This window comes from Schistocerca americana, chromosome 11, assembly GCF_021461395.2.
Source record: "Schistocerca americana isolate TAMUIC-IGC-003095 chromosome 11, iqSchAmer2.1, whole genome shotgun sequence".
In the NCBI taxonomy this organism is placed as follows: domain Eukaryota; kingdom Metazoa; phylum Arthropoda; class Insecta; order Orthoptera; family Acrididae; genus Schistocerca; species Schistocerca americana.
Genome location: NC_060129.1, coordinates 102972047 through 103116225, shown reverse-complemented (window position 1 = coordinate 103116225; position 144179 = coordinate 102972047).

Below are 144179 nucleotides of genomic sequence, written 5' to 3'. Positions count from 1 at the left end.
GATTCTGCAAAAATACATAACAAACTGTTGAGGATGCGATTATGTAGTTCCCATGAAGCTTCTGCTATTAGAATATCGTCCACATATAAGGTGATGTGACGTTTTAGGAACTCAGGTAATATGGAATTTAGCCCGCGAATGAATGCTGCTGAAGAAATGTTCAAACCAAAGGGATGTTTCCGAAACTGATAACAAACGCCGAAACAAAGGAAAGCTGTGTATTTTCTACATTCTGGATGAAGTTCGATCTGATTAAAGCTGGATCTGAGATCAATGGAAGACAACACTTTTACACCATTAAAATTTTGAAGTAGTTCTTCCAACTTTTGCGGCCTGTCTGTTTCAGGAATAATGATCGTATTGATTTGTCTCGAATCTAAGACAAGCCTGATCGATCCATTTTTCTTCTCAACAACATGTAATGGATTGTTGTATGAGCTTACTGCAGGCTCAATAATGCCCTCGTCAAGCATAGATTGTATTTCTGTTCTAACACGGTCCCTATAATGTGCTGGAATTACATATGGTCTAACACAAAATTTAGTATGCTCACGAACACGAAATTGGTATTGAAATCCCTTGATTGTTCCTGTTTTATGAGTAAAAACTGTGGAATGTTCTTGTAAAATCTCAAAAAGGTCCTGCCTATCAGTGTCATTACAATTCTCAATTGTTTGAATTTTATTCTGAATTAACTCATTAATTTCAAATATGCCGTCGATATCATCCCTGTCAGTTCTTGCAGAGTGATTGTTAGTGTCTAGTTCCGTAGAAAATTCCGAACTGTTGTCCAACAGAAGGTAAAGCCGATTGATTTCTTCGTCATGGTTTGAGAGCCAATCTTCAAATTTCAAAGCTATTGACTTACCTTCCTTCTCTAAACTTATTTCAGCATCGTGAAAGTTTAAGATTGCTTTGAATTCATTCAAAAAGTCTACTCCCAATATAATTTCCGTCGACAATAATGGAACAATAAGAAAGTTCGTAGAGAAGCTGTAGCTTTGACAAAAGAATTCTAAGTTGGTTTGTTGGCGTACATCTACACTTTTTCCAAAGATTGCACCTTGTAATTTAATTTTACGTAACGGAAGTGTGGGGCAATCGTTCGATTTGTTGCATTTGCTAAAGGCTGTTTCACTAATTACTGAGATGGGACTGCCAGAGTCAAGTTGAAACGTCCCTTTTGAACAATTCTTACAAGACTGTCCTTAAACTGACATACAATATTTTTAGCGCAACGCAATCTGACTTTCAAAACTCCCTACTAAAGAATGGCCCTGACAAACATTAAACGATACCTTTCACAAATCACTTACCTCACAAAAATCTTCGCTGCTCAAGCTACTGCAATACAGCGAGCGCCACTACTGCCAGCTAAATAAAAGATTCAAACTATGGAAGGCACTAACTACTGATAGGGATAGTTAGCAAATGAAAGATATTAAAAGAGAACGAACAATGTATTTACCTTGATATCATCACAAGTCATAATATATATATCAGTTCTGTAACCTCCCCACAAAAATTTACAAGACAATATTATTTAAGAATACTAATGGACATTGCTCTATGCGTACCCTGCCCACAATGAAATGTACTGACAATGGCAACAAAAATGTGAAATTCGCAATCTGACTCAAATATAATTTCTTCACAAAAAAAATTAAGGTCAATTCAGTGATAAGAAAATTCAATTAAACCGAAACATCGGTCTTTGGCCCTGTGTAAAACAATCGGAATTAAAGTCTTACCTCAGTATAACTGGATGTCAAATTTCTGCTCTTATTTCTGCGCACGGCTTGGAGGAACTGCATTGCAAATAATAATATTCCTTTTTTCTCTGAATTTACTGACATTTTTCTTCAAAAGAAGTGGAATGAAAGGGGAAGTGCAACGAAATCTTTAGTTCAATAAAAAATAAAATTTTTGAAAAATGCTTTTGAAATCAAAATTATTATTGGGGGACTTGTTAGAGATTGATTACAATAAATAAGTTTTACATTGTCTAATGATTATATTAATTAACAGTGTACCTCATTCAGCATCTTGACCAGTGTTGCCGACCGCCTACATCACACAACCGCACTGGGCTGCTACTACTGACCGACCGCTCTGCATGACGACTACTAGCGTACTGCACTGCACGACTACACAGAGCTACAGACTCGCAACGACTAACGACAGAGAACTGCTCTGCATAGCGACAACTAGCGTACTGCACTGCACGACTACACAGAGCTACAGACTCGCAACGACTAACGACAGAGAACTGCTCTGCATAGCGACAACTAGCGTACTGCTCGCAACACTCGCGCGGACAAGCGCATACCCTCTGGTCACAGATGCTACAATGCCTCGCCATCGCTGCTATGTTACATACGTGTTTCATAACCCTCCACTGGGGGGGCAAAAATTTGGCAGCGATGGTGAGTCATTTGGACTGGCCAAGCGCGGCAAAATTTTTCTTTAATTAACAAAATCCTACAACTTACAGAATATTTAAACGTTGTGCACACGCACTAAGTACAAAATATATCAGACAAAGACAAAATGTGAGTACAAAACATAGTAGCAAATCAGAAAAAATGCATATACAAATTATTTGACAGATAACAAAGTGCACAGGCACTGAAAAAATTCTTTAGCATATTCAGAACAAATAAACAGACTGGTAAGAAAAAATATCATGATGACAAGTGACATAAGTGTACTCGCATTGGAGTTCAGCGAATCGAAAAATGTATAACCTATGAACATAAATGATGTTACCAAAAAATTTTTTTCTTTATGTGACAAGAATCAGGATAGGAAAGGGAAGGATTGCATCATTGTTGTAGCACTTTAGACTGCACACAGCTGTTCTGAAAGTCTATATCTTTCCACAGAAGTACAACACCAAGTGACACAACTTGAAGTTCTTTTCCCATCAGAATGTATCAGTGTAGCCAAGACACTGAACTGTCGTAGTAATGTTCCATGTTTTCATTTTGGCAGTACATTACGTACACCAAACAGTGGGACCATAATAATGTCTTCATCGCTCACGGTGGTGGACAGCATGTCGTGTCAACACCACGCTCTTACAAGGCACACCAACGCAGAATTAGTGCAAAACCAAAGATAGTGCTCCATGATCACTAGGATAAACAGGACAAATGGACATTGCAATAATTCAGGGTAGTTAGCTCATGAGGTGAAGGACATTATGTCACATACCATTGACAATTACAGACTTAATTAGCAGTTTGTGGCATTCATAGCCCAGTTATTGAACATTTCTGTACCAAGTATGCAGTATTACAGAAAAATGTTCATTAATTGTTTTACATAGAATCAGTAGCCTTCTTTTCCTGGTTACAAAGTATTATGAAATAATCGCATTCTTTTCAGTTACAGAGTATAATTAAGAATCATTAACCTTCTCCTAATTACAGTTAATTAATCATTTGTCATTCCAATAATACTCATTATCCTTTTCCTAATTACAGTTGATTAATCATTTGTCGTTAATTAATCATTTGTCTAATTACAGTTAATTAATCATTTGTCTAATTACAGGTAATTAATCATTTGTCGTTCCAATAATAATCATTAGCCTTTTCCTAATTACAAAGCATTATTAAACAGTCACATTCATTTCCAATTACAAAGTATGAACATTGAAAACAAGAGTTAATTAATGGCATAATTAATAACAATTCGTGGAGTGACATTAATTATTGGCACTCAGTGGCCAGCAAGTATTGAATAGAATAAAACATTCAGTATTATTCAGATTATTACGAAGTCATTATTAAAAATCTGTTAACTACAGTCATAGCATTAATAATCATGGGCATTACAAGTACTCATTACAATGAACAGTGTTCCTCATTCAGTAGTATTCAGATCATTACAAAGTCATTATTAAAATCAGTTAATTACAATCAAAGCATTAATAATCACAGGCACTATAAGTAGTCTCATTACAATAAACAGTGGCAGTTATTAGCTAGTGACAAAGCATTATCTTAAATATATACCTTTTTTTTTGTCTCATTAAGAAGTCATTACTGAAGCGACATACTATTCAGAGCTAATCAGTATTATTCAGAATTATCATAAACTAGTGACATTATGTGGGACTGGTAATACCTCTTTTAGCAATGCATTGCGTTGGGATCGATAATTAATTGCTGAAACATAACACTATTTGCTTTTGACCTATTGCAGCAAATGAGGATAGGTAACGTCATTCGTCATGAGTCAGCTGTAGCCAGATTATGTAACAAGGCAGTATGTGTGATCACATTTATAAACGATAGACACAAATGGGTAAAAAATATAAAAATGCAAGTACTAGAACAGGTATAATAAGTAACAGGTTTAGCAAGTATCATGAAAAGCTTCTCCTGGAAAAAATACAAAATGGATTATTGACCTGAAAGAAGAAACGCACACTATGCTGAAAAGTAGTGAACGTCGAATTAACAGGTAGTGAAATGTGTATAAAAATGTGTTCCATAGCTGTCCTTTCCAAAACTTTCCGTCATCCTACTATGCAATATAACACCTGCTGTCAAAACAAACTGCAACAAATACTTAAATAACTACATAGCATAAATATAAAACTTCAACATTATCCTCATCTGTAAAGAAAAAACTTCATTATCAATCACTTCATTATCCACATTATCATAACTTCATTATTATCATCACCTGTAAAGAAAAACTTCATTATTCATAATACCATATCCTTCATCATTATTCATCAGTATTCATTATCATCTGCAAAAAATCACTTCATTACTCATTATACAACTATTCCTTATCTCTAGCATATTTCATCACTAAAACTAAGATGTGTAGTTCAGTCTGACAGCCTGCATCAATCACCTTGTATTCTGAAAAAAAAAAATTAGTTAAGACTGCTATTCTGTGATGAGTATAGTATATTCTTGTTAATGTTTGTTAATCCTGATCCATTTACTTTTCCTCATAAAGTTATTGCATCTCCTTTCGTTTATTCCGTAGGCGAAATTCCCATTTCTGTTGGATTTATTTCTTACATACATCATTTCTTTCTGAAATTGATGAACAGAGATTAATGTCTTGCATTTAAATCATATACCCACTAAATAATGACTGGTTTATGGTAACATACTTGAGCATACAGCATAACATGACAGAAAACGTAATATGTCAAAGACATTGACAGTGTTCAGATGCAAAATATACACAGAATAATACAATGCAGCAGCAAAAAAAAAAAAAAAAATGTGAAACAGTCACGATGTTGAGATGTCATAAGGCAAAAAAAATGTTAAAGTCGACTGGTGTGTGTTATATCTTAACTATTTCATAGTGCATACAAACAAAACTGGAGTACAATCATATACACAAAAAAGTGGAAAATGTGCACGGTCTGATGTGTAACGACAAGAAAAGCGACCTGCTAACCTTACCTTGCCGGGCACTTGCCAAGAAAAAATACGATAATCATCAGTAATTAGTCACGTGAAATAATTGCATTAGTAAATGGCATCATAGTGTGTTGAATCATACAGTGGTTTCACTCAATAAACGGTTTAATGTTTGAGATATGGTGATTGCCTTTCGATTTTCTAGTTCTCGAAGTTTCGACGTGTACAACATTGGGGTGAGGGATGCTGCGAATCCGATACGGACCTGCGTATAGAAGTTCAAATTTACTGCACTTACCTTTTAATTTGCTGGATAAATAGTGTGTACGTACTAGTATCTTCTGTCCAACGTGAAAGTCACGGCGTGTACAAACCTGTTTTTGCTGTCCTCTCCTGCGCTCTGCGGCACGTTTGATGTTGTTCAGCGCAATGTCAATTATTTCGTGGTGTCGTAATCGACGAGATGTAGGAAATGTTATTAATTCTTTAATTTTGTTAGGTGGTTCAGCATTTTTCAGTATAACAGACGGAGATAGCATAGTGGATTCATTTGGAATGGAATTAATTACATCTTGGAATGAGAATATGTGTGTGTCCCAATCAATATGTCTTTTGTGGCAGTATATTCGGCACAGTTTACCAATTTCTTTCATTAATCTTTCACAGGGGTTCGAAGAAGCGTGGTACTTGGATATATAGATCGGAGAAATGTTTCTGGCTCGTAACATGCGTGTCCATACGCTACTACGAAATTGTGATCCATTATCAGAAATTACTTTCATTACATGCCCTACATCAGATAGAAAATGTTTTACAAATGCATTTGAAACAGTTTTAGCAGTAGCTTTGCGTAATGGAGAGAAAGTAACAAATTTTGAAGTGAGCTCAACAGCGACAAAGATGTAGCAAAAACCTCTGTTAGTTCTCGGAATCGGACCAAAAATATCTACTGCGGCCATATGTCTTAATTTAACAGGTATAATGGGATATAAAGGAGGAATATGTGAAGTGGTGTCTGATTTAGCTTTCTGGCAAATTTTACAAGACGGTAAAACTCGTCGTATACGTTTCTCCATGTTGGTAAAATAACAGTTCTGTCTCAGTATAAGAAAACATTTTCTTGCTCCGTAATGTGCGTAACTTAAATGAGTGTACCAGATTAATTTGTTAACCACTTCGTCAGGAATGCATAATGACCAATTGTTGCTGTCAGGATGAGAGCGGCGAAACAGAATGTCATTGCGTACAGTGTAGTGGTTTCTAATCGTAACATTATTCTTATCTAGCCAAAGGTGTTTAATTTCTTTCCACACGTTGTCTTTATTTTGTTCTGTACTGACAATGGGAACAAAAATGTGAAATTCGCAATCTGACTCGAATATAAATTCTTCACCAAAAAATTAAAGTCCATTCAGTGACAAGAAAATTCAATTAAACCGAAACATCGGTCTTTGGCCCTGTGTAAAACAATCAGAATTAAAGTCTTACCTCAGAATAACTGGATGTCAAATTTCTGCTCTTATTTCTGCGCTGTCAGGATGAGAGCGGCGAAACAGAATGTCATTGCGTACAGTGTAGTGGTTTCTAATCGTAACATTATTCTTATCTTGCCAAAGGTGTTTAATTTCTTTCCACACATTGTCTTTATTTTGCTCCTTTGCTATGTCCTGTAATGACGATGAAATAAAGTTTTCAAACGCAACTTGCTGAATGTACATGACACTGAAATTTGTTTTGCAGAAGTTGGTTGCTACGTCTTGCTGATTGTTGCCGAGAGAACGCGATAGCGCGTCTGCTATAACATTTTGTGTGCCAGGAATGTGGACAATCGTAAAATTAAATTCTTGTAAATATAGTTTCCATCTGCTTAACCTGTCGTGAGTGAGTTTAGCCGAAAGTAAAAATTGTATCGCTCTGTGGTCTGTGTAAACGGTGGTATGTCTGCCATAAAGAAAGTGCCGAAATCTCGTAAAAGCCCATACAACACATAATGTTTCCAATTCTGTAACGGAATAATTTCGTTCAGCAGGTGACAGAATGCGGCTTGCAAATGCGATGTTTTTAATAACTGTTGAACCATCTTCTTCAATTTCCTGGAAAATGTGTACGCCTAAAGCGGTATTGGAACTGTCAGTGGCAATGGAAAAATTTCTGGTAAGATCTGGGTGCGATAAAAGTGGGGCATTCAACAAAGCATGTTTCAGGTTCATGAATTCAGAATGTGCTTGCTTATCCCAAGACCAAATTGTGTTTTTACCTGTTAATTGGCATAACCTGGGTGTGTCTAAAGCAGAATGATGAATAAATTTACGAAAAAAGTTAATTAAGCCCAAAAAACTGCGTAATTGCTTCTTCGTCGTAGGAACGGTAATGTCACGTAGAGCTTGAAGTTTTTCCGGATCAGGTGCAATCCCTTCTGCTGAAATTACGTGTCCAAGAAATTTTATGGAAGTTTTGCCAAAGTGCGATTTATTAAGATTAACTGTAAGTCCTTGTGCATGAAAAGTTTGTAACAGTTGTTCAAGAATCAGATTGTGTTCGGACCAGTTAGCTTCTGCGATAAGAATGTCGTCTACATACGTCGTAATTCTGTCTTTAAGTTCTGTCGGAAGTATAGTGTTCAAACCGCGAATAAAAGCTGCAGAAGAAATAGTTAAGCCGAACGGTAGTTTGCAAAATTGATAACAGTCGCCGAAACAGAGAAAAGCTGTATATTTTCTGCAGTTCGGATGAAGTTGAATTTGCCAAAATCCCGATTTCAAATCTAGTGTAGAATAAATAGCTGTACCATGAAATTTCTGTAAAAGTTCCTCTAGTGTCTGTGGTCGATCTGTTTCGTTAATAATAATGTCATTAATGTGACGTGAATCAAGTACAAGGCGAAGTGAGCCATCTTTTTTCTTAACAATATGTAGCGGGTTTATGTACGGACTAACTGCTGGTTCAATAATTCCTTGATCAAGCATATCCTGCAATTCTTTTTTAACCTGTTCTCTGTGAATGTATGGAATAGGATAATGCTTTGCTTTAAATGTGTCGTGCGGTTTGACTTGAAATTCATACATAAAGCCGGACATAGTACCAGGAATGTTGTCAAAAACTGGAGCTTGCTGTAAAAGAATTTTGTCTAATTGCGTTCGTTCGTCGTCTGTAGTTGCACTGCTTTGTCTAACTTTATCGGAAATCATTTGTATTACTTCGTAGTCCATTTCGTCTGGAGTATTATAATTGTGTACGTACGTATCCGTTAACAATGTGGGATTACAGTCTATGTCACGTGTTGCGGAAATGACCTCTGTGCGGTTGATTGTTTGTTCTTCCGCAGATAATGAGTGCTGAAATTCTAAAGCAAGTTGTACATTTTCATCCTTTAACATTAAATAAGAATTCTGAAAATCGATAACTGTGTCGTGTTGTACCAGAAAATTCGTGCCTAAAATAACGTCTGTTGTCAATAAAGGAACTATCCAAAAATTTGAGTGGAAAGTATGACCTCCAATACAAAATGATAAATGCGTCTGTAATTTAACGTCTACTCCTTTACTCGGTACTGCTCCTTTCACTTTTGTTTTGCCTAAAGGTAATGTCGGATAGGTATTCTCTTTGTTGCACTCATTGAAAGTCTCCTCATTTATTACTGATATTGGTGATCCGGAATCAATTACTGCTGAGAATTTCGATGAACCAATTTTAATTTCGATAACAGGATGTGAAATGGTTTTCTGAATAACTGGTCTTTCCTGTAAAAGAGTGTCTCTGATGTCGTCAAAAGTAATTACATTTTCATGAACAACATTTTGCGTGTCTAAAGTAGTGCTTGTATTATTGGAAGATGCGATCTGTGCAGTATCTAGTCAGATTCTATCTGACGCGTTATTATTATTAGGAGGATGTTGTGGCATTTCGACTATTTGAACTGTCCTATTATTTCTTCCAGACGTATTACGTTCTGGATGGTACCTACTGTCGGGTTCATTCATGAGAATAGGTCCTTGTTGATTATTTTGTTGCTGGTGAGACCGACTGTTATTATATGTACGCTGATAATTCTGCTCATCGTTTTTACGTCTGTCGTGATAGTCATTCCTATACGGTGTATTGCGATAGGAATTGAAATACTGTCTTCTTTGTACGTAATTGTTTCCTTGTTGCCGCGCGTTACTATTTGTTGGATCTTGGGCTATATGCGCACGCGGCGGAACATTAAAGCCTGGTTGACCTTGTGCATTACATTGTTGGTTATGTATTCCAACCGGCTGACTTTCATACTGTTGTGGTGGAAAACGTCTATTGTTACCAAAATATGTTTCCTGTTGCTGAAAATTTTGACGATATTGATAATCTGAATTCTGTCTGTTCTTAAAGTTTTGGTAGTTGTCGTTCCTAAAACGTCTGTTATCTTTCCGATTGGAATTACGTCCCTGATCATAATTGCAGTACGGTTGTTGACCTTGGTTGTTACTTAAAAAGTTTTTGTTTACAAAAGAATAATCAGATTGCTGTAGTTCCAAGAGCTGTAAAAGATCTCTGAACGCTGAAATATTTTCTTTTTGCTGACCCGTTAGAAGTGACACCCGTAATGACCGTGGTAATTTGGAAATGCATAATTGTATAAGTGCGGATTCACTGTACGGTTCACTTAGGTACTGGTTTTGTTGTACCATGTGCTCAAAAAATTGCGTCACACTGGGAAAATTTGAGTTCTCGTAATTCGGCAAACTAATTAGTTGGTCTTTAATTCCGCGCTGTGTCGTCTTCAACCAGTACGCTGACAGAAAAGCATTCTGAAATTCCTCTACCGAGTAACACTGTCTCGCGATTGGTCTCATACGAGTTGCCGGTTCGCCTTCCAAAAAACTGCAAATAAATTCAAGTTTATGTGTTACAGGCCAAGTCGGTGGAAGAGCAAAGCTAAATTGTTGAATCCAATCCAGTGGGTGAATCTGCGTTCTATCGTTTTTGAAAACCTTAAACTTTCTCACTGACAGAAAATGTTTGTAGTCGAAATTATCATCTCTGTGTGATGGAACAGGTTCAGGATCGTAAGAGAATCTATTGAACTGTGGTTGTTCGGAATCTAAGTCCCGTACTCTCTGTAGATTACCCAAATTATACGCGCTGCGTGAGTCTGACACATGTTCATAAAGTGGCGTCTGTCGCGGTATGTTATTAACTGAAATGTTTTTGATCTCTGTTACTTCTTGTTGTAAATTTGACAACTTCCTACGTAACGTATTGTTAGATGAATCGATCTCATTAATTGTCTGCTGTAAATTTTGAAATTCAGGTGTTTGGTTAAATGAAACCAGTGCAGTATCGTCTGATTTATTGTCATTAGCACTTTCGATAGCATCAATACGACTGGCCAATTCATCATATTTTTCTGTCAGTATTTTTGCCTGATCATCGGTTTTAGAATCGGACGCATTAATCTGTTTTTGCAACTTACGCGTAGTTTCGCTCAGTTTTTTAACATCAGCTTTGATGACATCGCAATCCTGTGTTAGATCTAATTGTTCGAATCTATCTGTCACTGTTTGAATATTTACTGTGTGTGTATCTGTTTTTGATTTAAGATCAGAAATTTCATCCCTTAATTCCGCGTTCAACTGTTCTATGGTATTAATTTTGTCGGACACTGTAGTAATATTATTGTCTACATACGTCTTCGCTTTCGCGAACATTTTACGTTTGTCCTCTTGTCTTTGTGCAGTGATTGTTTCCATAACCTGACGTTTGACTTTATTTTGATCTTGAATAAATTTGCGGAAACGCGTATCACTGTTCTGTATGTGCTGATTAAAGCGCTCGTTAATCTGAGTGTTCTGCTGTTCGAATTTCGCGTCTATCTTTGCGTCCACTGTGCGCGAAAGTTCTACCGTCATGGCTTTAAACTCTTCCCGTAATTTTGTAGCTTTTTCAGAGCATTGTTTAGCGACTCCGCTAATTTCGTCTCTGAGTGTATCTGTTGCGGCTGTCTGCATTTCCCTTAATTCTTGTGCAACAGACTTTATTTCTTCACTATTTTTTTGTGAACAAGTCTCAATTTCCACGCGCAACTGTTCCTTAGTGTCATGGCACTGCGCAGCAAGGGCTCTAATTTGTTCACTAAGCTGTCTCGAATTGTCGTCTAATTTTTCATTTAAGTGTTGTTTGAGATTTTCATTATCTTGTTTGTTCTGTTCCCTAAGTTGTTTAAAATCTTCACTCGGTTGTCTGAAATTGTTGTCTGTTTTCTCACTCTGTTGTTTGATATTTACGTCATTATTGTCAAGTTTTTCATTAATTTTATTAAATTTTTCGTCCTGTTCACTAAGTTGTTTGCTCATTTGTCGCAACAAAGCCATAATTGGATTCGACTCAAGGTCAGCATTTCTATTCTTTGTGCTGTTCAATAGTGGATCTGGAATTGTTTCACTTTCTGTGACCATTTGGTCATTTTGAAGTTTACAAAAAGGATCGCCAGTCAAATGCATACTATCAGTCATTGTTTCGGAATTAAATAAATCTGTCCTACTTTGTGTGATCTGCTCATTTTCATTAGACAAATTTGTCTGTACATTACTTGAGTTTTCCGAATCGGGTGTGTTAAGCTGGGCAGCGCTCATTACAATAGAGCGTTCTGCGTCATCAATTGTCGTCAAATTAACAGACGAGACAATTGAGTTCGTTTGTTCATTATCAAGGTAAAAGTCATCACTAGTGGTTGTAATGCACTGATTGTTAGTGAACGCAGGATTGTCATCATTACACTGCGTGTCACATGTCCTATCAGTAAAGTTGTTTGCGTCGGTAATTTCATTCATAATACCTCGCGATACACTATTCACAGTCTTTCGCGGCATTTTAACAATAGTCAAAATTATTCACAAAATAAATAAGCACAATGGAAAAGCAACACACAAATACAACAAAGCAACAAATTGCCGTTGACCTGTAGAAAGAAAGTCACAATATTATTAAAAGCGTTGCGCCAAATCCTAATTATATCTAAGCAAATAAGAGCAGATATCTGACTGTCGCTCAAAAGACTCTCAACGAAATACGATCCTGGACTGGGTGTCGCCAAGTGTAACCTCCCCACAATAATTTACATGAATGACAATATTATTTAAGAATACTAATGGACATTGCGCTATGCGTAACCTGCCCACAATGAAATGTACTGACAATGGGAACAAAAATGTGAAATTCGCAATCTGACTCGAATATAAATTCTTCACCAAAAAATTAAAGTCCATTCAGTGACAAGAAAATTCAATTAAACCGAAACATCGGTCTTTGGCCCTGTGTAAAACAATCAGAATTAAAGTCTTACCTCAGAATAACTGGATGTCAAATTTCTGCTCTTATTTCTGCGCACGGCTTGGAGGAACTGCATTGCAAATAATAATATTCCTTTTTTCTCTGAATTTACTGACATTTTTCTTCAAAAGAAGTGGAATGAAATGGGAAGTGCAACGAAATCTTTAGTTCAATAAAAAATTAAATTTTTGAGAAAATGCTTTTGAAATAAAAATTATTATTGGGGGACTTGTTAGAGATTGATTACAATAAATAAGTTTTACATTGTCTAATGATTATATTAATTAACAGTGTACCTCATTCAGCATCTTGACCAGTGTTGCCGACCGCCTACATCACACAACCGCACTGGGCTGCTACTATTGACCGACCGCTCTGCATGACGACTACCAGCGTACTGCACTGCACGACTACACAGAGCTACAGACTCGCAACGACTGCTGACAGAGAACTGAGAACCGCTCGCAACACTCGCGCGGTCAAGCGCAAACTCTCTGGTCACAGATGCTACAATGCCTCGCCATCGCTGCTATGTTACATACGTGTTTCACCGTTAGAAGTGACACTCGTAATGACCGTGGTAATTCGGAAATGCATAATTGTATAAGTGCGGATTCACTGTACGGTTCACTCAGGTATTGGTTTTGCTGTACCATGTGCTCAAAAAATTGCGTTACACTGGGAAAATTTGAGTTCTCGTAATTCGGCAAACTAATTAGTTGGTCTTTAATTCCGCGCTGTGTCGTCTTCGACCAATACGCAGATAGAAAAGCATTCTGAAACTCTTCTACTGAATAGCATTGCCTCGCGATCGGTCTCATACGAGTTGCCGGTTCGCCTTCCAAAAAACTGCTAATAAATTCAAGTTTATGCATTACAGGCCAAGTCGGTGGAAGAGCAAAGCTAAATTGTTGAATCCAATCCAGTGGGTGAATCTGCGTTCTATCGTTTTTGAAAACCTTAAACTTTCTCACTGACAGAAAATGTTTGTAGTCGAAATTATCATCTCTGTGTGATGGAACAGGTTCAGGATCGTAAGAGAATCTATTGAACTGTGGTTGATCGGAATCTAAGTCCCGTACTCTCTGTAGATTACCCAAATTATACGCGCTGCGTGAGTCTGACACATGTTCATAACGTGGCGTCTGTTGCGGTATGTTATTAACTGAAATGTTTTTGATCTCTGTTACTTCTTGTTGTAAATTTGACAACTTCCTACGTAACGTATTGTTAGATGAATCGATCTCATTAATTGTCTGCTGTAAATTTTGAAATTCAGGTGTTTGGTTAAATGAAACCGGTGCAGTATCGTCTGATTTATTGTCATTAGCACTTTCGATAGCATCAATACGACTGGCCAATTCATCATATTTTTCTGTCAGTATTTTTGCCTGATCATCGGTTTTAGAATCGGACGCATTAATCTGTTTTTGCAACTTACGCGTAGTTTCGCTCAGTTTTTTAACATCAGCTTTGATGACATCGCAATCCTGTGTTAGATCTAATTGTTCGAATCTGTCTGTCACTGTTTGAATATTTACTGTGTGTGTGTCTGTTTTTGATTTAAGATCAGAAATTTCATCCCGTAATTCCGCGTTCAACTGTTCTATGGTATTAATTTTGTCGGACACTGTAGTAATATTATTGTCTACATACGTCTTCGCTTTCGCGAATGTTTTACGTTTGTCCTCTTGTCTTTGTGCAGTGATTGTTTCCATAACCTGACGTTTGACTTTATTTTGATCTTGAATAAATTTGCGGAAACGCGTATCACTGTTCTGTATGTGCTGATTAAAGCGCTCGTTAATCTGAGTGTTCTGCTGTTCGAATTTCGCGTCTATCTTTGCGTCCATTGTGTGCGAAAGTTCTACCGTCATTGCTTTAAACTCGTCCCGTAATTGTGTAACTTTTTCAGAGCATTGTTTAGCGACTCCGCTAATTTCGTCTCTGAGTGTATCTGTTGCGGCTGTTTGCATTTCTCTTAATTCTTGCGCAACAGACTTTATTTCTTCGCTATTTTTTTGTGAACAAGCCTCAATTTCCACGCGCAACTGTTCCTTAGTGTCATGACACTGCGCGGCAATGGCTCTAATTTGTTCACTGAGCTGTCTGGAAATGTCGTCTAATTTTTTATTCTGTTGTCTGACCTGTTCACTAAGTTGTTTGAGATTTTCGTCATTATTGTCAAGTTTTTCATCCGACCGTTTTGAAGTGCTGTCTATTTTTTTATTCAATTGTTCGTTCTGTTCACTAAGTTGTTTAAAATTGTGTAGCAAAAATGCCATAATTGGATCCGATAGAAAATTAGCATTTCTGTTCTCTGTGCTAATGAATACTGGATCTGGAATTGTCTCATTTTCCGTAACCATTTGGTTATTCTGAGATTGACAAAAAGGTTTGTCAGTCGGATGTACACTGTCAGACATTATTTCGGAATTAAATACATCTGTCCTACTTTGTGTGATCTGTTCATTTTCATTAGACAGATTTGTCTGTACATTACTTGAGTTTTCCGAATCGGATGTGTTAAGCTGGGCAGCACTCATTACAATAGAGCGTTCTGCGTCATCAATTGTCGTCAAATTAACAGACGAGACAATTGAGTTCGTTTGTTCATTATCAAGGTAAAAGTCATCACTAGTGGTTGTAATGCACTGATTGTTAGTGAACGCAGGATTGTCATCATTACACTGCGTGTCACATGTCCTATCAGTAAAGTTGTTTGCGTCGGTAATTTCATTCATAATACCTCGCGATACACTATTCACAGTCTTTCGCGGCATTTTAACAATAGTCAAAATTATTCACAAAATAAATAAGCACAATGGAAAAGCAACACACAAATACAACAAAGCAACAAATTGCCGTTGACCTGTAGAAAGAAAGTCACAATATTATTAAAAGCGTTGCGCCAAATCCTAATTATATCTAAGCAAATAAGAGCAGATATCTGAATGTCGCTCAAAAGACTCTCAACGAAATACGATCCTGGATGGGTGTCGCCAAGTGTAACCTCCCCACAAAAATTTACAAGACAATATAATTTAAGAATACTAATGGACATTGCTCTATGCGTACCCTGCCCACAATGAAATGTACTGACAATGGGAACAAAAATGTGAAATTCGCAATCTGACTCAAATATAATTTCTTCACAAAAAAAATTAAGGTCAATTCAGTGATAAGAAAATTCAATTAAACCGAAACATCGGTCTTTGGCCCTGTGTAAAACAATCGGAATTAAAGTCTTACCTCAGTATAAATGGATGTCAAATTTCTGCTCTTATTTCTGCGCACGGCTTGGAGGAACTGCATTGCAAATAATAATATTCCTTTTTTCTGTGAATTTACTGAAATTTTTCTTCAAAAGAAGTGGAATGAAAGGGGAAGTGCAACGAAATCTTTAGTTCAATAAAAAATAAAATTTTTGAAAAATGCTTTTGAAATCAAAATTATTATTGGGGGACTTGTTAGAGATTGATTACAATAAATAAGTTTTACATTGTCTAATGATTATATTAATTAACAGTGTACCTCATTCAGCATCTTGACCAGTGTTGCCGACCGCCTACATCACACAACCGCACTGGGCTGCTACTACTGACCGACCGCTCTGCATGACGACTACTAGCGTACTGCACTGCACGACTACACAGAGCTACAGACTCGCAACGACTAACGACAGAGAACTGCTCTGCATAGCGACAACTAGCATACTGCACTGCACGACTACACAGAGCTACAGACTCGCAACGACTAACGACAGAGAACTGCTCTGCATAGCGACAACTAGCGTACTGCTCGCAACACTCGCGCAGACAAGCGCATACCCTCTGGTCACAGATGCTACAATGCCTCGCCATCGCTGCTATGTTACATACGTGTTTCAGTTCATGACAAATTACAAACCTCCGCCATCTCTCTCCCCACATCCACCACTGCTGGCGGCTCACCTCCAACTGCGCAACGCTACGCGCTGTTCACAGCCAGCTGCCTAACACTACAATGGCGAGTATTACAACAATGCAAAGCAGCCACAGACTGCACACAGCACAGCCAGTGATTTTCATATTGAGCGCTACGTAACGTTGCCAATAAGAAAACATAAACAGCCTACTTACATAGAGAAAACATAAACAGCCTACTTACATAGCTCCCATGCTCCCCACAAAAAATTTTACAAAATATTTTTTTGGGCAGTGGCCAATAATGATTTGATAAAATTTTTCATAATTACAATAACAAACATGTCAAATGCACACACTTATTGATACAATGTTGGTCAAAAGCTAAAATTTTCTCACAGTCCATAAAGACAGTCCTAATCGTACATAACAGTAGAATAGCAGTGTTTTTTCTCAAAGTCTGAGCAGTAAAAGAAAATGCACACGGAAGTAGTGGATTTCCATGCAGTCTTGAAGAAGTAGTGTTGTCCTTCCAATGGAAAGACAGTGCTGACTCTTGATATGCATACAGGTAATGGGCCACAATGGAGCAAACCCACAGCAGAGTCATTCGAAGTTTTGAAGAGTATTGGTAGGTAGGTCATCACAGAGCAGACTGTAGTCCTGGTAGAGATTACGGTATTGGTGGGCCACCAGAGGTGCAGACCCACTGTAGTCCTTGTAGAGATAATGGTATTGGTGGGCCACCAGAGGTGCAGACCCACTGTAGTCCTTGGTGGGCCACCAGAGGTGCAGACCCACTGTAGTCCTTGTAGAGATAATGGTATTGATGGATCATCAAAGATGTAGACCCACTGTAGTCCTTGTAGAGATAATGGTATTGGTGGGCCACCAGTGGTGCAGACCCACTGTAGTCCTTGTAGAGATAATGGTATTGGTGGGCCACCAGAGGTGCAGACCCACTGTAGTCCTTGTAGAGATAGCCAGCAGCCATCTGTTGTGACTGTGCAGGTGCACAATCACCATTGAAGAGTCTTGCGGATAATGTAGCAAGTCCATAAACCACCACTTGTGCACTCACAAAGTTTTTGGAATTGTCCTTAGAACCAGCAATGCTGCTATCCAGTCCCTTGCTGAATCATTAACACACGTGCAAACACTATCAGTCCCTACTTCTCACATATTGTCCATGTACTATGACCAACAGAAATGTGTGCAGTGAAATGTTACTTAATTTGAAGAACTGGTAACAATTACAATTTTATAACATAAGAATACAATAACAAAGGTACAAAATACATCATTAAAAACATAACAATACAGATAACATTTGTAGTAAAACAGGCGTTACAAAAGAATAGAAATAGACATATACGTCAGTGTTACAGGAATTATGACATGAGTACATACATAAAATAATGAGAATAGTTTTCGAAACATTAATTTCACACATGAACATTGAAACAGAACAGAATTGTAAACAACTTTACAAAGAAAATAACATATTATTAATGCAACTTATATTTGAGGATAACAGTATTCCTCCTCATAGTGAATATAGCTTAGTATTAGAAGAGAAAAAAATTCTATGAAACAGTACACAGAGACAGGAAGAAAACAAATATACAAGGGTACACAAACTCATAGTGGGATAACACAAAAGGAAAGGACAGGGTTCGTTTTCAGTGTAACATTTGGTACTGCAGTCCAACCCAAAACTTCATATATCTTTCCTCTTATTTCATCCTTTGTTTCCACCAAAAAAAATTCTAACTAAGCATGCTTTCTGTGTTTATATGTTCACACATTTCTTACCTCATTTTTATTTTCCATTATCTTACCTCATCATTTATTTCCAAGAAAATCCTACCTAAACCTGTTTTCTCAATGCATTTCTTCCAATTCATCGCAACTCATTCTCTTCTATAGTCTACCCCCTCTTAAGCTAACTTAAATCTACTGAGCTCAGATGCTAAACTAAGGGACGAGGCAATGCAGCATCACATAACAAATCAACACAAGCAGCAATGACAAAAAATACAGATTGGCAAAGCTAGCAGCAGCAAATGTAATAACTTATATCAAAACATGACATAGCTCAAGCAGAAAAAATAGTACACTAAAGATAACAATGCAGATAAGGGAAATGTATAATCACATCTTAATGTCTATGTAATTAAAGTGGTGCACCACAAGAAGTTATTCTACCAAAAAGTTACCAATTACTTGAAAAGAAAATTATGAATGCAGTTACTAGTTCCTTCTTATTGTTCTTTCCTTTCCAAGTGCTCCTTTTTTAAAGAATGTGGATCATAAAATAATTATTTAATAGATCTGTTGACAGAAAGTGTTCACATTAGCAAATGCATTTCATTTTATAAAAGCAATGCTGCAACACAGCTGGAAACCAGATGTCAAATGAAATAAGCAACTATGAAAAGCAAAGCATAAAAATATCATTCAGTAGTCATGTGACATTTCATAAGTTAGTAGCTCTCAACTCTCGTAGAAAGACGCTTGTCGTAATCAGGTGTGCAGATGTACGAATATTTCCCATCAATTCATAAGCATTTCAGTAATTAGCACAAAGTGCGAGTAATCATATGTTTTCAAGTAACGAGGGTGTCGCATTAGCGATGAAAGGCACACCCTAATGGCTTGTTCTCCAGGTGTTTGACACGTCCCACGTCCCCTTTTTTTTTCTACCTGTGCCGCTGAAAAGGGCTCGCAATAATGGCTTTTTCTCCAGGCGTCTGACACAGCTGGGTGCCCGCGACGCATTACGTGCAGGTGGTCACTTAACTTTCGTACGGAAATATTTACGACAGGAGATTCTGCTACCGTGGTACTCTCATATAAAAATATTTCACAGGTCAAGAATTAGCGTTGCAAATCTGTAGAAACAAAATCCTATAAATATAAATGTCCAAAAAAAATATTGGTCAGCATTGTGATACAGTCACACATTTCATAACTCTTAAAGTACGTTTCTTGGTTTCCAACATCCTTTTCATAAATCAGAGTCCCTAAACACTACTCATTATTCCTTACCTCATTATACATATACATATTCGTCGACACTTCTTCAATATTTCATCGTGAGAAATACGTAGCATAATAAACATTCCTCAACAACATAATACACATCGTCGTCGTAATAATAACATCATAACACTTCAGTCAAATCTCAAAAACGTCGTAACTTCCTCCAATAATTTCTAAGCCTAAAATAATTCTCTGCTCATGTCAAAAGTGTCAGCTGCCTCAAATGTACTTTAAAAATCATGATCTCATACCAAATACATCATTCAAAGCTCTCATAGTATCACAATGGTTCCAAAAAAATATGAACAGTTTACAAAGTACAGACAAAATACAGTTTCATAAGTGTGAAGTTATCCAACTGTGTAATTACGTAAACATCTGTCACTGATATAGTAAAATAAATGTTTGTCTCTCTCAGTTAAATGATCAGATAGCTGTGTAATTTGTGTGTTAGAGAAATATGGTACCGATGTGTAAAGTTGTATAAGCAGATACCATATTAGCTAGGGCTCCTTGTGCTTGCCAAACACATGGTACACAAAGTAAGCGTGTACCCCCCTGAGGATAAATGTAATTATACCCTCAGGTGTTACAAATTACAGCAATGGAATGAAATGTATCACGGAAAACTTTCTTTGTAATTAAAAAATCTTTGAAAATAAGTGTTTTAAGTATAAGATTAATCACTCAAATGCGTGTCCTGTAGCGCTAAATGCGCGTCTTGCTGTAAGATAATTCTGTGGAAGTGTCGTAATTATCGTCCTCCGAAAGCTAAGTTCTGCAGAAGTCAATGTACTTACCCCATCAGAAACGAAAGTGAAATGCTTTGTGTATAGATATCATAATTATTATGTACATTACTGTGATCAAGAAAATACTATACTGTAAGATATTGTTGTGCTAAGAAAAAGGCCCTCACATTGTAGCTATACCACAAAAGTTACTACTAAAACCTGTTTTTCTTTCCAGAAGAATTCAGAAAACTGTGCAGATATAAAACAGATACACCGCAAAAGCAACATTGTAAATTGTCACTCATTAGTAGCGTCGTGATAAAAATCGTGTAGCTGTCACATAAACTAACCTCTGTGTCATCTGGTATCTCTCAGAAAGCACTTTAAATTCAGAATGTATATTCAAATAAACCAAAATGTTGCATTAAAATCTCATTAGCAGTACCAGATATAATGTTATTTTTCTGGGAGCCAGCCGGCGCACGCGGCTGCCTGCTGTGCGAGTCATTGTCTGTCTCTTTGTTGGCGCGCGCCGTTATTGGGATTAGGAGACCTAACTTCTACAAATTCACTTTGACGGGAAGGCCCTGCCCTGTTTGAAGCTCGCCAGTTCTGATGGAATTCAGGTCTGTCGTTTTGTCGGTAGTTTACACAGTTTCTTTCTTGTCGGCCACGTGGTGGAGAATTTCTCCCTGAATCGTAACTGCGTGCTGAACTGTTGCGTCTGAAATTATTCTGCCTCCCTTGACAATAATAGTTCTGGTTGCCATATTGTCTGTTTCTCTGATTGTCTCTGTAATAGTCATTACTACGGAGAGGTGATCTTTCCCTGTAGTTATTACTACTCTGCCTACGGGTGGTGTCTGTTTTGGTCACGATTTGTGTTGTGAGAATAGCCTTGTCGTGTAAAGTTATTACTTCTTTCATCGCGGAATTGCGACGGATGTGACCTGTAATTGCTGTGTTCCTTGTTTCGCGTTCCGCGATTGTCAGTGTCAATTTCTAATTCTTGTAAGAGTCCCTGAAATGCTTCAATGTCGTCTTTGCAACGTCCTGCCAAAATAATATGTCGTAAATGTTCAGGCAGTTTGATTAAGCAAATGCGGATGAGTTCTGAGGGGCTGTATGGGTTTGAAAGATACTGATTCTTATGCAACATGTCTTCAAAATATTTCATAAGACTGGAAAATTCAGATTGTTCGAAACGTTTCATCATTATGATGCTATGTTTTACACGGTCTTGTGTGGCTTGAGACCAATATGCTGAGAGGAAGGCATGGTAAAACTCTCCTTCACTGTGGCAATCGTGAATTACCGATCGCATTCTTACAGCTGGTTCATTCTCTAAATAGCCACACATGAATTCTAATCTGTGTTCTAACGACAAGTTGGGAGGAAAACAATGAGAGAATTGATGGAGCCATGCTTGTGGATGAATGTCGTTGCCAGAATTCTTAAATGTTTTGAATTTACGTGTAGTAATGAACAGCTTATAGTCAAAATCGTCATGTCGGCGAGTCGCATGTCGGTCATTGTTACTTCGTTTCGGCGGTTCCATCTCAAAATCCAATGCGCCTTGCCAATTTCTTTCACAATTTCCGAAGTGCCCTGTGTTGTTATTTTGTGTCTGTTCCGTATTTGTATGTCCCTCTTCCCGTATTGGGGCGCGAGTGTCCTCTAAAATACGTAATTCTTGTATTACCTGTGTCAGCTGATCTTGTACTTCCCGGATTTCTCTTTTGTACTGTGTATTGATTTGATTTTATTTCTGTTTGAATTTTCTAATTTGTTAATACTCTTCTGTGTCAGTGAAGGCTACAGGTCTTGTGTCAGTCAGATCATCATCTACCTTTGTAGATAAGTTAGTGACCTGATCCGAAAGTTCGGCTACTTTCTCCGATAGTGAACACATCTCCTAAGTGTATTTTTCTGAACCAAGTTTCAGAGTGTCCATTTGTGTTGAAATCGAATCTACTGTGTCCTTTAAGTTTTCCTGAGTTATTGCAAGTTGCGTAACCGAATCGGTAGATGCAACTGACTCAATTTTAGCTTGCAAGGTGTCGTGATTTTCATGAACAATGGTTTGCAGTTCTTTTATGGCTGCTTCGTGATTCTGTAATGCATTTTCATGCCACGAAAAAATAGGTTGAAAATGCTCACAAATTTGTGTTTTTACGTCATTACAGACTTTTTGACATTTCGATTCAATGTTATGTAACTCAGTAGTTAAATCTTCACGTGTTTGTTCAAGTGTGTTGTCTAACTTTTTAAGATTTTGTTCCATTGTGTCTAACTTTTTAAGATTTTGTTCCACTGTATCTAACTTTCCAAGATTTTGTTCCATTGTGTCTAACTTTTGAAGCTTTTGCTGTGTTTGTCCCATTTGCTGTATTAATTGTAATAACAATGCACTGGTGTCTGGAACATGTTCCTCAGTGCTTTTCGGCAGTGAATTTGCACCAGAAACATTCACATTTTTACAAGCAGAAAATGTGTCTTGACTTATTTGAGAAAACGGTGAGGATCCAAAACCTGAGTCTACAGTATTTGCAATATTGTGTTCTGTCATTTCGGATTCCTGAGGCGAGTTGTTGCCGACCGATCGATCGATAATGCTTCCCTGTTCAATACTTGTTTCACTGTCTACACCATTGTTTGCCGCCCGCTCCATTTCCCTATGCACAATTACCAAATTACTACTTTGAACATTAGTTAATTCATTACTCTGCGGCGCTAACACACTGCTTTCGTCTTCACTGTCATTTCTCAATTTACTTTGGAGCCTAGTATTACGTTTTTCAAAGGCCATTATTGTCACAATAATTCACGATAACACAGAAGAGCACAATTTGAAGAGCAAAAATAAGAGAACACATTAACATAACACTGAAAATAATATCTAGTTAATTGCAGCTGCGAAATACTTGGTGCAAATCTACATGCATGCCACAACTGTTTTACTGTACAACAATGAAAGACTGCAACTACAAAGGAGATTTTCTCTACAATTACGCACTAGCAATAAACAAAAGCTACACTCATTACACAAACTACAAGAAAAAAAATCAGAAGATTCCAGGTTCGAATCCTCGCAGGGTCGCCATATGAAACGTCCCCTTAGAAAAATTTATACAAGACTGTGCTTAACCTGACACACAATATTTTGTTAGCGCAACGCAATCTGACTTTCAAAATTCCCTACAAAGAATGGCCCTGACTAACATTAAACTATACCTTTCACAAATCACTTACCTCACAAAAATCTTCACTGCTCAAGCTACTGCAATGCAGCGAGCGCCACTACTGCCAGCTAAATAAAAGATTCAAACTATGGAAGCACTAACTACTGATAGGGATAGTTAGCAAATGAAAGATATTAATAGAGAACAAACAATGTATTTACCTTGATATCATCATATACAAATATAGCAGTTCATGACAAATTTCAAAACTCCGCCATCTCTCTCCCCACATCCACCACTGCTGGTGGCTCACCTCCAACTGCGCAATGCTACGCGCTGTTCACATCCAGCTGCCGCTGCCCAACACTACAATGGCAGACAACAATGCAAACTAGCCACAGACTGCACACAGCACAGCCAGTGATTTTCATATTGAGCGCTACGTAACGTTGCCAATAAGAAAACAAAAACAGCCTACTTACATAGAGAAAACATAAACAGCCTACTTACGTAGTGAAAACATAAACAGCCTACTTACAGTGAAAAACGCAAATATGGGAAAAAGGCATATATGGGAACAATGCATATATAGGAAAATCGCATATATAGGAAAAACGCATATATGTGAAAAACGCAAATATGGGAACAACGCAAATATGGGAAACACGCAAATATGGGAAAAACGCATATATGGGAAAAACGCATATATGTTAAAAAAGCAAATATGGGAATAACGCAAATATGGAAAAAACGCAAATATGGAAAAAACGCAAATATGGGAGAAAAGCAAATGTGGGAAAACTCAAATATGGGACAAACTGAAATATGGGAAAAACGAAAATATGGGACAAACGCAAATATGGGAAAAACGCAAATATGGGATAAACGCAAATATTTTGAGAAACGCAAATATGGGATAAATGCAAATGTGGGAAAAACGCAATTATGGGCAAAATGCAAACATGGGATAAACGCAAATATTGGAAATACGCAAATTATATGGGAAAAACGCAAATATGGGAAAAAAGGAAATATTGGAAAAACGCAAATATGGGAATAACGCAAATATGGGAGAAACGCAAAAATGGGAAAACTCAAATATGGGACAAACTGAAATATTAAAAAAACGAAAATATGGGACAAACGAAAATAATGGAAAAACGCAAATATGGGAAAAAAGCAAATATGGGAAAACGCAAACATGGGAAAAACGAAAATAAGGGAAAACTCAAGTGTGGGAAAAACTCAAATATGGGAAAAAGAAAAATAAGAGACAAACACAAATATGGGAACACCGCAAATATGAAAAAAACATATAGGTGAAAAACGCATATAGGTGAAAAACGCATATATGGAAAAAACGCAAATATGGGAAAAACGCATATATGGGATAAACGCAAATATGGGAAAAACCCAAACAAGGGAACACGCAAATATGGGATAAACTCAAATATGGGATAAACGCAAATATGGAACAAACGATAATATAGGAAAAACGGAAATATGGGACAATCGCAAATATGGGAAAAACGCAAATATGGGAAAAACGCAAATACGGGAAAACCACAAATGTGGGAACAACACAATTATGGGAAAAACGCAAATACGGAAAGAACGTAAATATGGGAATAACACAAATATGGAAAAAACGCAGATATGGGAGAAACGCAAATATGTAAAAAACGCAAATGTGGGAAAAACGCAAATATGGGAAAAACACATATAGGTGAAGAACGCATATAGGTGAAACGCATATATGGAAAAAACGCAAATATGGGAAAACGCACATATGGGATGACGCAAATATGGGAAAAACGCAAAAATGCGAAGACGCAAATATGGGAAAAACACCAATACGGGAAAGAGCAAGTATGGGAAAAACTGAAATGTGGGAGATGAGAAATAAGGGACACAACTTGACTAAAAGAAGGATTTGGTTGGAAGCATGGGTTCATGAGTGATGGAAAATCTCAAATATGGGAGAAGAGAATGTAATGGCACACCTTGACTAGAAGAAGGTAACAGTTGGTAGGATAGATTCATGAGATATGGGAAAAACGCAAATATCGGAAAAACGCAAATATAGGTAAAACGCAAATTTGGGAAAACGTAAATATGGGATAAACGCAAATATTTTGAGAATCGCAAATATGGGATAAACGGAAATATAGGAAAAACGCAATTATGGGCAAAACACAAATATGGGAAAAACGCAAAAATGGGAAAAACGCAAAATAAATGGGAAAACCAAAAATATGGGAAAAAGGCATATATGGGAAAAACGCATATATGTGAAAAAAGCAAATATGGGAATAACGCAAATATGGGAAAGTCATAAATATGGAAAAAACCCAAATATGGGAGAAAAGCAAATGTGGGACAACTCAAATATGGGACAAACTGAAATATAGGAAAAACGAAAATATGGGGAAAACTCAAATATAGGAAAAACTCAAATATGGGAAAATGCTAATATGGGAAAAACGCAAATGTGGGAAAACCCAAATTGGGATAAACGCAAATATGGGAAGAACGCAAGGATGGGAAAAACAAGAACATGAAAAAAATGCAAATACGGGAAAAACGAAAATATGGGCGAAACGCAAATATGGGAAAAACGCAAATATTGGAAAAACGCAAATATGGGAAAAGCGCAAATATGGGAATAACGCAAATATGGGATAAACTAAAATATGGGATAAACGCAATAATGGGACAAACGCAAATATATGTAAAACCCAAATATGGGATAAACGAAAATATTTTGAGAAACGCAAATATGGGGTGAACGCAAATATGGGAAAAACGCAAAGATGGGGAAAACGCAAATATGGGAAAAACGCAAATATTGGAAAAATGCAAATATAGGTAAAACGCAAATATCCGATAAACGAAAATATTTTGAGAAACGCAAATATGGGATAAACGCAAATATGGGAAAAACGCAATTATGGGCAAAACGCAAATATGGGAAAAACGCAATTATGGGAATTAACGCAAATTATATGGGAAAAACGCAAATATGGGAAAAAGGCATATATGGGAACAACGCATATATAAGAAAAACGCATATATGTGAAAAACGCAAATATGGGAACAACGCTAATATGGGAAACACGCAAATATGGGAAAACTCAAGTGTGGGAAAAACTTTAATATGGGAAAAACAAAAATAAGGGACAAACGCAAATATGGGACAACTGCAAATATGGGAAAAACGCATATAGGTTAAAAACGGATATGGGTGGAAAAGGCATATATGGAAAAAAAGCAAATAGAGGAAAAACTCAAATATGGGAAAAACTCAAATATAGGAAAATACTCAAATATGGGAAAAGCGTAAATATGGGAAAAACGCAACTGTGGGATAAACCAAAACATGGGATAAATGCTAATATGGGAAAAACGCAAATGTGGGAAAAACGCAAATATGGGAAAAACGCAAATATGGGATAAACGCAAACATGGGAAAAACGCAAATATGGGAAGACGCAAATATGGGAAAAACACAAATATGGGAAAGTGCAAGTATAGGAAAAACTGAAATATGGGACGAGAAATAAGGGACACAACTTGACTAAAAGTAGGAATTGGTTGGTAGCATTGGTTCATGAGTGATGGAAAATCTCAGATATGGGAAAAGAGAAAGTAGTGGCACACCTTGACTAGAAGAAGGTAACAGTTGGTAGGATAGGTTCATGAGATATGGGAAAACCGCAAATATCGGAAAAACGCAAATATGGGATGAACGCAAATATTGGGAGAAACGCAAATATGGGATAAACGCAAATATTGGAAAAACGCAAATATGCGAAAACGCAAGTATGGGAAAAACGCAAATATGGGAAAAACGCAAATTATATGGAAAAAACGCTAATATGGGAAAAAGGCATATATGGGAGAAACGCATATATAGGAAAAACGCATATATGTGAAAAACGCAAATATGGGAAAAACGCAAATATGGGAAACACACAAATATGGGATAAATGCAAATATTCGAACAACACAAGTGTGGGAAGAACGCGAATGTAGGAAAAATGAAAATATGGGAAGAACGCAAATATGGGATAAACGCAAATATGGAACAACCGCAAATATAGGTAAAACGCAAATGTGGGAAAATCGCAAATATGGGAATAATGCAAATATGGGAGAAACGCAAATATGGGACAAACCGAAATATGAGAAAAACGAAAATATGGGACAAACGCAAATATGGGAAGAATGCAAAAAAATGGCTCTGAGCACTATGGGATATAACATCTATGGTCATCAGTCCCCTCGAACTTAGAACTACTTAAACCTAACTAACCTAAGGACAGCACACAACACCCAGCCAGCACGAGGCAGAGAAAATCCCTGACCCCGCCAGGAATCGAACCCGGGCGTGGGAAGCGAGAACGCTACCGCACGGCAATGAGATGCGGGCAGGGAAGAATGCAAATATGGGAAGAAAGGAAATATGGGAAAACGCAAATATAGGAAAATCGAAAATATGGGAGAACTCAAGTGTGAGAAAACTCAAATATGGGAAAAAGAAAAATAAGGGACAAACGCAAATCTGGGAAAACCGCAAATATGACAAGATCACGTATAGGTGAAGAACGCTTATAGGTGAAAAACGCATATATGGAAAAAACGCAAATATGGGAAAAACGCAAATATGGGATAAATGCAAATATGGGAAAAACGCAAATATGGGAAGACGCAAATATGGGAAAAACACAAATATGGGACAAATGCAAATATGGGACAAACACAAATATGGCAAAAGCGCAAATATGGGAAAATGTCAAATATGGGAAAATCGCAAATATGGGAAAAACGCAAATATGGGAAAACTCAAGTGTGGGAAAAACTTTAATATGGGAAAAACAAAAATTAGGGACAAACGCAAATATGGAACAACCACAAAAATGGGAAAAACGCAAATATGGGAAAAACGCAAATATGGGAAAAACGCAAGTATGGGAAAAACGCATATAGGTTAAAAACGGATATGGGTGGAAAAGGCATATATGGAAAAAACGCAAATAGGGAAAAAACTCAAATATGGGAAAAACTCAAATATAGGAAAAACTCAAATATGGGAAACACGCAAATATGGGAAAAACGCATATATGGGAAAAACGCATATATGTTAAAAAAGCAAATATGGGAATAACGCAAATATGGAAAAAACGCAAATATGGAAAAAACGCAAATATGGGAGAAAAGCAAATGTGGGAAAACTCAAATATGGGACAAACTGAAATATGGGAAAAACGAAAATATGGGACAAACGCAAATATGGGAAAAACGCAAATATGGGATAAACGCAAATATTTTGAGAAACGCAAATATGGGATAAATGCAAATGTGGGAAAAACGCAATTATGGGCAAAATGCAAACATGGGATAAACGCAAATATTGGAAAAATGCAAATTATATGGGAAAAACGCAAATATGGGAAAAAAGGAAATATTGGAAAAACGCAAATATGGGAATAACGCAAATATGGGAGAAACGCAAAAATGGGAAAACTCAAATATGGGACAAACTGAAATATTAAAAAAACGAAAATATGGGACAAACGAAAATAATGGAAAAACGCAAATATGGGAAAAAAGCAAATATGGGAAAACGCAAACATGGGAAAAACGAAAATAAGGGAAAACTCAAGTGTGGGAAAAACTCAAATATGGGAAAAAGAAAAATAAGGGACAAACACAAATATGGGAACACCGCAAATATGAAAAAAACATATAGGTGAAAAACGCATATAGGTGAAAAACGCATATATGGAAAAAACGCAAATATGGGAAAAACGCATATATGGGATAAACGCAAATATGGGAAAAACCCAAACAAGGGAAGACACAAATATGGGATAAACTCAAATATGGGATAAACGCAAATATGGAACAAACGATAATATAGGAAAAACGGAAATATGGGACAATCGCAAATATGGGAAAAACGCAAATATGGGAAAAACGCAAATACGGGAAAACCACAAATGTGGGAACAACACAATTATGGGAAAAACGCAAATACGGAAAGAACGTAAATATGGGAATAACACAAATATGGAAGAAACGCAGATATGGGAGAAACGCAAATATGTAAAAAACGCAAATGTGGGAAAAACGCAAATATTGGAAAAACGCAAATATCGGAAAAACGCAAATATTGGAAAAACGCAAATATGGGAACACTCAAGTGTGGGTAAAACTCAAACATGGGGAAAACAAAAATAAGGGACAGACACAAATATGGGACAACCGCAAATATGGGATAAAACGCAAATATGGGAAAAACGCAAATATGGGAAAAACACATATAGGTGAAAAACGCATATAGGTGAAACGCATATATGGAAAAAACGCAAATATGGGATAACGCACATATGGGATAGACGCAAATATGGGAAAAACGCAAAAATGCGAAGTCGCAAATATGGGAAAAACACCAATACGGGAAAGAGCAAGTATGGGAAAAACTGAAATGTGGGAGATGAGAAATAAGGGACACAACTTGACTAAAAGAAGGATTTGGTTGGAAGCATGGGTTCATGAGTGATGGAAAATCTCAAATATGGGAGAAGAGAATGTAATGGCACACCTTGACTAGAAGAAGGTAACAGTTGGTAGGATAGATTCATGAGATATGGGAAAAACGCAAATATCGGAAAAACGCAAATATAGGTAAAACGCAAATTTGGAAAAACGTAAATATGGGATAAACGCAAATATTTTGAGAATCGCAAATATGGGATAAACGCAAATATAGGAAAAACGCAATTATGGGCAAAACGCAAATATGGGAAAAACGCAAAAATGGGAAAAACGCAAAATAAATGGGAAAACCAAAAATATGGGAAAAAGGCATATATGGGAAAAACGCATATATGTGAAAAAAGCAAATATGGGAATAACGCAAATATGGGAAAGACATAAATATGGAAAAAACCCAAATATGGGAGAAAAGCAAATGTGGGACAACTCAAATATGGGACAAACTGAAATATAGGAAAAACGAAAATATGGGGAAAACTCAAATATAGGAAAAACTCAAATATGGGAAAATGCTAATATGGGAAAAACGCAAATGTGGGAAAACCCAAATTGGGATAAACGCAAATATGGGAAGAACGCAAGGATGGGAAAAACAAGAACATGAAAAAAATGCAAATATGGGAAAAACGAAAATATGGGAGAAACGCAAATATGGGAAAAACGCAAATATTGGAAAAACGCAAATATGGGAAAAGCGCAAATATGGGAATAACGTAAATATGGGATAAACTAAAATATGGGATAAACGCAATAATGGGACAAACGCAAATATATGTAAAACCCAAATATGGGATAAACGAAAATATTTTGAGAAACGCAAATATGGGGTGAACGCAAATATGGGAAAAACGCAAAGATGGGGAAAACGCAAATATGGGAAAAACGCAAATATTGGAAAAATGCAAATATAGGTAAAACGCAAATATCCGATAAACGAAAATATTTTGAGAAACGCAAATATGGGATAAACGCAAATATGGGAAAAACGCATTATGGGCAAAACGCAAATATGGGAAAAACGCAATTATGGGAATTAACGCAAATTATATGGGAAAAACGCAAATATGGGAAAAAGGCATATATGGGAACAACGCATATATAAGAAAAACGCATATATGTGAAAAACGCAAATATGGGAACAACGCTAATATGGGAAACACGCAAATATGGGAAAACTCAAGTGTGGGAAAAACTTTAATATGGGAAAAACAAAAATAAGGGACAAACGCAAATATGGGACAACTGCAAATATGGGAAAAACGCATATAGGTTAAAAACGGATATGGGTGGAAAAGGCATATATGGAAAAAAAGCAAATAGAGGAAAAACTCAAATATGGGAAAAACTCAAATATAGGAAAATACTCAAATATGGGAAAAGCGTAAATATGGGAAAAACGCAACTGTGGGATAAACCAAAACATGGGATAAATGCTAATATGGGAAAAACGCAAATGTGGGAAAAACGCAAATATGGGAAAAACGCAAATATGGGATAAACGCAAACATGGGAAAAACGCAAATATGGGAAGACGCAAATATGGGAAAAACACAAATATGGGAAAGTGCAAGTATAGGAAAAACTGAAATATGGGACGAGAAATAAGGGACACAACTTGACTAAAAGTAGGAATTGGTTGGTAGCATTGGTTCATGAGTGATGGAAAATCTCAGATATGGGAAAAGAGAAAGTAGTGGCACACCTTGACTAGAAGAAGGTAACAGTTGGTAGGATAGGTTCATGAGATATGGGAAAACCGCAAATATCGGAAAAACGCAAATATGGGATGAACGCAAATATTGGGAGAAACGCAAATATGGGATAAACGCAAATATTGGAAAAACGCAAATATGCGAAAACGCAAGTATGGGAAAAACGCAAATATGGGAAAAACGCAAACTATATGGAAAAAACGCTAATATGGGAAAAAGGCATATATGGGAAAAACGCATATATAGGAAAAACGCATATATGTGAAAAACGCAAATATGGGAAAAACGCAAATATGGGAAACACACAAATATGGGATAAATGCAAATATTCGAACAACACAAGTGTGGGAAGAACGCGAATGTAGGAAAAATGAAAATATGGGAAGAACGCAAATATGGGATAAACGCAAATATGGAACAACCGCAAATATAGGTAAAACGCAAATGTGGGAAAATCGCAAATATGGGAATAATGCAAATATGGGAGAAACGCAAATATGGGACAAACCGAAATATGAGAAAAACGAAAATATGGGACAAACGCAAATATGGGAAGAATGCAAAAAAATGGCTCTGAGCACTATGGGATATAACATCTATGGTCATCAGTCCCCTCGAACTTAGAACTACTTAAACCTAACTAACCTAAGGACAGCACACAACACCCAGCCATCACGAGGCAGAGAAAATCCCTGACCCCGCCAGGAATCGAACCCGGGCGTGGGAAGCGAGAACGCTACCGCACGGCAATGAGATGCGGGCAGGGAAGAATGCAAATATGGGAAGAAAGGAAATATGGGAAAACGCAAATATAGGAAAATCGAAAATATGGGAGAACTCAAGTGTGAGAAAAACTCAAATATGGGAAAAAGAAAAATAAGGGACAAACGCAAATCTGGGAAAACCGCAAATATGACAAGATCACGTATAGGTGAAGAACGCTTATAGGTGAAAAACGCATATATGGAAAAAACGCAAATATGGGAAAAACGCAAATATGGGATAAATGCAAATATGGGAAAAACGCAAATATGGGAAGACGCAAATATGGGAAAAACACAAATATGGGACAAATGCAAATATGGGACAAACACAAATATGGCAAAAGCGCAAATATGGGAAAATGTCAAATATGGGAAAATCGCAAATATGGGAAAAACGCAAATATGGGAAAACTCAAGTGTGGGAAAAACTTTAATATGGGAAAAACAAAAATAAGGGACAAACGCAAATATGGGACAACCACAAAAATGGGAAAAACGCAAATATGGGAAAAACGCAAATATGGGAAAAACGCAAGTATGGGAAAAACGCATATAGGTTAAAAACGGATATGGGTGGAAAAGGCATATATGGAAAAAACGCAAATAGGGGAAAAACTCAAGTATGGGAAAAACTCAAATATAGGAAAAACTCAAATATGGGAAAAGCGTAAATATGGGAAAAACGCAAATGTGGGATAAACCAAAACATGGGATAAACGCTAATATGGGAAAAACGCAAAGATGGGAAAAACGCAAGTATGAAAAAAACTCAAATATGGAAAAAACGCAAATATGGGAAAAACGTAAATATGGGAAAAACGCAAATATGGGAAAAACGCAAATATGGGAGAAACGCAAATATGGGAAAACTCAAATATGGGACAAACTGAAATATGAGAAAATCGAAAATATGGGAACAACGCAAATATGGCAAAAAAGCAAATATGGGGAAAATGCAAATATGGGAAAAACTAAAATATGGGAAAACTCAAGTTGGGAAAAACTCAAATATGGGAAAAACAAAAATAAGGGACAAACGAAAATATAGGACAACCGCAAGTATGGGAAAAACACGTATAGGTGAAAAACGCATATAGGTGAAAAACGCCTATATGGGAAAAACTCAAATATGGGAAAAACTCAAATATGGGAAAAGCGTAAATATGGGAAAAACGCAAATGTGGGATAAACCAAAACATGGGATAAACGCTAATATGGGATAAACGCAAATATGGGATAAACGCAAATATGGGAAAAACGAAAATATGTAAAAAACGCAATTATGGGAGAAACACAAATATGAGAAAAACGCAAATATGGGAAAAACGCAAAAATTGGAACAACACAAGTGTGGGAAAAACGGGAATGTGGGAAAAAAGAAAATATGGGATGAACGCAATTATGGGACAAACGCAAATATGGGACAAACGTAAATATAGGAAAAACGCAAATATGGGAAAATCGCAAATATGGGAATAACGCAAATATGGGGGAAACGCAAATATGGGACAAACTGAAATATGAGAAAAACGAAAATATGGGGCAAACGCAAATATGGGAAGAACGCAAATATGGGAAGAAAGCAAATATGGGAAAACGCAAATATAGGAAAATCGAAAATATGGGAGAACTCAAGTGTGAGACAAACTCAAATATGGGAAAAAGAAAAACAAGGGACAAACGCAAATCTGGGAAAACCGCAAATATGACAAGATCACGTATAGGTGACGAACGCTTATAGGTGAAAAACGCATATATGGAAAAAACGCAAATATGGGAAAAACGCAAATATGGGATAAACGCAAATATGGGAACAACGCAAATATGGGAAGACGCAAATATTGGAACAACACAGATGTGGGATAAACGCGAATGTGGGAAAAAAGAAAATATGGGAAACACGCAAATATGGGATAAACGTAAATATGGGACACAACCCAACTACAGGAAAAACGCAAATATGGGAAAATCGCAAATATGGGAAAAACGCAAATATGGGATGAACGCAAATATTGGGAGAAACGCAAATATGGGATAAACGCAAATATTGGAAAAACACAAATATGCGAAGAACGCAAATATGGGAAAAATGCAAATATGGGAAAATGCAAATATGGGAAAACTCAAATATGGGACAAACTGAAATATGGGAAAAACGAAAATATGGGACTAATGCAAATATGGGAAAAACACAAATATGGGAAAAAAGCAAATATGGGAAAAATGCAAATATGGAGAAAACGAAAATATGGGATAAACGAAAATATGGCAAAAACGAAATACGGGAAAAACGCAAATATGGGAAAAACGCTAATATGGGAAATCTCAAATATGGGAAAAACGCAAATTTGGGACAAACGCATATATGGGAGAAACACAAATATGGGATAAACTCAAATATTGGATAAATGAAAATATGGGACAAACGCAAATATGGGAAAAACGCAAATATTGGAAAATCTCAAATATGGGAAAAACGCAAATATGGGATAAATGCAAAAATGGGATAAACGCAAATATTGGAAAAACGCAAATATGGGAAAAACACAAAAATGGGAAAAACGCAAGTATGGAAAAAACGAAAGTATGGGAATAATACAAATCTGGGAAAAATGGAGATATCATGTTGAGGTATAAGTTACTGCATTTGCTGCTGCTGTTTGCCAGGCATAGTGTTACGGAATTTAACTTTGCATTATTGTGTTAAGCCAGTTTTACTAATGATTTATTTTTATTGTTTGGTGCACATTGCCTTATATTAGTTGTAATATTGCAATTGCTCTGCTAATTTATTTTACTGCTGCTTGCTTTGCCAATTTCCATTTTTTTGTCATTGCTGTTTGTGTTAATTGTTTTGTGTTGCTGCATTGCCTCGTCCCGTAGTTTAGCATCTGAGCTCAGTAGATTTAAGTTAGCTTAAGATGGGTTAGGCAATATAAGAGAACAAGCTGTGATGAATTGGAAGAAATGCATTGAGAAGCTGTAAGAAAATGATTCGGCCAAAAAAGTATTTTGAAAGAGGATATGAACCAAAAAAGTAGGGTTTAGCTACAACAGGTTTAGGTAGCATTTTCTTGGAAATAAATGATGAGGTAAGATAATGGAAAATAAATAATGAGGTAATAAACGTGTGAACATATAAATACAGAAAACATGCCTGGATAGAATTTTTTTGGTGGAATCAAATGTTGAAATAAGAGGAAAGATATATGGAATGAAGTTTTGGGGTGGACTGCAGTACCAAATGTCACACTGCAAACAAACCCTGTCCTGTATTTTTGTGTTATTACACTATGTGAATTTGTGTTTTTCCTGTCTTTATGTGTTTATCTGTGAGAGTTATGTTGTAAAATTTTTCAAATAATATGTTATTTACTTTGTAAAGATGTTTAGACATTATTTATTCTGTTTTGTTTTAATGCTCATGTGTGAAGTTGATGTTTCAAAAGTTATTCTGATCTTTCATGTATTTACCTATGTCATTATTCCTGTAACACTGATGTATATGTCTATTTCTATTCTTATGTAAAGCCTGTTTTACTACAAATGTTATCTGTATTGTTATGTTCTATAATGATGTATTTTGTACCTTTGTAATTGTATTCTTATGTTATAAAATTGTAATGGACACCAGTTCATCAAATTATTAATTTTTAAGTTACATTTCACTGCACACGTTTTTGTTGGTCATAGTATACGAACAATATGTGAGAAGTAGGGACTGATAGTGTTTGCACGTGTGTTAATAATTCAGCAAGGGACTGGATAACAGCATTGCTGGTTCTCAGGACATTCCAACAAGTTTTGTGAGTACACAAGTGGTGGTTTATGGACTTGCTATATTGTCCGCAAGACTCTTCGATGGTGATTGTGCAACTGCACAATCGCAACAGATGGTTGCGGGCCATCTCTACAAGGACCGCAGTGCGTCTGCACCTCTGATGGCCCACCAATAACATAATCTCTACCAGGACTACAGTGTGTCTGCTCTATGATGACCTACCTACCAATATTCTTCAAAACTTCGACTGACTCTGCTGTGGGTTAGCTCTGTTGTGGCCCAGTACCTGTCTGCATGTCAAGAGTCAGCACTATCTTTCCATTGGAAGGACAACACTACTTCTTCGAGACTGCATGGAAATCCACTACTTCCGTGTGCATTTTCTTTTGCTGCTCAGACTTTGAGAAAAAAAAAGCACTGCTATTTTACTGTGATGAACGATCAGGACTGTCTTTATGGACTATGAGAAAATTTTAGCTTTTGACCAACATTGTATCAGTAAGTGTGTGCATTTGATATCTTTGTTATTGTAATTACGAAAAATTTTATCAAATCATTATTTGCCACTGCCCAAAACAATTTGTAAAATTTTTTGTGGGGAGCATGGGGGCTATGTAAGTAAGCTGTTTATGTTTTCTTATTGGCAACGTTACGTAGTGCTCTGTAAGAAACTCACTGGCTGTGCTGTGTGCAATCTGTGGCTGGTTTGCATTGTTGTCTGCCATTGTAGTGTTGGGCAGTTGGCTGTTAACAGCACGTAGCGTTGCGCAGTTGGAGGTGAGCCGCCAGCAGTGGTGGATGTGAGGAGAGAGATGGCGGAGTTTTGAAATTTGTAAGACTGGATGTCATGAACTGCTATATACATTATGACTATTATGGTAAATACATTGTTTGTTCTCTATCAAAATCTTTGATTTGCTTAATATGCCTATCAGTAGTTAGTGCCTTCAGTAGTTTGAATCTTTTATTTAGCTGGCAGTAGTGGCGCTCGCTGTTTAGCAGTAGTTCGAGTAACGAAGATTTTTATGAGGTAAGTGATTCGTGGAAGGTATAGGTTAATGTTAGTCAGGGCCATTCTTTTGTAGGGATTATTGAAAGTCAGATTGCGTTGCGCTAAAAAATATTGTGTGTCAGTTTAAGCACAGTCTTGTATAATTTTTCTAAGGGCACGTTTCAATGGGACGTTTCAATGGGACGATGGAAGATTTTAGAAAGCGCGAACTTGACAAGGTTCTGCATGTGAAAAATCCGTTGGGGGTTTTAACCGAAATCGCCACGTTAAAGAGGCGATTACCCGAATATTTGCAATGGGATCTTGTGCATAGTCCATGTAATTTCGTGGTCGAACTTCTAGAATTTGTAGAAAAATTAGAGAGGGCTTTGAAATTCAGAGCAAAATTGGGTGATAGTTACCAAAATGAGAATCCAAATAAACATCACCAAAATAATAATCGTGAGAGAAATTAAAGGAATTCTCAGGGAGACAGTAGCTGGAAAGTGCGGAATAGTCGGATAACGAACGGGAGAGATAACATCCGTGAACGAGACCCAAGTAAAGAACGCAGATTTGATGAGGGATATTCGCGTGAAGCACAATCGCGTAACAGCCGCTCAGGAAACTGATGTTCAACACATCTCATGTCTGGGGTTGGAGATCTGAACAGGTGAAGAAAAGGACAGTAGATAATGGTAATGGTAGAAATGTTGATTGGTTTGGAGAAAGGCAACAAATATGTAATATGGAGTACGTTGAAGAGGAAGGCTATATGGGTGGGTCTTTCAATAAAAGCCGGCACGAACTGTGGAAGCATAGATCTGTGAGAGATTTAAGTAATATAATGGGAATAAAGTTGCGGGGAATGAAGTATGTTATGAATGTGTAATGAATGGGAAGATTCAGTGGTTCAAAAAGGAGTTAAAGAGGAGATGAATTTTGTGGAGGCAAATTGTGAGGAGACTTCTGAAGAGGTATCAGTAAATAGTAGAATTACATTAAGGAAGGGGTTGCAGTAGCAAGTATTTGTTAGTTGGCGAAAAGTGTCGATGTTAGTCAAGGCGGCGTACCTTTGGTCTCGCCAGCTGCAAGTAAAGGAACAGAGTAATGGTAATTGATGTAATGATGTAAAAGCTACTGATATTGACACTTCCCAGGAAGGAAATTTGCGCGTTTCTAGAGACCATCGACACCAATATGTGTTTTACAAGCATGAAGGGCATTCTTAAAGTTACCTCTGATATCGTATTCATCATTTAAAGTCGTTAAAATAGCACGTGCAGAATTTATTTAATAGCAGTTTTTCGTTTATGAATGTCCAGATAAAGTTTCAAATTCGTAATTGCCGAGTGTCAGGAACCTTCGACCATTCGATTCAGGTATATATTTATATTGTATACTTTAGACACAGTAGTATTTGGCTTGTAAAGCGGCAACTACGTACCCCAGCCCGTAGACAACGAAACCAGCCAAAACATTTAATATTTTATCTGTGAATGAGAAGGTACATAGTTGAAGCCATACCACCTCACTTTTTATTGAAAGCCCGCAGGCAACAGTCAGTATCTGAACAGAGGAATGTTTTGAGATTTGTAATCCGATTTCGACTTTCTCTCTTATCATTATGTAATCCATCTGATACCTTCAGGTGCCTCCAGTTCTCTTCAACGCATACAACGTTATTTCTTGAATCTAAAATCAGTTGTTACCAATGATTAAATTGTTCTCAGAGTCAAATTCAATGAGGTGCCTTTTACTTTCATTCACTTTCCCCAGTCCATCTTCTCCTACTACTTTCGTATCTCTTTCTTTTAGTATATCCCATTGAAGTTTCTCCTCACAGTCAAGTTTTCATCTCCTTTCAGTCTCTGAATAGATGCTTTTGTCTCAACGTACGTCCCCTCAGTCTCTCTGTCAAGTACAGACTATCTGGTATTTAAAGTTGTACTAGTGTGTTGGCTGTTGACTTTGTGTCTATCTTGTCCACAATAATTCAGAAACTACGCTGCTCATAGTTGCCTTCCCACGTTATAATTTTTCTTATTCATTGTTAGACCTATTCCAGCATTTCCCCATTAGATTATGTGTTGGTAGCCTTATGCCACTACATGTAACTTGAACCTATCCCCCAGTATTTAATAATTCTGTAATTCTACCAACCAGCTGAGGGGTCTAACATTCCACACTCTGGATTTAGAATGCCAGTTCTGATCTTTTTGATGACACTGTCCTCTGAGTAGTCCAAGCCCAGAGATTCGAATGAGGAATAATTTTGCTTCTGTAACATTTTTCCCAAGAGGATACCATCATCATTTAACCAAATAGTAGAGCAGCATGTTCCTGCGAAAAATAACAGCTGTAATTTCCCCTTGCTTGGTGACGTTGACAGTAGTAACATAGCAAGGTCATGTTGGGTAATAAAGCAAGCTAAGATCAATGAATCATCCATATTGTAGCCTGTGTAGTTGCTGAAAAGGCCGCTGTCCATTTTTTTCAGACACTATATGTTAGTCAGGCCTCTCCACATGCATCCATCTGATAGGATTCCACATGCGGCATGAGTATTGTAGGGGCCTACAAATCTCTCCACATTCATCGTTTGTGTCACCTACAAAGATGTAAGTAGGCTGTTTAGGTTTTTTTATTGGTAACGCCACCTCTGTATGAAAATCACTGGCTGTGCTGTGGGCAGTCTGTGTCTGCTTTGCATTGTTGTAATACTCGCCATTGTAGTGTTGGGCAGCGGCAGCTGGGCTGTTAACAGCGCGTAGCGTTGCACAGTTGGAGGTGAGCCGCCAGCAGTGGTGGATGTGGGGAGAGAGATGGCGGAGTTTTGTAATTTGTCATGAAGTGGTATATTTATACATGATGATATCAAGGTAAATACATTGTTTGTTCTCTATTAATTTCTTTCATTTGCTAACTATCCCTATCAGTAGTTAGTGCCTTCCATAGTTTGAATCTTTTATTTAGCTGGCAGTAGTGGCGCTCGCTGTATTGCAGTAGCTTGAGCAGCGAAGATTTTTGTGAGGTAAGTGATTTGTGAAAGGTATAGTTTAATGTTAGTCAGGGCCATTCTTTTGTAGGGAATTTTGAAAGTCAGATTGCGTTGCGCTAACAAAATATTGTGTGTCAGTTGAAGGACAGTCATGTATAATTGTTCTAAGGGGACGTTTCATATGTCGACCCTTAGCCGAGGATACCTCACTGGAAACTTCTGATTTTTTCTTGTAGTTTGTGTAATTAGTGTAGATTTTGTTTATTGCTAGCGCGTAATTGTAGAGAAAATCTCCTTTGTAGTTGCAGTCTTTCATTGTTGTACAGTAAAACAGTTGTGGCATGCATGTAGATTTGCACCAAGTATTTCGCAGCTGCAATTAACTAGATATTATTTTCAGTGCTATGTTAATGTGTTCTCTTATTTTTGATCTTCAAATTGTGTTTTTCTGTGTTGTCGTGTGAAATATTGTGACAATAATGGCGTGTGAAAAACGTAATACTAGGCTCCAAAGTAAACTGAGAAATGACAGTGAAGACGAAAGCAGTGTGTTAGCGCCACCGAGTAGTGAATTAACTGATGTTCAAAGTAGTAATTTGGTAATTGTGAATAGGGAAATGGAGCGGGCTGCAAACAATGGTGTAGACAGTGAAACAGGTAGTGAACAGGGAAGCATTATCGATCGATCGGTCGGCAACAGCTCGCCTCAGGAATCCGAAATGACAGGACACAATTTCGCAAATACTGTAGATTCAGGTTTTGGGTCATCACCGTTTTCTCAAATAAGTCAAGACACATTTTCTGCTTGTCAAAATGTGAATGTTGCCGGTGCAAATGCACTGCCGAAAAGCGTAGAGAAACAGATTCCAGACACTAATACATTATTATTGCAATTAATGCAACAAATGGAACAAAATCAGAGACAAACACAGCAAAAGCTTGAAAAGTTAGACACAATGGAACAACACCAGAGACAAACACAGCAACAGTTAGACACAGTGGAACAAAATCTCAAAAAGTTAGACACAATGGAACAAAATCAGAGACAAACACAGCAAAAGCTTCAAAAGTTAGACACAGTGGAACAAAATCTTAAAAAGTTAGACTCATTGGAACAAACACTTGAACAAACACGTGAATATTTAACTACTGAGTTACATAACATTGAATCGAAATGTCAAAAAGTCTGTAATGACGTAAAAACACAAATTTGTGAGCATTTTCAACCTATTTTTTCGCGGCATGAAAATGCATTACAGAATCACGAAGCAGCCATAAAAGAACTGCAAATTATTGTTCATGAAAATCATGAGACCTTGCAAGCTAAATTTGACTCAGTTGCATCTACTGATTCAGTCACGCAACTTGCAAAAACTCAGGAAAACTTTAAGGACACAGTAGATACTCTGAAACTTGGTTCAGAAAAACACATTGAAGAAATAAGTACACTATCGGAGAAAGTAGCCGAACTTTCGGATCAGGTCACTAACTTATCTACAAAGGTAGATGATGATCTGAATGACACAAGACCCGTAGCCTTCACTGACACAGAAGAGTATGAACAAATAAGAAAATTCAAACAAAATCAGAATCAAATTAATACACAACACCAAAGAGAGATCCGGGAAGTACAAGATCAGCTGACACAGGTAATACAAGAATTACGTATTTCAGAGGACACTCGCGCTCCAACACGGGAAGAGGGACTTAGAAATACGGAAAAGACGCAAAATAATAACACAGGGCATTTCGGAAGTTATGAAAGAAACTGGCAATGTGCACCGAATTTCGATATGGAACCGCCGACACGACGTAACAATGACCGATATGCTACTCGCCGACATGATGATTTTGACTATAAGCTGTTCATTACTACACGTAAATTCAAAACATTTAAGAATTCTGGCAACGACATTCATCCACAAGCATGGCTCCATCAATTCTCTCATTGTTTTCCTCCCAACTGGTCGTTGGAACACAGATTAGAATTTATGTGTGGCTACTTGGAGAATGAACCAGCTGTAAGAATGCGATCGGTAATTCATGATTGCCACAGTGAAGGAGAGTTTTACCATGCCTTCCTCTCAGCATATTGGTCTCAAGCCACACAAGACCGTGTAAAACATAGCATCATAATGATGAAACGTTTCGAACAATCTGAATTTTCCAGTCTTATGAAATATTTTGAAGACATGTTGCATAAGAATCAGTATCTTTCAAACCCATACAGCCCCTCAGAACTCATCCGCATTTGCTTAATCAAACTGCCTGAACATTTACGACATATTATTTTGGCAGGACGTTGCAAAGACGACATTGAAGCATTTCAGGGACTCTTACAAGAATTAGAAATTGACACTGACAATCGCGGAACGCGAAACCAGGAACACAGCAATTACAGGTCACATCCGTCGCAATTCCGCGATGAAAGAAGTAATAACTTTACACGACAAGGCTATTGTCACAACACAAATCGTGACCAAAACAGACACCACCGGTATGACAACCGTTGGCAGAGTAGTAATAACTACAGGGAAAGATCACCTCTCCGTGGTAATGACTATCACAGAGACAATAAGATAAACAGACAATACGGGAACCAAAATAAATACTATCAAGGGAGACAGAATAACTTTAGACGCAAAGGATCAGCGCGCAGTTACGATTCAGGGAGAAATTCTCCACCATGTGACCGACAAGAAAGAAACTATGGAATCTACCGACATGACGACAGACGATATGATCGTAACGACAGACCTGAATTGCATCAGAACTGGCGGGATTCAAACAGAGCAGGGCCCTCTCGTCACGGTGAATTTGTAGAAGTTAGGTCTCCAAATCCCAATAACGACGCGCGCCAACAAAGAGACAATAGGCAATGACTCACACCGCTGGCAGCAACAAAACGTACTTATGAAACTGATGACGCAGCTGCCGTAGCTAGTAATTACGTAAAAATGGAAGACATTAGGGACTTCTTACTCCAGGAACACGACGTAAAACTTAACAACATTGCATATCCTGTGATTCACATTACTGTAAATGACGTAAAATTTACGGCAGTACGTGACTCTGGCAGTCCCATCTCAGTAATTAGTGAAACAGCCTTTAGCAAATTCAACAAATCGAACGATTGCCCCACACTTCCGTTACGTAAGATTAAATTACAAGGTGCAATCTTTGGAAAAAGTGTAGATGTACGCCAACAAACCAACTTAGAATTCTTTTGTCAAAGCCACAGCTTCTCTACGAACTTTCTTATTGTTCCATTATTGTCGACGGAAATTATATTGGGAGTAGACTTTTTGAATGAATTCAAAGCAATCTTAAACTTTCACGATGCTGAAATAAGTTTAGAGAAGGAAGGTAAGTCAATAGCTTTGAGATTTGAAGACTGGCTCTCAAACCATGATGAGGAAATTAATCGGCTTTACGTTCTGTTAGACAACAGTTCGGAATTTTCTACGGAACTAGACACTAACAACCACTCTGCAAGAACTGACAGGGATGACATCGATGGCATATTTGAAATTAATGAGTTAATTCAGAATAAAATTCAAACAATTGAGAATTGTAATGACACTGATAGGCAGGACCTTTTTGAGATTTTACAAGAACATTCCACAGTTTTTACTCATAAAACAGGAACAATCAAGGGATTTCAATACCAATTTCGTGTTCGTGAGCATACTAAATTTTGTGTTAGACCATATGTAATTCCAGCACATTATAGGGACCGTGTTAGAACAGAAATATAATCTATGCTCGACGAGGGCATTATTGAGCCTGCAGTAAGCTCATACAACAATCCATTACATGTTGTTGAGAAGAAAAATGGATCGATCAGGCTTGTCTTAGATTCGAGACAAATCAATACGATCATTATTCCTGAAACAGACAGGCCGCAAACGTTGGAAGAACTTCTTCAAAATTTTAATCGTGTAAAAGTGTTGTCTTCCATTGATCTCCGATCCAGCTTTTATCAGATCGAACTTCATCCAGAATGTAGAAAATACACAGCTTTCCTTTGTTTCGGCGTTTGTTATCAGTTTCGGAAACTTCCCTTTGGTTTGAACATTTCTTCAGCAGCATTCATTCGCGGGCTAAATTCCATATTACCTGAGTTCCTAAAACGTCACATCACCTTATATGTGGACGATATTCTGATAGCAGAAGCTTCATGGGAACAACATAATCGCACTCTCAACAGTTTGTTACATATTTTTGCAGAATCTGGAATTACAGTTAACTTGGAAAAGTCTGAATTCGGTAGGACAAAAGTGAAGTTTTTGGGACATATTATTTCTTCTGAAGGCATTCAGCCGGATCCTGAAAAGTTAGAAGCAATCAGAGCCATTCCAGTTCCATCTACAAAAAGACAAGTCCGCAGTTTTCTAGGTCTCGTAAATTTTTACCGTCGTTTTCTGCATATGCAAATTCTTGTTACACCAAAACTTTGTTCTCTCACTGGAAAAAATACTATTTGGAACTGGGACGAACAAGCACAGTTGGAATTCAATTCTTTGAAAGAAGCGTTACTTCACGCGCCAATCTTAGCTCATCCAGATCTGTCACAAGATTTCTGCCTTAGCACGGATTCTTCTAAAGTCGGTCTTGGTGCCCATTTATTTCAAGAAGGCATAGAAAATGACACTACCATTCAGAAAACCATTGCTTTTGCTAGCCGAGTGCTAACAAAATCTGAAAAAAAATATTCCGTTACTGAATTAGAAGCTTTAGCTATCGTTTGGGCATTTAACAAATTCCGTTTCTTTCTTTCTGGTAAGCACGTAAAAGTGTACAGTGATCATCGTGCATTACAATTTCTTATGTCTTCAAAATTAAATCATGACAGGTTAAAACGTTGGGCATTGTTTCTGCAAGAATTCCGCTTCACAATAGTCTACATTCCCGGCAAGGAGAACATTGTTGCGGACGCACTGTCACGCGCACCGGCTGGGCTTGAGAAAAGTACCACAGAAGGCAACCTCGAGAAAAATTTCAGTATTCTTTACATTCAGAAAGTCGCCTTTGAAAACTTCATCACCACATCTTTAAAGGACATTGCTCATGAACAAGATAAAGATCCGATTTGGAAAGACATCAAGAGCAAATGGCATGAAAAGACACACACACAGATTCGGCATTATTACCTGGTTAGAAACAACATACTCTTCAAACGCTGCACTGTTGATGACAAGCTATGGGTACTTTGCATTCCTGACGATTTTGTTAATAAGCTCATGTGGTACATTCATTTCAGCTACGCACATTTTGGCCCACGAAAATGTTATCATATTCTTCGAACGACTTGTTATTTTAACAATATGGAAAAGCGAATTCGAAGAGTCTTGTCTATTTGTAAACTTTTCAAAAGGCGAAACCATCTACTACCTCCAATAGTGCTCCGCTGTTTCCTATCATTCCTTCTAAATTAAAAGAATTTGCTGCTGTTGATCTCTTGGGACCGCTTGTCAGAACATCTAACGGATTTTCGTACGTTCTAGTCGCTGTTGAACTTACTTCAAAATTTGTTTCTTTCACACCGTTACGTAAAGCCACTGGACGGTCTGTATCCAACGCCTTTGTTAAAAATTTCTTACGTGAAGTTGGACACGTTAGTAAAGTCATTTCAGATAACGGACCGCAATTCAGATCTGCTGTTTGGTCACGCATGCTTCGCAACCATAAAATCAAACCTGTTTTTCTTTCATTGTACTCACCACATTGTAACCCCTCCGAACGGATTATGAAAGAAATCAATAAGCTTTGTAGACTTTATTGTCACAGAAAGCATAAGCATTGGGACAGATATTTACACTTATTTCAAAACGTGCTGAATGAAATGCCTCACGACTCCACTGCTTTACCAGCTACTCTTGTACTGAAGAATGAAGAACCACCGAACAGAATCAGAGAGCTTGTACCTTTCCCGAATACACGTAAACTTCGACACAAAGACATAATTGATTTGGTTCTTAAAAATATAAAATCTGCAGCAGACAAAAGGAGAAAACTACACGGTAAAGCAAATGCAAAGAAGTTGTATATTGGTCAGAAAGTTCTCATTAAAGCTCATTCATTGTCACATAAGAAGAAACACTTGAGTCCAAATTCTTTCTAGTTTACAATGGACCTTACAGAATCCGACGTATACCACATGATAATTGCGTTGAAGTTGAAACTCTGCGTACTAGGAAGAGTAAAGGTTTACACCACATTTCACATGTAAAACCGTTTATTGAAAGATAATCTGCTTTTTAACTTAGTCTTTGTCATAAAATTTTTCGCTTCACATTACTAATATGCTTTGTCAGACTTAGAATCTGTTAACATACAACAATGTTTGAAGTTAAATATCCAATCAAGAACCAAGAGAACTTATTTAAACAGAAATGACGAATGCATTGTTATAGTGAACAGACGTCACAGTGTTATTGTGTGTGTACATTCTTGCTTGTTAGTTGTACGATTACGTAACGACTATAAGGCTCACATACTTAGAACATTTACCAGTACTGCTAATTAGATTTTAATGCAACATTTTGGTTACCTGAAAATACATTCTGTATTTAAAGTGCTTTCTGAGAGATACCAGATGACACAGAGGTTAGTTTATGTGACAGCTACACGATTTTTATCACGACGCTACTAATGAGTGACAATTTACAATGTTGCTTTTGCGGTGTATCTGTTTTATATCTGCACAGTTTTCTGAATTCTTCTGGAAAGAAAAACATGTTTTAGTAGTAACTTTTGTGGTATAGCAACAATGAGACAGCTTTTTCGTGGCACAACAATACGTTACTGTACAGTACTTTCTTCATCACGCCAATAAGCATAATAACTACAATATCTATACGCAAAGCATTTCACTTTTGTTTATCATGAGGTAAGTACATTGGCTTCTGCAGAACTTAGTTTTCGGAGGAAAATAACTACGACACTTCCACAGAGATTATCTTACAACAAGATGCACATTTAGCACTACAGGACACGCATTTCAGTGATCAATTTTATACTTAAAACTTTTATTTTTAAAGATTTTTGAATTACAAAGAAAGTTTTCCGTGATATATTTCATTCCATTGGTGTAATCTGTAACACCTGAGGGTATAATTACATTAATCCTCAGGGGGGTACACGTTTACTTTGTGTACCATGTGTGTGGCAACCACAAGGAACCCTAGCTAATATGGTATTTGCTTATACAACTTTACACATCGGTACCATATTTCTCTAACACACAAATTACACAGCTATCTGATCATGTAACTGAGAGATAAACTTTTTTTTATTACATCAGTGACAGATGTTTACGCAATTACACAGTTGGATAACTTCACACTTATGAAACTGTATTTTGTCTGTACTTTGTAAACTGTTCATATTTTTTCGGAATCATTGTGATACTATGAGAGCTTTGAATGATATATTTGGTATGAGATCATGATTTTTAAAGTACGTTTGAGGCAGCTGACACTTTTGACATGAGCAGAGAATTTTTTTAGGTTTTGAAATTATTGCAGAAAGCTACGACGTTTTTGAGATTTGACTGAGGTGTTATGATGTTATTTTTACGACGACGATGTGTATTATGCTGCTGAGGTACGTTTATGATTAATAGGCTGATGCTATATGAGTTATTTGATTAAGCCACGTAGCTGTTATGATGAAATATTGAAGAAGTGTCGACGAATATGGTAAGGAATAATGAGTAGTGTTTAGGGACTCTGGTTTGTGAAAAAGGTTTTTGGAAACCAAGATTCGTACTTTAAGAGTTATGAAATGTGCGTAAATGCGTGACTGTATCACAATGCTGACGAATATTTTATTTGGACACTTATATTTATAGGATTTTCTTTCTACAGATTTGTAACGCAAATTCTTGACCTGTGAAATATTTTTATATGAGACTGTCACTGTAGCGAAAACTGCTGTCGTCGTAAATATTTCTGTAAGAAAGTTAAGTGACCACCTGCACGTAATGCGTCGTGGGCACGCAGCTGTGTCAGACGCCGGGAGAACAAGTCATTAGTGAGTGCCTCATCAGAAGCACAGGTAGAAAAAAAAGAAAGGGAAGGCCATTGTCCGCGCTACTGACATTTCCTTGTTGAAAGCATACTGTGGAGCTCGTAATTTATGATATTTACTGAAATGCCTAATAAAATGACAAGAAATATTTTTACATCTGCACACCTGATTATGACAAGCGTCTTTCTATGAGAGTTGAGAGAATTTCTACTAACTTATGAAATGTTCCATGACTACTGAATGATATTTTTATGCTTTGCTTTTCATAGTTGCTTATTTCACTTGATATCTGGTTTCCAGCTGTGTTGCAGCATTGCTTTTATAAAATGAAATGCATTTGCTAATGTGAACACTTTCTGTCAACAGATCTATTAAATAATTATTTTATGATCCACATTCTTTAAAAAAAGGAGCACTTGGAAAGGAAAGAACAATAAGAAGGAACTAATAACAGTAACACATAATTTTCTTTTCAAGTACTTGGTAATTTCTTTTGTAGAATAAATTGTGATGCATCACTCTAATGTTAAGATGTGACATAGGTATTAGACATGGCCATTTTAGTGTAATATTTTTTCTGCTTGAGCTATGTCATGTTTAGGTATAAGTTACTGCTGTTTGCCAGGCATAGTGTTACTGAATTTTAATTTGTGTTACTCTGCTAAGCCAGATTTAATTTTTTGTTTACTGCGCATTGGCTCATATTAGTTGTAATGTTGCATTGCTTGTTAATTTAGATTTACTGTAGCTTGCTTTGCAAATTTCCATTTTTTTTCTCATTGCTGTTTGTGTTAATTGTTATGTGATGCTGCATTGCCTCGTCCCTTAGTTTAATATCTGAGCTCAGTAGATTTAAGTTAGCTTAAGAGGGGGTAGACTATATAAGAAAGGAACTATGGAGAATAGGGGAAGAATGCTTTGGAAGTTACATGAAAACGGTTTGGGCCCAAATGAGTATTGTACAATCAGAAATAATTATTTTGAAAGAAATATGAACAGAATACAGAAAGCATGCTTGGATAAGATTTTTTTGGTGGAAGCAAAGGTTGAAATAAGACGAAAGATCTATAGAATGAAGTTTTGGGATGGACTGCAGTACCAAATGTTACACTGAACACGAACCCTGTCCTTTCCTTTTGTGTTATCCCAGTACGTGTTTGTGTACCCTTGTGTATTTGTTTTCTTCCTGTCTCTGTGTAGTTTCATAGAATTTTTTCTTCTTTTAATATTAAGCTACATTCACTATGATGAGGAATACTGTTATCCTCGAATATAATTGGCATTAATAATATGTTATTTACTTTGTAAAGATGTTAGATATTGTTAATTCTGTTCTGTTTAATGCTCATGTGTGAAGTTGATGTTTCGAAAGTTACTCTGATCTTTTATGTATGTACCCATGTCATAATTCCACTGATGTATATGTTTATTTCCATTTTTTTGTAAAGCCTGTACTACAAATGTTATCTGTATTATTATGTTTTAATGATGTATTTTGTACCTTTGTTATTGTATTCTTATGTTATAAAATTGTAATTGTCACCAGTTCATGATATCATTAACATGTAAGTTACATTTCACTGCACACGTTTCTGTTGGTCATAGTATGTGGACAATATGTGAGAAGTAGGGGCTGATAGTGTTTGCATGTGTGTTAATGATTCAGCAAGGGACTGGATAACAGCATTGCTGGTTCTAAGAACAATTTCAAAAACTTTGTGAGTGCACAAGTGGTGGTTTATGGACTTGCTATATTCTCCGCAAGACTCTTTGATGGTGAATGTGCACCTGCACAATCGCAACAGATGGCTGCTGGCCATCTCTTCAAGGACTACAGTGGGTCTACATCTTTGATGATCCATCAATACCATTATCTCTACAAGGACTACAGTGGGTCTGCATCTTTGATGGCCCACCATTACCATTATCTCTACAAGGACTACAGTGGGTGTGCACCTCTGGTGGCCCACCAATACCACAATCTCTACCAGGACTACAGTGGGTCTGCTCTGTGATGACCTACCTACCAATATTCTTCCAAACTACGACTGACTCTGCTGTGGGTTTGCTCTGTTGTGGCCCATTACCTGTATGCATGTCAAGAGTCAGCACTGTCGTTCCGTTGGAAGGACAACACTACTTCTTCAAGACTGCATGGAAATCCACTACTTCCGTGTGCATTTTCTTCTACTGCTCAGACTTTGAGAAAAACACTATATTTCACCGTAATGAATGATCAGGACTGTCTTTATGGACTGTGACAAAATTTTAGCTTTTGACCAACGTTGCATCAATAAGTGTGTGCATTTTATATCTTTGTTACTGTAATTGTGAAAAATTTTTGTCAAATCTGTATTGACCACTGCCCAAATATATTTTGTAAAAATTTTTGTGGGGAGCATGGGGGCTATGTAAGTAGGCTGTTTAGGTTTTTTTATTGGTAACGCCACCTCTGTATGAAAATCACTGGCTGTGCTGTGGGCAGTCTGTGTCTGCTTTGCATTGTTGTAATACTCGCCATTGTAGTGTTGGGCAGCGGCAGCTGGGCTGTTAACAGCGCGTAGCGTTGCACAGTTGGAGGTGAGCCGCCAGCAGTGGTGGATGTGGGGAGAGAGATGGCGGAGTTTTGTAATTTGTCATGAACTGGTATATTTATACATGATGATATCAAGGTAAATACATTGTTTGTTCTCTATTAATTTCTTTCATTTGCTAACTATCCCTATCAGTAGTTAGTGCCTTCCATAGTTTGAATCTTTTATTTAGCTGGCAGTAGTGGCGCTCGCTGTATTGCAGTAGCTTGAGCAGCGAAGATTTTTGTGAGGTAAGTGATTTGTGAAAGGTATAGTTTAATGTTAGTCAGGGTCATTCTTTTGTAGGGAATTTTGAAAGTCAGATTGCGTTGCGCTAACAAAATATTGTGTGTCAGTTGAAGGACAGTCGTGTATAATTGTTCTAAGGGGACGTTTCAAAGACATGTTCCATACCAAACCGTATATGGACAATAAGTAGTATTTTCTTCATTGCTAATCCCCCTGGTATTCTGGTTTAATGTTTAGCACGATATTTCCAAAGCAGAAGTTGCCTGAGGTGTGACAAAGGTTGGTAGGCTTAAATGATAACACTTGCTGCATCTCGTGCGCAATCCACATCTACAACATCATCTACATTATGTTCCGAAGCCACCTGATTGTGTGTGGTGGAGGGTATTTTCGGTACAATTACTCGTATATGCTCCATCCAACCCTGTTCCACTCGCGAATAGTGCGTGGGAAGAATGATTGTCAGTAAGCCTCTGTATTGGATCTAATGTCTCGAATTTTCCCCTCGTGGTCAATATGCCAGATGTATGTGGGGGGATATAATATGTTGTCCGACTCCTCATGAAAAGTCCTGTCCCAAAATTATACTAAATCCCTCTCTTGTAACGTCTGCCCGTGGAGTTTATCAACTCCGTAACGCTCTCTCGCGAGGTAAACGATCCCGTGACGTAACAGGTCGCTCTTCATTGGATCTTCTCTATCTCCTCTATCAGTCCTACCTGACAGGTATCCGAGATAGATGAACAATACTCAACAATCGGGCAAACAAGCGCCTAATAAGCCACTTCTTTCGTCGATGCGTTACATTTCCTTAAGATTCTTGCGATGAATCTGAGTCTGGTACTTGCTTTTCCTGCTATGTGTTTTATATGCTCTTTCCACTTAAGGTCCCTCTGGATAGTTAAGTCTAGATATTTTACGGCAGATGATGTCTCCAGCTGTTTGTCATCAATAGTGTAGCTCTACATCAGTGGATTACTTTTCCTACCTAGGGGCAATATGTTACGTTTATTTACGTTCAGGGTCAACTGCCACAACATGCTCCATTCATCAATGCTATGCACGCCAGGTAGGTTAGAAAATTTAAAAAGGGAAATGGATAGGTTGAAGTTAGATATAGTGGGAATTAGTGAAGTTCGGTGGCAGGAGGAACAAGACTTCTGGTCAGGTGACTACAGGGTTATAAACACAAAATCAAATAGGGGTAATGCAGGAGTAGGTTTAATAATGAATAGGAAAATAGGAATGCGGGTAAGCTACTACAAACAGCATAGTGAACGCATTATTGTGGCCAAGAGAGATACGAAGCCCACGCCTACTACAGTAGTACAAGTTTATATGCCAACTAGCTCTGCAGATGACGAAGAAATTGAAGAAATGTATGATGAAATAAAAGAAATTATTCAGATTGTGAAGGGAGACGAAAATTTAATAGTCATGGGTGACTGGAATTCGAGTGTAGGAAAAGGGAGAGAAGGAAACATAGTAGGTGAATATGGATTGGGGGACAGAAATGAAAGAGGAAGCCGCCTGGTCGAATTTTGCACAGAGCACAACATAATCATAACTAACACTTGGTTTAAGAATCATGAAAGAAGGTTGTATACATGGAAGAACCCTGGAGATACTAAAAGGTATCAGATAGATTATATAATGGTAAGACAGAGATTTAGGAACCAGGTTTTAAATTGTAAGACATTTCCAGGGGCAGATGTGGACTCTGACCACAATCTATTGGTTATGACCTGTAGATTAAAACTGAAGAAACTGCAAAAAGGTGGGAATTTAAGGAGATGGGACTTGGATAAACTAAAAGAACCAGAGGTTGTACAGAGATTCAGGGAGAGCATAAGGGAGCAATTGACAGGAATGGGGGAAATAAATACAGTAGAAGAAGAATGGGTAGCTTTGAGGGATGAAGTAGTGAAGGCAGCAGAGGATCAAGTAGGTAAAAAGACGAGGGCTAGTAGAAATCCTTGGGTAACTGAAGAAATATTGAATTTAATTGATGAAAGGAGAAAATATAAAAATGCAGTAAGTGAAACAGGCAAAAAGGAATACAAACGCCTCAAAAATGAGATCGACAGGAAGTGCAAAATGGCTAAGCAGGGATGGCTAGAGGACAAATGTAAGGATGTAGAGGCCTATCTCACTAGGGGTAAGATAGATACCGCCTACAGGAAAATTAAAGAGACCTTTGGAGATAAGAGAACGACTTGTATGAATATCAAGAGCTCAGATGGAAACCCAGTTCTAAGCAAAGAAGGGAAAGGAGAAAGGTGGAAGGAGTATATAGAGGGTCTATACAAGGGCGATGTACTTGAGGACAATATTATGGAAATGGAAGAGGATGTAGATGAAGATGAAATGGGAGATATGATACTGCGTGAAGAGTTTGACAGAGCACTGAAAGACCTGAGTCGAAACAAGGCGCCCGGAGTAGACAATATTCCATTGGAACTACTGACGGCCGTGGGAGAGCCAGTCCTGAGAAAACTCTACCATCTGGTGAGCAAGATGTATGAAACAGGCGAAATACCCTCAGACTTCAAGAAGAATATAATAATTCCAATCCCAAAGAAAGCAGGTGTTGACAGATGTGAAAATTACCGAACTATCAGTGTAATAAGTCACAGCTGCAAAATACTAACACGAATTCTTTACAGGCGAATGGAAAAACTAGTAGAAGCCAACCTCGGGGAAGATCAGTTTGGATTCCGTAGAAACACTGGAACACGTGAGGCAATACTGACCTTACGACTTATCTTAGAAGAAAGATTAAGGAAAGGCAAACCTACGTTTCTAGCATTTGTAGACTTAGAGAAAGCTTTTGACAATGTTGACTGGAATACTCTCTTTCAAATTCTAAAGATGGCAGGGGTAAAATACAGGGAGCGAAAGGCTATTTACAATTTGTACAGAAACCAGATGGCAGTTATAAGAGTCGAGGGACATGAAAGGGAAGCAGTGGTTGGGAAGGGAGTAAGACAGGGTTGTAGCCTCTCCCCGATGTTGTTCAATCTGTATATTGAGCAAGCAGTAAAGGAAAAAAAAGAAAAATTCGGAGTAGGTATTAAAATTCATGGAGAAGAAATAAAAACTTTGAGGTTCGCCGATGACATTGTAATTTTGTCAGAGACAGCAAAGGACTTGGAAGGGCAGTTGAACGGAATGGACAGTGTCTTGAAAGGAGGATATAAGATGAACATCAACAAAAGCAATTAAGGATAATGGAATGTAGTCTAATTAAGTCGGGTGATGCTGAGGGAATTAGATTAGGAAATGAGGCACTTAAAGTAGTAAAGGAGTTTTGCTATTTGGGGAGCAAAATAACTGATGATGGTCGAAGTAGAGAGGATATAAAATGTAGGATGGCAATGGCAAGGAAAGCGTTTCTGAAGAAGAGAAATTTGTTAGCATCCAGTATTGATTTAAGTGTCAGGAAGTCATTTCTGAAAGTATTCGTATGGAGTGTAGCCATGTATGGAAGTGAAACATGGACGATAAATAGTTTGGACAAGAAGAGAATAGAAGCTTTCGAAATGTGGTGCTACAGAAGAATGCTGAAGATTAGATGGGTAGATCACATAAATAATGAGGAAGTATTGAATAGGATTGGGGAGAAGAGAAGTTTGTGGCACAACTTGACCAGAAGAAGGGATCGGTTGGTAGGACATGATTTGAGGCATCAAGGGATCACCAATTTAGTATTGGAGGGCAGCGTGGAGGGTAAAAATCGTAGAGGGAGACCAAGAGATGAATACACTAAGCAGATTCAGAAGGATGTAGGTTGCAGTAGGTACTGGGAGATGAAAAAGCTTGCACAGGATAGAGTAGCATGGAGAGCTGCATCAAACCAGTCTCAGGACTGAAGACCACAACAACAAACAACATGCATGCCGTTCTGCAAATTCTTACTACCTTCTGGCGTTGCTACCTTGGTAGAGACAACTGCATCAGCAGCGAATAGCCTAAAGAGCATCCGACGCTTTCTACTAGATCATTTATAAATATTGTAAACAGCAACGGTCCTATCACACTTCCCTGTGGTACTCTGGATATTAATTTCACATCTGTCGATTTCGTTTTGTGAAGAGCGACATTAATTCTATCTGCAAGGGAGTCTTGAATCCAGTCATAGGTGTGCTCCGGTACTCCGAAAGCTCGTATTTTTTTCTGTAAACGGTAATGCTGGACGATGTCAGATGCCTCACCGAAATCAAAGAACACGGCATCAACCTGAGTGCCGTTGTCCACTGCGCTGTGGATCTCATGGAGGAACAGAGCGAGCTGAGTTTCACAGGATCTCTGTTTGCGGAATCTCTCTTGATTTTTATAGAGGAAATGTCCATTTTCCATTAATGTCATAATTCTTGAGCATAAAACATGTTCCATAATTCTAAAACAGATTGACGTCAATGATATAGGTCTATAAGCGTGTGGATCTGTTCCATAGCCATTCGTAAAAACGGGAACGATTTTTGCTTTCTTCCAGTCGCTAGATACCCTTCGTTACTCAAGTGATCTACGATGAATTACTGCTAGAAGGGAAGCAAGTTCTTTCGCATAATCTCTGTAGAATCTTGTAGGTATCTCATCTGGTACTGGCGCCTTTCCACTGCTAAGCGGTTGTTGCTGCTTTTCAATTCTGCGATCGATTATCTCATTGTCTGCTGTTTCGACGTTCGTGCGACCATTGAAAGGAGAGGCAGTGTTACGATCTTTCACGGTGAAACAACTTCGGATGACCGAATTCAGTGTTTCGGCCTTCTCTCCGTTATCTTCCGTTTCGGTGTGGTCGCTGAGATAATGGATAGATGATTTTGACCCACTTGCTGAATTTACATACGACCTAAATCTCTTAGGGTTTTTACTCAGATCTGTTGACAACGTCTTACTTTCAAACTCGTTGACCGCTTCTCTCCTTGCTCTCCATAGGCTCATTGTCGCTTTGTTCAGCTTTTTTCTGTCAGTTTTTACTTCTCCCGATTCTGAGATGAAGTCCTCTTTGTTTACGTAGTGCTTTTCTAACACCGCTATTAAACCATGGTGGATCTCTCCCAGCCCTTAAAACCTTAATCGGAACATACTTGTCTAGCGCATATTGAACGATGCCTTTGGATTTTTGGATTTGTTCTCCACATCTTCGTCCTCATCACCAAATATTTCATGCTGATTGCTGAGATACTGTGAAATTTGTATCCTGTCATCCTTGCCAAGCAAATATATCTTCCTACCTCTCAAACATTCCTTGTAGAACCCGTCGTAATAGATGCTGTCACAGCCTTATGATCACTATTACCTTCCTCTAAGTTAACTGATTCGATAAGTTCACGTCTGTTTGTTGCCCAGAGGTCTAAGACACAAGCAATAAAAGGCAGCCCGGGTGGGTGACTATTGGGATAAGGATATTATGTAGAACAGAGTGGGAACTATATCAGAATGTCAGAAGTAGTCACAATCAAGCTACAGTAGCCCATTGCAAACTGTACTGTAAGGTGCTTAAAAATGTTATTAGGAAGGAAAGAGTATGTGGTAAGCAAATAGAATAACTAATTCAAACCATATGGTCAGTTGTTTTGGAAGTGTCTGGTCGGCAGCACAAGGTCGACGATATAAAGTCAGTGAACAGTAAAAATATTTCTATTAATCATAAATGAGAGACATGTACAAAAATTTTTCTGAGCATTGGCGGTGAATTAAATAAAAATTTAGTTTCTACAGGGAATCAAATGCCATTCCGAGATGTCTGAAATCGTCCTCTGTGATACAGACAAAGAGGAGATTGAGTCAATAATCAAATCACTGAAAACTAAGGACTATCATGGATAGGATGTAGTGCCCAGCAGAATATTAAAATACTGTGCTGCACGTGTTAGGCCTGTATTTAGCTATATTTATCATTTTACCTTTAGGTTTGGTCAGTTTCCTGAACGATTAAAGTACTCAGTAGTAAAGCCGCTTTATAAAGGGGGAGAAAGGGATTATGTAGGCAATTTTAAAACTATTTCTATGCCATCAGTGTTCGCTAGAGTTATTGAAAAGGCTGCGTATGTAAGTACAACTGTTGTTTTTATATCACATAATTTGCTATCAAATATACAGTCCGGCTTTAGAAGTCGTTTAATAACTGAAAATGCTATATTCTCTCTTCTCTGTGAGGTACTGGATGGGTTAAAGAAACGTTTTCGATCGCTAGGCGTATTTTTTAAATTTTTTTTTAAAATTTGAACTAAGGCGTTTGATTGTGTTGATCACAAAATATTGTTCCAGAAGTCGGGCCTTTACGGAATACGGGGAGTTGCTCACAATTGGCTCACCTCTTGCTTTAGCAACAGACAACAAAAGGCCATTATTCACAGCACTGAGAATAACTGAGATGAGGGGTCTGAGAGGGGTACAGTCAAGTGGGGGGCGCACCAGGAATCAGTGTGAGGGGCCACTCCTGTTCCTTACTTATATAAATGATATGCCATCTAGTATTCCTGGTAACTCTAAAATATTTCTGTTTGCTCATGACACCAGCCAGATAGTAAAGAATGTTGTGTGCAACATTGGCTCGGTTTCATGTTTTGCAGTTCATGACATAAGTTCTTGGCTTGTAGAAAATAAAGTAAAGATAAATTACAGTAAGAGTTTTTACAGTTTTACAGTTCAAATTTCTAGGTATTCAAATAGATAGTAAACTGTCGTGGAAAGCCGACGTTCAGGATCTTGTTGAAAGACTTAACGCTGCCCTTTTTACTATTCTAACGGTGTATGAAGTAAGTGGTCCTACGATATGAAAATTAGTCTACTTCGCTTATTTTCATTCCCTTATGTCGTATAGTATTATATTTTGGGGTAGCTCTTCTCATTCTAAAAGGATATTTTTGACTCAGAAACTGGTGATTCGGGCAATAAGTGGTGTACGTTCGCGAACCTCTTGTCGATCTCTGTCCACGAGTCTTGGTATTTTGACATTGGCCTCTCAATATACAAATTCCCTACTGTCATTTCTTGTTAACAATATTAGCTTATTCCCAAGATAAACACCTTTCATTCAGTTAATACTCAGCAAAAATCCAACCCCCATTTGGATCTTCCTTAACTCTTGTGCAGAAAGGTGTGCAGTACACTGCTGCAACGATTTTCGGTAAGCTACCACTAGAATTCAAAAATCATAGCAGTAATCCACGCGCTTAAAATCGAAACTGAAGAATTTCCTCATGGGCCACTCCTTCTAGTCTCTTGAGGATTTTCTTGAAAAATTAAGCTGATTCTAGTGTTATAGTTTTGATTGCGTGTATTAAAACTGAAGGCTTCTGTTTTTTGGTTCATAAACATTATATTTTTATCTGTTAGTACTTCTATGTTGCCATTTAATGTTCTGACACGATGCCTTGGGGATTTGCTCCTCAATTTGGTCCTATGGAACTTGACGTGTATATAAATAAATAAATAAGTTCAGGTCTGATTGTGGCCACGAGGTCTAAGGCATAAGCTGAGGCGTAAGTAAAGGAAGAGACAGAGTTCAGTTCGATGTCACAAAATGGGGAAAACAGAGTAAGTATAAGGAAGGAGTCTGCTTGGAAAATACTTGTGAGATCTGTCCTGCAGTACTGCTAAGGTATGTGTGACCCATTTGAAAAAGGCCTAGCGCGAGATAGTGGAGGTACACAAAGGAGAACAGTACGGACGGAGATGGGTCCATCCCACAGGAGCCCCGAATGTCAGAGGGCTGGAGTCAGGCGCAGACCGGCTCGTTCAGCAACACACTAACTGCCCATCCCAGGTCTGCTCTTCGCTCCCATACAGACAGTGCAGACTGTGCGATCTAATTTTTGAACGCCGGCCGCGGTGGTCTAGCGGTTCTAGGCGCGCAGTCCGGAACCGCGCGACTGCTACGGTCGCAGGTTCGAATCCTGCCTTGGGCATGGATGTGTGTGATGTCCTTAGGTTAATTCGGTTTAAGTAGTTCTAAGTTCTAGAGGACTGATGACCACAGATGTTAAGTCCCATAGTGCTCAGAACCATTTGAACCATTTTTTAAATCTTTGAAACTGGCGAAGGTTAACATTCCAGGTATCACACAGTGCAGCCATTCACCCTCGTCGGCCCTCGTTTGCGAGAAATTGACGACGAAATTAATTCGGAACTTTGTGTGATATTCAATACCGTTAAAGATTGGATAACCTCCAGTTTGGTCGCGTAGTGTAATGGACAGGTTAACAACAGTGCATGCGTGTGATTTTGGGTTCGAGTCTCGTCAGGTGCACAACTGTATCTTATTTTTAAATCTTTATCTAAGTTACTTAAATCATTATTCTTATTCAATTAACTGATTTAAATGAATTTTTTAATTCTGTTCCTTTGTGACATAATTTTAATCATAATACCGACCTCTTCATTTGCTCTCAATTTTCTTCCTACCATTCTATCTCCACTTGAAGACTTTGCTCGTGCGTTTTTAATTAATTTCATGTATCAATTTCTGTTTAGTTTCTTTTGTTTTATCACCCTGTTTTTTTCGTCCGCATTATTGCGTTCACTATACGAGTTTCTCATTTTGCTTGAAATTCATTTTACTTACAAACCTTTCATATACATTTCCATCTGAGTTAGTTTGTTCGTAGTGTATTACGTTTTAAATGTTCATATGACCATTACTGTGCAGAAAAATGCACATTTGATAATAAAAATACATTTTCCATTCCATTTCACAAATATAGATAGAATATGTCGGCTTTTGGTTTTCAACTAATTGATTGGAAGTTTCAAATAATACAGTATTTTGATAGACAAATAATATAAAATTCATGATCACATAACATCCGATTGGAAAAAGAACGATATAAAGAAAAAAATGAAACAAATGAGAAAGTCCGTACAGTGATGAAAATAATGTGCCAAATGAATAAAAATAAAAAACTACATTTAAATCAATTAACCAAATATAAATAAATAATGATCAAAGTAATTTCCATGAAGGTTAAAAAATAAAAAATATTTTATGTGCTCGATCAGTTTCGAAGACACAACCCCCTACACGTGTTGCTGTTGTCCTATCCCTTACACCACACAACCAGACCATACTATGCTCCTTTTTCTGAGTCCGCAGCTGGTGGTCTAGCTGCTACCGTTGCTGCCTCTAGATCACGGTGCCCAGGTTCGATTCCCGGCCGGGTTGCGCATTTTATCTGCTTGGGGACTGCGTGTTTATATTGTCCTTGTCATTTCATCATCATCATCATTCGTGATAGTGACCACACTGGATTGTGTAAAAATTGGGACTTTGTAAGGGCGCTGATGACTGTAAAGTTGAGCCTCCTACAAACCAAACATCATCATCATTAACGCTCCTTTTTCAGTGCTACTAAGCATCACGCAAAATTCGGAATTTTTCTTTTCTTTTCGGCAATTACTCGCTAATAAGGCCCTACCAGGGTGAATCGCTACGGTGTGTGATACGTGGTATCTTAACGTACATCACCGTATAGATAGTTCCAAAAGTCGATCGGACCGATGGGAACCTGTCCTTGTAGAATTAGTCTGATCGCAGCACACACGGAGACATCTGACAGGTGATTCTGTCCGCCTTTCACACCTGAATGGAGGGGAAAGAGGCACTGAGGACTGGTACCCAGCCATGGTTTCCCCCTCCTTAGTGGTTTACCACTTCCAACAAGTAACTCGCAGGTATGTGTATCTTGGGGGCGGATCCACAGTGAACGAGTTACTACATAACGTATTTTTAAACTGCATGTAGTTGTGTATTTGATCTGTGACTCAGTTTCCCAGTATTTTTAAACACTTCGTCTGATAACGTCCAGGTAAGAGGTCCTCATAAGAGCACTCGTGTGGGCCGAGGCTTAAGTAAATCCCTAATTTTTTTTGTGAGATGCTCATTGCTTCCCTAAGGCCGATATTACACTATCATATTTCTCTGACCGAGAAATATAATCAATTATTCGTCCAATTTCTTTGACAAAGATCTTTGACGCGGCGCTGAAAAGGGGTATTACACTGTCCTCATATTTTTTGTGAAATTTCAAGATGGAGGAAAACAACTTGTTATTGTGTGCTGCAGTTGCTAGTACCATAATTCACTGTGTGCGTATTTGGAAGAAAAACGGCGGAAAAAGGAAACATACTTGTGTGAAGCCCTACGTATTATGTCAAGATAATAAAAGCATTTACAGAAATCTGTTACGAGAGCTGCAAGTAGAGAAAGTCAAGGCTTAAGATGTAAATTACTCATGAATGAGTGAGAGTTTACTTCAGTATTTTCTCAGTAAACTGGCTTCTCATATTGCAAGACAGAATACTCTCTTGAGAAAAGCTATATGTGCAGAAGACAGGCAAGCTGTGACACTGCGATTTCTGGATACATGAGAGAGCTACTCTACTTTACGGCACAGAACTCGAATATCATATTGCACATTACAAAATAATTCCAGAATGGTGTGAAGGGATTTATAAAGCATTGAAAGAGGACTATGTAAAGGTAAATAAATGTTTATCATACTCTATGGACAATGACAACTACTTTTAATTTTGAATAATATAATTGATGGAATTAGTGTTCCAAGAACCACCAAATCAATAAAAAGTACGAAACAGATTAAGTGCTTTTTAACTTGTGGCATCCAGAGTTTAAAAATAGACAAATTAGAATGGAAAGCTAAGAAATAATTTTTTTTACTGTGACCACATCCTCTGCACTGGCTTGCTCAAAATCTACCTTGGTATTTCCACATATAGAGGCGGATGCCTGTAGCTGTGATTGTGGACATATGTCGCGTGCAGCGTATTCCACCTGCCCACCAACACACAACTAATAGCGTGCACTGTGCCCTTTGCTCTCCTCCCACCCTAGTCGAAGCAAGCTTATTAAAAAAAGAGCTCAAGGAAAAAACCAACTCTGAAGCCATGTTTGCAAGCACACTACAGAGACGTCAAATAGCTGTAGCCAGCGCTCGAGGCGGTTACATTTCGCATTGCAGTGAACAGAAAACGAACGACTTTCATGACAAAATCTACAGAGGGGCCTTACATGTGATCATACATTATGTGATCAAAAGTATCCGGACACCTGGCTGAAAATGACTTAAAAGTTCGTGGCGCTGTCCACCGGGAATACCGGAATTCAGTATGGCATTGGCCCACCATAAGCCATCACGACAGCTTCTATTCTCGCAGGCATACGTTCAGTCTGGTGCTGGAAGGTTTGTTATTGAATGGCAGCCCATTCTTTACGGAGCGCTGCACTGAGAAGAGGTATCGATGACGGTCGGTGAGGTCTGGCACGAAGTCGGTATACCAAAACATCCTGAACGTGTTCCATTGTTGTTGTCGTTGTGGTCTTCAGTCCTGAGACTGGTTTGATGCAGCTCTCCATGCTACTCTATCCTGTGCAAGCTTCTTCATCTCCCAGTACTTACTGCAACCTACATCCTTCTGAATCTGCTTAGTGTATTCATCTCTTGGTCTCCCTCTACGATTTTTAACCCCCACGCTGCCTTCCAATGCTAAATTTGTGATTCCTTGATGCCTCAAATCATGTCCTACCAACCGATCCCTTCTTCTCATCAAGTTGTGCCAAAAACTCCTCTTCTCCCCAATTCTATTCAATACCTCCTCATTAGTTATGTGATCTACCCATCTAATCTTCAGCATTCTTCTGTAGCACCACATTTCGAAAGCTTCTACTCTCTTCTTGTCCAAACTAGTTATCGTCCATGTTTCACTTCCATACATGGCTACACCACATACAAATACTTTCAGAAACGAATTCCTGACATTTAAATCTATACTCGATGTTAACTAATTTCTCTTCCTCAGAAACGATTTCCTTCCCATTGCCAGTCTACATTTTATATCCTCTCTACTTCGACCATCATCAGTTATTTTACTCCCTAAATAGCAAAATTCGTTTACTACTTTAAGTGTCTCATTTCCTAATCTAATTCCCTCAGCATCACCCGATTAAATTTGACTACATTCCATTATCCTCGTTTTGCTTTTGTTGATGTTCATCTTATATCCTCCTTCCAAGACACTATCCATTCCGTTCAACTACTTTTCCAAGTCCTTTGCTGTCTCTGACAGAATTACAATGTCATCGGCGAACCTCAAAGTTTTTATTTCTTCTCCATGAGTTTTAATACCTACTCCGAATTTTTCTTTTGTTTCCTTTACTGCTTGCTCAATATACAGATTGAATAACATCGGGGAGAGGCTACAACCCTGTCTCACTCCTTTCCCAACCACTGCTTCCCTTTCATGCCCCTCGACTCTTATAACCGCCATCTGGTTTCTGTACAAATTGTAAATAGCCTTTCGCTCCCTGTATTTTACTCCTGCCACCTTCAGAATTTGAAAGAGAGTATTCCAGTTAACATTGTCAAAAGCTTTATCTAAGTCTACAAATGCTACAAACGTAGGTTTGCCTTTCCTTAATCTTTCTTCTAAGATAAGTCGTAGGGTCAGTATTGCCTCACGTGTTCCAACATTTCTATGGAATCCAAACTGATATTCCCCGAGGTCCGCTTCTACCAGTTTTTCCATTTGTCTGTAAAGAATTCGCGTTAGTATTTTGCAGCTGTGACTTATTAAACTAATAGTTCGGTAATTTTCACAACTGCCAACACCTGCTTTCTTTGGGATTGGAATTATTATATTCTTCTTGAAGTCTGAGGGTATTTCGCCTGTCCCATACATCTTGCTCACCAGATGGTAGAGTTTTGTCATGACTGGCTCTCCCAAGGCTGTCAGTAGTTCTAATGGAATGTTGTCTACTTCCGGGGCCTTGTTTCGACTCAGGTCTTTCAGTGCTCTGTCAAACTCTTCATGCAGTATCTTATCTCCCATTTCGTCTTCATCTACATCCTCTTCCATTTCCATAATATTGTCCTCAAGTACATCGCCCTTGTATAAAACCTCTATATACTCCCTCCACCTTTCTGCCTTCCCTTCTTTGCTTAGAACTGGGTTGCCATCTGAGCTCTTGATATTCATACAAGTGGTTCTCTTCTCTCCAAAGGTCTCTTTAATTTTCCTGTAGACAGTATCTATCTTACCACTAGTGAGACAAGCCTCTACATCCTTACATTTGTCCTCTAGCCATCCCTGCTTAGCCATTTTGCACTTCCTGTCAATCTCATTTTTGAGACGTTTGTATTCCTTTTTGCCTGCTTCATTTACTGCATTTTTATATTTTCTCCTTTCATCAATTAAATTCAATATTTCTTCTGTTACCCAAGGATTTCTATTAGCCCTCGTCTTTTTACCTACTTGATCGTCTGCTGCCTTCACTACTTCATCTCTCAGAGCTACCCATTCTTCTTCTACTGTATTTCTTTCCCCCATTCCTGCCAATTGTTCCCTTTTGGTCTCCCTGAAACTCTCTACAACCTCTGGTTCTTTCAGTTTATCCAGGTCCCATCTCCTTAAATTCCCACCATTTTGCAGTTTCTTCAGTTTCAATCTGCAGTTCATAACCAATAGATTGTGGTCAGAATCCACATCTGCCCCTGGAAATGTCTTACAATTTAAAACGTGGTTCCTAAATCCCTGTCTTACCATTATATAATCTATCTGATACCTTTTAGTATCTCCAGGATTCTTCCAGGTATACAGCCTTCTTTTATGATTCTTGAACCAAGTGTTAGCTGTGATTAAGTTATGCTCTGTGCAAAATTCTACAAGGCGGCTTCCTCTTTCATTTCTTCCCCCCAATCCATATCCACTTACTATGTTTCCTTCTCTCCCTTTTCCTACTGACGAATTCCAGCCACCCATGACTATTACATTGTCGTCTCCCTTCACTACCTGAATAATTTCTTTTATCTCGTCATATATTTCATCTATTTCTTCATCATCTGCAGAGCTAGTTGGCATATAAACTTGTACTACTGTAGTAGGCATGGGCTTTGTGTCTATCTTGGCTACAATAATGCGTTCACTATGCTGTTTGTAGTAGCTAACCCGCACTCCTATTTTTTTATTCATTATTAAACCTACTCCTGCATTACCCCTATTTGATTTTGTATTTATAACACTGTAATCACCAGACCAAAAGTCTTGTTCCTCCTGCCACCGAACTTCACTAATTCCCACTATATCTAACTTTAACCTATCCATTTCCCTTTTTAAATTTTCTAACCTACCTGCCCGATTAAGGGATCTGACATTCCATGCTCCGATCCGTAGAACGCCAGTTTTCTTTCTCCTGATAACGACGTCCTCTTGAGTAGTCCCCGCCCGGAGATCCGAATGGGGGACTATTTTACTCCAGAATATTTTAATATTTTACCCAAGAGGACGCCATCATCATTTAATCCTACAGTAAAGCTGCACGTCCTCGGAAAAAAATACGGCTGTAGTTTCCCCTTGCTTTCAGCCGTTCGCAGTACCAGCACAGCAAGGCCGTTTTGGTTAATGTTACAAGGCCAGAGCAGTCAATCATCCAGACTGTAGCCCCTGCAACTACAGAAAAGGCTACCGTGTTCCACAGCATTCAAATTGTAATTAGGCTGTTTATGTTTCGTTATTGGCAACGTTACGTAGGGCTCAGTATGAAAATCACTGGCTGTGCTATGTGCAGTCTGTGGCTAGTTTGCATTGTTGTCTGCCATTGTAGTGTTGGGCAGTGGCAGCTGGATGTGAACAGCGCGTAGCGTTGCGCAGTTGGAGGTGAGCCGCCAGCAGTGGTGGATGTGGGGAGACAGACAGCGGAGTTTTGAAATTTGTAGGACTGGATGTCATTAACTGATATATATATTATGACTATTAAGGTAAATACATTGTTTGTTCTTTATTAGAATCTTTTATTTGCTAAGCCTATCAGTAGTTAGTGCCTTCAGTAGTTTGAATCTTTTATTTAGTTGGCAGCAGTGGCGCTTGCTGTATTGCAGTAATTCGAGTAACGAAGATTTTGTGAGGTAAGTGATTTGTGAAAGGTATAGGTTAATGTTAGTCAGGGCCATTCTTTTGTAGGGATTTTTGAAAGTCAGATTGCGTTGGGTTAAAAATATTGTGTATCAGTTTAAGCACAGTCATGTATAATTGTTCTAAAGGGGACGTTTCATATGTCGACCCTTAGCCAAGGATACCTCACTGGAATCTTCTGATTTTTTCTTGTAGTTTGTGTAATTAGTGTAGCTATTGTTTATTGCTAGCGTGTAATTGTAGTTGCAGTCTTTCATTGTTGTACAGTAAAACAGTTGTGGCATGCATGTAGATTTGCACCAAGTATTTCGCAGCTGCGCTTGCAATTAACTACATATTATTTACAGTGCTATGTTAATGTGTTCCCCTATTTTTGCTCTTCAAATTGTGCTTTTCTGTGTTGTCGTGTGAAATATTGTGACAATAATGGCGTGTGAAAAACGTAACACTAGGCTCCAAAGTAAACTGAGAAATAATAGTGAATACGAGCGTAGCTTATCAGCACCACTCTGTAATGAAGTAACAGACATTCAAAGTAGTAATTTGGTAACTGTGCATAGGGAAATGGAGCGGGCGGCAGGTAATGGTGTAGACAGTGAAACAAGTATTGAACAGGGAAGCATTATCGATCGATCGGTCGGCAACAACTCGCCTCAGGAATCCGAAATGACAGAACACAATATTGCAAATACTGTAGACTCAGGTTTTGGGTCCTCACCGTTTTCTCAAATAAGTCAAGACACATTTTCTGCTCGTCAAAATGTAAATGTTGCCGGTGCAAATGCACTGTCGAAAAGCATAGAGGAACAGATTCCAGACACTAATACATTATTATTGCAATTAATGCAGCAAATGAAACAAAATCAGAGACAAAAACAGCAACAGTTAGACACAATGGAACTAAATCTTCAAAAGTTAGACACAATGGAGCAAAATCTTCAAAAGTTAGATACAATGGAACAAAATCTTCAAAAGTTAGACACCACACTTGAACAAACACGTGAATATTTGACTAATGAGTTACATAACATTGAATCAAAATGTCAAAAAGTCTGTAATGACGTAAAAACACAAATTTGTGAGCATTTTCAACCTATTTTTTCGCGGCATGAAAATGCATTACAGAATCACGAAGCAACCATAAAAGAACTGCAAACCATTGTTCATGAAAATCACGACACCTTGCAAGCTAAAATTGAGTCAGTTGCATCTACCGATTCGGTTACGCAACTTGCAAAAACTCAGGAAAACTTAAAGGACACAGTAGATACTCTGAAAATTGGTTCAGAAAGACACATGGAGGAAATTAGTTCACTATTAGAGAAAGTAGTCGAACTTTCGGATCAGCTAAATAATTTATCTACGAAGGTAGATGATAATCTGAATGACGCAAGACTGGTAGTCTTTAATGACATAGAAGAATACGAACAAATTAGGAAATTCAAACAAAATCAGAATCAAATTAATACACAACACCAAAGAGAAATCCGGGATATACAAGATCAGCTAATACAAGAATTAAGTATTTCAGAGGACACTCGCGCTCCAACACGGGAACAGGGACTTAGAAATACGGAAAAGCCGCAAAATAATAACACAGCGCATTTTGGAAATTATGAAAGAAATTGGCAAGGTGCACCGAATTTTGAGATGGAACCGCCGACACGACGTAACAATGACCGATATGCTACTCGCCGACACGATGATTTTGACTATAAACTGTTCATTACTACACGTAAATTAAAAACATTTAAGAATTCTGGCAACGACATTCATCCACAAGCGTGGCTCCATCATTTCTCTCATTGTTTTCCTCCCAACTGGTCATTATAGCACAGGTTAGAATTTATGTGTGGCTACTTAGAGAATGAACCAGCTGTAAGAATGCGATCGGTCATTCACGATTGCCACAGTGAAGGAGAGTTTTACCATGCCTTCCTCTCAGCATATTGGTCTCAAGCCATACAAGACCGAGTAAAACATGGCATCATAATGACGAAACATTTCGAACAATCTGAATTTTCCAGTCTTGTGAAATATTTTGAAGACATGTGGCACAAGAATCAGTACCTGTCAAACCCATACAGCCCCTCAGAACTCATCCGCATTTGCTTAATCAAAGCGCCTGAACATTTACGACATATTATTTTAGCAGGATGTTGGAAAGACGACATTGAAGCTTTTCAGGGACTGTTACAAGAATTGGAAATTGACAGGAACACAACAATTACAGGTCACATCCATCGCAATTCCGCGATGAAAGAAATAATAACTGGACACGACAAGGCTATTCTTACAACGTAAATCGTGACCAAAACAGATACCACCCATATGACAACCACTGGCAGAGTAATAGTTACAGAGAAAGATCACATTTCCGCAGTAATGAATATGACAGAGACAATCATAGAAACAGACAATTGTGCAACCAGAACTATTATTATCACGGGAGACAGAATAACTTCAGACGCAACGGTCCACCGAGCAGTGATAATTCAGGGAGAAATTCTCCACCACTTAACCGAGAAGAAAGATGTGGTGTCACCGCCAGACACCACACTTGCTAGGTGGTAGCTTAAATCGGCCGTGGTCCATTTAGTACATGTCGGACCCGCGTGTCGCCACTGTGTAATCGCAGACCTAGCGCCACCACCAAGGCAGGTCTCGTGATACGAGAGAGCACTCGCCCCAGTTGTACGAGAACCTAGCTACCGCCCAGTTGTACGAGAACCTAGCTACCGACCAGATGTACGAAGCCTTTCTCTCTCATTAGCCGAGAGACAGAATAGCCATCAGCTAAGTTAATGGCTACGAACTAGCAAGGCGCCATTAGCCATACAGTGATTGTAATTAAAGTCTCCTGTGTATCGTCAAGATCGATGTACCTCAATGATATTAAAGATAAGTATTAATACAGCTACGTACTTTTCTTAATAACATTAATTACGTAGCCTGTTCCAGTACTTCACGCCCGTCTACATTAGTCTAGCGTGCATTTTCAGCCATCTCCAACTTCACGGTGTCGGCCCAGCTACCGACACAACATTGGCGACGATTTAAAGTATTCTTTCTGATTGCTTACATTTAATTGTGTCATGGCTTCGCCACATTCTCCAGATGTACTGTCCGAATTTTATCGCTTGCAGAATCAGCAGACGCAGGCGTTACTGGATGCCCTTGGACAGCTCGTCCAGGGTCAACGTACCATTCAAACCGATGCGGCCGCCGCCGCTTCTTCGCTACCGCTGCCACTAAACGCTGTTGCACCTCCCTTTCGACCGTACGTGGCAGCCGATGAGACCTGGCACGAGTGGTCTCGCCAGTTCAACTTTCATCTAGCAGCCTACAGAATTCAAGGTAAAGAGCGGCAGCCGTTTTTGCTTTCTTGTGTCGGTGTGTCCACATACCGTGTAATAGTGAAATTGTTTCCCTGACGCGACGTAGCCACTCTGTCCTACGAGGAAATTTTGTCTGCATTAGATGCCTATTTCAAAGAAACAGTTAATGTGGTTGCAAAACGGTATACGTTCTTTCGTACAAAACGTACGGCCGGTCAAACTAATAGGGAGTGGGTAGCAACATTGCAAGGACTTACTAGGGACTGTGCCTTTGAATGTGACTGTGGTCTTTCTTATTCCGATACAATGGTGCGTGATGCAATAGCACAGAACGTTTCTGATGTTCGCATACGGGAGCAAATTTTGAAACTAGTTAATCCCTCCCTTCAACAAGTGATAGACATATTGGATAGACAGGACACACTTGACTGTGCTCAGGAATCTTTTGAAACTTCGCCAGCCGTGTGTAACATTAACCGGCCCGCTGGACGCGCTGCGCGGCCCGGTAACCGGGCCTTGCGCACGTCGACACAGCGGCCGCCGCGTGCTAAGCCACGTGTGCCGCGCCAGCCCACAAATGTAGTGAAATCGTGCCCGCGGTGTGCTACTAGACATTCGCGTGAACATTGCCCGTCACGCCAAGCTATTTGCTTTTTCTGCAATAAGAAAGGACATGTTCAAAGTGTTTGCCAGAAAAAGCTCAGATCAGACAATCACAATCATTCCAGGCCCTTTGCTTCGCGCCGGAATCGAACCAAGGACACTCAGGCTAGTGGACCTTCGCCTATGGACATTCATGTCGTTAATTCCGCTCCGTCCAGTGACACTTTCTCTAACAGTGACTGTGTTCGTCCCACAAAAACTGTGCGTCGACGTCGCCGGAAATCACGTCAATTAGCAAGTGATTCTGTACCAGTGTCTATTCAAATTGCACAAAACAGTCGCTTTTGTCGTCAGCAGGACAATAAACTTTTTGTGGACTTAGGCTTTGAAGGCAAAGTGATACCATTCCAGCTCGATACCGGAGCTGCAGTTTCATTGCTCAATCACGACACGTACAAACAACTGGGCAAACCTCCGTTGCGTTCCGCAAATGTTAAGCTAACTACATATTCCGGACAGAAAATTCCTGTGTTAGGACAGTGCAGCCTTCTTACAACATACAAGGGACAAACAAAACTTGTGTCATTTTACGTTCTTCGTTCTTCTTCTGCGGTGAACTTGTTTGGTCTAGATTTGTTTCAGTTGTTTAACATGTCTATTGTAAATCAGGTGCTATCAGTGAATCAAACTGTGCCTTCAGACAGTGTTTCTAGTGTATGTGAAGAATTTGCAGACATTTTTGCACCGGGCTTAGGTTGCGCTAAAAACTATGAAGCACATTTGGAACTGGAAGGAAACGCGCAACCGAAATTTTTCAGAGCGCGCAATGTTCCCCACGCATTGCGTCAGGGGGTCGCAAGAACATTGAACGCTGTAGAATCACAAGGTGTGAGTGAATGTGCGCAATGCCTCTTTCATTTCAGCTCCGCTTCATCGCTTACGCCGTACAGGTGTTCCGTTCGTCTGGACGACGGAATGTGAACGCGCCTTTCGCCAGTTGAAATCGGCGTTGCTTTCTCATACTTGCCTTACGCCATTCGATCCCCAGAAACCCCTTTTGTTGATGGTAGATGCATCGGATTTCGGGATCGGTGCTGTGCTTGCGCACAAAGTTGGCTCCCATGATCGCCCTATTGCCTTTGCGTCCAAATTGCTCTCGTCTGCGCAAAGAAATTATTCACAGATAGAGAAAGAAGCTTTGGCTCTTGTGTTTGGTGTTACTAAGTTCCATGATTTCTTGTATGGTCGTCACTTTACCATCATCACAGACCACAAACCTTTGACATCGCTTTTTCATCCGACCAAGCCTGTACCTCCACGTACAGCGCAGAAATTCATTCGCTGGTCTATTTTCCTCTCGCAGTACCGCTACGATATCTTGTATCGGTCCACTGCTAAGCACGGAAACGCCGATGCGTTGTCCCGTTTGCCTGTTGCTGAGGATAAAGCATTCGATTCTTCCGAACTTGCTTGCATGTTCATTGATTCGGAAACCGATGACGTGGTCGAATCGTTTCCGATTGATTTTCGTCGTGTCGCTACAGCCACAGCTGCTGACCCTGTCCTTGCTACTGTTTTACGTTTTGTTGCTCCGCAATGGCCTTTGTCAAAGTCTCGGATCGAGGATCCGTTGGTTCGCCGATTTTTTGCTCACAAGTCGAGACTTTTTGTTCGACGTGGTGTTTTGTTGTTGCGTTCTGATAATGATCAGTCCAGAGTCGTGGTCCCACGTTCGTTACAGTCCTCTGTTTTACGGCTTCTTCACCAAGGACATTGGGGTATAGTGCGAACGAAACAACTTGCTCGTCAGCACTGTACTTGGTTCGGAATCGATGCGGCGATTACGAATATGTGTTCTTCGTGCCCGGCGTGTGCCGAACAACAGTCCGCACCGCCGCGGAAAGTCTTTGCGTGGCCACAAGCCACTTCCCCTTGGCAACGCTTGCACATTGATTTTGCTGGTCTATTCTGGAATGCTCGATGGTTGGTTCTGGTCGACGCCTTCAGTAATTTTCCTTTTGTTGTCCTGATGTCTTCCACGACGTCCTCCGCCACCATCCAAGCGCTGTCTGCTATCTTTTGCATTGAAGGTCTTCCGCAGACTATTGTTTCCGACAATGGCCCACAATTCATGTCCGCAGAATTTCAGTCATTCTGCCAGGCCAATGGTATTCAACATCTGACATCCGCGCCGTTTTCGCCTCAGTCCAACGGTGCCGCTGAACGATTGGTCCGGACTTTCAAGTCACAGATGTTGAAATTGAAAGAGTCGCATTCTCGGGAGGACGCGTTGTTGCTCTTTTTATCTTCGTATCGCTCTCAGCCCCGAGATGGTCGCTCGCCGGCTGAGTTGCTCCACGGTCGTCCTCATCGCACCTTGATGTCTTTGCTGCATCCGCCGCATCAGGTTCCTTTGCAGCGGCAGACTCCTGCTTTTGCTCCAGGCGACGTTGTATTTTATCGCAACTATCGAGGTTCACGGCGTTGGCTCGCAGGGCGCATTCTTCGCTGCCTCGGCCGCGCGATGTATTTGGTTTTGGGGGCCTCTGGTGAGGTGCGTCGGCATCTCAATCAGCTGCGCCTCTGTCGTCGCTCGGGTTCTGCCGCTCCCCGTCTGCTTTCAGCGACGGTGCCGTCCGGTCAGCGCCCTGGGGACCCATCTACTGGCTCGCCTCATCCCCAGGTGTTACCGACGATGCCTTCCATTTTGCCCCATGGCGACGCGCCGCCGCAGCCGCAGCAGCAGCAGCCGCCGCCGCCGCCGCCGCTTGTTCTCCCGCCGGCGCCGCCCGCATTCGCCGCTTCGTTGCAGCCGCCAAGCGCCTCCCAGGGTCACGCGCCGCCGATCGCTTCCCGTGACCAGCTGTCCTCCGCCATGGAACTCCCGCCCGCTCCGGACCACATGACGTCATCGCGCGTCGGCTACCCCGACGCAATGGAGATTGATCCTTCGGTCACTCCTGTCTCTTTACGGGCGCATACACCGCATGTTGACGTGCACCCTGGACTAGTTTTTCAGGCGTTTCCTAGCTCCCCTCGGACCGTATGGCCGGGTGCGGGTGGCACAGCCTCGCCTGTTGTTAGGCTCCCCACCTCATCGCATACGTCAACATGTGGTCCTCCCCACGGCGGGCGGAAGCCTTATCACACGACCGTTCGCCGATTTGCGGGGGAGGAATGTGGTGTCACCGCCAGACACCACACTTGCTAGGTGGTAGCTTAAATCGGCCGCGGTCCATTTAGTACATGTCGGACCCGCGTGTCGCCACTGTGTAATCGCAGACCTAGCGCCACCACCAAGGCAGGTCTCGTGATACGAGAGAGCACTCGCCCCAGTTGTACGAGAACCTAGCTACCGCCCAGTTGTACGAGAACCTAGCTACCGACCAGATGTACGAAGCCTTTCTCTCTCATTAGCCGAGAGACAGAATAGCCATCAGCTAAGTTAATGGCTACGAACTAGCAAGGCGCCATTAGCCATACAGTGATTGTAATTAAAGTCTCCTGTGTATCGTCAAGATCGATGTACCTCAATGATATTAAAGATAAGTATTAATACAGCTACGTACTTTTCTTAATAACATTAATTACGTAGCCTGTTCCAGTACTTCACGCCCGTCTACATTAGTCTAGCGTGCATTTTCAGCCATCTCCAACTTCACGGTGTCGGCCCAGCTACCGACACAACAAAAGAAACTACAGGAACTACCGACATGACGACAGACGATATAATCGTAACGACAGACGTTAATTTCATCAGAACTGGCGGGATTCTAACACGGCTGGGCTCTCTCGGCAAGGCGAATTTGTAGAAGTTAGGTCTCCTAATCCCAATAACGATGCGCGCCAACGAAGGAACAGACAATGACTCGCACTGCAGGCAGCCGCATGCGCCAGCTGGCTCAGAGAAAAATAACATAGACGCTAACCTTGAGAAAAATTCCAGTATTCCTTACCGACGTATACCGCATGATAATTCCGTTCAAGTTGAACCTCTGCGTACTAGGAAGAGTAAAGGATTGCACCACATTTCACATGTAAAACCGTTTATTGAAAGATAATCTGCTTTTTAACTTTGTCTTTGCCATATAACTTTTCACTTTACATTTCTAGTATGCTTTGTCAGACTTAGAATCTGTTAACATGCAACAATGTTTGAAGTTAAATATCCAGTCAAGAACCAAGAGAACTTATTTAAACAGAAATAGCCAATGCATTGTTATTGTGAACAGACGACACAGTGTTATTGTGTGTGTACATTCTTGCTTGTTAGTTGCACGATTACGTAACGACTATAAGGCTCACATACTTAGAACATTTACCAGTACTGCTAATGAGACTTTAATGCAACATTTTGGTTTACTTGGAAATACATTCTGGATTTAAAGTACTTTCTGTGAGATACCAGACGACACAGTGGTTAGTTTATGTGACAACTACACGGCTTTATCACGATGCTACTAATGAGTGACACAATTTATATTATTGCTTTTGTGCTGTATCTGTTTTATATCTGCACAGTTTTTCTGAATTATTCTGGAAAGTAAAACATGTTCTAGTAGTAAGCTACAATGTGACAGCCTTTTTCGTAGCACAACAATACGTTACAGTATAGTACTTTCTTGATCACGGTAAGGTACGTAATAACTACGATATCTATACACAAAGCATTTAACTTTCGTTTATGATGGGGTAAGTACATTGATTTCTGCAGAACTTAGCTTTCGGAGGACGATAATTACCACACTTCCACAGAATTATCTTACAGCAAGACGCACATTTAGCGCTACAGGACACACATTTGAGTGATTAATTTTGTACTTAAAACATTTATTTTTAAAGATATTTGAAGTACAATGATACGAAGTTTTTCCATGATACATTTCATTCCACTGCAATAATCTGTAACACCTGAGGGTATAATTACGTTAGTTCTCAGGGGGGTGCACGCTTACTTTGTGTACCATGTGTGTGGCAAGCACAAGGAGCCCTAGCTAATATGGTATTTGCTTATACAACTTTACACATCGGTACCATATTTCTCCAACACAGAATTACACAGCTATCTGATTACTTAACAGAGAAACAAAAATTTGTTTTTATGTCAGTGACACATGTTTACGCAATTACACCGTTGGGTAACTTCACATTTATGAAATTGTGTTTTGTCTGTACCTTTTGAACTGTTCATATTTTTTCAGAACCATTGTGATACTATGAGAGCTTTGAATGATGTATTTGGTAAGGGAGCATGATTTTAAAGTACGTTTGAGGCAGATGACACTTTTGACATGAGCAGAGAATTTATTTTAGGTTTTGAAATTACTGGAGGAAGCTACGACGATTTTGAGTGTTGACTGAGGTGTTATGACGTTGTTATTACGATGACTATGTGTATTATGTTGTTGCGGTATGTTTATGATCAATAAGCTGATACTATATGAGTTATTTGATTACGCTATGTATCTGTTATGATGAAATATTAAAGAAGTGTCAACGAATAAGGTAAGGAATAATGAGTAGTGGTTAGGGACTCTGGTTTGTGAAAAAGGTTGTTGGAAACCAAGAATCGTACTTTAAGAGTTATGAAATGTATGTAAATGCGTGAATGTACCACAATGCTGACGAAAATTTTTTGGACACTGTTATATCAATAGGATTTTGTTTCTACAGATTTAGAACGCAAATTCTTGACCTGTGAAATTTTTTTATATGAAACTGCCACTGTAGCGGAAACTGCTGTCATAAATATTTCAGTAAGAAAGGTAAGTGACCTAGACGTAATCCGTTTTGGGCGCCCAGCTGAGAGATAGTCGTCTGACAAAAGAAAGCCATTAGGTGGAGAGAAAAAAAAGGAGGCCATTATCCTCGCTGTTGACATTCCTTTGTAGAAAGCATCGCAAATACGACATGCTCAAACTTGAAAACATATGATTATACTGAGGAGCTCTTAATTTATGATATTTACTGAAATGCCTAATGAAACGATTAGAAACAGTTCACGGCTATTGTCTTGCTAGTTGAAAGAAATGTCATATGGCTTGCTTTATGTATTTATTTACTCATTTTGTTAAATACCTAGTTTCTAGCTGCACTGCAGCATTGGTTAAAATAAAATTTTATAGATGTACTAATATAAATATTTTCTGTCGACAGATCGAGTAAATAATATTTTTATTTTCAAAAAAATGAGGGAGCACAAAAAGACATTTATCTTCACAGGAACTGCATTCATAATTTTCTTTTCAAGTACTTGAATTTTTTGTGGAATTAGTTTTTGTGGTGCACCACTTTAATGACATAGATATTAAGATGTGAACAGACACTTCCCTTATCTGCGTTGTTATCTTTAGTGTAATATTTTTTCTGCTAGAGCTATGTCATGTTTAGGTATAAGTTATTTCATTTGCTGCTGCTGTTTGCCAGGCTTAGTGCTACTAAATTTCACTTTGTATTACTCTGTTAAGCTAGTTTTACTACTGATTTATTTTGCTTGTTGCTGCACATTGGCTCATATTAGTTGTAATGTTGCATTGCTTGGTAATTTAGATTTACTGTAGCTTGCTTTGATAATTTACATTTTTTATCACTGCTGTTTGTGTTAATTGTTTTGTGCTGCTGCATTGCCTCGTTCCTTAGTTTAGTATCTGAACTCCGTAGATTTAAGTTAGCTTAAGATGGGGTAGGCTATATAAGAGAAAAGGTTTTGATGAATGGAAAGAAATGCATTGAGAAGCTATAAGAATATGGTTTGGCCAAAAAAATATTTTGAAAGAGGGTATGAACAAAAAAGTAGGGTTTAGAGACAACAAGTTTAGGTAGGATTTTCTTGGAAATAAATGATGAGGTAAGATAATGGAAAATAAATAATGAGGTAAGAAATATGTGAACATATAAATACAGAAAGCATGCTTGGATAGGATTTTTTTGGTGGAAACAAATGTTGAAATAAGACGAAAGATCTATGGAATGAAGTTTTGGGTTGGACTGCAGTACCAAATGTTACACTGAAAACAAACCCTGCCCTTTCCTCTTGTGTTATTTGGCTATGTGTTTGTGTACTCTCATATATTTGTGTTTTTCCTGTCTTTATGTGTTTAGCTGATATGAGTTATGTTGTGGAATTTTTCCTGTTATTTACTTTTTTAAGATGTTTAAACATTATTTGTTCTGTTTTGTTTTAATGCTCATGTGTGAAGTTGATGTTTCAAAAGTTATTCTGATCTTTTATGAATGAATTTATGTCATAATGCCTGTAACACTGATGTATATGTCTATTTCTATTCTTTTGTAAAGCCCGTTTTACTACAAATGTTATCTGTATTGTTATGTTCTTTATTGATGTATTTTGTAGCTTTGTTATTGTATTCTTATGTTACAAATTGTAATTGACACCAGTTCTTCAAATTAAGTAACTTGTAAGTTCCATTTCACTGCACACGTTTCTGTTGGTCATAGTATATGGACAATATGTGAGAAGTAGGGATTGATAGTGTTTGTATGTTTGTTAATAATTCAGCAAGGGACTGGATAACAGCATTGCTGGTTCTTAGGATTTCCAAAAGGTTTTGTGAGTGCATAAGTGGTGGTCATGGACTTGCTATATTGTCCGCAAGACTCTTCGATGGTGATTGTGCACCTGCACAGTCGCAGCAGATGGCTGCTGGCCATCTCTACAAGGACTACAGTGGGTCTACACGTTTGGTGATCCACCAATACCATTATTTCTACAAGGACTGCAGTGGATCTGCACCTCTGGTGGTCCACCAATACTGTAATCTCTACCAGGACTACAGTGGGTCTACTGTGTGATGATCTACCTACCAATATTCTTCAAAACTTCGACTGACTCTGCAGTGGGTTTGCTCTGTTGTGGCCCATTACCTGTCTGCATGTCAAGAGTCAGCACTGTCTTTTCGTTGGAAGGACAACACTACTTCTTCCAGACTGCATGGAAATCCACTACTTCCATGTGCATTTTCTTTTACTACTCAGACTTTGAGAAACATGTTGCTATCTTACTGTGATGAATGATCAGGACTGTCTTTATGGACTGTGAGAAAATTTTAGCTTTTTGCCCACATTGTATCAATAAGTGTATGCATTTGATTTCTTTGTTATTGTAATTAGGAAAAATTTTATCAAATCATTATTGGCCACTTCCCAAAACAATTTGTAAAATTTTTTGTGGGGAGCATGGGGGCTATGTAAGTAGGCTGTTTATGTTTTCTTATTGGCAACGTTACGTAGCGCTCTGTATAAAAGTCACTGGCTGTGCTGTTTGCATTGTTGTCTGCCATTGTAGTGTTGGGCTGCGGCAGCTGAATGTGAACAGCACGTAGCGTTGCGCAGTTGGAGGTGAGCTGCCAGCAGTGGTGGGTGTGGGGAGAGAGATGGCGGAGTTTTGAAATTTATCATGAACTGCTATATATATTATGACTATTAAGGTAAATACATATTTTGGTCTCTATTAAAATCTTTGATTTGCTAACTATGCCTATCAGTAGTTAGTGCCTTCTGTAGTTTGAATCTTTTATTTAGCTGGCAGTAGTGGCGCTTGCTGTGTTGCAGTAGTTCGAGTAACCAAGATTTTTGTGAGGTAAGTGATTTGTGAAACGTATAGTTTAATGTTAGTTTTGTAGGGAATTTTGAAAGTCATATTGCGTTGCGCCAAAAATATATAGTGTGTCAGTTTAAGCACAGTCCTGTATAAATTTTTCAAAAGGGGACGTTTCAAGATCAGGTCTTTGTGCAGGCCAGTCAATTACAGGGATATTATTGTCGTGTAACCCCTCCACCACAGGCCATGCATCATGAAGAGGTGTTCTATCGTGCTGAAAGATGCAATGATATCCAAGTTTTCTCACCTCTCGCCTAACTGACGTAGTACTTGCAGTGGATCCTGATGCAGTTTGGAATTCATGTGTGGTGGTCTGGATAGTTGTCTATTACACATTACGATCTTCCTCAACTGTCGGCAGTATCTGTCAGTCAACAGACGACACTAGCCTGTATGTTTCTCTGCTGTAGGTGTAACTTCACATTTCCTCTTTACTATCACCTCGGAAACAGTGCACCTAGAGATGTTTAGGAGTGTGGTATCTCACGTAGAGAGGTATGATGCAATTGACACCCTATCACCTGACCACGTTCAAAGTATGTGAGTTCCACAGAGCACCCAGTTCAGCTCTCTCACGATGTCTAATGACTGCTGAGGTCGCTGATATAGATTACCTGGCAGTAGGTGGCAGCACAATGCACCTAACATGAGAAACGTATGTTTTTGGGGCTGTCCGGATACTTTTGATCCCATAGTGCATTTTCTTGACGACAGGCAAGATTTGATAAAGTTCCCTACTACACCATCAAATGTCTTTGATATAAATATTTGACATATCAACTTTCACAAAGAAATAGGATAGTGTAACACCGGCCTAGGGCTTTACGGCTAGTCTGTGTGCAACGCAGTGCACTGGGACCAGCAAAAAACGCATCTGGCCGCGCGCCCTGGGTGGCTGACAATACAGAGGCGACGGCGAGATTTACAGAGCCGTCAACTGGCGCTCTATGTGTGGCTGCGTCCGGTCCTAAAGTGGCCCGCTTCATACGTCATCTGGTGTCAAACAGCCGCCTGAGAAGCCGGAGCACCCACCGTAGTAATGGAGGCGGGGGGGGGGGGGGAAGGGGGGGGAAGTGGCGTGTGGGAATCGGGCGCCCTCTCTGCGGATATCAGTGTTGCTAATTGGAAGGTAATTACACAATTTAGGGTAAATCCATGGTCGGTCTATATTTAGAGGTAATATGAAATGGTGTGTGTGTTTCGGGTTATTTTATAATTTGCACATCAAATATTTTTGGTTATATGAAAATCGTTGTCTGTTAAATGTGGCAAGTGTCGTAAATCTTAAACCTATTTGTTATCTTGTGATATTCACCAATAGAATAAACCCCATGTCAACAATACACTATATATTCTTCCGTGTTTGTTGGAACCTCATTGGAATTCGGTTCACGTGGAGCAGAAGCCAAGCTGTCCCGAGTACAGTCAAGTACGATAAAGAGGATACGTTTTATGAAATTAAGATCTTTCGTTTTATTAGGTCGTCCTCTAAAATAATCGACGTTTCGATCCCTCTGCTGCGATCTTCCTGAGGAACTTCTGGTGTCCACTACTACTAAAGTGGTCTAGCAGTAGTGGACACCAGAAGATACTGAAGAAGATCCCAACAGACGGGTCGAAACGTCGATTACTTTAGAGGAACTATGATGCGGCCCAAAAAACCCAGAAGTTTTTAACTTCAGTGACAACGGCCACGAAAGCCTGCAGAGTTACATGATACGTTTGGCGCCGTGCGTCACAAGCACATCGACTCAACGGTAATGCGGAAGAACAGCTTTAGCGGCGCATTTAACTTGGGAAGCACTGGCCAGCCAAGTGGTCCGACTAACCTGCAGTGACGTGAACAGTTGTAATGAAGGCGCAAAAATAGCTGGGAACAATGTAGTCTTGAATGTCATTTAATTTTTGAACAGGAGGGAAAAATGGCAAAACTCAGGTGATTAGCTTCTTAGGTGATCTCTTGGAAAACGTAACATGTTCTCGATCTTATCTAACACACTCCTGTAATTAAAAACTAGAGTGATGAGTTTCTGACTTTAACAATTGTCATTTTCCAGCATGAACTGTGTGGTGCGTAGAAGCGCAATGCCGGGATTTCACCATGCAGTTAAATATTGAAGCCTCCGAATTTCTTCCATGTCGGATTCCGAGGAATGCGGTACATTTCAGTGCTGCTACGTTGATAACGAGGTGGTCAGCAATAAAAACTCGTCACCAAAAAGTCCACATTTCCTGCTCCTCTCCCTCATCTATGACGTGCTGTTCCGCATTCCGCCATTGTTCGGCAGTGACGCGTCACAAAGCTTCGTGCATTAATTCCAATATGTCTGGCAGCTTAAACTTCTAGTTATTTCTCATGACATATCCCTTAACTTGGCTCCAGATCAATTCTATTGGATTCAAATTGCAGTATTATGGTGACAACTGCAAAAATGCAGCATATTCATTTTTCATTTTTCTCCATAAAATTTATTTGTGCAGTGTTCTCTTAACTTCAAAATTTTCATAATATATTGACAATTAAGAATTTCTATTAGCAATGAAAACTAGAATTCTACAGGTGACATATAATTAGAAACTAGAAAACGTGCATTTATCTTGAAAAAATGATGGTTAAGCATGAATTAATTACCATGTATTTGATAAAATTCATATTTAAATTATTTAGGCATTCAAACCGGTTAATGAGAAACTGTAGATCCGAAGAGGTTTCGAACCGGTGCCCATCAGTCCACTCCATTATCAATCGACGCCGCTACTGACTACACTATGAATATAATGCAACATTGTCCTGTATATTTATTACATGATATTACTCGAAAAACATCTCTGTAATTTTGAGAAAAACACTAAGAACAACTTCTTCCTAGCCATTAATGGCGTTCCGCGTGTGTGTTTCACTATGAAGCAGGAAGCAGTGCCATCCATTTTCACGGCACATATGAACAGCGCGACAATCGGAGCACAAGTAGCGCTTACAAAAAGACTGTGACTGTACACGAATTTTGAAATGAAAATTATGTAGCTAAAGTATCATTAAGAGAAACGTTGATGGCTGTTAATACATCAGAATGTCTTAAAGTTACGTTTAATGTGACATAGTGATAAGATGTCTATTACGTAAGTAGAACCTACTTCCCAGAGTGGAACAACTCCAGTGTACCACAGTTACGGCTGGTGACCAATCATCGCGTCTGTGTTTGTTTGGATCAGGTTTGTTCTTACGCTGAGCAGAGTACAGCAGTGTCTCACAGTTTTACCAGACTGCTAGTCCGTCCCTGGTAGCTGAGTGGTCAGCGCGACGGGATGTCATACCTAACGGCCCGGGTTCGGCTCCCGACTGGATCGGAGATTTTCTACGCCCAGGGACTGGGTGTTGCGTTGTCGTTATCATCATCATTTCATCCACATCGACACGAAAGTGGCCGATGTGGCGTCTACTCGAAAGACTTGCACCAGACGAACGATCTACCAGACGGGTTGAAAATTCTGATGTTTCTGAAAGGACCAACCATATGGATCTAGAGATCTGCTTCATGCAAGAGCAGGTGGAAGCCAACAACCTAACTTTAGAATATATTGCAACTGATGTGCAGGTCAGAAGGAGCAAAGTATCTCTCTATAACAAGCCACACCTTTTTAAAAAACTTATTGAACTGGCTCTTGCAGTCTCAACAGTAGCACTGTTATCTCAGAATTTAAGTATTACTGACACTGTGCTCAAAGATGAAATGGAACACTCATCGGCTTCATTATAATCAATGTTCTTATTATTTTTGCTGAGATCACACAACCAATGGGAAAAACACCGTCAGTATTTGGCTGTATGGTGTTTACTCCCACTGGAGTAGTCCTGTGCGCTAGTTTGGTGGCTTCTGGGATAATATCAGTTGTTGAAGGAATTTTTTTGGGGTGATGTTTTCCTTTCCCTGTGTTACCGACGGAACTACATCCCTATAGATTGAATTTGCACATGTGAAACTATGTACTGAAAAGTTTCAAGTATGTATTGAATATGTGAAAATATGTATTGAAAATGTATATTTATAATGATGTCACCTGGAATGATGAGACGGTTTTGTCATACTATGTATTAGTCTTATAGGGCCACGTCTTTTCATATTTTTGGTATTACCAACCTTCATTTCTGAAATACCAAGTAAGTCTGTAGATGTAAATGTGCTTACTCTTGTGTGGCTGTAAAAATATCTGAATAATACTTTTATAACACTCATTTATAACTACCAAGTAACAACAATGAATAACCTACAGTGCATGAGAGAGAATATATGCCGTCCCTGATGACAGAAAAAAATATTTTTCACATGTAGCGTGCCATTATGGCATATTCGGTGATTCAGTGCAATGTTAATATTATTATTAGTCCGAACTGTTGTATTAAGTACCCAAAGTTTCAGAATTCCTGCGAAAGGAAAGGATGCTAACCAACTCAATTTTTAATAATATTAGGATGCTAAATAGATATAAAATGACATGAAATTTATGTTTATGAATCGCAATGTCCCTCAAAAGGAAAGGAAGAGAGAACTGTAAAAAATGTTAGTAAAATTATGTGAAGATACAGTGAATGTGCAGTAGCCAAGGATATAGTGTGAGCTCTAGCCCTGCCATTATAGGTTTGCTGTTGAATGTGAAACATTGCTTCGGATATTAAAAAAAAACAAAAATAAAAAAAACAAAGAAAAGACGGGAGGCCCTAGCCACACGGCATTTACATTTTTATCGGACTACAGGACTGAATGTTCTGCTTATACTCGTGGTCAGTAGTAGTGTAGTTATTGAATTACAGCGCTTTGTGTCACTACAGTGGTTACGTAAAGCAAGTGTTAGCGCGAAATCTGTAGACAATCTGCATACTCCTCGTCAATTTCCTGTCTCACCTACTTTACCTGAAACCACTAATTTACAAAGTGAGCTTATTGAAAAGGATCATAATGGTACCTCTACCTCAACATCGTGTTCTTCTAATGGGAAATCAAGGAAATCAAAAATGAACAGATTTTGTGATGCCTTGTTAAGCGTGGTCGAGTGCACTGGTTGGTCACAGAAGAGCAACAAACAGTGTGACGGACATGATTTGTCGTACCGCAAGGTATGTGGCAGTATTTTAACAGCTCATAAATCTAAAATTTAAGGCACACAAAAATGAAAACCGTTGCATCTGCTTGTTATATATCTTCAATGGTAAATAACAATGCCGACGTCGTAGATAGAGAGGAAATTACATTGACAGCACTTGTCACTGGCAGTAACTTCCTCATTGCAAGAATACATTTTCTGATTCAACAGTCGCTCAGAAGATTTCTGTAAAGTGTACGAAATCAAAGTGTTATTGAGAATGTGTTGGGGAAGTCGTTTTCAGGATCGTTGTTTCATAAGCTGAGACATCCATATACGTTTTCTTCACTGATCATGGAGAAACTACTGATATAACCGTTGCAAAACAATGTGCATTAACAATAGTGCATTTTGATACGAATTCAGGCCAGATTAAAACTAATTTCTTCGATATGTTTGAAGTTTCATCGGGTATGCTGACGCCTTATACAAGGAAACGAAAGATTCTTTTAAACCAGGGAGCATTAATCTTGATACTCTCTTTGGTTTTCGCTCGGACACAGCTAATGTAATGGTTGGAGCGCATGACACAGTTTTTCGAGGCTGAAAGAAACTTCCTGCATGTAGCATGTATTGAATGATCATGTGATTTGATTTACCTTTGTGCTTCAAAAGTATGCTCACAACGTCCAAGAAGTGTCGAGGATTTGCTGAGAAACTTAACTTACCATTTCAGTAGAGGTTTTGGCAGGAAGGACACATTTAAGGAATTTTAAGTGTTTTCTTCGCATTGAAATACACAGTATTCTATGTCCTTGTGCAACTCGAAAGATGTTGCCTATCAAATCATGTGTGGGTAGGGTACTGGAACAGTATGACGCATTTCATGTTCGCCTGAGAAGTATTGCTTTGGAAAAACTATCTTCAACTGTAGAAAGTATGCTTTCAACTGTGGATAACACATTTACATTGGTTTATTTATCGTTCATGTCTTAGGCATACTTACAGACTTCAATATATTTTTTTAAAGTGATGTCTCTCTCCTTCATAAAAAGAAATCAAAAGTAGAAAAAATGTTTAAAGATCTGTGTTCTAATTCTACTACTTTTGATGTTATTAAGACCACTCCAATTTTGCTCTTAGACCATGCAGATTATAGGCACTGTGCTAGATTAGATAAGATATACATGGGTATCACTGCACAGGAGACATTTAATGGACTTAGACCCACCACTGAAGAAGAGCCACAGGACGTAAATGGCTTTTACAAAAGGTATTTAAATATCTGTGAAGAGCTTGTATCACAGATCAGAATACGTTTTGACTTTTCAGATCGCATTTTTTAAATAATTTCCATAGTGGAACCAAACACATCGCAATTTTACACTGTGAAATCCTTGCTCACTTTCGTAATGAGGTTTCCCGTTCTTCAAAAATTAATCAACTGTTAGCAGCTGGATGCTGAGTGGGAAAATCATGTTATGCCGAACCATGAAAACTTAGATTTGATGTATCTAAACCTACGACTGTATTCTGGAAGAACGTTTTTTGATACGAAATCCGCAGCCAAAACCCCATATTTTTCAAATTTACAGAAAAATAATCCCCCATCTGTTCTGTCTTCCTTTCTCCAGTACATCGACAGAACGAGTCCTTAGTACCTTTAAAAACTTAAAAGCGGCTCACAGAAGCAGACTGAAAACTGAAACCATAGTACCATTTAGAGCTGCAAAAGAGGGGACAGAAGAAGAAGGAGGATGTGTCTCTTTCGAATCGACGAGAGAAATGATGAGAAGCAGTGTATGGCATCGCTCAGCGCCAGGAAACCAGGATTAGGTAAGTAAAATGTTTAATTTTTAATTTTTAGTCTAATTGAAGGACATTTTCTTGTATGTTAGAATTTCTGCCAAATATTTAGCAAAAAGAGGGAATTTTGTTGTAAAAAGGGGTAATTTGACGATCGTGGGTGGGTAATGTAACTGATAAGCATTGGCAACACTGACGGACATAGGCAGAGGGAGACGAGGACCTGAACACAACACTACGAAATGAACGTGACTTACTGTGCTTGCGGGAGGAAAGGTGCAATGGGAACCAAGAAGGCGTTGAGTCAAGATAGGGCATTGCCTACCCCTGACGACGTACACTGACAGATACCAAATCGAGTATATGAAAAGACTGTTAGAAACACACAGCACCAACCATCTCACCGAGACATTTCATGGCTCCACGTTAAACATGTTATTCTTTACCTCTCGCTATTTTAAAACTGGATGATACTTTATCCATAATATATGTTAATAAAACTGAGTGCCCCTTTATATCTGCTACCAAACTCATACAGTCCGCGAGACATGCAATTTATTTCAAAGCCGAGCACACTCCAGCGCAGACTGGATATTCATTGTCAAAGTAATCCATGGGGCTATGGCTAAGCCATGTCTCCACAGTATCCTTTCTTTCAGGAGTGATGTTCCCGCCAGCTTTGCAGGAGTTCCCTGTGAAGTCTGCGAGGCAGCAGAAGAGGATGCGGTGGAAGTAAAGCCTTGAGGACGCCCCAGAATCGTGGCTGTGTAGTGCAGCCGACAGAGCTCTGCCTGCTAAAGGCTAAGGCTTGTGGTTCGTCTCCCAGTCCAACACACAGTTTCAGTCTCCCAGAAAGTTTGAAACTTGCGTACATTCCACAGCAGACTAAAAGTATTCTCCATCCCTATTACTCAATCAACGACTATTTTGGTGACTGTGGCAATCCACAAACATTTTTCGCAAGTTTAATTTTGTTGACATTGTCGCTGTTGCCCCGTTATGTCCATCTTCTCATGTTTGGCCTTATATTAGTTCAGTCTATAAACTTGTTGGTAATAACGCTGTGTTGATGAGATGGCGTGTGACGAGGGCCTCCCGTCGGGTAGACCGCTCGCCGGGTGCAAGTCTTTCGATTTGACGCCACTTCGGCGACTTGCGCGTCGATGGGGGTGAAATGATGGTGATCAGGACAACACAACACCCAGTCCCTGAGCGGAGAAAATCTCCGACCCAGCCGGGAATCGAACCCGGGCCCTTAGGATTGACGGTCTGTTTCGCGGACCACTCAGCTACTGGGGACGGACAATGCTGCGTTTAAAGACCATTTCTGAAGCTGCAAGTATCGAGACGAATGCCCCAGTTCACTGTGCAGGCCATGTGTGCGTCGGTCATTTTGACACTTTGCGCCCCCTGCCAAGTAGCTGAAGAGGAACAAAACACTCCTCATCATAACAAAATAGAGGACTGGACGACGTGGTGCTGATTATTCTCAGACTACGGTGAAACATCTCTAGTCAAGTGGAAGCGGGCACAATTGCCCTAGACAGGTCAGGTCGAAACAATGAAGCTTCTTGAAGGTATTTTTGTCTCGTTACTGTCTTCCTCCAGGATTTTTATGTCAGTTTTTGTTCTAAACTTTATTTATGTGCTAAACTTGATTCAGTGCCATTGGTGATGGTTTTTACTCCTAATGACCTAACAAAAAATGGCTCTGTGCACTATGGGACTTAACATCTGAGGTCATCAGTCCCCTAGAACTTAGAACTACTTAAACATAACTAACCTAAAGACATCACACAGATCCATGCCTGAGGCAGGATTCGAACCTGTGGCCTTAACATTCGCGCGGTTCCGGACTGAAGCGCCTAGAACCACTCGGTCAACGCTCTTCTGTCTCGGTCAACGCGGCCGGCTAATGACCTAAGAGAAGCTGGAAGCCACTGCTGTAGATTACAATAGCGTTGTCTAGGCAATACAAATCCATTCTCATATCAGCCCAGTGGAAAACAGCGTGGATGAAAAGCAAAATGTGGCGCCAGTTATAACAAATGGAATCACTCGTCACTTTGGATGAGAAGTTGTTAGAGTCTCTCTCTCTCTCTCTCTTTAAATCTTAGGTGTTGTGACAGACTGATCTATAGCGTTTTGGTTTTGATTTGTCAAATGAACAGAATTTGAGAAACAGTTTGTGGTCGCTGACAGACCGAGATCAATGTCCGCTCTCTGAGGCACATTCTTTTATAAACAACAAATTGCTAGGAATGCAGAAAAATTATTACATGATGAGCAAATATGTGACGAGTATTTTGCTGTGCATTATGAAAATACATGGCATTTCAACTACGAAAGCTGCAGCGTGTTGGAGGGTACGATGTAACTGCTGGGGTCGACTGTTTAAACTTGGCTGATAGCGGATCCAGGAAATGAACGCTCTTCACGAATTCACTTTACCTAACCAGGGATCCAGAAAATGTACCCTGATAATGAATTAGCTATATTGAGTAACACTGATCTTGGACCAAATTACCGGTATAAATCAGCACTGAACACGCTTGACAAAACCTGTATATCTGGTACCGACTTTTGTGTTGTAAAGATGTAGCAAAATAAACTGGAAGTGTGTCTTTCATAGTTTAACATTTTGCTGGAAATAGTATTCAACCAGAATGAGGATATAATTTAAGGAAGAAAACTAATAATTACAACCAAGAAAAGAAAATCGTAAAAAGTCGCTACTGATTAAGTCACGAAACAGGGGAAGAAATCATGACCGCAAAATTTTCATAATACGTAAAGAAAAGCTTCAGTTTTAATTTTTTTCATTTTTTTCATCCTAGTGAAATCTCAGGTTATAATTTAAGTCAGGGAATGTTTTCAGTCCATCGTGTTACACGCAGGTCGGTACTTTGAACCAATTCTCAGTAGACACACGTGACTAGCCAAATGTACGTTTACCTTCCATTGCTACTGTGGGTCTGTCAGACACAGCGCTACGTTGATGATTAGGTTTCGTTAGGTTTAGAACACTATACCCGCGCCATATGTGCTGTAGCTTCTTATCTTCCACCGTTATGAAATTTGATTGTCGAATGTGGGTTGAATTCCACTGTCCAGGAGAGAATTTGACGTGTCTGTTTCTGCCAGAACTGCCGCTAGCAAGCAGGTAAGTAGCGTTTGGGTCTACAGGACCCACAGTAGCACTTCTGATATCTTCTTTTGAAACATAAATACGATTCTTGCACATATTAAATACGCTGAATCACCCTGTTTACTTCAGATGAGATCTAAAATGCACGAGAGAGAAGTTCTCTGTACTATACATTGGTAAATGAAATGGCTAGTGAAGAATCAGGTGAAGAAGGTGTAGACTCAGACTCTGAACTATATAGTGTACACGATATGGACAGTGAAGGAGGTGGGGATGACAGTGATATAAATCGGAATAAGAATACAGCGTTTTTTTTTATTAAGGACTGTCATGCTAAATGGATGAAAGATATGGCTAATCCTCATTTAAGGACTACGTCACATAATATTTTACGACATATTTCAGGTATGACTGGAGTTGTGAACGAAAAAAAAGACAGATATAGTGGTGGGGATAAGTTCCTATGGGACCAAACTGCTGAGGTCATCGGTCCCTAGGTTTACACACTACTTAATCTAACTTAACTTACGGTAACGACAACCCACAAAGCTATGCCTGAGGGGGGACTCGAACGGAGACAGCCTCGCGAACCGGGGCAAGGCGCCGCAGACCGTACAACTACCCCGCGCAGCCGGAAATAGAAATATGGCGGATGTATTCCACTGATGAAATATTCGTTGAAGTAATGCCAGGTACTAACCTATGCATGGTATCCGCTAATTCTAAATATTCTTCTTCTCAGTCCTTTATTCATGAGACAGACAGAGTTGAAATTAATTTTTTATTGGTCTGATGTATTTAGGTGAAAAATACGAAGATGCTTACGGTAAGTATAGAAGAGCAGAGGTGACACAGAATTAGAAATATTCTATACTGCAATGACTCTACAGAGGTTCAGATTTCTGATATTATGCCTAAGATTTAATAATGATTCAACTAGGTGTGACAGAAGAATATGGGATAAATTGGCTCCTTTACGAAATATCTATGATTTGTTAACAGAAAAATGCATGGCACGTTATTCTATTGGAGAATATAGGGCTGCATATGAAAATCTCGAGGACAATGTAGGTTTCAAATGTATAATCCTTCCAGACTTGGCAAATACAGAATGAATGTGTTCAGTGTAGCTGGTTCAAGAACAGCTTACACCTCAAATTCGGAAGTTTATTGGAGAGCAACCAAAACATCAAGAAACACAGCTGGGGTAACTGTTTTACGAGCTAAGAACTGGTCCTGTCGCTTCTGAAGAACCATCAACGAAGTAGTAAAACGAACAAATATTTGTTCAAACCCAAAGCAAAACGTTTCTGCTTGGATTATGTGTACAACATAAATCAATGTCAAACGTGTTTGTATTCTCAGTCATTAAAAGATAGGAGAGAAGAGCAAACTGGGTCTAAGAGCCCCATCATATGATATGAACGAACACATTAGCAGTGCAGGGTTAACTGGATGACATGAGAGAGTATGCGTTACTCCTCAGCGCTTGCCACCTTACCTGTCCAGAACGATGGAAGAATATAAAGCGGTGAATTCAAGCGACGTGGCTGCAAAGTGTAGTGTTGTCCTGTATCTCTTTACGTCCGATACGGCATCTTACAGTTCACAGCCTCCTGATTGACCTGCATCATATTACACTTACTATTTCGATTCATTGACGTCTGCGCAGGTGTCATAGGAGTTAACCTAAGATGCTGGTATTCGGCTGTTCTCACTCTCCAGTGAACACTGACGTGACTAGATTTAAATGTTAAGTATATACGTTACTGCTACTCCATACTGTACCCACTGTAAGAACGATCCTGATGTGAACAAACACACGTGAGGAGACTGGTCAGAGTTAGAGGTGGACAAAAGCGTTATTTTCTTTTTAAGACTCACCACTCACCAATCACTCACAAAACTAAGTAAAGAGGAATCACCCTGCCTTTTTAATTCATAGGAATGAAGGTTATAATTTTGTGTTGCGTTCTTTGTTGTTTGGAAATGTACATGTTCTGCACTGCATCTGCTATGAAAATGGGAAATATTACAACAATAGCCTAATTTTTTAACAAGTGGAAACATTTTAAAAGTAAACTGCTTCTTATTAAGTTTTCATACTTTTACTGGAGACGAAATAGGTTACAAGGAATTTAGCTCAGTTGTAAGTAACGAAAGTATCTATAGTCAACGTCTGCAATCAGTATGACAGTTTAGCTAATAAGCCAAAACATTATGACCACTGCCCACAATGACACTGCGGACACCTGACGCACTAACAGAGGTGCGTAATCGAAGCGGACACTGACGGGGGTTCGCCGAGCGAAAATACGGTCGGCAAAAGGAGAAGTCCATGGAGGTAAGCGTCTATTACTACATGCAGGGCTAAGCTGCTCAAATGTTCACGTGCTACTGTTGTGAGCATCTACAGATACTGGTAGAAGGACAGTGAAACTATCAGTAAGTGCTAAATGGATGGAGGTCCACGACCCTCCACAGAACGTAGTGTTTGGAGGTTTGTCTGCTCTCTAAAGTAGGATAGATTATGACCGCAAGTATCTCTACCAAAAGAGCACAATGATGGTGCACGCACGAATATTTCGGAGTACACTGTTCATCGTTCATTGTTGAACATGGAGCTGTGCAGTAGACCACCTCTATGTGTACACATGTTGACCCAACGACATCGTCAGTTACCATTGCACTGGACACGGGACCATCGAAATTCTACCGTCGACCAATGGGAACGTGTCAGCTCTTCAGATGAATTACATTTTCGCTACATTAGGTGGCTGGTCGTCTCTGCTTACACCACCACTGAGGTGAACGGAAGCTCGAAACGTGCAGCGCGCCACGGACACAGACTGGTGGGAGCAACAGTACGCTATGGGAGACATTCTCCTCTGCTTGCGTGAGACCGGTGGTGGTAATCGGAGACATGCTGACAGCTGAGGACCACCTTGCATCCCTTCTCTGTTGATGTCTTCTCCGATGGCGGTGTCATCTTTCAGCAGTATAACGACCGTGTTTCAGAGCCAGAACCACGCTACAGTGGTTTGAGTAGCATTAAGGCGAACTCACGTGATGTCTAGGCGACCAAATTCGCCTGACGTAACTCAATGGAACCCATCTGGGTCGGTATTTAGCGCCATCATTACGTACGCATATCAGTGGTCCGTTATTTACGCGAATGACTGTACATTGACATCTAACTCCACATACCCCGACAAAACTACCAACAAACTATCGGACCCCTGATATAATCAGTGATGTATTTCGTTCCAAAAACTAGCTATTAAGGGGCTCCGGAGCGCCCTATACATGCAATGTTAAAATAACGCTTATAAATTACATCTTTCCTCACAAAGTATTTGAGGTAGGAAGTTGAACTTTTTACAGATTATTTATTGGAATATGGGCTACAACTTAACACAGGGATTTTACAAAATTTTGGTTCAGTTATTAAAGATGATTTTTTTTCAATTGTAATGAAAATTCACAACATTATTTTGCAATTTTTTATTTATATATTCAAAAATATACAGTTTTTTGGAAAAAGGCTGTGTTAAATTATGCAGAAGGTACTGTGTAACATTTACTGAAAGTTTGAAACAAATATGTTTGGAAGATCCTTAGAAAACATGTAATTAGTATGAGAAAATGAAAGTTTTGGGAATCGAGCGACAAAGATTGGATTAACTTTTTAGTGCATTCCAGGTCCATAGGATGGATTATCTTCATCCTCTGCAAACTCCTCCTCCAGTTTCCTCTTGTTCCTCCTCCTGTTTACTCTTGTTTGTATTTCTGGACTCTTTACAGCCCTGTCTGGAGCCCGAAGGCGTTCCTTGTCTAAAGCAAGCATCGCTCGTTGTTGTGTTCGTAGATTTTGCTACCATTTTCTTCAGTTGCAGTTACTGCAACACTGTTCCAAAAGGTGGTCATGTATGAACACTTATCACATTTCAGTTGTATTTCACTAGCAAGTCATACGTGCTTTATTATGGAAAGTTCCAGACCAAATTCACTACAATGAATACATCTTACACAGTTTGAAAAAATTCCTTTGAGAACCGACATATCGAATATTTCATTCACATCCGATTCGCCCATAAAACATTCATAGTTTTCACTCATTGAACCAAGCTTCTTCTGTGAAGTATTTTCTTTCCCACTTTGACTGCTATGGGCAGGTGTACTTGAGAGGTTAGGTTCACTCACTTGGTTATCGTCTTTATTGTTTACAGTAATAACACATACCTTTGGCTTTCCAACATTTCTCCTTTTCTTAAAAGCCTTCAGAGGATTTCTAATAACTTTACTTTTACTCATTATTATACTTCAACATAACAGAGACTCAAGAAACAGAATTAATTACGAATGTTTTCGAGATAACGACAGAGTAAATAAACATGAAACAATCGACAATCACACCAGCGATATATATTGAACCATCACAGGTTAGCCACAACACATACTTTATCTCACATCACTAAAATGTACCTGATGAACACGGACGTTAATAATAACACCATTTGACAGCAGTTTAACAGCGCCACAGTGGGTCACGCCCATGTAGAACACATTTCAAAAAAAATTTAAAAATAGTTGTAGTCTTTGGAATTGAATAAATTATATATCTATTAAAAGGTAATAATAGTATGCAGATTCAGAAAACGCAATAAAGTAAAAACTGAACTTTTCATGATTTTGAGCCTTTCCGGAGCCCCTTAAGTAGGAGGGCATAATGTTTTGGCTCATCGGTCAATGTACTCAAGAAGGGAAACTTAATCGGTGTTATTATTTATAAACAGAATTTGATCTAGTTTAAAGTGAGCTAGTTTCTTTCTTTGTGCATATTTTTCTTGATTTTGAAAAAATATACTCACAGGCACTGACATACCTGGGATTCCCCATATTTTCAGAAAAAATTGGCATAGCGCTGGACAAAGCAATTTTCTCGTTTACAACAAATTTAAGGGATCAATGCTTCAGGCAAATATGGCCCAGATAAATATTTGTGTGGTTCGACAATCAACACACATCCCAGACCATGACTTTCCTGGAGCTGTGAACGCATTCCAGACAACTGTTAATATCATATCCACAACCATTCAGCAATGTAATTTGTTTGAGTCTTCTGACGAAACAGAAATTATAGATTCAAGGGCTATACATCAGTTTGCAGCAAAATAATAATATATGATCAGAAGACAGAGATGGTAAAATCGTTCAGTGTCTTGGGAAATACTGTCTCTTTAATGCGGAAATAGATATAAAAAATAAAGTTGAGAGGTTTAATTACATTAACAGAACAATGTATAGAACCTTCAGAACTAAAGTAAGAAAGGGTACCCTATCTAAGCTCTACAGAAGGACGTCATAAACAGCGGTGACATTTGAAAGTGGCTGGTGGACTGTAACAAAAGCAATAGTAGCTGGTTACACACTATCTGACAGAAGCATTAATGCTGACGGCGAAGAAGTACAGGGAGTGAAAAGCGGGAATAAGCAGATTAATAAACGAAGAAAAAACTGGTTAGACGATGTCACAAGAATGAAAGCTGACACAATATACAAATTAACGATGAAATATTATGCACTTGGCATAATGTCTTTAGAAAGACCGAGAAGAGGTGAAAATATTAATAATGGCAACCGAAAGGGTCTAACTTGCAAATGCCTAATACACACAGATAAAAGAAGAAAAATTCTCACATTAAAACTGTTATGATTTGCTAAGTAACTCTGATATAATAAGTTTTCAAATTCCATCACCGCAGACAAGTTTTTCGCTAATACATGACATGCTTTCTCCTGCTCAAACACGAAGTTACATTCGAACGTTACCTAGATCTCAGGCTATGATACAGATCAGTCTGTCACCACAGACATGTTTTCCTAACCATTTTCCATACCTTCGCCAATTCGCACCCAGACTGTTGCATAACAACCTAATCTAGACTTCGAACTACACACACACACACTCAGGCAAGCAGACACATTTTTCACTACCACATTCAATGGTTGCCTTCAAAACTGACCAAGACCTCGGCCTACGCTGCAGTCCAGTCTGTCACGACAGACACATTTTTCACAATCACATTTGTTCGCTTCGTCAGTTCAGAGCCATATTGTTGAATTCCAGGCTAAAGTACACATCCTCTACTCCTACATACCAGTCCGTCACCACAGAGACGTTTTTAACTATCAGACTTATCGGCTTCTCCAACTCACAACGAAATTGTTGCATTCCATGTAATGCATAGTTCAGGCCAAACTATAGATCAGACAAGTCACAGCAGACTCTTTTCCCGCTATCACATTCGTTACATTCTGTACCCGCCCTCTGTCGATCTGCTGTCGTCGACTTCTCTGACGTAAGATATCGATGTTGTTATCTGCTGTGTATGCCCTACTTTTCGTTATATCTACATATCAGATGGAGCAGCGACAAACATCTTCACTGTAACAGTGACTAAATTTCTCGTTTTCATAACAATAATAATTAATGTTGAATTTTTGCACGGTCGATCACTCTTCATTTGTTGCTGCGTTACCGAAGACAAGATAGTTATAACATCTTTGGATGGTAGCTTTTTTTTTTTAACTTGCTGTTTCCGAAGTTACTACCTATACGCACTGTTTCTGATTTTGTATAATTCCTGTTCGATTGGAAATGAAATGTTAAATAGCTTTTAAGTCACAATATACGCTTCCTAAAATTTCATAATCTATCCTTCCGTCATCCAGAGATACAGCGTGCAGCTTGACTATGATTATCGTTGACAATACACACGCTATTCTGGAAATCACAACGTTAAATAATAATTAAATGATTATCAATGATTGCGTTTTGTATATAGGGACAAGGAGGGTTGATCCTGCAATTACGGTAAGTAAAATGTCCATGTTTTTTTGTATAGTTCGTCACTCAAAAATATTATAGTAAGGACTATGGTCAATGATCTCTATACAACCTGGATGGTGAACTTCAGCTGTCTGATCGTGTCAGTCATAGATGCTCATACTTCGTTTCTTGCCAATTTACAATATGGCTGGTAGGATATGTCACGAGAACAAGAAAACAAAATACTTTTCGATTCCGCTCCCACATAAGCCTATTACATATCGACATAAAGTCACATACAGACCTATGGAAATTTGTTTGCCAAACTACAACATGGTGGACGATGTAAAGCACACGTGTCTGCAGACACGCTCCAGTCCTATACTCAGAGACCAGACTTCCACATCCAGGGTGTATAGAGATCACCGAATATGGTCCATTACTGCACTTCGATACAGTGATTCAAACTTCGTACGCCTTTACCCTCAAAAAGCTAAGTGTCTACTTCCGTTCTTATATTCAATTAAATGTCCCTTTGTTTAGTCCACAGATCCTATTACCGGTTATTCGGCATGTAATAGAATTTAATATAGAGCACTACTTTTTCTCGCGCACACCGTTCCTCAGATATTCTTAGTCCATAACCTTACGGCAAAAGTCATTTCTGCATACATTAAATATAGTCAATTTTATTGCCGTTTAACAAAAGTGACCAGATCCTTTCCGTGGCATATCGCACCAAAATGCTAGCTACATCGCACGCCGCAGCTATGTAGACTTATTCAGAGCGCAAAAACAAGACAAGAGAGATAACAATACCCGTGCATGGTTTATATAGTAGAATTTAGTAACAAAAGTAGCCTCGTTGAACCCGCTTCAATTTCCCTGAAGCGCTACTTTGCTGCAGGCGCTATTCTGATGAGAGGTTTTACATCGATAATTTCAATCAGATCATTTTCAATGCTATTAACTATTTCCGATATTATCGATCACCTCTACCCCGTAAGGGAATTAGCTTGAGAATATTATTCTCAGTTAAAAGAACAGTTATAATTCGCCATCTCACAACCTAACTGCTACAATACAACGTAATATAGAGCTCAAGGTGCGATACAAACCAGTCCCTCACAAAAGACTCGTTTTTGTCATCACACAAGTTACCATCACCAGTTCACAACTAAACTGTTACATTCCAATCTAATCTACACCTCAGCTATTATACAGACTATGCTGTCACCGTAGACTTGTTTTTCGCCTTCAGATTCGATGTCCTCACCAGCTCACAACCACCCTGTTACACTCAACCCTAAGATGGAACTCGAGCTAAGCAACGGGCCAGTCTGTCTCCACAACACGTTTATCGTCATCACACCTAGTCCTCGGGCTATGCCACACACTGCTCTGTTACAAGAGGCACTTTTCTAGCTGTAACATTCGTTGGTGTCGTTAACTCACAATCAATATGTTGCATACAACCTAACGCAGACCTCGGGAAACGATACAGTCCAGTCTGTCACGACAGACACATTTTTGCTACCAGATTAGTTGTCTTCGGCAGCTCACAAGCAACCTGCAGCATTCCAACCTAACCTAGACCTCAACCTGCGCTGCCGACCAGTTTGTCACCTTCAACAACACACTTTCATTCTAACCTAATCTCTACTTCGTGCTATGATAAAGGCCACTATGTCACCACATAAAATTTCTCGCTATCATACCGTTGACTTCACCAGCTCACAACCATTTGTTGCATTCCAAATTAAATTAGACCTCGGTGTAAGATACAAGTCAGTCCAAATAGACAAGTTTATCATTATCACATTCCTTACATTTGCCAGCTCACACTTCAGTCCGGAACCGCTCTGCTGCTACAGTCGCAGGCTCGAGCCCTGCCTCCGGCATAGATGTGTGTAATGTCCCTAGATTACCTAGGTTTAACTAGTTCTAAGTCTAGGGGACTGATGACCTCAGCTGTTAAGTCCCATAGTCCTTAGAGCCATTTGAACCATTTTTTGTCAGCTCACAAACAGATTTTTATCACTCCAACCGGACTTAGACCTCAGTCTACGTCAGAGACCCTTCTGTCAACGGAAACACGGTTTTGTCCCTAGACCATTTTTTGTATTTGCCAGTTTACAACCAAACTGTAGCATTCCAGCCTAACCTAGACCTTTGTCCTCGGGCTACAATACAGACCAGAATGTCACCACAGATTTGTTTTTTACCATCATATTCGTGACTTCGCAATTACAGAACCAAACGGTTACTGTTCACCCGGACATAGACTTTGTGGCACAATACGAAGAGTCTGTCACCAAAGACACATTTTGGGCTAACGCATCCGTAGGCTTCGTGATCTCATTACCAAACTGTTACATAATCACCTAATGCATTCCTTGGGTGCGATACAGGTCAGTCTTTGATCATTACATACGTTGGCTTTGACAAATCACAACAAACGTTTCGCACTGCAGCCTAACCCAGACCTCACGCTGCAATAGCTGCGTTACCACTGACACGTTTTTTAATATCACAGTCACTGGCTTCGCCAATTCAGAATGATCTATTGTATTGAATCCAACCTAGGTCTCAGGCTACGATACAGACCAATCTGCCACTACAGACAAGTTTTATGCTATCAAATTCGTTCGCTTCGAAAACTCTCAATCGAACCATTGCATACCTACACATATTCTGGACTATGAGCTACGCCACAAACCAGTCTGTTACCATAGATACTATTGTCGTTAATGTACTGTCAGTTTTGCCATTTCATAACGAAACTGTCGCAATTCATGATAATGTATAACTTGGGCTAAGCTACATATCAGACTGTCACCACAGACGCTACAATAATCATTAGATTTGTCAAGTAAACAAGTGCCTTCCCACCTGACTCGCTCTTCGGTCTACGATAGCATCAATCTTTCACGAGTGACATATTTTTCGCTATCACATACCTACGTTCCGTCATTTCGCAACCAAACTGTTCACTTACAAATTAACGTTGACCTTAAGCTATGGTACAGATCAGTCTCTCACTACAGACATGTCTTGCACTATCATATTCGTTGACTTCACCAACTCACTACATACCTGTTGCATTCCAATGTGATACAGAGCTCGCGCTACGATAGACCTGTCTGTAATCAGAAACAAGTTTTTTTGCTGTGATATTTGTGGACCTCGCGTAATCAGAACCAAACTGTTGAATTCAACCTAACCAAGATCTCAGGCTGCGATGCAGACCAGTCTGTCACCACAGACATGTTTTTCGCCATCACATACCTTTACTTTGCAAACTAACAACCAAACTGTGCATTCCAAAGTAATGTAGATCTACAGCTACGAAACAGATTTCTCTGTCACTATCACATTGTTAGATTCGCCATTTCACTACCAAACTTTTGCATTCAGAACTACCATAGACCTCGGGAAATTAAACAGACCAGTCTGTCACCGCAGACACGTTTTGCGCTGTAACATTCGTCAACTTCGCAAACTGGCAACGTAACTGTAGCATTTCACACTTACCTAGACCTCGAGGCACGATGGACATCAGATTGCCACGAAGGAGGCGCTTTTTGCTATAATGTGCTATGGATTCACCAATCGCGCTACTCAGACTCTAGCACTCCGAATTAACGTAGACCTCGGGTAACGACACAGACCATGTGCAAATATTCAAATGTGTGTGAAATCTTATGGGACTTAACGGCTAAGGTCATCAGTCCGTAGGCTTGCTTACATACTACATAAACTAACTTAACCTAAACTATCCTAAGGACAAACACATACACCCATGCTGGAGGAAAGACTCGAACCTCCGCCGGGACCAGCCGACAGACCATGTACACATTCGTTGACTGCACCAGTTCACTACGTAAAGTCTCATTGTAACCTAATATGGACCTCGCACTACGATGCACACCAGTTTATCGTTTATCGGTATCACATTCATTCAGTTCACTACTAACCTCTGGCATTCCAACTTAACGTAGACATCGGGCTACGATAATGACCTGTGTTGTCACCAAAGACACGTTTTTCACTATCACAGCGTCGACATCGCCAGTTCAAAAACAAACTGTAGCATTCCATTGAAAACATAAGTCAAACGGGCCACCTTAGAAAAGATACTGCTTGCACATACCTTGGCTTCGCCAAATCACAACGTAACTGATGTAACCACAAGTTCCCTAAAGTTCGCTTCTACACATTCTGCGTGGTGTCTGTTTGTTCTATATCGTGTCTCCCTACCACTTTCGCGTTACGACGCTCTGATCGTGTTTTTTAGGGAATTGAGTAGTTTGAACCTGGGACCTGTTGCTGGTAAGGAGACGCCAGACCACACATGACATGTAGAATTCAGAAGAGTTCAGTGAGACTAGCGATGATATAACCACATACTTAATGAATTCAGCGTCAGCTCCACTGCACTCCCCGTAAAAGAACCTTAATACTAACTAAATTTAGTGGAAGGTGTTCAAGGCTTTATTATTTTTAGTTAGCTGGTAAAATAACGTCGAAAAAGCAATTAAGTTTACCATTGGAAATTTTATTCTACTCACAAAACATCGTTTATAAATTGCACTATTGATAAAAGGAAATGTTTTAATATAGGATGGTAAAAACCAACTGCGTTCAGGAAAAATGTGAACGAATATTCCCTGAATGGGTTTCCAAGTTCTACAATGGATCGAAGGATGACCTATGCCATATCACATCTATAATCTAGGTTTCAATTAAGTTTCACAAGAGAGAAAACTATCAAAATGGTCTACCGTGACCCTCAATTATCTTTAATTACTTATCTAACTTGTCGTAAATTACAGTGGCTGATGTGACTTCTCAATAACTATATAACAGAAAAATCATCGCGATTCAGATTTTTACTTCAAGTGGCAAATGTGAACACCATGAGCTTAAATTCAGGATCGACACTAGTATTACGCAAAAAGGGGTGGAACAGATGAGACTTCTGCAGTTCTGAATGAAGCTTTATGCGCTGTTATGCGGCATCGCGTGCGTTCATTACCTTGTCGGTGTTCGTCAGGGGGCGGCGCGAGCACAGCTCCGTTCACCTCGCCGTCTCCGAAGCAACTCTCTCCTAACTTCTCCTTACTACAATTTACCAAAGTTGGTTCAAAAAAACTATCTGGCTGTGATTTCATCTGACCAGTCAGGGTCTCAATGTTAACCTTAAGCTCCGCCTACAAATCCAATGAGAAACGTTATACTTTTCGTGGTGGGGCAATGTTTTTTAAAGTTGGCAACGTAGCAGAGACGCGAAAAAGTCTCACGCTAAAACTTGCGGGTGGTGTAGCCCTTTTTGTGTTATCGTAAGATCTATACTGTTCTTCTGGAGGGCTCTAGCTTTTAACATGGGCTGGGGGTGGTCTTAACGTAACAGAGACGCGAAAAAGTCTCACGCTAAAAACTTGCGGGTGGTGTGGTCGTAGCAGTTAGCTGGCGACGTGGGTGTCCGTCCCTTATCGTAGGGCCTTCTCGCTTAACACGGTTCTGCTCTCGGCTTCTGTTCTCGTTTCTCCCCTCGGAACTGCGTCTGTCTCACGGTGGGAAGGTATGACATGCATTTAGGCATTCTTGTGTTAGTCTGTGGTATTCCATTTGCTCACTCGTTACTCGTATTACTTTGGTTAATTTAATGTTACGATTTATTCGGAGCTATGTGACATACTACTGGATTTCCTTATCATGTCGGGGTTTTCATGGAAGGTGTTGGATTTGCCTGACACCTTACATATCACCACCCTTCGAACTTAATTTTTGCACTGAAGTTAGGCAATGATTGAATCGTTGTCTAAGTCAGTCAAAAATTATTGCTTTATCTAAATTTTGTTGCCTACTGTTCAGCCACGTTATTCTGGTTCTATGCTAGTTTGTATTACTTTTTTATATTTTTATATTCTTCCACATTATTCTGAAAATGACAAGAGAAGAATATTTTTATGCTATTATTATTTTTTAATTATTTTCTTTCTTTTTTTAAGTGTGTAGTTTGTTTCTTAAGAAGCTTGTTATCGAAAGTGAAGAGTCTTTCACATCGATTTTCTTAGAAATATATTTTTTTTATAAATGTAGTATTTAAGTAAAATTTATTCCTAACACATTTTCTAAATATCATGTACAAGTAAAACGTTTTTGTTTCTAGACCCTCATTTCAACATTGTTACACTAACAGATAAGAATTATTTCCAAGAATTGCTTTGACAAAGAAATATACACACACAAGTATTGAGGTATTATCCTAACAAATGGTACAAATTTTTTAAAAAAAGGGAACACATCTAACAAGAAATTTTTTTATTATTTGTTTTTATAAGGAGAAAATAAGTAAAATGTAGTGAATTAGACATGACTGTGTTTAAACTGACACACAATATTTTTGGCGCAACGTAATCTGACTTTCAGTAATCCCTACAAAAGAATGGCCCTGACTAACATTAACCTATACCTTTCACAAATCACTTACCTCACAAAAATCTTCGTTACTCGAACTACTGCAATACAGCGAGTGACACTACTGCCAGCTAAATGAAAGATTCAAACTACGGAAGGCACTAACTACTGATAGGCATAGTTAGCAAATGAAAGATTTTAATAGAGAACAAACAATGTATTTACCTTAATAGTGTTGAAAAATCATAATATTCGTAGCAGTTCATGACATCCAGTCTTACAAATTTCAAAACACCGCCATTTCTCTCCCCACATCCACCACTGCTGGAGGCTCACCTCCAACTGTGCAACGCTACCCGCTGTTCACATGCAGCTGCCCAACACTACATAGGCAGACAACAATGCAAACTAGCCACAGACTGCACACAGCACAGCCAGTGATTTTCATACAGAGTGCTACGTAACGTTGCCAATAAGAAAACATAAACAGCCTACTTACAGTAGTTATTCTTTTATTTTTATGTTGAGAAAATAAGTGGCATATAGTTGTAATGTTTATTATGCCTTACTTTTGTTCTTTATATACTGTCCATTTCAGAACTAATGACTTGTTTTTACCGATAGTCTATTTTTTACTTAAGTCCATAGTCAATGACTGTTATTTTGTAGTTCATTAGCTGTCTGATGTGCTTAACTTATTTAGTTGTTCACACGTTTCTTTTGCACAATTCCTACCTCACATAATTTGATTTCACACATTCACACAATCCAATGAATACACTCCTGGACATTGTAATAAGAACACCGTGAATTCATTGTCCCAGGAAGGGGAAACTTTATTGACACATTCCTGGGGTCAGATACATCACATGGTCACACTGACAGAACCACAGGCACATAGACACAGACAACAGAGCATGCACAATGTCGGCACTAGTACAGTGTATATCCACCTTTCGCAGCAATGCAGGCTGCTATTCTCCCATGGAGACGATCGTAGAGATGCTGGATGTAGTCCTGTGGAACGGCTTGCCATGCCATTTCCACCTGGCGCCTCAGTTGGACCAGCGTTCGTGCTGGACGTGCAGACCGCGTGAGACGACGCTTTATCCAGTCCCAAACATGCTCAATGGGGGACAGATCCGGAGATCTTGCTGGCCAGGGTAGTTGACTTACACCTTCTAGAGCACGTTGGGTGGCACGGGATACATGCGGACGTGCATTGTCCTGTTGGAACAGCAAGCTCCCTTGCCGGTCTAGGAATGGTAGAACGATGGGTTCGATGACGGTTTGGATGTACCGTGCACTATTCAGTGTCCCCTCGACGATCACCAGTGGTGTACGGCCAGTGTAGGAGATCGCTCCCCACACCATGATGCCGGGTGTTAGCCCTGTGTGCCTCGGTCGTATGCAGTCCTGATTGTGGCGCTCACCTGCACGGCGCCAAACATGCATACGACCATCATTGGCACCAAGGCAGAAGCGACTCTCATCGCTGAAGACGACACGTCTCCATTCGTCCCTCCATTCACGCCTGTCGCGACACCACTGGAGGTGGGCTGCACGATGTTGGGGCGTGAGTGGAAGACGGCCTAACGGTGTGCGGGACCGTAGCCCAGCTTCATGGAGACGGTTGCGAATGGTCCTCGCCGATACCCCAGGAGCAACAGTGTCCCTAATTTGCTGGGAAGTGGCGGTGCGGTCCCCTAAGGCACTGCGTAGGATTCTACGGTCTTGGTGTGCATCCGTGCGTCGCTGCGGTCCGGTCCCAGGTCGACGGGCACGTGCACCTTCCGCCGACCACTGGCGACAACATCGATGTACTGTGGAGACCTCACGCCCCACGTGTTGAGCAATTTGGCGGTACGTCCACCCGGCCTCCCGCATGCCCACTATACGCCCTCGCTCAAAGTCCGTCAACTGCACATACGGTTCACGTCCATGCTGTTGCGGCATGCTACCAGTGTTAAAGACTGCGATGGAGCTCCGTATGCCATGGCAAACTGGCTGACACTGACGGCGGCAGTGCACAAATGCTGCGCAGCTAGCACCATTCGACGGCCAACACCGCGGTTCCTGGTGTGTCCGCTGTGCCGTGCGTGTGATCATTGCTTGTACAGCCCTCTTGCAGTGTCCGGAGCAAGTATGGTGGGTCTGACACACCGGTGTCAATGTGTTCTTTTTTCCATTTCCAGGAGTGTATTTAAGCATGAGGTTGGCGAATGTTTTTGCACGAAGGTGATGGACTTGAGCGAGATGGATGTGGGCAAGTATTTGATGTACAACTTCGTTCGTCGTTCCTTGTTGGCTTTGCAAGTGTGTGTAGCTGTTGTGGAGGTCCCATAATGGAATGGAGCTGTGAGTGCAGAATCTCATGGTTTACTGGATTTGTATGGGTGAAAGTCATCGTTATGTGAAAGCAGTCGTTTTTCGTTGTAATACTTCGCAGACGACTAGTTTACAGTAGGATAGGGATTTGGGAAGGTATGTCATCTAATCTTCACCAATCTTCTGTCTTGGTCTCGATCTTGCGAATCTTCAACTTCTGTTCTTCCTGCTTTCTCTCTGCTTGTTACTTGATTCTTGGTTCTTCTCTGGGCTGGATATGGAAATATTTATTGATAACTAGTCGCTTTGAAGTTCACCTCCTAGTAACAGTTTGATAAATGGTTTGGACATGTCACTTCTACTTTGTGGACGTTTTCTTCAGTTTCGTGCATCAGCGTGCTGTTTAATAGCAGTAGTGTGACTTTTACACATATTTTTTTGCCAGTGGTGGCTTACCCAAGCGGTCTTCTCGTCGGGCTGTTTTTTGCTCGCTCCTCTGAGAGGGGGCGCTTGGAGACCCTTCCGGCGTTCGGCGTTTGGCGTCCCGTCTCTGCAGGGCTCCGTCACTGTGTGGCTCCGTGTTCCGTCCCAGCAGCAGGGTTCCGCCTAGCGGTTAGATTTATTGCCCACTTCAGTTACAAGGGCCTTCTGTTGGTCTCGCTGTCCTTTCCCTTCTCCCGACGCTTCTGCCTTATAGGAATCGTGTCTTGCTAATTACATCCTTTTCTTTCGTGATACTTCTCGCTTTGCAACTTGTGGGTCGTTGCATCTACTCTTTGCTGGAGTTTTTTACAATGGTTCTTACAAAATGTTTTACTTATAATCATCTAACATATGTCTAGTACCTACATTGTTTTACGCCTTTTTCAAAAGCTTTACAAATTTCGGTGCCCTTTCCATGTTACAATTCTAAGATATTTTGAATCTTAACTTCTACAAAAATCTTCAAATTCGTTTCATTTTTATTTTTTGTGTAGTGTCGTGGTGTATAGCACTTTAGTATTTCATGCTGTTAGACTATCTACGCTATATCCCTTCACCTTAATCTATGGTACTATTGGTGTTATTTTTGTTTTTGTTTTTATTGAAATTACTTTCTTTTTCCCACCTTCCTCTCTCTTCATTTTTCTTTCTCCTGACGATCTTATCTGCAACATAATCTTGAAGTATTGTGCTGATTATTTACCAGTAATAAAATTAATCTTCAGACTTGTGCTGAAAGTGTTTAATACTGCCAGTCTTAGGTAAAAATACCTCTGCTTTATCTCGTAAAATACCCTCTAATTCTCTTTTACTGTCTTCAGAAATACCTTAAACTTTTTGCAATTTTTCGTCGATTTCTTTATGGACTTCTAACGTGAGTTGAGGCGATTCCATTCTAATTCTTCATCCTCTTTATCTCCCGTCATTCTTAATTGTTTGTTTATAACTAGTATTTCTTCTAATTTTAGCTTTTGCTCAAAGAGAAGTGTGACATTCCCGAATGTTACGCTACCTTTCCCCATATCTATTATCGCTCGTCTCTCATTTAAAAAATCTGCACCTATAATCAAATCTACAGTTAGTTTAGGTATAATCACGAAGTTGGCTTCGATCTTTTGACTTTGACACGAAAGAGTTAACCTTGTTTGTCTCGTAATTTCTGCAGCATTGTTTCTAATAGGACCTCTTACTTTAATCTTACGTGTTTTCAGAACTGGCAATTCCTCATTGGCATTACACTGTATGAATAAATTTTCTGAGATTGCAGTCAGTTCACTTCCGCTATCAATTACAATATTGACTGGGATATGCTTTACCATGGCCTTCACAATTGGTTGAATTTGAAAGGGTTGGTTCTGTTCTACTTCTTCTTGCATCAACGAATCCTCCACTGAATCATACATGAGTCTTTTTAGGAATTTCCCTTGTGAATTCGAACTATCTGTAGGATAAGCTTCAACTGCTACTTCTCTCTCTTTTATTTCCTCTTCTCTATTTCTTCCTTTATTTACACTTTCTTCAACATCCTCTACTTTTTCCTTCTCCTTCTTCATCGCTACTTCCACATAATCGCATCTAAATGCTCTAATTATCGCTTCATAACTTCCTTCGCTATATACGTTGGGTTGTGTGCCCACTCGTAACTTATATTCAACTTCTGTCGACTGCGTATTATCCTCATTGAATTCGCTTTCCCTGGTTTCCATCTCAAACAGCCCTGCAATACTCATTACTTTCCTCCTACATTCGTTGTGCATGCCTCTGGTAATTCATCTTCCTCGCTAGTATTCTCCCAATTGATTTCGTCCCAATATGATATTGTTATTTTCTTGTCTTCGTCTTCATCTGGTCCCTGTGGATTTGTTTCTTCCTTCTTCTCTTCTCGTGATAAGATTTTTACTTCTCTGTTCAAGGTGCTGCAATTGTCCTGGGTCAGTGCGTCATTCTCTTTGGCATGGGCGCTTAGCTGTCAATTCGAACGTTTATCGGGGTTTGGTGGTCTTACCTCCACCTCTTGTATCTGTATTCTCTTTTCTTGTTCAGCTTGTTGATAGTGGTTTCTTTGCTGATAATTTGTCGGTCTATTGGTTCTCTAGTACCCGTTCCGGTTGTCGTTATTCCCTCTGTAATAGTTGTTGCCGTTCCTGGGTGAATTATAGTTATTGCCATATTCTCTTCTAAATCCATAACCGGTTCTTTGTTGAAATCTATTGTCGTTTCTTGGTGCGAAGTTATCATATGGTTCGTAATTATTGTTTCTTCGTACTGTGTCTTGTGGATTCCACTGCTTTTTGCTTTCGTTTTCACGTGCGCTTCGTCTTTTTCTTGCGTCATCTTCCGAAAATATGAACTCTAGTTCCCTTAGAATACCTTTAAATGCTTCGACGCCATTGCCTCTGCCACCTACTAATGATTGCTGGTATTTCAATGGTGGCTTCATCGCGCATAATTTAATCAACTCTCCGTCACTGCCCGCATCTCGTGGTCGTGCGGTAGCGTTCTCGCTTCCCACGCCCGGGTTCCCGGGTTCGATTCCCGGTGGGGTCAGGGATTTTCTCTGCCTTGTGTGATGTCCTTAGGTTAGTTAGGTTTAAGTAGTTCTAAGTTCTAGGGGACTGATGACCATAGATATTAAGTCCCATAGTGCTCAGAGCCATTTGAACCATTTTCTCCGTCACTGTATGGTACATCTAAGCATTGATTTTTCTTTGCCATTAGTTCGAAAAATTTCACAGGACTCTTCTCTCCTGAATTTCAAAATATGGGTTCTGTAATAATTCGTACTTCACTCTGTTATGTGCTTCGCTGGACCAATATCGTGAGAGAAACTTATCTCTGAAATCTTCGTATGATCGGCATGTCGCTGCAACATTCTGCATGGTTTCTGCGACTGTTCCTGACATGTGTGCACATATAAAGTCTAATTTGTGTGTTAGCGTCCAGTGTTCTGGTAATCCTACTCGGAATTGATCAATAAAAGTTCGTCGATGTAATGAGTTTCCTTCTCGAAAGTGTTGACATTTTCTGACTGTGTGGAAATGATCGTTGTCGTACTTCGTCATAGTTCCATATGAAATTCGCAATTCTTCGCCACTTTTGTTTCTGATCATTTCTCCTGTCGTTCTTTCCGGTTGTGGTAGATCCATTGGATATTGTCCACTGTAACTTTCGCCAACCCTTGCGTAGTATCGTTGGAGTTGTACGCAATAATTTTCTTCCATCGGTTGTGAACATGTAGCTGAATGCGTTGCACTGTACTCTTCGCGACCTGGCTTTCCATTGTCACGTATGTTACTTTCCGCCTGTGATTGGAATCGCAAATGCGTAATATCTTCGTTAAATGCTTGTTTTTCCGGTGCTGTTACAGATACGGATGTGGTTGCAGATTCTGTGCTTGTTCGATCCTGTTCACTACGCTCTTCAATGGTTTGCAGCAACTCTGTTCGCAATTTCTGAAATTGTCGCTTCGTATGCGCTTCTATTTTGACTATGCGGTTATCATATCTTTTCAGCGCTGCTTTTGTGATACGTTTGTGTAACACACTGTTTTCAACAACTTTACGCGCTGTACCGGCTGCTTGTCTAGTAATTTCGTTTATCTGTTTCTCTAGTTTCTTGACTTCTCCCTGGGTGTTGTTACGTAATGTTTTGATCTCGTCCTGAGCGTCATTACGCAATGTTTGTACGTCCGCTTGTACCTAGTCAATGTCTGTTCTCAATTGATTGTGACCTGTTATTAAGTTTCCTATCACGTCTCGAGATTCTTTTGCCTCGTCTTCAATATGACTTAGGTGTAACTGAATTATTTTGTTTTGTTCTTTAATCTCACGCATTTGTCTCGTGGTTTCTGCAATTTGTTTCGTCGTTTCTGCATTTTGTTTCGTCATTTCTGCATTCTGAATTTTTATTTGTTTCGCAATTTCTTTATTTTGTCCTGTCATGGTTTCCGTCATTAATTGTAATAATTCTGCCAGATTGGTGGGTCCTATTGCGTTTTCTTCCGACATCCTACGCTCTGTGTTTTCGCCCAAGTGTTGGTTCGCAACCGATTGCATTGAACTGTGTTGTGTCACGTTTCTGCTCGCATTCCTTGTACTCTGTGGTGAGGGAGCTCTGATTACTTGTACTATGGGTTCTACGTATTCAAGACGCAAGTTAGAATCCTCATCGGCTGTCTCTCTACTTTCCGGCTCCTCTGTCGTATGCTGACCTAGGTTTTCTGTGCCTTGACGTACCTTATCCTCGATATGATGCGTTATATGTCCTTTTTCTCGCGACACTGCATCGTCTGTTGCACTATCCTCTATTCTCTGTCCAATTTCATGCTGGGTCTCTACCTCAAATCGGTCAAGGTCTCGATCTGCCATTGATAATCTTTCCGATTCCCTTACTTTCTGTTTTAAAAGCAATTCACGCGCCCTACTTCGCGTCAACATGCGCTCATACGATCTCACGCGTTTCATAAACTTTTTGTTCACACGACTTTACAAACCATTCACTTACTTGTTGGGTCAGAACCAACTTGTCAACTATGTATCCGCCACCTGTGCGCTTGCATTGAGGAGAAAACTTAATTCTAACAATTTTTAAAATTCATAACTTAATTATGCTGTTGTCTCTGCTATAATGTCTATCTATTGAATACTTTCTTACTATCTACCGCTGCAGCTACTGTTTTCGACTATGTATAACGTTAAGAAAAAAATTTTTACAACGAAAGTTTTTCAGCAGGATATTTTTCTGACCTAGTTAGGCATGTGGTCGATCTTCAATCATGGTATTTTACCATCCTGGCAGGGTCGCCATTTTCTAAACATTCTGCATGATGTCTGTTTGTTCTATATCGTGTCTCCCTACCACTTCCATGCTACGACGCTCTGAGCGTGTTTTTTAGGGAATTGAGTAGTTTGAACCTGGGACCTGTTGCTGGTAAGGAGACGCCAGACCACACATGACATGTAGAATTCAGAAGAGTTCAGTGAGACTAGCGATGATATAACCAATGAATTCAGCGTCAGCTCCACTGCACTCCCCGTAAAAGAATCTTAATACTAATTAAATTTAGTGGAAGGTGTTCAAGGCTTTATTATTTTTAGTTAGCTGGTAAAATAACGTCGAAAAAGCAATTAAGTTTACCATTGGAAATTTTATTCTACTCACAAAACATCGTTTATAAATTGCACTATTGATAAAAGGAAATGTTTTAATACAGGATGGTAAAAACCAACTGCGTTCAAGAAAAATGTGAACGAATATTCCCTGAATGGGTTTCCAAGTTCTACAATGGATCGAAGGATGACCTATGCCATATCACATCTATAATCTAGGTTTCAATTAAGTTTCACAAGAGAGAAAACTATCAAAATGGTCTACCGTGACCCTCAATTATCTTTAATTACTTATCTAACTTGTCGTAAATTACAGTGGCTGATGTGACTTCTCAATAACTATATAACAGAAAAATCATCGCGATTCAGATTTTTACTTCAAGTGGCAAATGTGAACACCATGAGCTTAAATTCAGGATCGACACTAGTATTACGCAAAAAGGGGTGGAACAGATGAGACTTCTGCAGTTCTGAATGAAGCTTTATGCGCTGTTATGCGGCATCGCGTGCGTTCATTACCTTGTCGGTGTTCGTCAGGGGGCGGCGCGAGCACAGCTCCGTTCACCTCGCCGTCTCCGAAGCAACTCTCTCCTAACTTCTCCTTACTACAATTTACCAAAGTTGGTTTAAAAAAACTATCTGGCTGTGTTTTCATCTGACCAGTCAGGGTCTCAATGTTAACCTTAAGCTCCGCCTACAAATCCAATGAGAAACGTTATACTTTTCGTGGTGGGGCAATGTTTTTTAAAGTTTGCAACGTAGCAGAGACGCGAAAAAGTCTCATGCTAAAACTTGCAGCTGGTGTGGTCGTTTTAGCGTTATCGTAAGATCTATACTGTTCTTCTGGAGGGCTCTATCTTTAACATGGGCTGGGGGTGGTCCTAACGTAACAGAGACGCGAAAAAGTCTCACGCTAAAACTTGCGTGTGGTGTAGCCCTTTTTGTGTTATCGTAAGATCTATACTGTTCTTCTGGAGGGCTCTAGCTTTTAACATGGGCTGGGGGGTGGTCTTAACGTAACAGAGACGCGAAAAAGTCTGGCGACGTGGGTGTCCGTCCCTTATCGTAAGTCTCACGGTGGGAAGGTATGACATCCATTTAGGCATTCTTGTTTTAGTCTGTGGTATTCCATTTGCTCACTCGTTACTCGTATTACTTTGATTAATTTAATGTCAGGATTTATTCGGAGCTATGTGACATACTACTGGATTTGCTTATCATGTCAGGGATTTCATGGAAGGTGTTGGATTTGCCTGACACCTTACACGCTCAACACTGCATACTAGTCCGCGCCGCCAACACGACATTAACCACTACATGAATTCGATTCGCCAACTCACAGGAAGATTGTTGCATTCACAACAGATGTAGACCTCGGGCTATGATGCATACCAGTCTGTCACCAGCCACACATCTTTCGCTGTGACGCCCATTGGTTCCGGCAACTCACAAGCCTGCCTGACCTAGACGCTGGTACACGCCAGGACCAATCTGTCACTGGAGCCACGTTTTCTGCTACCACATTTCCTACGCTTCGGTAACTCGCAACTACACTGTTGCATTGCACCCTCACTTACAACTTAGGCTACGCTACAGACAAGTCTCTCGCCACGGACACATCCGTTGGCTTCGCCAACTCACAACCAGACATAAAGTAGACCTCAGTACAGGCAAGAGTCAGAACACAGACAAGTTTTTCACTATCACATACATTGGCTACGCCAAGTCACACTGAACCTGATACTCTCCTAAACTGAACTGATGTAGACCTCGGTCTACGATACAAACTAGTCTACAAATAGCAACAGGTTTCTCGCCTTCACATTCGTTGGTTTCAGCATCTCACAACCAGTCTGTTGCATTCCAATGTAACATAGACATCAGGGTATGATACAAAGCTTTCTGTCATGGCAGACATACATTTAGCTATCACATTCCTTAACTTCGCCCACTGACAACCAAACTGTTGTAGTCCAGTCTAATCTAGAACTCCAGCTACTACACAGGACCGTGGCAACATAATCGTATTTCGATGTGACATTCGTTGAATTCGCCTACTTAAAACGAGGTATTCCAGATCAGACATTCGCCACAAACATGTTTTCACCCGCACATTTGTTCTTTCGCCGTTTTACAACCAGTCTTCCGCATTACAGGCTAACCTAGACCTTGGGCAGTGATACGCCCAAGACACTTTTGTTAGTATCACATAGCTGTTCTCACCAACTCGTAACTAGACTGTTGCATTCAATTCAACCTAGTCCTTGCATAGTGCTACAGACCACTTTGTTTACATAGACAAGATTTTCGTATTACATTCGGTTGCTACACCAACTAACAACTGCGCTCTTGCATTTGAACTTTAGCCTAAGTTACAAGCAATTCAGTTGCCACAGACATGTATTTCGACATCACATCAATGGTTTCGCCATCTCAAAACCAAATTAGTGAATTCGACTCAACAGACAAATCTGTTACACAGATATGCTCTTCGCCATCACATTCTTCGCCATCACATTCTTCGCCTTAACCCAACCAGCAAGCATTCCTCATTCTTTCACTTGACCTAGACCTAGCGCCACGCTGCAGCACAGTCTGTCATCAGAGATACTTTTTCCCTATCACATTATTTGGATTCGCTATCTCACAACCAAACTGTCGCATTCAAGCCTATCCTAGAACTCGAGCTGAACTGCAGACCATTCGGTTTTCACAGACGCGTTTTTTGGCATAATATTTGTTGATTTCGCCATTTCATAAGCAGTCTGTGGCATTCCGGCGTAAAGTGGATCCTGGCCTACGGTGTAGACAGCTCTGTCACCAAAGACACCTTTTCCGCTATCACATTCCTTGGTTTCACAGAGTCACAACGATACGTAGACCTCAGGCTATAACAGATCCAATCTCATAGACACTTTTTTCCCAATCGAATCCATTGGCTCCACTAAGTGAAACATACTATATTTTTCCAATCCAATCGAGTTCCCTAGCTACGGTGCACAATGGTTTGATGCTACAGACGCCTTTTCTGCTATCACATTCGTTAGATTCGCGTACTCACAACAAACCGTTTCATCCCAGTCTAATCGGGACCTCGGGCTACGACACAAACTGTCAGCACAGACGCATTTTTTTCTGTCACATTCGTTGTCTCCGCCAATTCACTAAAAGACTGTTACAGTCCTAATGAATCTAAACCTCGACCTACGATAGAGAACAGTCCGACTCTGCTGACGCCTTTTTCACTGTAAAAATTTGACTCCGGCTCCTCACAGCCAAACTGTAGCCTTCCAACCCAGCCTGAACGTCGGGCTATTTACAGGTCAATCTATCACCACAGAAAAATTTTGGCTATCACATATTTTGGCTTTGACAGCTCACAAGAAAACTGTTGCATTCCACTATAACGTAGGTTTCTAGCTGTGATAACTTCGCCATTTCACACCGAAACTGTTGAAATGTAAACTAACGTACACCTAAGTCTACGCTGCAGACCAGTCTCTCGTCAGGGGCACAATATTGGGCATCACGGTAGTGGGTTTCGCCAACTCATAACCGGAATGTTATATTCCATACTGATGTAGACCTCGGACTACGATACAAACCCATTTGTCGTCAGACACGCGTTTTCCGCTATCAAAGTCATTGGTTTACCCTACTCGCAATTTAAATAGCAAGCCGTATCGGCTCAAATATCACTTTGTTAAAGTCTGTCAAATGACGGTACTCAAACCGAAACATAGTCTCAGAAAATTTAAATAATAAAAGTAGCCTATGAATACGTTAGTAATTCTTTGGCTCTGAGGGAGTTCAAAATCATATTCTTCCGATGTTTATGATGATAAGTAATTGTCTTAATTGTAAACTGTTGGAAAAAAAACATTTATACACCCAAACATGTTACTTACTTTTACTTGAATCGGGTAAACTGGAACTTTTTAAGGCAAATAACAGTTTATATCAATTAGTTTATGTTATTCTGTATCCCAAACTGCACCACATTTTCTGACTTGTAGCCTGAGCTCTCTACGACACTTCTGAAGCGGTTAATAAGTACTGGCTTTTCCATGGCTCGAATAGGCCCATCTAGCTGTCGAGTGGCTGCTGTTGTCACGAGGTGGAGGATGAACGACGTCTCAACGTTTCAGTGTGGCAGTCCATTAATGTTCCTGTCGCTGCCATTATGCCCTTCATAGCCGCAAACAAAGTTGCCATCAATTTAAGTTCGGAAACTCTTGCGTTTCATAATTTCAAGAACAGACACCACATTTTCCCATCACATCTGTTGCTGCCATTTCTAAATATCAGCATGGGTCGTTACTTCAGAATTCAGAACTCTCAACATCTCTCGATGAGATCAGATCTCGACTCACGTCCGCTTCCATGACTTGTCTGCCATCAGTTACACATTCCCTCGCTTTGCACACGGCTCTGTGGTGCAAGGCCACCTTGTCCGCCAGAAAGAGAACCCAAAGGGGATCCACCTCATAACTGCATTTACTTTGTTTTACTGATCAAAAATAATTAAAAATGGGACAGTGTGGCTCAGTTTCTTTTACAAAATGGCAATTTCTACTGAACTTAAAGCAACTGATGAGTGTTGTACAGCATTTGATCATTTAAATACATTGGTGTCCAAAATTAAATCAACAAACCGCAGTTTCCTCATTCTGTGTCTAATTCACGATATAATCATACAAACTATCAACCAGATGTCCACACAATCGCGTTGCTCATAGAAGATATCTGGTCTACAGGCAACCATCACAATGATAAAGTCAGGGCATCTATGAAACCAGGTGGTGTCTGCTGGGTAGTCCCACATCCACACTCACTGTGTACACAGCCACAGACGGTGCAGTATGGCACGGAGAATATGCCTACCAGGCCTCTGCGGTGGAGAGCCGTACAAAGAAAGGAATCGGGACAGTAGCAAACTTATTTGGCCCGATGGCTTAATGTGAATCGTTCTATTGTACCTCCTGTGTGACGACAGTTCATAGAAACCGAAACTTTATCTCAAAGACCAGGGCAGTACCGATCACGTGTGACTTCAGAAGAGAGGACCACTATTTGGCTGTAAGGATACGATATTACCGCTTCAGCACCGCTCGGCACCTGCATGACAGGATTCCACCAGGAAGTCAACATCCACCAACCAGTCTCCCAGACTGCGACCTTCTCTGCAGAAAGGTTGGGCGTTACTGCCCGACATGAGAGTGATGACATCATTCACAGCATGCTCCGTCGTTGTCATGCCTGCATTCCTGCCAGAGATAGTAACATCCATACTGAGCACATTAACCACTTGTCAGAATGTTTATGCTTATCTGTAACGTTCAAAGAACGAATAACATTTTCGCCTACCGATATGCATGTTGCAATTGTTTGCGTTCTGTATTCTTTACATTGTTTCTACTTCTGTGGCACAATAAGCGCAACCTTACAAAATGTCCGTTTGTTGCTTTAATTTTGGACACCAGTGTATCTTGATGACATCAATATCTAGATGTCATAGCTTCTGCTGATGCAAGCATGTAGATGATATGAGAAATCTCTCGCACAAATCATGAAAAAATATGACAAACATGGTACATAAACTTATGTTATGTTCAAAACTTTTGTATCATGTGAGAAACAAGAGACGACTGTAAGACATTTTCCGCCTTTCCACACCAACTGCAGTTACTGAAGCGATCTATTACCAAAGATTTAAAAAGAAGAAGTTCATCTGTACTGCTATCCATAACCAACGGAGGATTACAACGAACCCGAGACACATAACAGCCAAAAAAGTCAAAGAAATTTCATCACAAATTTAGATTTATATTACAACATGAAAGGAAAATTTTATTTGGAGTGTGATTTGAGAAGTGAAGCTGATGCGGCAGCAGAACCAAGTATTGGCCAAAAACTGCAGCAGAATAGATGATTTCCCAATTTCTGCTGACAAATACTACATTGTGCAAGACATGTATCATTATAATGAAATAAAGACGAATTCAGGAGACGTAATGCATCAATAACCTCTTTGCATATGTAGAGCGTATTTTCTTTAGTGTCACAATGGCAAATCTTAGAAAACCAAGTAAATCTTGTGATGACATGCTTGTAAAGAATAGTTGTTCCAAAAACTAGTTTAAAAGACGTAGAAAGTACATCTGTGCAATAAATGGACAAGTACTGGTACAATAAATGGAACTGGATTTCAGGTTTATTATTATTCTTACCACTTTTTATTCACAGAGAGCGACTAAATGTTGTTATTCGTGTAGGAGAATGGTGTTTAGAATATATTTGTTGTCTGATAATAACGAGTCATATCTTATATCTGAATTCATTCTTCTTCATTCGCATAAATTCCGCCGAGCGCTGGTGGTAAGCAAAGTGCACTGTGCATGCCCACACTGCGGATGCGCCGACTGCATGCAAATGAGGGCAGGCGCGTGAAATCCGCGTGGCTGCAGGCGAGAGCCCACGCGCCTCCACCAGACGCGTGGCCGATGTACATACGCCCACGCGGCTGCCATTAGCACTGGTTCTCCTCCGCAACTTCTGCTAACTTTAAAGAAAGAGTATTCGCGTTCTCGCTCGAACAGCGCAAGCGCTTGTGGGCCACATGGGTAGGCCACCCGCTTGCGGGGTCCTGGTGTAAACTAGACGTGCAGTCGGCAAGTCTGCCAGTGGGGGCCACATCCGGGATGTGGAGGCGGCCTTGCCTGCAACTATCGAGCTTACTGGGAGCCGTCGTCTGCAAGTTATGGCTTACGTCGGCACCAACGACGCCTGTCGCTTGGCCTCTGAGGCCATCCACAGTGTGTACAGGCGGCTGGTGGGGATGGTGAAGGCTGCAGGCCTGGTGCGTGGTGTGCAAGGAGTGCTCGCTATTTGCGGGATAGTTTCCTGATTTGATCGGGACCCTTAGGTTTGGTGCCGAGTGGAGGGTCTCATACAAAGGTTTCATTCATTCTGTGACACTACTGGCTGCAGGTTTCTGGATCTGAGTAATGAGGTGGGGAACTGAAGGACTCCTGTTGACAGATCAGGAGTGCACTACACAAAGGAAGCAGCTATTATGTTAGCAGAGTATCCGTGGAGTGCACATGCTTTTCTGTTTGGGCTAAATGGTAGTTGGAGGTGCTCTCATAATCTCCAGCTTATACACATATGGCGGATTCACATCATGCTCAGAGAAAAGGCACTCCGAGTCTTAAGATTTTATTAGTAAGTTGTCAAACTATTTGTATCAAAGTACTCAAATCTACTGTCCTGCAGGAACGTTCTCACCCTCAAACTATTCTTGGGATCGAAATGTGACTGAAACCTCAATTAGAAAGCTCTGAGATATTTAGGAAGTAGTGGGTCATATACTGGAAATACAGATTAGACGCCATAAAGGAGGGAGTGTTCATTGCAGATGACAAAAATATTGTCTCCTTTGAGATCGAAATTGAGTGTGACAATGTAGTTATTTGGTCATGTTCAACTAGTTAACTCATCAATTTTTTTTAACAGTCAACTGATTCATCTATGACAGGTCTAGAGTTATGCAAAGATACTTTATGCTGAAACTTTCTAGCAGATTGGAACTATTTGCCGAACTGAAACTCGAACTTTTGGATCTTTGCCTTTCGCAGGCAAATGTTGTACCATCTGAGCTACTCAACGACGATTGACGACCTACCCTCACAGCATTACTTTCGCCAGTACCTCGGCTCCAAACTATTTACTTTCAGGAGTGAAAATCTTGCAACTTTCGCAGAGGAGCTTCTGGGAAGTATGGAAGGTAGGGTATGAGGTACTGTCGGAAGGAAAGCTGTGAATCAGGTATTGTATAGTGCTTAGGTAACTCAGCTGGTAGAGAACTTGCGCGCGAGAAACAAAGTTCGTCAGTTGGAGTTTAGGTCTGACGCACAGTTGCAATCTGTGATATTGTTTCATATCACTGCAAACTTCGCTGCCAAGTGACAATTTTATTCTGGGAACATCACCCATGCTATGGCTAAGACATGTCTAAGCAATATCCTTTCTTCCAGGAGTGCTAGTCTTGCAAGTTTCGAAGGAGAGCTTCTGTGAAGTTAGGAAAGTAGGAGATGAGGTACTGGCGGAAGTAAAGCTGTGAGGGCGGCTCGTGGGACATGCTTGGGCAGCGCAGTTTGGAGAACACTTGGCCGAGAAAGGCAAAGGTACCGATTTCAAGTGTATATCCGGCACATAGTTTTAATCTCCCAGGAAGTTTCATGTCAGCTCACACTCCAATGCAGAGTGAAAATTTTGTTGTTGTCTGTGGTCATTAGGGAGTAAATATTCAGATAATGCAGGTGAAGGCTAGTTGAACCTAATTTGTACACACTGCGACGTCTAAGGATTCATTGGAGGGGATGCAAACAGACAGTGCTGCGCAGTACTTTTGAACACATTTTCCGAAAATTGTGTTGAGCTAGATCGGCAGCCTACGTCTAATGTCAATATCTTAGGCCTTGTGGTAGCAAATAGGAGAGGTCTTATTGGTAACATCAGTACAGAGACTGGGATTTGTGATCATTTTGTCATGATAGTAACTACGTCTATGACGTAAAGTGTCGGATTTTGTGGACATCTTCCATAAAGTAATTAGAACAGCACTTGTATTTTAATTGCGGTAAGAGATCGAGTACAACAACATAGAGAAGCGTGCCAGTTTCGCCTTAGTCAAGGAGCGCATTCGCTTCACTCGAAGACAACTGGATCTCATATCCTAGGATTTACTTTTCTTGCACTTGGAGTTATCGTCGCTGCTGTCGGATGCATCCTGGGAATGGGTGGATAGTTCTTCTTGGGCACTATCAGATTGGACGCATAGGAGCGCCGTCAGGAAACAGTCTTCGAAGTTTCAATGGCTTTGTTCTCAACCCATGATATCTGATGACGATACCCGTCGACGGACAGTGATTAACCTCACGAGTAAAGAATTGGACGACGCTACGCTGTCAGTGTTGGAGAAAGGCCTGAATTTTGCTCCTACACCGAGGAATGTGCCTATCACCGAATTCATCTGTGCAGTCGAACAAGCAGTGTCCAACTTTTCGGAGGACCAAGCTGAAGAGATTAGGCAAGAGGTCTCACATACATTGCGGCGGGCGCCGCCTCCACGGAGTAACATCTCCTCTCTCGAAAGGGCAGCCGTTCGGTCCATTAGAGAAGACGAGGATCTGATAGTTCTACCAGCGGACAAAGGCAACGCAACGGTTCTTCTGTCACGTGATGACTATCTGGGAAAGATGGATCTCTTACTTGAGGATTCAGCATACAGAACATTGCAGGACGACCCAACTCAACGGATAAAACGGAAGACGCTTTCACTGCTGAAGAAGAGTTCTTTACCTGACGACGTTCTCAAAAAACTTCGTCCTGGTGCTGCCGTGCCACCGAAGCTATACGGTCTACCCAAGACTCATAAGAAAGGGGTCCCGCTTCGTCCGATCGTGAGTAATTTGGGCCGGCCGCGGTGGTCTCGCGGTTGTAGGCGCTCAGTCCGGAACCGCGCGACTGCTACGGTCGCAGGTTCGAATCCTGCCTCGGGCATCGATGTGTGTGATGTCCTTAGTTAGGTTTAAGTAGTTCTAAGTTCTAGGGGACTGATGACCACAGATGCTAAGTCCCATAGTGCTCAGAGCCATTTTTTTTAGTAATTTGGGTGCTCATACCTACAATCTGGCCCTCACGTCGGTAAATGCGAACATCACATTCCCAAATGTATGGTGTTTATTCAGAGATTGAAGTCCTTGTCTCTTAGTCCCTGCGATTTGCTTGTGAGCTTTGATGTCATGTCGCTTTTTACCTGGGTTCCTCTGGAAGAATCCTTGCAATTAATTAGTGAGAATCTGGATGAGGAAACAACCAGGCTTTGTCGCCACGTGCTGACGTCGACGTACTTTTTATTCAATGACAAATATTTTGAACAGACTGACGGAGTTGCTATGGGGAGCCCATTGTCCCCAATAGTCGCCAACCTTTTCATGGAAGATTTGGAGGACATGGCGCTGAAGACGGCGTCCTTAAAACCAACCTGTTTCTGGAGGTACGTTGACGATACGTTTATGGTGTGGCCTCATGGGAGAGAAGCTCTTGACCGCTTCCTAGATCATTTTAATTCCCTGCATCCTAGCATCAAGTTTACCATGGAGGTGGAAAGTGATGGAAAGCTTCCGTTTCTGGATGTTCTGGTGTACAGAAAGGGTGATGGGACACTGGGACACAGTGTTTATCGAAAGCCTACGCACACGGACCGTTACCTGCATGCTTCTAGCTGTCATCCATCGTTCCAGCGTACGGGGGTCCTGCGGACATTGGCGAGAAGAGATTATGCCATTTCAGATGGAGAAAGCTTGACACAAGAATTGGACCATCTTAAGGTTGTGTTCAAGCAGAATGGCTATACAGATAAACAGGTCCGTCGTGCTTTCCAGTTTGGACCATCGCCTGAACCACCAGAAGATACCTGCAAATCGATGGCTTTTCTGCCTTTCGCTGGGAGCATTTCCTCGAAGATAGGAAGAATTCTGAAAAGATATCATATCAAAAGTATTTTTCGTCCGCCAGCCAAGATTAGAGCGCTTCTTGGCTCTGTTAAGGATGACTTGGGTTTGAGGAACCCCTTGCCACTGTGGGAAGGGTTATATTGGTCATACAATTCGGACCATTCAGGACCGCTGTGTTGCGCGTCAGCGGCACACACGGCTGCTTCAACCTGAGAAATCCGCAGTGGCGGAGCACTGTCTCACCGAGGGACACGGAATGCTACATGACGCGACACAAATGGTTGCCTCTGCATATCGCTATTGGGACTGTGTTTTAAAAGAATCCATAGAGATTCGTTTATCTGACAATCTTATTAATAGAGACAAGGGTTATCTTTTAAGTAAGACTTGGGACCCGGTGTTATCTGACATTAAAAAACAACGGTCTGTGTTGCCCACGTCGGAATAAAATTTTTTTTAAATCTTTTAATTTTTGACAGCGATATCTCGATTTCGCCTGTTTCCACCACTGGCGGTGCGGTATGTTTACTGCGCTAGAGGGCAGTTACGGCACCTTCTCGCGCACGCGTCGTGGGTCTTCTGCGGCCTGTATAGGGGCCGCCGCTTGCGCTGGGAAATCCCCTCCAAAACCCTAGCTCTTATCATCTGCCGACGCCATATTCCCATTCGGCTCCCTCAGGTGATGGTCCTTGGTACCCCAGTCCCCTGGACTCGTACTGCGAAGTACTTGGGTGTTATCCTGGACCAACGCCTCACCTGGCGCCCCCACATCGATGACGTGCGTCGTAAGGCAATGGGGCGGCTATGCCTGCTCTACCCTCTCATCAATCAAACCTCTTCACTCCCCACACACCTTGCTGTTAGACTGTACACCTCCCTTGTTCGCCCCATCCTTGAATACGCGGTGGTGGTGTGGGGCAATGCTGCAATGCTCCAAACCGTCCAGAACCGGGCTCTCCGGCGTGCCCTCCACCTCCCCTTCGACTTCCCAACCCAAGAGCTCCACATCCTGGCCGAAGTGCCGCTTCTTCGTACCCGCATCCTCTCCGCAGCCAATTCCTTTTACCAACAAACCTGTCACTCTCCTAATCCCTTAATCCTTTCCCTGGGTACCCGTGTCCACCGCCTAGCCACCACTCGATGGCCTGACCTTCTATTCCGCCACCTCATCTCATGACAATTACTCTCTCTCACATCATAGATCATCCCCCAAACATGTCATGTCATTCACTCCCCTCAGCACGCCACCCCCCCTTCCACCCACACTATCCCCAATGTTGGCCTAATCATGACAGGCCCTTCCTTTTTCCACTTCTTCATCTGTCACCCTCTGACTTCTTTCTCTTCCTCCCTCCCCCCCCAACCCACGACTTCAAGATTGCCTGCCACCACCATCAAGACGCCGCTATGAAGAAGGCCAGGATAATGGCGTTTCGCTTTCACTAACTCTCACTATTCCTCCTCCTCTCCTTTATTCTGTAATTTAATCGTAATTCCCGGCTAGTCAATGGGCCGTTCGTTTTCCCCGACTCTTCTACTGTCCCTTCTACTGTCCTGTCTTCTTTCATTAATTATAATAAAAAAAAAACCACTCGCCAGTCAATTGAGCCATTCGTTTTCCCATTTCTTCCACTATCGCTTTGACTATCCTTTCAACCTTGAAAAAAAAAAAAGACCACCAGCACAAAAACCACAACCATCATGTCAACCCACATCCTCACCACACCATATAAGAAGGCGTAGCGCCCTAGTAGCGCTCGAACTTCGAACTTCGTCCCCAGCAGAGGGTTCAGCCCTCAGTCATGTGCGTCTGCGTCTGCGCTGGGAAGTCAGTTCCGGCGAGATCGTGCACCAGCACACTCACCTGAAGATGGCGGCCAGTTGGACCGCGGAAATATTGTGTCATGAAGACGTTATGATCCGGCTGCATACCCGAGAAGAATATTACTTAAATGTTGATAACCCGCCATTGTAGCAGCAGTAACCGATCTGACAACTGCGCCAGACACTTTTTGTCTTACATAAGAAGTATTGTACTTGTTGAAATATCTCTATATTTGAATACGCATGCATATACGAGTTTCTTTGGCGCTTCAGTGTATAGTCTCGCGTGAAACGTTTCTTACAATAAGTTACAAACTACACTACTGGCCATTAAAATTGCTACACCACGAAGATGACTTGCTACAAACGCAAACTTTAACCGACAGGAAGAAGATGCTGTGATATGCAAATGATTAGCTTTCCAGAGCAGTCACGTAAGGTTAGCGCCGGTGGCGACACCTACAACATGATGACATGAGCAAAGTTTCCAACCGATCTCTCATACACAAACAGCAGTTGACCGGCGTTGCCTGGTGAACCGTTGTTGTGATGCCTCGTGTAAGTAGGAGAAATGCGTACCATCATGTTTCCGACTTTGATAAAGGTCGGGTTGTAGCCTATCACGATTGCGGTTTAACGTATCGCGACATTGCTGTTGGCGTCGGTCGAGACAACAACCATCTGCACGAACAGTTCGATGACGTTTGCAGCAGCATGGACTATCAGCTCGGAGACCATGGCTGCAGTTACCCTTGATGCTGCATCACAGACAGGAGCGCCTGCGACGGTGTACTCAACGACGAACCTGGGTGCACGAATGGCAAAACGTCATTTATCGCATGAATCCAGGTTCTGTTTACAGCATCACGACGGTCGCATCCGTGATGGCACATCGCGGCGAACGCACATTGGAAGCGTGTATTCGTCATCGCGATACTGGCGTATCGCCCGGCGAGATGGTATGGGGTGCCATTTGTTACGCGTCTCGGTCACCTCTGGTTCGCATTGACGGCACTTTGAATAGCGAACGTTAAATTTCAGATGTGTCACGACCCGTGGCTCTATCCTTCATTCGATCCCTGCGAAACCCTGCATTTCAGCAGGATAACGCACAAACGCATGTTGCAGGTCCTGTACGGGCCTTTCGGTATACAGAAAATGTTCGACTGCTGCCCTGGCCAGCACATTCTCCAGATCTCTCACCAAATGAAAACGTCTGGTCAATGGTGGCCGAGCAACTGGCAGTCACCACTCTTGATGAACTGTGGTATGGTGTTGAGGCTGCATGGGCTGCTGTACCTGTACACGCCATCCAAGCTCTGTTTGACTCAATGCCCAGACGCTTCAAGGCCATTATTACGGCCAGAGGTGGTTGGTCTGCGTACTGATTTCTCAGGATCTATGCACTCAAACTGCGTGAAAATGTCAGTTCAGTATAATATATATGTCCAATGAATAGCCGTCTATCATCTGCATTTCTTCTTGGTGTAGCAATTTTAATGGCCAGTAGTGTATTTAAATGTCTTGAAGCCAGTATTCCAAAATGAGTGATCTTAGTGACTTCCAATAAAAATTACAGACAATTTCAAACCTTTCCTGTAATCTCACCACTGGGCAACACCTTCAATCCGCCCCCACCTCTCGCACACGCGCGAGCGGGCACTCACGCACACACACTCTCTCTCTCTCTCTCTCTCACACACACACACACACACAAATGAAAGGGCAAGAATTTACCGCTTAGCCTAATAAGTTTTCCTTGTTCCCGCTTAAAGCTTCAACAGCGTGGATGACATTTTAGCTTCCTACTGCTTTGTTACTGAAACAATTCGCAGCATATTTTGCGGACAGTATCCGCATTCACCATCGAATGTACCTGCAGAAACAAATCATCGCAGGAGGTACAGTTCGGGAAACATGGCTTCATACACAATGGGCCGCGCGGAAAGCTAGCTATTTTTAAAATGGAGGGTAAATTACCCAGACTGTTCCGGTCCTGTGGCTGAAGCTGTTTTAGACACATGGGAGTCCGAATCTCTAAAGAATCACACTGACAGTTTTTACAGGCTTGAACAGAATTCTTTGACATAACCGAGCTATCGGTTCAGAAATCATTTAGCTCAATTACGCTACTAGTTTCTCTTTCTCACAAGGCTCACACGAGTAAAGCGGTTACTCCATGGCAGTTAGGGTAACGCTCACAGACATCGCGTACAAATCAGTTACATATTCCTGGTCATGAAAATGAGACCGAATCGACAAAATTAGCGACTGTTGCCGTTGATTGGGCCGTGGGCAACAATATTGTCTAGTTGTAGAGCAACGAAAATTTGTAGTGAACCACAGTTGCGGATTTCGTTTTAGAATGTTTCGGAAAATAGATAAGGCAAATTGTGACATCAGAGTTCTCGGCTTCACAGCATCCTCCGCAGTTTATTCACACTTTAATGGTGTTTGCAGCTGATGGTAAGCTCTAATGAACTGTGTCGAACAGTGTCCAGACGTCTTCACTTAAAACTTCCGGGCTGATAGGCCGTGGTCGGTGTATAAAACTCACCCCAGGTGTTTCGTCTCCGTCTGCGGGAGACATCCTTGGAGGTAAATAGGCGAACTGCAAAGAGAACTCGAGGAAGCGCAGGTTATATAGGCAGTGGAGAGGGCACCACTGTCCATCCGCCTCCTCCGACGATAAGAAGCTGCTTTGTAAAACATAAGACTCCATGGCTCACCCGAAGTGCATAAACCTGAGTTTCCTTTCAGGCCGATTGTCAGCACTGTAGGCGGCCCCACCGACGAGTTAGCTAGACAGCTTGCCTCTTTGTTGCAAATTTATGTTGGTGGGACTGACTGTCATATTAAAATTGAACTCATTTTATTGACAAGTTAAGCAAATGAGCGTGGGCACACATGATATTTTTCCTACCGATATTGTCTCATTATTCCGACACTGCCTCACAACAACCTACTTTCAATACAATGGTGACTCCTATGAACAGATTGAAGGGGTGATTATGGGCAGTCCTCTTAGTTCTCCTTTTGCTAACTTGTTTATGGAGACTTTTGAACAACAGGTGTTGCAGACTGCCAGTAAGAGACCAGCCAGATGCTATCCCTATGTCGATAACACTTTCTTAGTGTGGACACACGGAGCAGAGGAGTTGGATGCCTTCCTGACACGTCTAAACAGCACTAATCCGAAAATCCCATTTACTATGGAGACGAAGAGTAATGAACAACTGAATTTTCTGGATGGGTCTGTGATTAAATGACGGGACGGAACGTTGGATCATAAGGAGTATAGAAAGGCCACACATACTGATCGTTATCTGGATAAAGATTCTAACCACCACCATAGACAAAAGAAAAGGTGCAATAAAAAGCTTGGTAGACAGGGCGTACAAAATCTGTGAACCTGTTTATTGAACATCTACTGTCGACTTGGTGAAGAATTGCTATTCTAGCAAGGAGATGGATCGAGCATCGACGAACAACAGCCGTCCAACGGCAAAGATTGGCAATAGGTGTACGACACCCTTTGGCTACACTGGGGGTATATAAAATTCATTGTAGTTGTGGACAGGTTTATATCGGTACCACAAAGGGAAGTGTTAACACCCGTCTTGTTGAACATAAGAGGAATTGCCGCTAGGGTCACAAGGATAAATCGGCCATAGCAGAACATGTATACCAGGAAGGTAATCATGAAATAAAATTCAGCGAGACGAGCGTCATATCTAAAACCTCGCATTAGTATGTGCGCGTGTAATGGGGAGGCTATCGAGATTGATAAACAACGTAATAATTTCAACAGTAAAGACGAAGTTGTTAAACTGGATAAAGTTTGGAGGTCAGCGTTGCACCGACGATACATTACTTTCAATCGAGAATGCTGGCATTATCGGAGAAAGCCTCACAGTGATGGACAGTGGCGCCCTCTGTGGTTCACCGCCTTACCTCGGAGGATGTCTCCCGCAGTCGGAGACGAAACGTCAGGAGAGAGTTTCATACATCGACGGCGCCCTGTCTGCCCAGAAGTTTTAAGTGAAGGCAATACCGGCCGTGAGAGCCTACAGTGTATGAACGAAGTGAGCTGGGTTTCACACGATCTTGGTATTCAGAACCCACATTAATTCCGATAGAGGAGGTTCGGGGAGTGAGGCAGATGTCAAAATTCTATAACAGACCGACGCCAGGGATGTAGACCTGCTGTTTCGTGCGTCTGTTCGACGACTCTGCTTGGAAGCGTTAGGTAAGCTTTGCTCCTCTAGAGGCCACAGGGGCGAGTTCTCTCGCACGCTCTGTGTGATTCCAGTTGGTCTCCTGTGAGGTCCACTGGCCTTTCCTCTGTTGAGCGATTTCAGTTGCTTCTCTATCCCTAAGTCCGTTGTTTCGATATCCGTTATGTCGTTCGTGCGACGATTTGAGGAAGGAACTGCAGTGCGATGTTCCTCTGTGAAAGAATTTTGGGAAAAAGGCACAGACCTCGGCCTTTCTGAGTCATCCTCTGTCTTGGGGCCATTCTGTGGACAGGGTGTCAGGACACCTGGCTTCGATCCGTCTACTAATCTAACGTTATACCGGTTCTTCTTAGGATTTTCTGCAAAGTCGGTGGATAAAATTTTACTTTCGAATTCACTGGATGGATCGCGCACATCGCTCACACTGGTTTTCGCTTCTTTTACTTTTCGTTTGCATGTCAGTTGTCAGTAGGCTGTTTAGGTTTTTTTATTGGTAAAGCCACGTAGCGCTCTGTGTGAGAATCACTGGCTGTGCTGCGTGCAGTCTGTGGCTGGTTTGCATTGTTGTCTGCCTTTGTAGTGTTGGGCAGCGGCAGCTGGATGTGAACAGCGCGTAGCGTTGCGCAGTTGGAGGTGAGCCGCCAGCAGTGGTGGATGTGGGGAGAGAGATGGCGGAGTTTTGAAATTTGTCATGAACTGATATATATATTATGACTATTAAGGTAAATACATTGTTTGTTCTCTATTAATATCTTTCATTTGCTAACTATCCCTATCAGTAGTTAGTGCCTTCCGTAGTTTGAATCTTTTATTTAGCTGGCAGTAGTGGTGCTCTCTCTATTGCAGTAGTTTGAGTAACCAAGATTTTTGTGAGGTAAGTGATTTGTGAAACGTATAGGTTAATATTAGTCAGGGGCATTTTTTTGTAGGGATTTTTGAAATTCAGATTGCGTTGCGCTAAAAATATTGTGTGTCAGGTTAAGCACAGTCCTGTATAAATTGTTCATAAGGGGACGTTTCATATGTCGACCCTTAGCCGAGGATACCTCACTGGAATCTTCTGATTTTTTTCTTGTAGTTTGTGTAATTAGTGTAGCTATTGTTTATTGCTAGCGCTTAATTGTAGAGAGAATCTCCTTTGTAATTGCAGTCTTTCATTGTTGCACAGTAAAATAGTTGTGGCATGCATGTAGATTTGCACCAAGTATTTCGCTGCTGCGCTTGCAATTAACGAGATATTATTTTCAGTGTTATGTTAATGTGTTTTCTTATTCTTGCTCTTCAAATTGTTCTTTTCTAAGTTGTCGTGTGAAATATTGTGACAATAATGGCGTGTGAAAAACGTAACACTAGGCTCCAAAGTAAACTGAGAAATAATAGCGTAGCTTATCAACGCCGCTGAGTAATGAATTTACTAATGTTCAAAGTAATAATTTGGTAACTGTGCATAGGGAAATGGAGCGGGCGTCAAATAATGGTGTAGACAGTGAAACAGGTAGTGAACAGGGAAGCGTTATCGATCGATCGGTCGGCAACAGCTCGTCTCAGGAATCGGGAATGACAGAACACAATATTGCAAATACTGTAGACTCAGGTTTTGGTTTCTCACCCTTTTCTCAAATGAGTCAAGAAACATTTTCTGCTTTTCAAAATGTGAATGTTGCCGGTGCAACTTCACTGCCGAAAAGCACTAAGGAACATGTTTCAGACACCAGTGCATTGTTATTACAATTAATGCAACAAATGGGACAAAAGCTTCAAAAGTTAGACACAATGGAACAAAATCTTCAAAAGTTAGACACAGTGGAACAACATCTTAAAAAGTTAGACACACTGGAACAAAATCAGAGACAAACACAGCAACAGCTTCAAAAGTTAGACTCATTGGAACAAACTCTTGAACAAACGTGTGAAGATTTAACTACTGAGTTACATAACATTGAATCGAAATGTCAAAAAGTCTGTAATGACGTAAAAACTCAAATTTGTGAGCATTTTCAACCTATTTTTTCGCGGCATGAAAATGCATTACACAATCACGAAGCAGCCATAAAAGAACTGCAAATTATTGTTCATGAAAATCATGAGACCTTGCAAGCTAAATTTGACTCAGTTGCATCTACCGATTCGGTTACACAACTTGCAAAAACTCAGGAAAACTTAAAGGACACAGTAGATACTATGAAACTTGGTTCAGAAAAACACACTGAGGAAATAAGTACTTTACCAGAGAAAGTAGTTGAACTTTCGGGTCAGCTAAATAATTTATCTACGAAGGTAGATGATAATCTGAATGACACAAAACCGGTAGTCTTTAATGACACAGAAGAGTGCGAACAAATTAGGAAATTCAAACAAAATCAGAATCAAATTAATACACAACACCAAAGAGAAATCCGGGATATACAAGATCAGCTGACACAGGTAATACAAGAATTACGTATTTCAGAAGACACTCGCGCTCCAATACGGGAAGAGGGACATAGAAGTACCGAACAGCCGCAAAATAATAACTTAGGGCACTTCGGAAATTATGAAAGAAATTGGCAAGGTGCACCGAATTTTGAAATGGAACCGCCGAAACGACGTAACAATGACTGATATGCGACTCGCCGACATGATGATTTTGACTATAAGCTGTTCATTAATACACGTAAATTCAAAACATTTAAGAATTCTGGCCACGACATTCATCCACAAGCATGGCTCCATCAATTCTCTCATTGTTTTCCTCCCAACTGGTCATTGGAGCACAGGTTAGAATTTATGTGTGGCTACTTGGAGAATGAACCAGCTGTAAGAATGCGATTGGTCATTCACGATTGTCACAGTGAAGGAGATTTTTATCATGCCTTCCTCTCAGCATATTGGTCTCAAACTACACAAGACCGAGTAAAACATAGCATCATAATGATGAAACATTTCGAACAATCTGAATTTTCCAGTCTTGTGAAATATTTTGAAGACATGTTGCACAAGAATCAGTACCTGTCAAACCCATACAGCCCCTCAGAACTCATCCGCATTTGCTTAATCAAATTACCTGAACATTTACGACATATTATTTTAGCAGGACGTTGCAAAGAAGACATTGAGGCTTTTCAGGGACTGTTACAAGAACTGGAAATTGACACTGACAATCGGGGAACGCGGAAACAGGAGCACAACAATTACAGGTCACATCTGTCACAATTCCGTGACGACAGAAACAATAACTGGACACGACAAGTTTATTCTTACAACGCAAATCGTGACCAAAACAGACACCACCCATATGAACCACTGGCAGAGTAATACTAGTTACAGAGAAAGATCGCATTTCCGAAGTAATGAATATGACAGAGATTACCATAGAAACAGACAATATGGGAACAAAAACAATTATGATCAAGGGAGACAGAATAACTTTAGACGCAACGGTAACGCACGCAGTTACGATTCAGGGAGAAATTCTCCACCACGTGACCGACAAGAAAGAAACTATGGAATCTACCGACATGACGACAGACGATATGATCGTAACGACAGACCTGAATTGTATCAGAACTGGCGGGATTCAAACAGAGCAGGGCACTTTCGACAACGTGAAAGTTAGGTCTCCTAATCCCAATAACGACGCGCGCCAACAAAGGAACAGACAATGACTCGCACCGCAGGCAGCCACCTGCGCCGGCTGGCTCAGAGAAAAATAACACAGACGTTAACCTTGAGAAAAGATTTAGCATTCCTTACCGACGTATAAAACATGACAATTGCTTTTCAGTTGAAAGTATGCGTACCAGGAAGAGTAAAGGTTTACACCACATTTCACATGTAAAACCGTTTATTGAAAGATAATCTGCTTTTTAACTTTGTTTTTGCCATATAACTTTTCACTTTACATTACTAGTATGCTTGTCAGACTTAGAATCTGTTAACATGCAACATTTTGGTTTACTTGAAAATTCATTCTGGATTTAAAGTACTTTCTGTGAGATATCAGTCGACACAGTTGTTAGTTTATGTGACAACTACACGGTTTTATCATGATGCTACTAATGAGTAACAATTTACAATGTTGCTTTTGCGGTGTATCTGTTTTATATCTGCACAGTTTTTCTGAATTCTTTTGGAAAGTAAAACATGTTTTAGTAGTAACTTTTGTGGTATAGCTACAATGAGACAGCCTTTTTCATAGCACAACAATACGTTACATTATAGTACTTTCTTGATCACGGTAAGGTACGTAATAACTACGATATCTATTCGCAAAGCATTTCACTTTTGTTTATCATGAGGTAAGTACATTGGCTTCTGCAGAACTTAGCTTTCAGAGGACGATAACTACGACACTTCCATAGTGATTATCTTACAGCAAGACGCACATTTAGCGCTGCAGGACACGTATTTGAGTGATTAATTTCGCACTTAAAACATGCATTTTTAAGATATTTGAAGTACAATGATACAAGGGTTTTCCGTGATATATTTCATTCCATTGCTGTAATCTGTAACACCTGAGGGTATAATTACATTAATCCTCAGGGGCGTACACGCTTACTTTATGTATCATGTGTTTGGCAAGCATAAGGAGCCCTAGCTACTATGGTATTTGCTTATACAACTCTACACACCGGTACCATATTTCTCTAACACACAAATTACACACCTATCTGATCATTTAACAGAGAAAGAAACTTTGTTTTTACTACATCAGTGACAGATGTTTACGTAATTACACAGTTGGATAACTTCACACTCATGAAATTGTATTTTGTCTGTACTTTGTGAAATGCTCATATTTTTTCGGAACCATTGTGATACTACGAGAGCTTTGAATGATGTATTTGGTATGGGATCATGATTTTTAAAGTACGTTTGAGGCAGATGACACTTTTGACATGAGCAGAGAATTTTTTTAGGTTTTGAAACTATTGGAGGAAGCTACGACGATTTTGAGAGTTGACTGAGGTGTTATGATGTTATTATCACGATGACTATGTGTATTATGCTGTTGCGGTATGTTTATGATCAGTAAGCTGATGCTATATGAGTTATTTGATTATGCTACATATCTGTAATGATGAAATATTGAAGAAGTGTCGACAAATAAGGTAAGGAATAATGAGTAGTGTTTAGGGACTCTGGTTTGTGAAAAAGGTTGTTGGAAACCAAGAATCGTACTTTAAGAGTATTGAAATGTGTGTAAATGCGTGAATGTATCACAATGCAGGCGAAAATTTTTTGCACACTGTTACATTCATAGGATTTTGTTTCTACACATTTGCAACACTAATTCTCGACCGGTGAAATTTTTTTATAAGAGACTGTCACTGTAATCCAAACTGGAGTCGTAAATATTTCGGTAAGAAAGTTAAGTGACCACCTGCACCTAATGCGCCGTGGGCACCCAGCTGGGCTACAGTCGCCTTGGAAAAAGCCATTAGCGTGTGCCTTCCAGAGGCACAGGTGAAAAAAAAAGGGAGGCCATTATCCTGGCTATTGACGTTCCTTTGTAGAAAGCATCGGAAAAACGACACGGTCGAACTTGATAACATATGATTACACTGTGGAGCTCTTAATTTATGATTTACTGAAATGCCTAATGAAATGACGAGAAATATTTTTATGTCTATACACCTGATTATGACTACTGTCTCTCTAGTTGAGAGATTTTTCTACTAACTTATGAAATGCCTAATGATTACTGAATGATGTTCTTATGCTTTACTTTGTACATAGTTGCTTATTTCATTTGATATCTAGTTTCTAGCTGCACTGCAGCATTGATTAAAAAAAATTTTATAGATGTACTAATATAAATATTTTCTGTCTACAGATCGAGTAAATAATAATTTTTTCAAAAAAATGAGGAAGCACAAAATAACATTTACCTTCACAGGAACTGCATTCATAATTTTCTTTTCAAGTACTTGGTAACTTTTTGGTAGAATAACTTCTTGTGGTGCACCACTTTAATTACATAGACATTAAGATGTGAATATATATTTCCCTTGTCTGCAATGTTGTCTTTAGTGTACTATTTTTTCTGCTTGAGCTATGTCATATTTAGGTATTTCATTTTCTGCTGCTGTTTGCCAGGCATAGTGCTACTGAATTTTAATTTGTGTTACTCTGCTAAGCCAGTTTACTACCGATTTATTTTTCTTGTTTGTTGCTCATTGCCTCATATTAGTTGTAATATTGCAATTGCTCTGCTAATTTATGCTGCTTGCTTTGGCATTTGTATTTTTGTCATTGCTGTTTGTGTTAATTGTTTCGTGCTGCTGCATTGCCTCGCCCCTTAGTTTAACATCTGAGCTCAGTAGATTTAAGTTAGCTTAAGAGGGGGTAGACTATATAAGAGAATGAGTTGCGATGAATTGGAAGAAATGCATTGAGAAGCTATAAGAAACAGATTTGGCAAAAATGAGTATTGTGCACTAGGAAATAATTATTTTGCAAGAAATATAAATAGAATGCAGAAAGCAGGTATAGATAGGACTTTTTGGGAATAATGATGTATGAAGGGAGATCTCCAAGAAGTAAAGAAAGTTTTGTTTGCAAAATACTGCAGTAAAACAAACCCTGTCCTTTCCTTTTGTATTATTATGCTATGTGTTTGTGTACCCTTGTGTATTTGTGTACTTCCTGTCTTTATGTGTTTATCTGATAAGGCTTATGTTGTAGAATTTTTCTAATACTGAGCTACATTCACTATGATGAGGAATACTGTTATCCACAAATATAATTTGCATTAATAATATGTTATTTACTTTGTAAAGATGTTAGACATTATTAATTCTGTTCTGTTTTACTACTCATGTGTGAAGTCGATGTTTCAATAATTATTCTGATCTTTTATGTATGTACTCATGTCATAATTCCTGTAACACTGATGTATATGTTATTTCGATTCTTTTGTAAAGCCTATACTACAAATGTTATCTGTATTGTTATGTTCTTTAATGATGTATTTTGTACCTTTGTAATTGTATTCTTATGTTATAAAATTGTAATTGACACCAGTTTATCAAATTAAGTAACTTGTAAGGTACATTTCACTGCACACATTTCTGTGGGTCATAGTATATGGATAATATGAGAGAAGTAGGGACTGATAGTGTCTGCATGTGTGTTAATAATTCAGCAAGGGACTGGATAACAGCATTGCTGGTTCTAAGGACAGTTCCAAAAACTTTGTGAGTGCACAAGTGGTGGTTATGGACTTGCTATATTGTCCGCAAGACTCTTCGATGGTGATTGTGCACCTGCACAGTCGCAACAGATGGCTGCTAGCTATTTCTATAAGGACTACAGTGGATCTACACCTTTGATGACTCACCAACACCATTATTTCTACAAGGACTGCAGTGGGTCTGCACCTCTGGTGGCCACCAATACCGTAATCTCTACCTGGACTACAGTGGGTCAGCTCTGTGATGACCTACCTACCAATACTCTTCAAAATTTCGACTGACTCTGCTGTGGGTTTGCTCTGTTGTGGCCCATTACCTGTCTGCATGTTGAGAATCAGCACTGTCTTTCCGTTGGAAGGACAACGCTACTTCTTCAAGACTGCATGGAAATCCACTACTTCTGTGTGCATTTTCTTTTACTGCTCAGACTTTGAGAAAAACACTGCTATTCTGCTGTGATGTACGATTAGGACTGTCTTTATGGACTGTGAGAAAGTTTAGCTTTTGACCAACATTGTATCAATAAGTGTGTGCAATTGATATCTTTGTTATTGTAATTATAAAAAAATTTTATCAAATCATTATTGGCCACTGTCCAAAACAATTTGTAAAATTTCTTGTGGGGAGCATGGGGGCTATGTAAGTAGGCTGTTTAGGTTTTTTTTATTGGTAACACCACGTAGCGCTCTGTGTGAGAATCACTGGCTGTGCTGTGTGCAGTCTGAGGCTAGTTTGCATTGTTGTCTGCCATTGTAGTGTTGGGCAGCGGCAGCTGGATGTGAACAGCGCGTAGCGTTGCGCAGTTGGAGGTGCGCCGCCAGCAGTGGTGGATGTGGGGAGAGAGATGGCGGAGTTTTGAAATTTGTCATGAACTGATATACATATATTATGACTATTAAGGTAAATACATTGTTTGTTCTCTATTAATATCTTTCATTTGCTAATTATCCCTATCAGTAGTTAGTGCCTTCCATAGTTTGAATCTTTTATTTAGCTGGCAGTAGTGGTGCTCTCTGTAATGCAGTAGTTCGAGTAACTAAGATTTTTGTGAGGTAAGTGATTTGTGAAACGTATAGGTTAATATTAGTCAGGGGCATTCTTTTGTAGGGATTTTTGAAATTCAGATTGCGTTGCGCTAAAAATATTGTGTGTCAAGTTAAGCACAGTCCTGTATAAATTGTTCATAAGGGGACGTTTCACAGTCTTCGACTACGTTTCGATTTACAGTGAAGCTCACCTTGTTTTTGCAACACATTTCTAAAATGGTTGTCAAACCACGGTAGACCTTTTCTATAACTCACAATTTTGGTCACACATATCTGCCGAAGCCTTATTGTACAATGCTCTTGAACTTTATCCATCGATGCTCTATATTGTCAAACCTGAAAATAAAATTTTCACCTTAACCTCTTAGAAAATCTGAAATCTGTCTGTAGTGAATCTTGCTAAACAGGAAGGTCTTGTTATTGATTGGTCGCATAACTATATTTATATTGGTTTCAGGGGCTAATTTTCAATGTAATTTAAAAAGATCATTGCTCTTTCAACTTTAAATTGACTTTGTTTAACAATAAGAATTTTAGCAATAAGTTCTCCAAAGTGTGCTTTTTTCATTTTTTAGCCTTTGCATTATTTAAGACATTATTATTTATATGTGGAGGTTCAATAACTCATAATTAACGGATTTTCAGGATATTCATATTGTAGTATCTAATATAAATTTTATACCTTTAACTTCTGTTTATTCTAATGTTTCTAGTTTGTCTTTGTATGGTACAACTCTCATAGCTAGATTTTATTCAAAGGATTTAATTCTTGAGATGGTGTGTGTAAGATGCATTAACTCGTCTGTTATTTCTGCACTTTTTTCCTATGCTGATGTAGTGCCTCAAGAATTTCGACCCAGATTCTAGAGACCCTCCACTTTCCACCATCTCGCACACGCAATGTCTTACGTACGAGCGTGAGAGTCGAGAGAGTGTCCACCTCGCTCTGGTTTTCTGTGTGCGCAAGGTGGACGTATGTCAAGAGAATGCCACAAGGTGAACGGTTGATCGGCGCGGGCAAGTGGTTGCCTCGCTCGTCACAGAAGTTACGTGACAACCACTACCAGCAAGAGCGGTGACAACCACTGTCAGCAAGAGCGCCTTACTCCGTGACGGGGCTACGTCAGTCATTATTGTGAACAGTTGAACTGTGTAAAACAAACGAAAAGACATTTTTACTTACTTACTTACCGACTCTCTAGAGTCGTGGATGGTGGACTTTTGATAAATTTCAGAGATTTTTGGAACTGTATTTATTGTAAAAGTAATCAATAGTTTCTGCCGGACCGGGAGTCATCGGATTTACGAAATACGATTCATTGATGTGAAACAGTTGCGTGGTGTTCTGTTTGTGGAAGTGAAATATAGTAGGGTTGATTTAAAAGTATCCTGAGTGTAGGAAATCATTTTAGGAGAACAGAAAATTCCTCCAAACAGCGTCATATCTTCGTAGAAGAAGTTGGGCAGATCGTCGCCGCCGGCTATTCTGAAAAGAAGATCGGCGAAGGACCTCCCAGTAAGTCCAATGATGAAGGGGACGTGTGAGTCTTGCGCACCAGATTGCTTTCTCCAGTTTCAGGAAACAGCCAGAAAGTGGGGACCGACGTGGTCAGGACTCGAAAAGGAGGAATTTTACGACAGAAATCGAAATAAGAAGATACTGAGTTGCCATAGGAACTGAGAGTAACCAAACAAAGAAACTGTTACCCACAATTGGATTCTACCTAAAAGAAAAACGGGTGGAAAAGTTAATAAGCACCGATCAAAGGAAGACGCAGACAATAGTTCGAGTAAGAAGATTTGGTGTGGGGGAGTAAGCAGTCCTCACACATACGTCGGGCCATTCGACGTATACCCAATAACCAGCCGACGCCGACGCTGCAACCACCGTTCGACGCTGCCGGCGCCCCCGCCGTTCACCGGTGCCAATTCTACACCTGCGCACCGACACAGCCCGGACCTCTACGACAGGTGAGCAAAAACCAAACTTGAAAGAACTGTGGGACACTAAACTGTGGGTGTCGTTATGGTACACAATATTGTATTTTAGGTCAGATGATTAGTAGGGCGAAGAAAAATAGACAGATGGATAATATTCAGAAAGTTGGGGAAACTTCTGAGCCAGCCATGGCAATGACTGTAACAAAGTAAATGCCAGACTGGACTGAGGTAGCAAATTTAATTAAACCACTGAGTCTTAAAGTAGAGAACCAGAGAGAAGAACAGAGTGAAGCTATAACTAGATTACATGTAAGTTAGAAGCACAGAGCGTAACTTCAGCTGCTCAAATTGCCTTTTTGAATAATGAGATAAGTGCTACTTAATGTGAAAAGTTAGAAGCACAAGGTGAAGCCTCATATTCTAAGTTCGATGTATCAAATGATAAAGTGGAGAATTTTCGATTAGATTTGAAGGATTAATTAAGTAATTCCTTAACTGTCCAGATGAATCAAACGTTTACTGAATTTAACCAGAGACAGGATGCGTAACCTCAAAATTTAACTAAAAAATTAGAATTTGACATTGAGGATGAATGTAATAATGTAGAAAAGGAACTTGTTGAAAAATTAGGATCACTTCAAAACGTATGCAATGTTACCTTCGATGTGGTAAATCAGAGGATGCACACCCTGAAGGATAGTATTGAGAAACAAGATAACGTAATTCCTTTGGTACAATCGCAAATTGCAGGTGTCAACACTCGAGCCGATGACGTGGAGAGATATTTTGAAGAAAAACTAGTAACTTTAGACACTAAATATAAGCGGTCTGGAGGGACACGTAGAGGAGATAATCGGTAGAAAAGTTGCCACGAAAATAAACTCTGACAACGTTTATACAAAGCTAACCTATGAACTTGATGACACTAAGAGAAATGTTGATGAGTTATGGAAAGAATTCAAACTCATGCAGGAACGATTGGGGAACAGAGGGACTTCTACTAACGTAGTGTTAACCAGTGAGGCAATAACTGACCTACAATGGGAAACAAATTCAGGACTACCGAGTCAATTTCCCAACTCATTTCCTGAAGCGATTTAACAACGCATTACCCAGTCTTCGGAAGACACAAAAATTATTGAATTTGTGGTGGGGTATCTTTTGGGAGAAGCCTCATAGTGGGCAGACATTCAGAAGAAGTTCAAAGAAAAAAGTATTGGTCAGCCAGTGCCCAAGAGAAACTACTATCGGATTTGTGGGACGCAAAATATTACATTAGTTCCTGGGGTTTAATGAGAATATATTCCGATTCGCATTTAACGACGGTGAAATACTTAGATAAGACCATGGAAGAATAAGGATTGGTTAGGATTCTTATGGGACGTTTACCCATTTATGCTAGAAAGGATATATTGTATAGTGTATGGAAAACGGTAGAAGAATTACTATCCTTTGTAGATGCGCTTGATGCCATAAATAGGGAGCGAAATGAGAGCATACATCAAAATGAAAGTGAAGATCACCGAAGAAATAGTAATAGTAGTGACAACTTTAACAGACATGAGGCAAATTAGCGAGAGTACATGAGCATAGGCGGAATGATGGTAATAAAAGTTTTCAAAAGTAGCATCCACCTTCAACTATAGGTCCAGCAACGTCGCAGGAATTTGTACCGAGTAATAACAGAGTCCAAAGTAGTAACATCATATCTCGATGTGGCAACCAGCCTGTGCTTACAAATAGTGAGGAAAACGTAGTGCGATCTGGACCCAGGGCCGGGGCCCAGGTCGTAGAAATATGCTAGGAGGCCTAAATTATAAGAAATATGTTAGTTTTACGCATAAAGTACGCACCAAAGAGTGGTTGTTACTGGGAGAACATACCGATAACAACATTAATTGACAACCAATTGTAATTGGAAGAATAGAAGGTCTTGGAGTTAACGCCTTTATAGATCTGGGTAGTGAAGTGTCACTTATTTCTCGGGGTTTCTTTAGAACATTAACAACTAAGCATGACTTACCTATACTACCAGTAACAGGAGTATATATAGTCGGTATAACTGGAACTAAAAGTAAGGTTGTCAAATATGAAACCAAAGTAACTTGCACATCGGCAATATTTCGTTCCATCAAACACTTCTTGTAGCTGAAAATATTAACCGTGATGTATTATTTGGCATAGACTTGCTATCCGAATTTAACGAAGTGATAAATTTTGAAGAAAATTTGCTTCATTGTGGAAAAGGAGACGGTAAGTGTTGTGTACCGTTCCCGGACAAACAATAATAAGGGTAAACTAACAACAGAAGCTCAATGTTTGATATCAACTGCGACCGCACAATTGTCACCAGAGATTTAAAACGTAAGTCATATATTGCACTGTGCCAACATATGAAACGAAGTAAATGAATCCCCAATATTAGCCAACGACGAAAAATCAGATTTAACCAAAATTCTATTGGAATATGAAATGGTATTTTCGGATAGTCCAGGTAATATTATTGACTACGTACATAGATTTAAGATCAGAGATGATACTCCATTCTTTTGTAACCCTTATCCGATGCCGGTAAGCTTAAAGCAAGGGGTTAAGGAGGAGATAGATAAAATGATAGATAGTATGAAAATAGAACGTAGTAGGAGGGTAATAAATAATCCCTTAGTAGTCTGAAAAAGGCTACAGGATGTGTGCACTTGGTACAGGATGTGCGCACCCTAAATAAATATATGGAAACTGGAAGAGATAGACCTACTAACATCGACGAGTTATTGTCCAAATTTGAGAAAGCACAGTATTTTAGCACGATGGACCTGACTACTGGGCATTGGTAAATCCGGTTACATCCAGATTGAAAGAAATGTACCGCATTTCTATTCGACGGGAGGTCCTGTCAGTTCAATGTGTTACCATCTGGACTAAATATCTTAGTATCGGTATTTACACGTGCGCTGAACGAAGAGTTAGGAAGAGAATTGTTAAGGGATTTAATTATATATGCAGATGATGTATGTTACTTAGGAAGTGGGGATGGAAGGTCAAGGCCCCTGTAATGTCACTCCTTGAACAACAACTACCAAATTCATTGTTTATTCAAAATGGATAAGAGACAATCAACATGAGCATCTTATACAAATTATTACAGCTATCTTCCTTCTCAAGCAAGACAGCAGATAACAATTACCAACAGATTTAAATAGATGGCAGAGATTTCAAATAAATTACAGTATGAAACGGATTTTTAAAAAGTGGCACAAAATTTAAAAAAAAATTACAATATGAAAGTGATTTACCGAAAGCATCAGTTCGTTTAGAATCCCAAAAATCCAAGCAGCACAACACGTCACTATAATAATTCATATTCAACAATTTTGGAACCCCTTTCTTTAAGAAAACTAACAAACAACACATGATATAGTTTATATTTATCAAACGGGTAGTGACCCCAGACTGCCCTTGGCAAGGGGGACATAAATGCCGGACGCAGCCGACCAACCGTCCAAACAACACCTAAACAATGGGGCTCAACTGGGAGCCACTTCCCATTGGACGGCACGTCACAGTTTCTGTGCACCGAAGCGGGACATGGTGCTGCACCCACGCATACCAACCCCCAGAAACTGGAACACAAACAGACCGCAGAAGACACTGCAAACACCAACCAAACATCACTATATGTTAATAGATGGATAAAATATACAAATCAATTACTGTTGAGTGAGTGCATTCATTGAGTGCTCGTATGTAAGGAAGTATATATAAATAAGTAGCTTTACCAAATACAAGTTTTACTAACAACGGAATAACTGGTTGCATTTTTTTTTCTTTTCAGCAATATACCAGAGACGTCGTTTGATGGCAATGAACCCAGATCACAAGCACGCCTTCGTGCTAATTTGCCTTTTAATAGTCATCCAACCAGCTGATTTTAAAGCAAATAGTAACTGCTGGTCTGCATACAGTCACACAGACTCTGCTGGCTGCCAACCGACCAACAAGTTCACTGGTTGCAACGCAAATCGTTTGACGAAACGAAGGCACGAAAACCATTTACACGTACGATGGAGAGCGTTGTTCGAGATGGTCTGGAGGGATGGGTCTCTCCGAGAAAACACGCACCAAAGCAATGCGACGAGCAGCACACGAAGTTGACATCATACAGGTCCACCACGAACTCGCGACCGTCTTGCAAGGTAGACCAGCCGCGCCACCGCTGCCCGAACCCGCGTGTTTGCTCCGTCGTCCCCTCAAGCACGTCCTAGTGCCTCATAGAGAGTCCCGGCGACCAACTCCCCTACCGCAAATACCTGCTGTCAGATCACAACAGGGCCAAAGATACCAGTACAGCCAGGTAATCGACAGTACTGCCAAAGGCTTACCACGGCTCACTCTACTGACTATCTCACCCATCTGGGACGAGCACTGCTTGACCACGAGGAAGATCCTAAAAATATTTGAAGAAAAAGGTATTACAATCAAATTGTCCAAATCACACTTTGCGAGAAAAGAGCTAAAATTCGTGGGACATATCATAGGTGTACAAGGAATTAAGCCCGATCCAGAAAGCATAGGGGCCATTAAGGAGTGTCTACCAGCTAGAAACATAAGACAATTGAACGGATATCTTGGAATGGCAGGGTATTACAGACGCTATATTAAAGTCAAGAGTTAAACGACCCTCGACGTCTGCGTTTATTTCGGAGGGGAATACCATAGAGTGGGGACCAAGAGGCTCATAATGCATTTGAAAGTACAAAGCCGGCATTATCTAAATCACCGATATTGCACTATCTGGTGACTGGTGAACCATTCAAGATTCCAACCGATGCATCAAACTATGGTATATCGGCAGCACGTTTCCCAGGTGAATGGGGTTTAGAAAGTATAGACCATAGGACAATAGCTTTTGCTAGCCGGAGTCTCAGCAAACATGAATTGAATTATACAGCCACAGAGAAAGAATTATTGGCCATAGTACAGAGTATACAAACATTCCAAACACTGATATGGAGGTCCGAAATAGATGTCTATAAAGATAACCAAGCTCGATTACTACAGAGTAGATAGATTCGATGGATGTTGTTTCTTCAAGAATATGACATTAAAATCCGGTATATAAAGGGTTTGCACTATATTGTACCTGACGCTTTGTGTCAGCTACCAGTAGGTATGAAAGAACTAAAGTGTACAGAAGGACCTGGCGTAATTTTTGCGATTAGTTTTTGAACATTGGAATATCCACTTAAAAAGGTGCAAGAAATGGCTCAGAAAATAACAGATAACATCCAACATGATCCCCATTTTACAGATAGATTTGCTGTGTGTGTCAGGAAGTCTTTACCGCCTAATCGAGATGAAAGGTAGAAGATTATAGGACATTACTTTTTCTGGAGAGACAGTAAGACAACGCAACATTGACGTTTATGTGTACCGAATTTAGTAGAAGATGAGTTAGTATGGTACATTCATAAGGGATATGGGTATTTCGGTGTAAAGAAATGTATTGCACATATGAATAAGTTGTACTGCTTTAAAGAGCTAGTACATAGAATAGCATCGGTCATTGGAACTTGTGAAATTTGTCAGAAGGTAAGAGGGTAACACTCATATTAAATACAAAATGTATCCAATTAATCCTAAAGCGTTACACGATCTAACAGCTGCAGATTTCTTTGGACCAATTCCAAAAGAAAAAGGAGGAGTGGCCTGTATTTTTGTCCTCTAAGGTCTAAGTACGTTATGTTATACTCTACTAAGAAAGCAAACACACCAACAGTAGTACACTGTCTGCTACAGTACTTTCTCGGGGTAGGAAAACCGAAACGGTTCCTTTCCGACAATGGACCACAGTTTGTTAGTTACGAGTTTATGGAATTTCTAACGTGCGAAAATATTCGTCAAACATTAATCTCTAACTATAATCTATCTTCTAACCCATGTGAAAGGGTTACGAAAGAAATTGGGAAGTTATGACGCACATACTGCCATGAAAACCATACATCTTGAGCAACGAAAATGAAAGACTATGAGATTATTTTCAATGAGTTACCGCATTTATCAACAGGATTAACACTTTTGGAAGTAATAGGTAAACCCTTTGTCGGATAATCCCTTATTAAATGTTTCATGTGGCCAGAGCAACCTGTAGACAACTTCCAACTTAAACAGGAAATAATCTTTAAGAACATACTTAACAAAGCGCAACAACGAGTGAGCAAATATAACGAGAAGGCTATCGAACCACAATATAAAGTCGATGATCTATTTCTTGCAAAGCAGCATCTTCAGAGCTCGGCCCTGAAGAAAGAGACACATAATTTTTTTCGGAAATATGCCGGACCTTTCTGGGTACAAACAGTAATTCATCCCAAGACACTGCTTTAATAGATCCTATAACTGGAACGGGAAAGAGAAAATACAACGTAAAGGACCTAAAACTATTTATTCCCCAGCGTCATTAACATTCTGTGTTAAGGGGCGGAGTGATGACTGTCGGTTCCTGAGTTGTTTGCGGTGTTACTTCCACATTACTTTTCCTACACCGAATTCCCTTCACATCCTCAAAAAAAAAAAAAAAAAAAAAAAAAAAAAAAAAAAAAAAAAGAAAAGGAAAGAAAATGGCTCTGAGCGCTATGGGACCTAAATTCTGAGGTCATCACTCCCCTAGAATTTAGAACTACTTAAACCTAACTAACCTAAGGACATCATCACACACATCCATGCCCAAGACAGGATTCGAACCAGCGACCGTAGCGGTCGCTCGGCTCCAGACTGTAGCGCCTAGAACCCACTACCACTCCGGTTTGCCCTCTGGCTTAGCTCAGTACTGGCTAAGTAGGGATCATAAGGAGGGGGGATTACAAATGTTTTCCTTTGTGGCTACCTTCTTTCACTTCTTCGATCTTAGCTAACGTTCCTGTTTTTTCCTTTCTTACTTCTCTATTGAGTACTGGTCTATCTTTCCCTCTTTCCACACGAATACACTTCGATCACTGAAGCCCTTCCTACTCTCCATGGTTTCCTTTTACCTTCATTTTATTTTAGATAAGTAAGCTGAAGAATCGGGCTGTACAAACACACATCGACATACACAGAAAATTACACAGACACAAACATGATAATTAAGGACTACAAACCGAAACTGATGTCAGAACCACCAAAGGATGTAGGGGAATATAAATATATGTACATGTTAATCGATGCACATATTACACTGTTGATATGTGACGGTTCCGCATCGTTACTCGTTTCGCTATAAAATATATATTTACATGTGCCGTGCTAGTCCTTGGAGAAAAGTTGATAAATACAGGTAGACATAGCATCTACTATCTGAGTGCATGATATCTGTTTATATAGTAAAAGTGAGAAGTGAAAGAGGACTCTAGGGCATAAGATGATGTATTAGAAAGTGGAATATGAGGGTAAAGTAGATTTGTAATTTTACCAGAGGGTATTTAAGAATAGTATTCATAAAAATGTATGAACGGGCAA